Consider the following 121,896-nt stretch of genomic DNA (forward strand, 5'->3'; position numbering starts at 1 on the left):
TACGGGAGCCAAATGAAAGAGCTCCAAATGGTCAAACTGAGCAACAAAATAAAGTAGTATTAGATTATAGCCCTAAGTACAAAGTAGTTATCAATAAGTCCATACTAACCTAAATAAATAAGACTCTAATTCTGCACCTTTAAGTGTGTATTGCATATAGCAACTGTTATGGGTTCAGTTAAGTCCCCCAAAACTTCATATGGTAAAGTCCTAGCTCCCAGTACCTCAGAATTTAATTTTATTTGAGAGTAGAGTCATTGCAGATGTAATTGAGATGAAGCCCTACTGGAGTAGGTTGGTTTCTAATCCAGTATGACTAGCATTCTTACAAAATTGGGAAATTTGGACACAGATACAAGCACAGAGAGAAAGCCAAGTGACATCGAAGGCAGAGATGTGGGCAATATATACAAAGAACTCCAAAGATGCCAGCAAACCACCAGAAGCTAGGCAAAAGGCATGAAATTAATTTTCCCTCATCCTCAAAGGGAGCCACCCTGCCAACACCTTAAGTCTTGGACTTTCTCGCCCTCGAGAGCTTTAGAACAAAAATTCTGATGTTTACACCAACCAGCTATTGTTATGTGGTTACAGCAGCCCTAGCAAACTAATAGTGACTTTCTTTCAAAGAGTAAGAATATGAAAGGAGAAGAAAAGAGTAACTTTACAGAGGAGAAACCTGACAAGCTCTGTCTCAGCCAGGTGGCCAGGGTTAACATTAGCAATGCTGATAATATTTACCCCCGGTATGACGTGATGAAAGGGACACTTAACCTCTGTAGTTTTCTTCACAAAAACCTGTAAGTTCAATCTAGTTATAAGAAAAATACCCAGACAAATCCCAATCAAAGGACAGTTTATAAAATACCTAACCAGTATTCCCCCAAATTGTCAAGGTCATCAAAATTAGAGAAAGTCTAAGGGACTGTCAAAGCCAAGAGGAGCCGTTATAAGGACACATCCTGACTAAATGTAACGTGGTATTCCGGATGGAATCCAAGAACAGAAAAAGGACATCAGGTTAAAAATAACGAAGTTTGAATAACTTATGGACTTTAGTTAATAACATGTCAGTATTAATTAAAAACAAGTGTATCAGATAAGATGTTAATAATAGGGAAAAACTGGGCCTGGGTTGTATAGGCAATCTCTGGATTCTCAACTTTTATGTAAATCCAAAACTGTTCGAAAAAGAAAAGGGTATTTAAAAAATAAATGAAAAAATAAAGGATCAGCTACATATTCGGTGATGTACTTAAAATGCATCAAGCAAAGTCTGTGAAATACAGGTATATTTTACATGAAATTCAGTTTACAATAATTCCCAACATGCTCATAGAAGCTAATAGGCACGTTAAATAAAAAACAGTATGATCATAAATTACTGATATAAATTATTCAGTTCAGTGAGGCAGAATGTATATATCAAACACAGCCCCCAAGAGGTTTTTAATCCTTTCAAAACTATAACTAATAAATTGTTTTTCCCCATCAGTTTACTAGGAATCATAAAATTCTTTGACATATTTTTCTCAGTCACATAAACAACTCGTGGTTCATTTAATTTCAGTTGAACAGTTTTTTTTTTAAGCCTTGCAGTAATGACTTAAAATAAAGGAGCAGAGTGAAAGATTTATCAGCAATCTTTTATCTTTTGTATTATATTTAAAATCAAACCTGTCTGGGGATTTGGAGCAGACTCATCCTGTCATTCCCTGCCTTGTCAATTTCTGGTGATTACTTCTTGAAATGAACAGAAGTCAAGGTAGACCATTTAGAGAAACATCTGAGGCTCTGAAATACCAAGTCATGCATGGCATATTAATTTTCCCAATGGGACAACACTTTTTTTCATAATTAGTTTTTTCCGTGTCTGTGGCGACAATATTTAAGATCTACTCTCTCTTAGCAACTTTCGAGCATATAATAGAGTCGCTATGCTGTACATTAGATCCCTAAAACTTTAGATTATAAGCGAAACTTCACACTCTTTAACCAACATCTCTCCATATCTCCCTACCCCCAGGCCTTGGCAATGCAATTATTGTTCAACTCTCTGGATGAGTTCAGCTTTTTTAGATTCTAATATACAAGTATCCTCTGCTTTTTGAAAATTCATGTTATGCCACTTGACTTTTATGAAAGACTTACATTAGTACCTGTCTTTGGTAACTTGAGAAATCTGAAGATGATTTTTGCTTTTGCAAAAAAAAAAAGTTGAAAAGCAAAAATTGGGTTCAGCATTTATATTTGCAGGGAGCCCATAAAGTTAGAGGCAGTGCACAGCTGAGCAGTGAGAGGAGCCCTGCGAGGCTCCTTCCTGGGAACCACACTCAGCCTTTCCACATCGAGCCAATGGCTTTGAACTGTGTCTGTGACCATCTGTGTTGTATCTGCTTATTTTGTGTGTCCATTTGTAGGACTTGTCCGAAGATATCAGGAAAGTCTAAGAGAAGTAATTTTTTGGGTCTGGGAACCCTCAAAAATTTTTTCATATGAATATTGAAAGTCACTTCATCACTTTATGTTGTTTCAGCTTATGAATAGTTTCATAAGAATACTTTATGATTAGGATGGCCGGGAAAACCTATATAAGTGAGACCATATAATAGCTTTCTTCCTTGGTCTGACTCATTTCACTTAGCATAATGCCCTCAGGGTCCATCCATGTTGTCACAAAAGGCAGGATTTCCTTTCTTTTTCAATGCTAAATAATATTCCATTATACACACACCTACACACATACAAACATACACACTATATCTTCTTTACTCTTCATCCATTGATAGGCACAGGTTGTTTTCTTGTCTTGGCTATTCAGAAAAATGTTGCAATGAACATAGGGGTATAGATTATCTCAAGACAGGGACAACACTCTTAAAAAGAGACTATAAATATTTTTACTGACAGTTCTATATCTGGGAATAAATAATTGCCATCTTGCTTCCCATTTTTACTAATAATAGGCATTCATTTCTTCTTGGTGAGTCAACCCAAGTTCAATCAGTGGAGTAATGTCAGTTTGAGTGTTTTGTAATAGGAGAGTTATTATAGGAAGTAGACCTTAGACAATTGTTGGAAAATACAGGTCCTGAAGAGGGGTTGGATCAGAGATTGAGTCACCAACCAGTCAATCAGAGAAGCCATGTACTACCAGCTATAGATTAGAACCATGAAAGGTGGGCTTGTGGAGAAGCTTATGAGAAGCCATTGCTTCTAAGTACCTATTGAATCAATGATTCCCCAGCCAAGTGTCTGGGGAGAGCCTGAGGTGACTGTTGATCCTGGCCTGAGGAGTCCAGAGTCATAAATGGATAAAGAACAAGGACCTAGGTGAATGCCTGTCACCATATATGATTGGGAAAAGGCCTTCAGAGAATAATGGATGCTGCTTTACTTCTGGATTCCAGGTATACACAAGTCCTTTTGACCATGCTAATTTGGAAGAATACGGGGAAATATAGCTCCTAGCTAATCAACGTGACTACAGTAAATGTCATATGCATTCTCTGTCCTTATAAAAATCAGATAAAAAATCAGATAAAGCTATTAAATGTGTCTGTGCTTAAAATCTTGGTCTACTTATATGCAGGATATTAGAAAACATCTTTGGCCTTTTTTATAAGTTTTTATTTTAGTTCCACTTAGTTAACATACAGTGTTCTATTAGTTTCAGGTATACAATATAGTAAATCAACAATTGCATATATCACCATGCTCACCATGACAAGTGCCCTCCTCAATCTCTATCACCTGTTTAACCTATTCCCCTCCCCCTTCCTTCTGGTAAACCATCAGTTTGTTCTCTATAATTAAGAGTTTGTTTCTTGATTTGTCTCTCTTTCTCTCTGCCTCTTATTTTTTTCCCTTTACTTGCTTGTTTTGTTTCTTAAATTTCAGTTATGAATGGAATCACGTGGTATTTATATTTTTTGACCGAGTTATTTCACTTAGTATTATACTCTCCATCTCCATCCATATCATTGCAAATGGCAAAGTTTTATTCTTTTTTATGGTTGAGTAATATTCCATTGTGTGTGTGTGTGTGTGTGTGTGTGTGTGTGTGTGTGTGTGTGTGTATGTCCTCTGTCCTACCACCATTTATCTATCAATGGACACTTGAGCTGCTTCCTTACCTTGGCTATTATAAATAATGCTGTGATAAACATAGGGGTGTATGCATCCCTTTGAATTAGTGTTCTTGTATTCTTTCAGTAAATGCCCAGTAATGTGATCGCTGGATCATAATGTAGTTCTATTTCTCATGTTCTGAGCAACCTCCTTACTGTTTTTCAGAGTGGCTGCACTAGTTCGCATTCCCACCAACAGTGCAAGAGGGTTCCCCTTTCACCACATCCTCACTAACTCCTGTTGTTTCTTGTGTTGTTGATTTTAGTCATTCTGACAGGTCTGGTGAAGTGATATTGTGGTTTTGATTTGCATTTCCTTGATGATAAGTGATGATGAGCATCTTTTCATCTATCTGTTGGCCATCTGGATGTCTTCTTTGGATAAGGATGACACAAAGAACTGGAAAGACATTCATGCTTATGGATTAGAAGAAGAAATATTGTTAAAACGTCTATACCACCCAAAGCAGTCTACACATTCAGTGCAGTTCCTATCAAAATACCAATATCATTTTTCATAGAACTACAACAAACAACCCTAAAATTTGTATGGAACTACAAAAGACACCAAATAGCCGCAGCAATCTTGAAAACTAAAAGCAAAGCTGGAGACATCACAATTAGAAACTTAAAATTATATTACTAAGCTGTAGTAATCAAAACAGAATGGTACTGGCACAAAAATAGATCAATGGAACAGAACAGAAAATGCAGAAATAAACCCACAATTATGTGGTCAATTAATTTTTGACAAAGTAGGAAGGAGTATCCAAGGACAAAAAGTCTCTTCAACAAATGGTGTTGGGAAAACTGGACAGCAACACACAAAAGAATGAAATTGGGCTGCTTTCTTACACCATCCACAAAAATAAACTCAAAATGTATGAAAGACCTAACTATGAGACCTGCATAAAAATTCTAGCAGGGAATACAGGTTTTATCTTCCTTGACATTGGCGATAGGAACTATTTTCTAGATATGCTTCCTGAGACAAAGGAAACAAAGGCAAAGATAAACTACTACAGCAAAATCAAAAGCTTCTGCACAGCAAAGGAAACAATCAGCAAAACTAAAAGAAAATCAGTGGAATGTCACTTGCAAATGACATAAGGGTTAGAATCCAAAATATATAAAGAACTTATAAAACTCAACACTCAAAAACAAATAATCCAATTTAAAAATGGCCAGAAGACATGAAGAAACATTTTGGCTTTTTAAGTCCCCAGAATACATCTTTTATGAGGCAACTGAATGGACTTAGATAATGTTATGGTTAGTGAGGATCCTACAGGTTGAGATCTCACAATAATGCAGCTTCATGAATGCTCTCCTCAGGGAAGAAAGAAAATAAGAAAAATAAGCAGTGCTGCTATGATTGTATGTATGTCTGGGTGAAATCAATAAATGCATTATACCTGTAGATGAAAATCTATTATGTAGTAGAAATATCTATAGCTAGAGCAGAGGACACAAAGGCAGATTGGTAGCCTCAAGTTAGCAGTAGAAATTCCAGGGATTCACAGAACACAAAACAATAGGGGATCCCTGGGTGGGTCAGCAGTTTAGCACCTGCCTTAGGCCCAGGGCATGATCATGGAGTCCCAGGATCGAGTCCCACGTCAGGCTCCCTGCATGGAGCCTGCTTCTCCCTCTGCCTATGTCTCTACCTCTCTCTGTGTGTGTCTCATGAATAAAAAAATAAAATCTTTAAAAATAAAAAATAAAAAAAAATAAAAACTTAGCACACAACATCTAGCACACAGTAAGTACTCCATAAACATAATCTCCATGCAGGCAGGGATTTTTATCTGCTTTATTCATTACTAAACCCTCAGCTCCTGGCACTTAGTAAACTTTTATGTAATTAAATGATTAATGGCAGCTGCTTATAGTACTGTTTTTGTATTTGTTGTTAATGTAAGGTCATGAAGTGTAAAATATTCATAAGGAGAGAAAGCACCTTTTTAAAAATCTTCAACTCACCTAGGTGTGTACTGTCTCAAAAATTTTAGGGGAGATAGATTTGCTGTTAGGTTTCCAACATAACAGGGTCTCTATACTCTGAGCGTAGCCATGAAAGTTAGTCTTTTTTAACATCCCCATTGCTCAAGAGCAAGCATTATTCCCCCAAAACACACTTCACATGGATGCTCTCTTAAAGGTTTGTGATGGTTGCTTTAGATTTTTACTTCTGGCCTCCAGCACTGTAGTATCTCTTTGCAGAACAAAATGCTGTTACTTCCCAGCTCTCAGAAGCTATTTCGTAACACTTAAAATCATGTGTCAAGTTGCCTTCTTTTTGTCCTGTTAGCTCCTAGGAGTAGCAAATGCCATCGTTGTTTCTTGTTACCCTTGCAGTGTCTTGCATATAAAGTGGGGACAAAGTGTGCCATTTTAAAGGCTACAGCCATTTCTGAAGTCTGGGGTGAAAGTCAACATTTCCCTTTGCTCTTAAAGGGAGTGGAGAGCTAAAAGTGCACATGCTTCAGATCAAGCTGTTGTTATATATTTAATCATGTAAAAGGCTCTGCTTATTTTGAGTTAAGTTAATCTTTGCAGAGATTATTCTGTTTTTAAGGTATATTGATTTTCTCTAAGGACAGGTAATGAAGGTGAATAAAAAGCTGAGAAAAAAAATGAATTCATCCCAAAGAAAGAGAGTCAAGCCCGAAGTTATTCCAAATAATATGGAGATAAACCAGTAGCTGAGAAAGAAGTGCGAATCAAAGAGAATGGCCAATATATTATTAGAAGAACATTATCAGAAAGTCAGGTTTATTTGTTTATTTGAGAGAGAACAAAGGGAGAGCAAGAGGGAGAAGCAGACTCCCTGTTAAGCAGAGAGCCTGGTGCGGGGCTTGATCCCAAGACCCTGAGATCATGACCCAAGCCAAAGGCAAACACTTAAGCAACTGAGCCACCCAGGCACCCCAGGTAGCCAGTTTTTAACCTTTCCTTTTCTACCTTACAATTTCCTTCCGTTTTTTTTTTTTTCTTCCATTTAAGACAATGGGGCCCATGGTCAAACTGCCTGAGACTAGAACCTGAGTGAATCACTATTAGTTACTATCTTTGGGAAATTCATATACCCTCTCAGAGCTTTAGTGTTTTATCTCAAAAATGGGGATAATAATAGCTATGATATAGGATTCGTGGAATAATTGACTAGACCCATGCACATGCCCTCCCCACACACACATGCAAGTGTCTTGTTCTAGAAAGTGCCAGATATGAGATTGTTATTATTACCAGCATTGTGATTATCCCCAAGGATTAATAAAATCTTAAACATGAGAGAGCATTTCTTTAGCTGTGTTTAGACACCTTTGTCCATGGTTTGGGATGGAGTATGCTTGAGAATGAGAAAGTAGTGAGAGAGCTAGAGGTAATCTATAAAGGGGGTAAAAGAAGTGACAAGCAAGACAGGGTGTATTTCTAGGACAAATAAGGAGTGATCTCAGAAAAACTTGGTAAGAGAATTAGACTACCTGAAATTATATACAAAATGAGTTCAAATTATTATTATATGCATATTAAAAGTAATAAGCACCATAGAGGTCTAAAGAACTTTGGGACCCTAAGGTTTTAAGTATCATTTTAATAAAGATTTATTTAAAATGTAATGTATTGATCACTTGTGTGAGCCTGACACTTTACTAGGTGTGGGAGATATAGCTAGAATTTACATTTTTTGGTGAGGAGAAAGATAATGATACAAGATACTGATACAAAGATAATTATACAAGATAATTACAAATCTTGAAAAGGTCAAAAAAAGAGGGCATATTGATAGAGAGTAATTTCTGAGCATATATTAACATAAGGTTATCAGGAAAAGATTCTCTGAAAAAAGAAATATTTAGCTAAAATCTGAAATATGTGAAAGAGGAAATCAGTAAAAAGCTGAGAAAATTATTTACTAGGCAACAGGAATAGTGAGTGCTAAGTTCCTAAAGCACAGAAAAGCTCAATGTATACAGAAAAAAAAAAAAAAAAAGAGGAATCCAGTCTGGCTGGATGAGTTTTTTGCAAATAACATATCTGATAAAAGGTTAGTATCCAAAATATATTTTTAAAAAACTTACATAATGCAATACCAGAAAAACAAATAACCCCATTAAAATATGGGCAGAAAACATGAACAGGCATTTCTCTAAAGAAAACATAGAGATGGCCAACAGACACATGAAAAGATGCTCAGCATCACTCATCATCAGGGAAATGCAAATAAAAACCACAATGAGCGGGCACCTGGGTAGCTCAGTCAGTTAAGTTTTTGCCTTGGGCTCAGGTCATGATCTCAGGGTCCTGGGATCGAGCCCTGCATCTGGCTCTTGGCAAAGCGGGGAGCCTGCTTCTCCCTTTCCCCCTACCACTCCCCTGGCTTGTACTCACTCCCATTCTCTCTGTCAAATACATAAATAAAATCTTTTTTTAAAAAAAGAACCACAATGAGATATCAACTCACACCTATCAGAATGGCTAAAATCAAAAACATAAGAAACAGATGTTGGCAAGGATATGGAAAAGAAGGAACCCCCTTGTGCTTTTGGTGGGAATACAAACTGGTGCAGTCACTCTGGAAAACAGTAGGGAGTTTCTTCACAAAGTTAAAAATATAAATACCATATGATTCAATAATTCCACTACTGAGTATTTGCACAAAGAATATGAGTATTTACCCGAATATGAAGACACTGATTATCCAAAGAATATGAAAACACTGATTTGAGAATATACATGCACCCCTATGTTTATAGCAGCATTATTTACAATAGCCAAATTATGGAAGCAATTCAAGAGTCCACTGATAGATGAATAATAAGGAAGAAATGGTGTGTGTGCATGTATAATGCATTATATATATATGTATAAATATATATAATTACTCGTCATAAAAAAGAATGGAATCTTTCCATTTGCAACATCATGGATGAATCTAGAGGATATAATGCTAGACAAAATAAGTCAGTTAGAGAAGATTTATACCATGTGATTTCACTCATATGTGGAATTTAAGAAACAAAACAAATGAACAAAGAAAGAAGAGACAAACCAAAAAACAGACTCTTAACTATAGAGAACTAACTGACGGTTACCAGAAGGCAGGTGGGTGGGAGCAAAATAGGTGATAGGGATTAAGAATGCCTTTGTCGGGATGCCCGGTGGCTCAGTGGTTGAGCGTCTGCCTTCGGCTCAGGGTGTGATCCCAGGATCTGGGATCGAGTCCCACGTCGGGCTCCCTGCATGGAGCCTGCTTCTTTCTCTGCCTGTTTCTCTGCCTCTCTTTCTCTGTGTCTTTCATGAATAAATAAACAAATCTTTAAAAAAAAAATGCCTTTGTCATAATGAGCACTGAGTGATGAACAGAATTGCTGAATCACTATATTGTATACCTGGAAGTAATAGAAAAGAAAGAAAATGATTTGAAAAAGTTGTCTGTATTGTCTGATTACAGTTTATTTCCATTCTCTTTCTCTCTTTTTAAAATTGAATCATGGTTGACACACAATGTTATATTAGTTTCAGGTGTTTAATATCGTGATCTAACAATTCTATACATTACTCAGCACTCACCATGTTAAGTATAGTCACCATACATTGAGAGTATTGACTCTACATTTCTGCTGTACTTTCCATCACTGTGACTTATTTATAACTGGAAGTTTATACCTCTTAACTCCCTTTACTCATTCTCTCTTAATCTCACCCTGAATACACTCTCAACCGCACCACTCTACAGAACTTGCTTGGTATCATGGTCGTCAATGACATCACCGAAACCAGTTGGTCTGTTCTCAGTCCTCATCTCAGTGGATCTATCAGCACCCTTTGCCACTGTTTATGCCATCTCCCTCTGGAAACCTCTTCATCATTAGCTACCAGGACACCACATTCTCCTGGTACCCCTCCTCCTTTTCTGGATCTTCAGTCACTTTAGATGGTTGCTTCTCATTCTCTAAATGTTGGCATCTCCCTCTCCTCTTCTCTGTTCTATTCGTATTCTCTTATTTGATCCATTTTCATGGACTTTTAAATATCACATGTATTCTGAGGTCTCACATTTCTATCTCCATCATAGACTTCTAACCGTGAATTTCAGAGCCACATATTCAACTGTGTACTTCATATCTCTGATGTCTATTAGGCATCTCAAAGTTAACCTGTTAAACACATAACTCCTACTGTCCATTCCCCATACCTCCCACCCCCAGCTAAGAGCAACGGTTTCATTTCTATCAGTGTTAGCTTCATTATTTCAGTTGCATGGGCCAAAACCTTGAGGTAATTTTTGATGCCTTTTCTCTTTCTTCATTTTTTTTTTTTTGAGAGAGAGCATGCATGTACACAGTTGCAGGGTTGGAGGGAAGGGTGAGTGGGCAGAGGGAGAGAGAGAGAGAGAAAACCTTAAGCAAGCTCCACATCTAGCATGTAGCCTGTCACAGGGCTTGGTCTCATATCCCTGAGATCATGACCTGAGCCAAAATCAAGAGTCAGATACTTAGCCAAGTGAGCTACCCAGGTGCCTCTCTTCATCCAATTTATCAGCAAAATATATTCACAGTCTCACTAGTTATTTTACCTCCTCTGCTACTACTCTAAAAAAACCCACCATCATCTCTTGCTTGCATGCTTATAATTGGCTCCTAGTCAATATCTCTGGTTTTGTGTCATCCAAAATATATTCCAAATACAGCAGTCACAATGGTACTTTTCATGCAATTCTTATATTTCAATCCTCAACTTGGAGAAGAGAGGCTTTAGTGCCTTTATTTTTTTTTTCTTTAGTGCCTTTAGTGGCTTCCTTTAGCACTCAAAAGCTAATGCTTTTTGTTGTTTTTGTTTTGTTTTTGTTTTTCTAGAAGCTAGAATGCCATGCGTTGTCTTAGCCCTTTTAGAAATCTCTAAATACTTGTTTCTCATTCACTTTTCTCCAACCATAATGGCATAATGGATTCCTTGCTATTTTTTCAAATATTCCAGGCATGTTTCCACCTTAAGGGCTTTGTACCTGCTCTTTGCTCTGACCAGACAGTTCTCCACATAAGACATTCACATGGATAGTTCACTAGTTTGCAGCAGATAATTATCAGGCAGGAAGCATTAAGAGTATTAAATGAAATGTCTTGATGAAAAACATTAAGTCTTTCCACAGAAGAGATTTGACGTGGAATTGTGAAGCAGGTGTTGAAGGACAGGAACAGACAAAGGCAACAAACTCAAAGGTTAAGACTAGATATAAAGGCAAGAGGCATCTAATATCTCTAAACTAGGAAAAACGAGTGGAAGGGTTCAGAGGTATCAGACTAACAGCTTAGTGGAGTGGCCATGGAGTCCAAGCTCAAATATCTAAACACAGTGCACTGATCATCTGGTGTTGGGACCTTAGCTCAGATGTGGAGTCCTGCAAGATTTGGTCTTATATCTCAGAGGAAGGATCATTGCCCAACTGCACTGATGCCTCAGAGGATCAATCCAATGAGGTACCTGGAGAACTACAACCTGGATCTCTGAGATGGGAGCTTTCAGGGGCCAGAATGAGATTGATTCTGAAAGTACCAACAGAAATTGAAGACTGGAATCAATTCTTTCTTTCAGGTGGAAGGGTCATTTCTAGAGTGATGATAACAAGAACGGAAAGCAGATAGTGGAAGAAAACCCCTCCCTTCCTCTTGCCACATTCCAGTCTCCTTCTAGTAAACTCTAGTGGAAGAAATGGTAAGAAGCCAGCTGACAATGGAGAAATGTAGCTTGCTGAGTCCCAAACATCAAAAGGCAGAATATAGAATCAGAATCACTTCATATCTGCACTCTGTTTATAGAATGTCTGACTCAGTGAATCTCAAGTTAAGCATCAAAAGTCTGTATTTCTAAAATATTCAATAAATTCTGAAGTTGAGCTACATTTGAAGACCACTGATGGAGAACAGACTCTTCATCCTGTAGTGAGAAAACTGAGCAAGAGAAGTGAAAGCTCTTATGGTCTATGATCGTTCTTTTTATGTGTCAACCTGACTGGACTGTTGGGTTCCCAGATCTTTCTGGGTGTTTCTGTGAGGATATTTTGGCATGAGTTTAATATTGAAATGGCAGACTGAGTAAAGCAGATTGCCCTCAATGATATGAGTGTGCCACTCTAATCAATTGTTCTATACGGGCCTAAATACAACAGAAAGGCTTACCTCCCCTCAAATAAGAGGAAACTCTGCATTCCTGACTGCTGTTTGAGCTGGGACATTGCATTTTTGTACCTTTAACTGGAGCTGAAACATCAGCTGTTCCTGAGTCTCAAACCTGAAGCATTTGGGACTAAATCTACACCATTGACACTCCTGGATGTCAGTTTTCTATACTTGGCCTGGAACTATATACCATCAGCTTTCCTATATCTTCAACTTTGCTACATGCAGATATTGGGACATGTCAGCCTCCATAAATGCATGATCTAATTCTTATAGTAAATCTCTATATTGGTTCTGTTTCCCTGGAGAATCTTGACTAACACATGGTCTGTAAATCTGAAGTTCTGGCTAGATATAAATAAATAAATAGGTAAATAAATAAATAAATAAATAAATAAATAAATAAATAAATAACTGACTTAATAAGGATAATATCCTCAAAATTTGCCATCAACAATCACTATCTGCCTTGCATGGAGCATTTATTCTATAATTGGTTTATTGACTCACTGAGTATAAACTCTCTGTTTCACATTAGCTTGAATTAAAACATAATCACATGTATTAGATTACAGTGATGCATTGTATTTTTTCCAAATAATTAGGAGATGGCCAATAAGGTACCACAAAAGCTAGTACTTAACCCAGTGATGTCTTTTGAATTGCTAGAGTTCTGAAGGAGAAAGATAATAATGAATTGAGAAACTATGGGAACAATATAAGGCTCATAAATAATGCAGCTGATGGCAAAGTGGAAAATGGGCTAAATATATATGCGGGGTGTTTATTTATTCCAGAATCAACAAAGTAGGATTCAGTTTGAAAAATCTCCACATCTATGTAGTATGAAATGAAAAAATATATATATCCAGCAAGATATGAGCAGCCTTACACCAGGATGTGACCATCTTTTTCTATGTGACTATGGAAAAGCTACTCTTCCTATGGTTAATAAGCAGATTTGGTGGGGAATAATAGCATTCCATCAGTATAAAGCACTGTCATAAATCTATATGGTTTGGTTTTTTAAAAATAACTCAGACCATTGATCAAATGAATAAAATCAATGCCAATGAAAGGCACTCTAAATTTACCCTATCCTCCATACATAGAACCATTACTAAATTATGAGGGCTAGAATATCAATGGAGAATAATTAGAATAATTGTATTTTAAGATTAAGTTATAAATCTGGGAATATATGATTCCTTCTCTTCCTGATTGCTTCTCTTCTTGCAAATGTATCAAATATCTGGTTCCTTCTCTTTTCCTCAAATATATTAAATATAAACTATTTTTATTAAACTTGCTATTTTTTCCCATAGGTAGTTCTTGGTGTTACAAGCCTTTGAGAATTTTTCCTTCAAATTCATACACTATTGTTATTCTACTGACAACAGTAAGCAGAAAAACACATGCATAGGACTTTGCATGACATCTGCTGGTTAAGGGTGTGCATGATGCAAAAGCTCATTTTTCTTTTTTCCAAATACATCAGTGGATAACTTCCTCAAGGCTACCTATGTAAGGAAAATGCCCACAGGGCTGGTAGGCTCCCTTTCACCGAAAGTGTCCCATAGATCCATTCTTTAAATCCCAGGGTTTTATTTTACACAAACATTAATAAATTAGAAGAGAAAAGCAGTCTGATTGGGACTTCCTAATCTCACCTCTTATTATTTCATTATTTTTGTGAGTAACACAGGAGGTCAGGGAAAGTTGACAACTTGTAAGAGATCAATAGTGATCTAAAGGTTGAAGGGTAACCTTCATTGACCCAAAATATTTAACATTACCTTAAATTTTACTATTAGAAGATTGTATCTTCCCTCTATTGGAATGTAAATAATATAATTTATACATTAGCAACATAATTTTAATTACTTCTGTGCTAATAACTTTCCATTTGCCTCAGATCCAGTCTATGAAGTCTGCAACCCCAGGTAATAACTACAACAGGCTGCATCTTTCAAGTTCCCTTGCTGGCTGGCTTCTTAATTGGTTTGGCCAATGAAAGGCACCAGCATAAGAACAAGTATCAAAAAGAAGTACATACTCATGATATTTTTCCTTACTTCCTTCCTGCTCTGATGCTGTGCCTTTTGGCAGGAGCTGTGTTTCTCCATGAGCATAGCTCCTATCCCAAGTTTAGACCTTCAAGGTTTAGAAATTTGTCATTATTAGTTCTGAGTCCCCCCACCATCCTTTGGTATTCCCATACCTTTAGTCATGCCTCTTGAAATAGTGGCTTTAATAAAGGCTTTTATTTAAACTCTATCTTTAATGATATCTTTCTCTTTTTTAAAAGATTTTATTTATTTATTTGTGAGAGAAAGCATGAGTGGAGGGAGGAGCAGAGAAAGAGAGAGGGAGAGAGAGAGAGAGAGAAGCAGGCTCCCTGATCGGCAGGGCCTCCATTCTAGGACCCTGAGATCATGACCTGAGCTGAAGGCAGATGCTTAACCAACTGAGCCAGGTGCCCCAATGATCTCTTCCTAAATGAGACCCCCCTTATATAAAAGGGAAGAAGCAAAAGAAGGGGAGGAGGAGCAAAAGAAGGAAGAAGGGCAATGAAAGGTCAAGAGGCTACAAGGGTGGACACCATACTGGTTTATTTGGCCCTGGGCTTTCTCAAAATGACAACTTCTGGTTATGTGAAAGTTTCCTACCCTTGAAGTCAATATTCTATGCCTGGGGTAATTTTTGTGTATTGCTCCATTAGAACTTAAGCTTTATGAGAGCCTGGTAGTTATGGAGTTTTTTGTTGTTGTTGCTTTTTGACTGTTTCATCCACTAATAACCAAATATCTAGAACTGACCACATTGTAACTGAGTTATTATTTAAATGCATCAATTAATAGATGGATGGATGGATGGGTGGATGAATACTTATTGAGTGATTCTCTATTTTCTTCAAATGGCCTGTACATCCTTAGATCCTATCCTGCCTCTTGAGGACACAGTGGTATGCACTAAGGTTGTACTCTGAAGAAATGTGCTGTAGTAGGGAAGGATTCTACTTAAATGCATTTAACCTAAATACATTGTACAGCAATAAAGAAAGGAATTAAGCTCCCTGGTAATTGCAAAGATTAAAAACATGTTTATATATTCATTACAACAAACATTTTTATGAAGACAATTGAATCTCTATTCTTTTGAATAAGTTACTTCTCTGTTTCTATTTCTTCATGTATTTAATAGGACACAGCAGAATATGATGGTTATAAGCAGTGATGTGCTAATAAGTATTTAAAACTATCCTTCCAGAAACAAAACACAAAAGCCAAGTTAAACCATTTGCTGATTTCTGTGTTGTACTCCCACTAAACCCACAGTTTTTTTATATTGCTGCCATAGCAATTTCCTTTTCATGTTGCATCTCATTGACCTTCCTTCTGTTTTTTTTTTTTTTAAGATTTTATTTATTTATTCATGATAGACACAGAGAGAGAGAGAGGCAGAGACACAGGCAGAGGGAGAAGCAGGCTCCATGCAGGGAGCCTGATGCAGGACTCAATCCGGGGACTCCAGGATCACACCCTGGGCCAAAGGCAGGCGCTGGACTGCTGAACCACCCAGGGATCCCCCTTCCTTCTGTTTTTATGTCTCTCTCTGACTACAGTGGAAAAGATTATTTACTTTTTAGGATTCATGTGAGTAGCTTGATCCACCTGTATAAAGTATTTTTTGACATGTAATGTATTTACAAGTTTCAGGGATTAGAATATAAACAAATTTGGGAGACCATTATTCTGTCTACAACACCCACCACAGTCAGTTTCAAGGTGCCAATATGACATCAATTGGTGCACAAAATCCTGAAATTTTAACAAATCAGCTTATGAGCCAGAAGGAACTGGTTTTTGCTAGCAGAGCATGAGTCCACAGTCAAATGCAGGATTCAAATATTGACCCTGCAGTAGACCAACTATGTAACTGAGCAAGTTACTTCTACATATCTCAATCCTTATCTGTATAATCACAGTGAAAAAAAATACTATTTCATTGCATACTTGTGAGAATTTACAGCAATAGAGACAATATGTTATTAGTAAATACAAATACTTGATATATGTAAACAATTATTTTTATATTTGTATCATTTTTCATTTCATCATTGAGATTAGGAGAATAAATGTTCCTTATCACAGTAAACTAAAATATTATAGCCTTTTGTATATAGTGATCAAGTAAATAGAAGGCTCAATGCACTTCTTTTCTTCCCAAGGCACGTGTAATTTATGTTCCTAATCATTATTCTAAAATGCATCAAGAGGCTCATGGGCCTTCTGAAATTTTGAAGAAAGATGCAATCAAGTTGGCAGTGTTTGAGTTACTTCTATTTTGTAATAGCCAAGTTCTGGGATACACTGCTACTAGAATTTTCTAATAACTACCATATCAAAATGTAAAAACAAAGGACCCTAAAGTAGACAGTAAAGTTGGAATAAAATGGTAGTGCAGTATAACCTTGGAAGAGAGAAAAAACTAGCGCATTTGAAGGCTGCTCCTCTCAGTTTAGACATTGTGAAACAGCAGGAAGGGGCTGAAGGTGTCAGGAGAGAAATCTCTTCAAGATTCTACAAAGCATTATCCTGAGCAAAGGCTAAGTTACATTTTGCATATTTGACAAGAGGTCAGGGAAATCACCCTACGTTTTTCTCAAGCCTTCTGACCAAATAGAGTTCTTAACGATTTTTCTCAAATATCCAAATTATTCCATATCTTTTGGAGTCATCACGGGACGGCCAGATGGAACAAAATTCACTCATTCATTTATTTAATTGTTCAACAAATATTTATTATGAAGATGCAGAAATTATTCATAAAAGAAGCCAGAATAGGACAAAGCATGTACAAGGCCCAGATGGGATAAGCAAGTTTGCTTGCTACTCCAGCTGGCTCCTAAACCCATTTGATCCAATTGCAGAGAGTAGATCCAAATGCTGTGTGTGATGTGTTTGTAGGACAGCGAGGAGAACAATTGGATGACCTCTCCTTTTATTAAGAATTTTCCACTTCTAACCCAAGATAATAGACTCATTTCAAATGTCTCAACCACACTTTCCAGCTTTGCTGATGAAAAAAAAAAATCAGAAATTAAAAAAAAAAATCAGAAATAGTCATAAAAACAGCCACAGTTTTTTTATTTTTCTCATGTCAATTTCTCATGTCACAAAATCTATTATTATTATTATTATTTTAATTTCTATTCTCTACTAATCTATTATTATTACTATTATTATTATTTTAATTTCTATTCTCTACTAATCTATTATTATTATTATTATTTTAATTTCTTTTCTCTACTAATCTATTATTATTATTACTATTATTATTAGTTTAATTTCTATTCTCTCCTAATCTATTATTATTACTATTATTATTATTTTAATTTCTATTCTCTACTAACAGTATAAGAATAAGGAACCCTGGATTCTAACTTCTTGCCCAGATTTTTAGGAATGCCAGATGTCAGAGAACAAGACGGTCAGCTGGCAGGAGGTTTCCATATCAAAAAACCTAGCTGTGTCATTATTTTATTTCCTTTTAGCCTCTTTGTACTGTTTCGTGTCATTTCAGTGTAGAAAACAAAGTATCTTAAAAACAATATACAGATAAAGAGGATTTAAAATATATTTACCATTTTTTTCCTGTTTTATATCTATAATTATACTTCCCAGAATTCATTCTGCATTGAACCTAATATATGTTTCAGCATAACATAGAGATAACGATACACATCTCCCAGATTAATCAGTGTACCTAACAACCTTCATTTCCAAGGCAAAGTGTGATTCTTCTCCCATGTAGTAAGAGTCTTCTTTCTTCTCTCCCTGATTCTTTGTTGTTGTTATTTGAGTATGGTTGATACACAATATAGCATTAATTTTAAGTGTACAGTATTAGACAAGTCCATACATTATGTTCTGCTCCCACAAGTGGAGCTCCCCTCTGTCGCCAGACTATGCTAGCACAATACCATTGACGATATTCCTCATATGGTGCCCTTTATTCTTATGACGTTCATTCCATAATCGGAAGCTTAGACCTCTCACTCCCTTTCATCCATTTGTTTCCCATCCTCTTACTTTCCTCTGGCAACTCTCGGTTTGTTCTCTGTATTTGTAGGTCTGATTCTGCTTTTTATTTGTTTGTTTATTGATTCTTTTTAGATTTCACCAATTAGTGAAATCATATGGTATTTGTCTTTCTCAGTCTGACTTATTTCACTGACCATAATACCCTTTAGGTCCATCCATAATGTTGCAAATGGCAAGATCTCATCCTTTTTTGTGTGTGACTGCATAATATTCGTGTGTGTGTGTGTGTGTATAATAGCTTCCTTTTCCATTTTTCTATCAGTGCACACGCATTGCTTCCATATCTCAGCTATTGTAAATAATATTATAATAAACAAGAGATGCATCTATCTTTTCGAATTAGTGTTTTTGTTTTTTTTTGGATAACTACCATAATTAGTGAAATAACTGGATCACATGGTGTGTATATTATTAATTTTTTGAGGAAACTCCATACTCTTTTCCACAGTGGCTCTGCCAATTTACATTATAATAGTGTACAAGGGTTTCTTTTTCTCCATATTCTCACTAACACTTGTTATTTCTTGTCTTTTTTATTTTAGCCATTGTGACAGGTGTGAGATGGTATCTCATTGTGGTTTTGATTTGCATTTCCCTGATGATGAATGGTATGGAACATCTTTTCATGTGTCTGTTGGCAATCTGTATGTATTATTTGGAGAAATGTCTGTTCAGATTCTTTGCCCATTTTTTAATCAGATTGTTTGGGAGGTGCCTGAGTGCCTCAGTGATTGAGCATCTGCCTTTGGCTCAGATCGTGATCCCGGAGTCCTGGGATCAAGTCCCACATCAGGCTCCCTACATGGAGCCTGCTTCTCTCTCTGCCTACATCTCTGCCTCTCTCTGTCTTTCATGAATAAATAAAATACTTTTGAAAATTGTTTGAGGATTTTTAGGTGTTAAGTTGTATAAGTTCTTAGTATTTTTTGATTATTGACCCCTTATCAGATATATCATTTCCAAATATCTTCTACCATTCAGTCGATTGCCTTTTTTTTCCTGTGGTTGATGGTTTCCTTTGCTGTGCAAAAATTTATTTTGATGTAGTCCTAGTAGTTTATTTCTACTTTTGTTTCCCTTGCCTTAGGAGACACATTTGAAAAAGGTTACTCTAGCCAAATTCAGAGAAATTACTACCTGTTCTCTCTTCTAGGATTTTTATGGTTTCAGGTTTCACATTTGGGTAATCCATTTTGAGTTTATTATTGTGTACTGTAAGAAAATGGTCAAGCTTCAGTCTTTTCCATGTAGCTGTGCAGTTTTCCCAATATCATTTACTGAAAGGACTATCTTTCCCTGATTCTTTAGTTCTTCTAAAAATGAAAGCTACTTTGCTGGGAACAACTAGCCTGCTCCCCAACCCAGAAGCCATAGGCAGAGAATCTGATAGATTTTATTAGTATTCTCAGTGAAATATTAAAAGAAAACTCCAAAAAATAAAATTAAATTAAAATTAAAATTAAAATTAAAAAACAAAAAATATAGAAGAAAACTCCAAAATAATGAGGGCAAAGGTCTGGTCATGTCTGTTTTTGTTTTTTTTTTTGTTTGTTTGTTTTTTAATATTCTATTCTTGGGACCTAGCATAGTATATGCCTTATAGTAGACATTGAAATCATATGTACTAAATGAAAGAATTAATGAATGAAACTTCTTGAGAAAAGAACCTTTTTCAAATTGTTGAAGTCACAGCATCTACCACTATATCTGACTCTGAGCTCATTGTTTTTTGTTGTTTTGTTTTGTTTGTTTGTTTGTTTTAAATCCACCTTTTACTTATATGATTCTGTGAGTCTTGACAGATCCATAGAGCTTTGTAGCTAGCATCACAATCAGGATACAGAACAAATTATCATAACCTTAAAAATTTTCCTCATATTGTCCCTTTGTAGCCAAATCCTCCCCAAACCTGAATCCTTGGCAACCACTGATCTGCTCATCTCTGTAGTTTTGCCTTTCCAGGAAGTCATGGGAATGGAATGATATAATAACCTTTTTGACTCTAACTTCTTTCACTCCTCATAATGCATATAAGATTCATTCATATTGCTGAGTGTAACATTCTTTTTCAGTGCTGAGAGTATTTCTTTTTTTTTTAATATTCATTTTTATTTAAGTTATATTTGCCAACATATAGTATAACAACACCTGGTGCTCATCCCATCAAGTGCCCTCCTCTGTGCTCATGGTTATTCAATGATGAATTTAATGAAAAAACAATTATGATTGGCTGACTAAATGAATGAATAAAATTATGTCCACTGAAAAAATGCACAGCTGTTCAAAAAGGATGGATACTACCTCTATTTTTTACTGATATTTTGTCTAAGAAAAAAAGATATCCCCCAATTTTAATCTATCTGTGGACTATATATATATCCAAATGACTACGTTCTCATTTTGCCTGGTGATCAGAGTACTATGGAAGTCCCAGGCTGCAAACTGATGAATGACAGGTACTTCCCATTGACACTTGAAACCTGTGGAGGGCAAGATGGGTTTTACATCTGTCACTGTTGCTCATGGTGCCAGTGTCACCCCAGGTACACTTACTGACTTCCCAGCTGTCAGGGAAAGTATGTTTGCAGATCCCAGGGAGAGATGGATGAGTTTTCAAACATGTCTTTGGTATTCAATTGTTAGATTAATGAATAGAGCAGAAAAGTCTCCTAAGAAAGAAAAAAAATACAGAGTGGGTGTCCTTCTCCGAAGCAAGGACCACATGCATCAATCTCATGCTTCTGCCAGAGCCCAGGGCAAGGAGCACTCCTGTTCCTACCTGCTGGGCCTCAACATTGGTCCAAGTGCTTCCTATTGGATTGAAATCATCATTCAATTGTAGTGCCCTTCATAGTTAGTCATAAGTTTTCCATATTTTGGCTCGAAATTTCTAGGAAGTTCTTGTCCAGAACTGATGTCTTTTATAAAAAGCTTTGACATTTAGATTTTATACTACTTAAAAACATTTTTCCTTGACCCCTGGGCAGATACTAATTGCACTCTTCTATTTGCAGAAAACTGAAGTAGAGTGGCTGCACCAGTTGCATTCCCACCAACAGTGTATGAGGGTTCCCCTCTCTCCCATACTAGAATGTCTTCTTCTTGAGGACGAAAACTGATGTATTCATCTCTTTGTGCCTGAAAATAGTAGATGCTCAGTAAATATTTGTTAGTGTGATGGATAGAGAGACAGATGGACAGATGAGAGGGACCTGCAAATACCAGAGCTAAGTAGCCCTCCATATGAAGAGTGTAGGGATATATCTCATTTATTTGCCCTAGGTCCCAGAGTTGTTGTAAATAAAACATCTCTCCAATTCTCAAAGAGCTTACAATCTAGCTGATAGCCGATGCAATGGGGATTTTGCTCACTTATTAACTTTCCACAAATACTTCCTATAAATGGAAATTCTAAAAATCTTTTGGAGAAGTTGTACCTGGTTGATGATCACAGGACCATCTTTCTCAGCCAGGAATAAGCAAGGTGGCAGGTGAGGTGAGATAGAGAGGTTATTGATTGCCTTTGGCCTCAGTTAGGATGGACTATACTTACATTGGCATATATGGTGAGTCAGAGGTGATTCAAAGCTTTCCCAGAAATCAGGTCTGGGATCATTGCCAGGCTAACTGGAAAATGTTTTGTAAATTTGAAAGATTGACATTTGGTCTCTCTTTTTCCAATAAAAAGTATCCTATACTGTACAATGGAAATTTTTATCATTTTTATCTAATTTTTTGTCTTTTTCTATCAGCAAAGATAATGGTAATATGTTTTCACTCAAAATTTTATATCTAGAAATCGAGTTTTGTGTATGTTTCATAAAAGATCTTGGTGAACTATGGTCAACTAATATTTGGTAAAGCAGGAAAGAATATCCAATGGGAAAAGAGTCTCTTCAACAAATGGTGCTGAGAAAATTAGACAGCCACATGCAGAAGAATGAAACTAGACTACTTTCTTACACCATACACAAAAATAAACTCAAAATGAATGAAAGACCTAAATTGAGAAAGGAATCCATCAAAATCATAGAGGAGAACACATACAGCAACTTGTTTGACCTCAGCCACAGCAACTTCTTGCTAGACACATCTCCAAAGGCCAGGAAAACAAAAGCAAAAATGAACTCTTGGGACTTCATCAGGATAAAAAGCTTTTGCGCAGCAAAGAAAGCAATAAACAAAATTAAAAGGCAACCTATGGAATGGGAGAAAAATACTCAAAATAACGTATCAAATAAAGGGCTAGTATACAAAAATCTATAAAGAACTTATCAGACTCAACACCCAAAAAAACCAGTTAAGGAATAAGAAGATGCAAACAGACATTTCTCCAAAGAAGCCATCCAAAGCCTAACAGATACATGAGAAGATGCTCAGCATCACTCATCTTCAGGGAAATGCAAATCAAACCCATGATGAGTGAGATACCTCCTCACACTGGTCAGAATGGGTAAAATTAAGGACTCAGAAAATGACAGATGTGGGCCAGGATGTGGAGAGAGGGGAACCCTCATACACTGTTGGTGGGAATGCAAACTGGTGCAGCCACTCTGGAAAAGAGTACGAAGTTTCCTCAATATTTAAAAATAGAGCTACCCTATGACCCTGCCATGTGGCCCCTTCTGATGAGAGATGAAATGATTACTCAGAGTCCAATATCTTGGAAGAAAGAGAGGCCTGAAGGGGCTACACCGTCAGGTACCTCCAAGAAGTGCAGGTGCCGAGGTGAAGCCCTGCATTTGAGTTGGCTCTCGGTTTTATTATTGTAGAATGTAAAGTATGTGAAAACAAGGAAGGAAAAACAACTCAGGAAACCAATCATGTGAGGGGCAGCAGAGAACTGTGTACGTGACTATCTTCCCAGGGCTCAGAGGAGTATTAACTAGAGGGCTGAAGGGACAGAAGAATTGACCTCAGCAGACCTGGCTATCTTCTCCACCATCATTGCTGCTTTCAGAACATACTGTTTTCAGGATGGACCCGTGGTAGGGATATTTGGCTTTTGCTACAGGCATAAAGCTGTTGCCATTTATGCATGTCCCTGTTATGGTTTCTTTTACCTGCTGAGGTCTTCTCTCTCACATGACCCAGCAATTGCACACTAGACATTTATCCAAAGGATACAAAAATAGTTTTCTAAAGGGGCACCCCAATGTTTATAGCAGCAATGTCCACAATAGCCAAAATATGGAAAGAGCCCAGATATCCACAGGCAGGTGAATGAATAAGGAAGCTGTGGTATATATATGTGCAATGGAATATTACCCAGCCATCAAAAAGAATGAAATCTTGCCATTTGCAACAACGTAGATGGAACTAGGGGGTATTATGCTAAGCAAAATAAGTCAGTCAGAGACAAACACCAAATGATTTCACTCATATGCAGAATTTAAGAAACAAAACATGCACATAGGGAAAGGGAAGGAAACATAAAATAAGATAAACAGAGAGAGGTAAATCATAAGAGATTCTTAGCTGTAGGAAACAAACTGAGGGTTGCTGGAGGAGAGATGAAGGTGGCATAATTGGGTGATGGGCATTAAGGAGGACACTTAGTATAACGAGCACTGCGTGTTATATGCAACTGATAAATCACCAAATTTTATCCCTGAAATTAGTAATATGCCGTATGCTAACTAAAATGAATTTAAATTAATTTTTTTAAGATTTTGGTGGAAATATGTGAAAACCATCAAAAGGGGCAGCCCTACCACCTGCCCCCTGCCAACATGTCTGAATTTGACCATAGAAAACTACATATGTTAATATTTAAGTTTTTCTTTTTCCTTTTTTTTTTTTAATATTTAAGTTTTTCATGCTTTCAGAGGCACCTTGTGAAAGTGGTAACATTTATTAGTGTCAAATACTCTTCCAATTGAATTTGCCAGGTATGTGACACATGAGCCATCATGGCATTATCGTTCTCTGCCCTTTACCCTTAAACCTATCACAGCTCGAATGGCCTCAGATTCCTCAGGACATATTTCTAGGCAACCATCACAAAGAGATTGGAATTGGCCTGCAAAATGATACCTATTCGCTCTCTGCTCTAAGCAGATTTAGTAAGAGCTTGCAATGTTCAAGATATTTACCTGCTTTGGGGACCCCTGGGTGGCTCAGTGGTTGAGGGTCTGCCTTTGGCTCAGGGCATGTTCCCGGAATTCCGAGATCGAGTCCCACATCAGGCTTCCTGCATGGAGCCTGCTTATCCCTCTCCCTATGTCTCTGCCTCTCTCTCTCTCTCTCTCTGTATCTCTCATGAATAATTAAATAAAATCTTAAAAAAAAGATATTCACCTGCTTTGACCTCCATATAAGCCAATGCAAGTAATCATAGGAAAAAAATCCCTATGACAATTTTAGCATTTTTAATGCTCAAACTCCTAAAGTCACTCTAAAGAAAAATATAGCCCTAATATGGGCTTCTTGCCATTTGAGAGAAACTAGTGGTATAAAATTAAAGAAAAACACAAAGAAGCATTCTTCTTCATATGAATTGATTTTGTGAATAAATGCTTCATGTCCATTTTAAACATTGTCCTACAGGATCCCAAGGGAATTAAGAAAGACATATGCTCTTTCCGAATGAAGCTTCCAATGATAAAGATCTGCTGTTGAGCTGTGGAACCAGAAAACGCCATTAAGGAACTCCTAGGACAGAGAAATTCAGAATTTTTTCAAGTAAATTGGCAAATAGCAAGGCATAGTATAGACACTTAACTGTTTTAATGAAGTGTTTCCCACACTTCATTTATTCCCATACTGCCTTCACAATGCTTTTATCACTTATGCATACTACGAATATAATTAGTTGAGGTTTAAAATAAAATTGTTTGTTTTAAAATATTTTGTTTTAGAATAGTTTTAGATCTATAAGAGAATTGTAAAGGCGGTAAGAGTTCCCATATACCTCATACCCAATGTCCCCTATTATTGACATCTTTTATTAGTACGATGCATTGTCACAACTCACGAATTATTACTCATATATTACTACTAACTAAAGGCTTTAGTTTATTTGGAAATAGTTTTTATTTAATGTTCTTTTTTATGTTACAGTATCCCATCTACAATCCCACAGTATGTTTAGTCATCATATTCCCCTAAGCTGCTCCTCTTGGTTACTGCAGTTTCTCAGACTTTCTTTGTTTTCAAGAACATTGACATTTGGGGAAAGTATGCGTCAGGCATTTGGTAGAGTGTCTCTCAAATGGAATTTGTGTGGTGTTTTTCTCACGATTAGACTGCGGTTATAGGGTTTTGTGAGTAAAACCACAGAGGTAAAGTGCCCATTCTCATCACATTGTATTATTATACACTATCACTATGAATTCTATGTTGATATTATCTTCTATATTTTTCACAAAACTTTATGTAACTTTAACTAGTAGAATTCAGATCACACATTTGGTTGGATGTTTATGTTTTTCTAATTCACTTTTTACTCTATTTCGGTGTTTCAATTTGGGCAATTTCTGTTGACCTATTTTCCGGTTCACTGATTTTTTTTTTCTCATTTGTGTCAGGTCTACTGATGAGCCCATGGAAGGTATTCTTGTCTTTGCTACTGTAATTTATTTCTAGCATTTCCATTTGACTTTTTCCTCCACTTTTCATCTCTCTGCTGAAATTCTCCATTCATTCATCCTTATTGACGGGCCTTTCCACCAGAGCCTTTCACATATTAATCATGGTAATTTAAAATTGCTGTCTTTATAGGGGGCACCTGGGTGGCTCAGTCTGTTAAGCATCCAACTCTTGATGTCAGCTCAGGTCATGATCTCAGGGTCTTGAGATCAAGCCTCATGCTGGGCATGGATCCTGCTTAAGATTCTCTCTCTCTCTCTCTCTCTCTCCTGCTGCCCCCTCCCCAAAAAACAAAAAAAAATGCTGTCTGGTAGTTCCAACATCGAGTTTATATGTGAATATGATTTTATATATTGCTTTATCCATAAACAGTGTGCTGCTTGTTGTTTACTTCTTTGTGTGTCTTGTAGATTTTGTTGAAAATTTACCAGTTGTAGAACAGGAGAGGCTGAAGTAAATAGTTTTTATTTCTATAAGTGGAGCGCACCTCTTCTTCTGCCAGTCTTCTAGTGAGTAGAGGCAGGGAAAGGATTTTATTATTGCAGTGGTGCACTTGCAGGACATTGCTGGCTTCAGTTTCCTGTCCTGTCACCTTGTGTTTGTGGTGTGGGCTGGCTTGCTAAAGGGGCTTTCACAATGTTCCTGTTCTACCTGCAGCTACAGCCCTTCCCTGTAAACCTATATTTCAGAGGGGCTCTCTCTTCAAACTTTTGTCCTTCCCCCAGCAGAAGATTGCTAGTGCTGATTACTAAATGCTTGCCAGTCCAATGGGCGAGGGAAGCTGAGTTCACCCTTCCCTTGATTCAGCCTCAGTCTTAGGCAGGCTACGTATCACTGCATCTCAGTGATCTTATCCACCCCTCATGGAGAAGAGATTTCTTACGATCTAGGGCCAGGAGATTTTTTGCCCCTACCAAGATGTAGAGAGTGTTTTTCTTTTTCTGTTTTCTAAGCCATGAGGAATCTTGACCCATGTGATAGGATTCACGGCCCTTCCCTCAATAATATAGGGAATTTTGTTCACAAGAAGTAACATCTAGGTGGATTTTCTGCCTTTCCTGTAGTAGTAACTCCTCCCCTTATCCAGACTGGACCATGAGGAATGCTTGCTCTCTTTTTCCCACTTGCCCCTAATCTAATCTTTCTTCTGAGCACCCAGTGCAGAGCTATGGAGAAGAACCTCTGAGTGGGGGCAAATGCCCCCAGCATCTTTAGTTTCTGGGAGTACTATACTCCCACACTTGCCTACACTAAAGATATTTAGCAACTTTTAATTAAAATTTATTTTATTTATGGCTTAATTCTTCCTGCCAACTGGCATGGAAGCCCCATCTGCCACCTGTAATGTTTCACCTAGGTCAGTGCATAGAACCTATATCTCCTTGAAGGTACCAGTTATTCCTTTAACTTCAAAGTAGTTTGCAGACCTGCAACCTCATTTCTCTGATGGATTCAAGAAAGTTTATGATTTAATAGACTCTCATGCTTCTTCTTATTCTTGGGTTATAAGCAATTCCTTTCCCAGATTTTTATATCCTAAGCAGAAGCCAGATATCGCCAATACATTTGAAAGTGAATGCACAACAATTTTGAAATTTCCATCCATATCCACCTGCAATCATCTACTTTGCCACCAGCATTAAAAGAATCAGACTTTGGGGCAGCCCGCGTGGCTCAGCGGTTTAGCGCCACTTTCAGCCTAGGGCATGATCCTGGAGACCAGTGACCGAGTCCCATGTCGGGCTCCCTGCATGGAGCCTGCTTCTCCCTCTGCCTGTGTCTCTGCCTCTCTCTGTGTTTCTTATGAATTAAAAGAATTTTTAAAAATTAAAAAAAAAAAAGAATCAGACTTTGAAAAACGCTACTGTACTGAAAGATAAATGAACTGATATCAAGAAACCTGGGTTTTACCCCTGCCTTGTCAATAATTAGATGCACAGGCTATGGAGAGTTATTTAAATATTTTGAACTATAGTCTTCTAGTCTTCTCGTATGGAAAATAAAAGTATCATATCACATTGATCTCTAAAAGTCTTTCCAGCTCCAACTTCCATTATATTTCATATTTTTGGTAGGGAAATATATTTTTTCACTTGCTTAATTTGCATTGTTTACTGAATAGGGAGTTAAAGTCAGAAAGTCAGAACTCAGAAAAGACACATTTTCCCTATACGAATCTTCTCCTGGAAGCAAGTTAGGTACTTGATAAATTGCACTGAATGCTAAGTATTACTTTACAAAGTGAAGATATTAAGCAGACCACAAAAAGTGCCTGTGCTTTATTGGCTGAGGAGTCCATTAATTTCAGCAACTGATTATATTATTGGCAAAATGTAGACAACAGTAACTCCACAAATTATAAAAAAGTAAGTTTTCCCTGAATGCTACCCATAGAATTGTACCTCAGATTTTCAACAGGAAGGTGAGTTTATAATTCACGTGAAAGATCAAATTATCCAGAATCTGAATATTTTCATAAAATACATGTATTTATGTGCTCCCTTCATTATTCATTTTTATACCAAAAGGAATATCCGAATAAAACTACACTTATTTAGGTGGTACTAATAACCTTTCAAGATTTCAATTTGTCTTGAGCTAAAGCATAAATAAAAACTATTTGTTCATGTTTTACTAAAATAAGAAAACACATGATTTAATACAATTTATAGCAGAAAGTATGTGCTAGAGTATTTATTCCTTGGCTTGCTATCTCACTGGCTGTCTCCAGAAGGAATATCTAATTTTAAATCTATATTGAATATCTTCTTATTCTCTAATTTTATTAGATAAATGCTGATATAGAATTTATGTGAGTATCAAATATTATATATTAGAAATATTTTCATTTATGCAGGTAAAATACAAGTTTTTAACCTGCCATACCATTGACCCATCATGCTAAACATTCCTTAATTATTTTAAAGAGTAGTGCTCCTGATTGATCTACAGGGTGGTTTCTAAATGAAATGTGAGGCAGGATTCCTCAGTTTCCAAAAGCCAGACTTGGGCCTTCCAGATGTGCTGGTCTTAAACCCCCACCCCTCTCCTTTATGATGTTGTGTCAAACTCAATCAAATTTGTCCAGTGCACACTATTCACAAAATATCAAGTATGAGGATACAAGGAGATGTATACAAATAGGTGAAACAGTTTTTGCTTTTAATATGCTAACAATTTCAGGGAAAGCAAAGATAAGCTGGTACCCGGTGTTACAAGGATGACTGCCAAACAGAATACAAACAAGCTCTGTAGTTTCAAATATTTTACCATACGTTTTTGCAGTGCATTTTAGCAATGATTCTGAAACCTGACTGATTATCAGTTACATGAGGAGCTAACAAAATCATAATCACAAGCTCTGGGCCTAGGAATCTGAATTTTTAGAAAACTCAACAATGATTCTGATGATCACAGCCAAAAGTCTAACAAGGTGGAAAATGAGCCTGCATGGCTCAGCAGTTTAGCGCCTGCCTTTAGCCCAGGGTGTGATCCTGGAGTCCCGGGATCAAGTCCCACATCAGGCTCCCTGCATGCAGCCTGCTTCTTCTCCCTCTGCCTGTGTCTCTGCCTCTCTCTCGCTCTCACTCGCTCTCTCTCTCTGTGTCTCTCATGAGTAAATAAATAAAATCTTTTTTAAAAAAGTGGAAAATGTTTTGTTTAAGCTGTTCTTTACTTCTGTTAAATAACCATAACAGTGTGGAGGGAAATCATTAATGCTAAAGTGTAGAAGAAAGGTGACTGTCTCTCCCAAGGCTGGGGCTTGATGTTACCAGAACTCTAAAGGAAAAGAGATGATGTTCATCATTAGTGTGGATGCATATGTTGATTGCTTTGTTCCTTGTTCTCATGAGTGTCCCAGCACCTGGCACTCTCCTGGTCATGAAGATATGTTCAAGATCCAAACACTGCGAGATGAAGGCTCTTGATCACTGCTTTTGCATGAGATTCCTTCCTTTCAGACACATGTGAAAGAAGCTAGTATGCTACAATCATGGGTAAAGAGAGCGTGTGGACAAAGACAACTCATTAATAAAAGTAGTTTTGAAAGAATCATTGAGAATTAGTATAAGAACTCTAAAGCTCCCCTTTATAGGAGAGGCTGCTCTAAATCTCTCCCAATCTATGCACTTATCAGTGTGAGAACTACTAAATTCACTGTTATCTAATCTAGTTTGAATTAGATTATCTATTATCTAATCTAGTTTGAGTTAAATTTTGTCTTACTTGCAACTAAGCTGAATTAATAGATTTATTCATTAAATATTTATTGAACACCAATTATCAGTTATGTGCTGCTTTCAGCATTTGGGAAATATAAATAAACAAAAGAGAGAATCTCTATGTGTTTTGATAACCAATTGCCCACAGCTGGACCACAAGTTACTAATAACTGGAAATAATTATCTAGTTGCTTCTTTGAGGATGGGACTGCTATAGTGTTTGCACCTGGCCAATAAGTCTTGTCATTGGATTAATGTGATCCTCCATTCAATAATGATTTATGGGGGCCTAATGAACCAATCATATTAATCAGTCCATATTAATGTAATTTTCAAGTAATGTGCTCCTTTTTCCAGATAATAGATTATTGTAACACAATTCAAATACCTCTGCCTCTGGGGCACCTGGGTGGCTCAGTGGTTGAGCATCTGCCTTTGGCTCAAGTTGTGATCCCAGGGTCTTAGGATCGAGTCCCACATCAGGCTTCCCTCAGGGAGCCTGCTTCTCCTTCTGCCTATGTCTCTCTCTCTCTCTCTCTCTCTCTCTCTGTGCGTCAATCATGAATAAATAAGTAAAATCTTTTAAAAACAAACAAACAAATACCTCTGCTTCCAGGAGGAATTTCAAATGAGAATGAAAAGCATTTCAACTTCCTACAGAAGATGTCCTGCTATGTATATATATAACAGGGCTGATATTACTTTCACTCTTAGTCATGACTTTAGATTTGCCAGTGTTTACAGAATATATTATTTTGAAGTAGATAAAGGTTGTATTAGATTCTGCTCTTTCCCATTGGTTGGCATGTCCTTCAAGCTCCCATGTAGGTCATCTTCCACTCAATTCTATCAAAACTTCCTCTCAGGGAAGGATTGTAAAGCTGTATTACCCCGTGGGAAGACTGTACCCAGGGCCCTTTTGGTTTGAGCAGCATCTGAATAAAGTCCAATCCAGCTCAAATTCCTGTATTGTCCAACACCACAGGGGTTTGCACTTCTGTATTCCCTGCCAGGCTCCTCCAGTGTGTGGCTTTCTGCTGCCCAAGACAATGATTTAATGACAATGATTCATACGTTAGTGAGAATTTTGTTCAATGTGTTACCTGTCTGGAATATTTGTGCTTTGTCTTATTTCATCTTGCAACAATAATAGCAAGCGGTTAAAAGAGACTCACAGGACAGGAAAGCATCCTGGCATGCTAGCACATGCCACAGGTGTGGCCACCAACTCAACCTGAATGTTCCACCCAGCTTCCATTTAACCCTGTTGCCTGCTAAAGATACTGGATCTTTTTAAAAACTTCTTTTAAATCATTTATGTTCACTGTTTGGTGTTTTTCCTTTGTTTTTTTCTATTAGTTCCTGTCAATGCAGATGCTCTTAAGAAATTCCAAAGGCAATGACAACATAGTTGCTAATAGGCTTTTTGGTATTTTTTTTTACTTTTATTTTTTTGGTATTTTAATAATTATGTTCTTTGGGCTATAAATTTTCTACAGAAAAATATTTTGGTTTAAGACCAGTTTCCACTCTTAAAAATGAAAGATCTCAAGGTGTTTTTTTCAATTTTGGTTTTATCTAGCTATATTTACCATATTATAAATTAAAACAAATTTCTGATAAATATATTAATTCATTTAAAGCACAGTTATAAATCCATATTTTATAAACTCTCTGAATCCTATGTATTGATGCCATTGAGATCTATGAACTCTAAGTTAAGGAATGTTCTAAGAACAGTGTTTTTCAAGTATGATCCTAAGACCAGGAACATCACAATCACCTGGAAACATGTTAGAAATGCAAATTCTTGGGTTGTACCCAGACCTGCTGAATCAGTACTGGGGAAGGGCTCCAGTAATCTGTGTTTTGACAGATACTGCTACACACCAATGTTCTGGAAAACCATCTACCTTGGAGCAACGCTTAATGTGCATTAAGGAAAGCAGGGGCAAGTAAAGTACATAGTCAATGCCTGGAACAAAATGGATCCTTGTTTTAAGAGTGACCGATTGATTGATTTGAGAGAAACAGAGAGAGCCCTCTGGAAGGGAAGAGGAGAGAGAAGAGCAGACTCTCCATTAAATAAGGGGTCCAATGTGGGGCTCGATCTCAGGACCCTGGGATCCTGACCTGAGCAAAAGACAAACACCTCACCAACGAAGCTACCCAGGCACCCAAAAATGGAACCTTTCTTATGATCATGCAAAATTCCTTGCTCAGAAAGATCCATGCAGGACTCGTGGAATGCTAATAAAATAGAAGAGGACTTGGAGACGCTCTGTTCCAGCAGTGGTATCATTTCATGTGAAGTGGTAATTTCACTGTGTTAATAAGTATGTTGAAAACTGCTGAGTTAAGCATGAGGATTTTGTTTGAAAGTGAATAAATGAATGAATGGACAGTGACACAATCAACTACCTGTTATGGATATAGGGAAGGGAGGAAAATAGCAACCCTCAAGCAGTATATATCCCAAATACATCCAATCTTTTCAGTCATAAAGTGAAAAAAAAATTATGAGAGAAATATTAATGAACTTGCCAAAAGTCAACAGTGAATTAGTTTCCGAGTCTGAACGAGGAGCTCAGGATATCTGATCTATTGTCTAATATGATGGTCTCATATGTCTTACGGCAGTAGCTTCACAGCCTCTACTATACCATTTTTATATAGTCTAATCAAGACTTTTCTCCCAAAGGCAGAGTTGTTCCTCAGCAAATGTTAGTTTGCTACCTCTGGATCTTCCCAGGTGAAATCTGAAACCAGAATCCTCTTCCATATCAAGAGCAGGGAGACTGCAAAAAGAAGTAGGCCATACCAGATGGTGGCAGTCTTAAAAAGCATGGCAACTTACTTAGGCTTGTCTTGGGAGGCGAGGTGAGTAGACCTCTGCACATGCCCACCAAATCTGAAAAGTTGACAGGGGCTTTAATTGGGCTCAGTCATGTAGACCATCCAGATGGTCTCAACAATACATCTCTAACTTAAGGCTCATCCTTGGGCAGCTTCTAGCGAGGACAAGATAAACAGAGCCTAAGTTCTAAACACAGGGGAAGGGGCGAGGAACCTCCAGTTGCTGGGTCCACGTCACAAGTCTACTGGCAGTCACACCCACTCAGTGACCTCCTCTAGCAGCAAAATTTTATAAACTAGGTAAATAACTTCTTTGGAGCAGTATTCTACTCACTAACTTAGGACTGGTGATTTTAATTCTGTATATGTTAGTCTAAAGAGTGCAAACCCCAAACAGACAAGGCATGAGCAATTCTCTTCTAGAAAGACAAGTTGGGACATTAATTGAAACAATGTTACTGAATCCAAAGATAATTACATTCCCAAATCTATAGGAAGAAAGGAGATTGTTTTCTTGAACAGAGATATATAATGCAATGCAACAAGTTATAATGAAAGAAAAAGGAAGTGAACCTGGGTGGAGGGCCTCCTGGCAGTAAATACTAATGAATAATGGAGCACTCTTCAAGGAAGACACTAGAAGATCCATTACCTAGGAAGCTGAGAATAATTTCTCATGGCAAGATTTCATTTCACAAAGCTGTAGGTTGGATGACCTGTTTGCAGCTTTTGTGCCTTACTTGTGAACTTAGTATATTTTTAAGATCGTGTTGCTTAAACCCTTTTATATAATATATTGTTCAAACCCCTCAAATAATACCAAGTAACTTTTAGCATAGATCTTGAAATAGGGAAAGAATTCTCTTAGAGGTCATTTATTTTCCATGTACTTTATTTAAATGATATTTTCTTACAGATACATGAGTAGGGAAAATTAAAATTATTCATGAAGCCTTTGCTACAGAATACTAAGGTTAAATTAAAAAAAAGGATCTTGCACAGAAATTATGGGGATTGTCAAAAATATCTCAAATGGTCAAAGAATATTTAACCTATGCTATATAAATAAGAATAGAGGAAAAGCATAGTGAGGAGAGGTCAAGGTTAGCGTAGGAAATACGTGCATTGAAATAAAAGACTATAACAATGAAAGTGCCCTTATATTTGTTCATATTATTCTCATAAGAAAAGCTTTTGAATAGACTTTTGAATCTCACATAAAGGAAAGAATGAAGAGGTCTCATCCAGCCACTACAGAACTTGGGCAGTCATAACAAATTTTTTAAAAATGGAAAAATCTACATTACTCATGACCCTGAAAAATATCTCATGTTCAAAGTCATTATATTTTGGGTGGACCACAACTGCCACGTTCACTCAGACAACAAATAACTCAATTAGCGTATCTGGCAAAATTAATAAAACCCGTAATATAATTTTGAAAAAAAAAGGACTTGAGAGGTCACAAAGTCATAGGAAATACAGTCATAAGCTCTGGATTTAGAAAGGAGTTTAGTGATCCTGTATTACAATCATTTCTTATCTTTTTTTCTTTTTTTTTTTCTTTTTTTGTCTTACCCTCTACTGACTGAGTGTATTTCTAAACTCTACCATCATGCTTGCCTACCTTCCCAGGCAGATCATTCTGAACATAAATTCTACTTTTATTAATGACTCTAAGTTATCAATCTATAGAAGAGTGCATTGGTTTTCTTTTGTTCTGTAACAAATGATCACACACTTGATGACTTGAAAAACATCTATTTAGGGATGCCTGGGTGGCTCAGCGGTTGAACGCCTGCCTTCAGCCCAGGGCCTGATCCTGGAGTCCCGGGATCAAGTCCCACATCAGGCTCCCTGCATGGAGCTTGCTTCTCCCTCTGCCTGTGTCTCTGCCTCTCTCCCTTTCTCTCTCTCTCTCTCTCTCTCTCTCTGTGTCTCTCGTGAATAAATAAATAAAATCTTAAAAAAAAAAAAGAAAAACATCTATTTATATCCTTAGTTTCCATGGGTCAGGAGTCTATCACATTTTATCTAAGTCCTTTGTACAACCTTGGTTTCAGAACCCCAAATTCGAAGGGTTGGCTGACTATATTCTCATCTGGAGGTGTGAGTAGGGACACTCTTCCAAGCTCCAACAGGCTATAGGCAGAATTCATTTCCTTGTGGTATAGGAGTGATGTCCCTAATGTCTTGCTGGCTGTCATCACAGACTGCTTCCTTCTCCAGAGACTACACTTAGATCCTTGCCGTGTGGTCCCCTCTATTCCAGGAATTGAGAAGCTTTGTCATCTCAACTCTCTCATGCTTTGTTTCTCTCTAACTTCTCCCTGCAAGACCAGTTCATGAGATTAGGTCAGGCCCACTTGAATGATTTTATTTTAAAGTCAACTGTGCCATGAGGCATAACCTCTCCTGGGAGTTAAATCCATTGTATTCATTATTTTCATAGAGTGTTTTTGACAGGAGAGTGGGAAATCTTGGGGGTCATCTTAAAATTCTGCCTGCCACTGAGTTCTATGGAATGGTGAGAACACAGACTTTGAAATCAGACAGGAAGGGGTTTAAAAACCTAACTTCACGACCTGGTATATAATATGTGCTTCGCAAATACTTGTTGATTGAATTATGATTGAGTGAATAAATGAACAAATAAACGAGGAAACGCGTAAATGAATGAACCTAACTTTCCAGACTTGTTTTGTCACCCAGGAAAGAAAAATTATGGCATCTAATTGAAGAATACTTATAAAAATGAAGTTATACATAAAAAGTTCTTGGTGGGTGCCCAGGTGGCTCATTTAGTAAGCATCCAATTCTCAATTTTGTCTTAGGTCATGATCTCATGATCTTGGGGTAGTGGGATCAAGGCCTGCATCAGGCTCCATACTCAGTGGGGAGTCTGCTTGGGATTCTCTCTCCCCCTCTCTCCACCCTTCCTGCTTTCATACTTTCTCTCTCTCTAATAAATAAATAAAATCTTATAAAAGTTCTTAGTACTTAGTTGGCACTCAATAAATCGGTATCTATTTTTAATCTTTCTACAGTGGCATAATATCTAGGTTTATCATTTCTGTAATGACTTCTAATTTTCCCCATTTGCTAGGGCAGTCTGTTGTTAGTACCCACAGGGATTCCAATATTTGAAGTTTTGCTGATCTTCTAATCACTTTTTCTTCTTTTGCTTTGTGTATAGAGCCTATGGCTCAACTCCTTTTATTAAAGCCTCATAGCATGGATAGCCAATCATATTGTTTTCTTCCTTATGTGGTAAATTAATTACATCAAGCAGATAATAGGGAGTCACACCAACAAAAATATATGTTTCACGCTATGTGTTGCAAGTAGGCTCTGGATCTCTTCCATGTACCAAGATCCAGGCTGATGGAAGAGCTTTCACTGGTACAATGCTGATCTCAACGCAGAGAGAGAAGAAACATGATGGAACCATTTAATGGCTTTTAAAAGTTTCTGCTCAAACATGGTACTCATTTCCTTGGGCACAGCTAAAGCATATCATCAAGAGTAACATTAATGGGTTGAGAATGTATCATTCTCCCACAAAAAGCAGCAGCAAATATTTTAGTATACCCAATCCCATTTCAGTGGTCATTTTTGTATATTTGACTATTTCACTTGTGTTGCTTATTTTTGCTTTATATTCAGGGACTGTTCTATTGCCATGATAACATTTGGTTTGTGTGTTTATAACGCTTTGTAGAAGAAGTAAATTTGGTTTATTTTAGAATTTATCTAAGGAAATATTTTAATAAAATCACAACTAAAACTAATATTCTGAAAAATAACACTTATTTTTAAATCTTAATTTAGAGATTTATTTTTAATGCATGTTAACCACTTTTATTCATGACAAATCAAAGCAACACTCCATTGAAAACCTTTCAAAAATTAGAAGGCAATTCTTCAGAAATCACATCCATCAATAGTATTTACTGGAAAATGAAGTGAATCAAAAGAACATTTATTCCATGGTACTACCAATTGTTTGTACTTTCAATTTCTATTCCCAGACAATTTCAACAAAATTACACACCTCAGTTCCAATGGCCAATAATAGATTGCATTGTTATTTCTATTGTATTGATTGAAGAAACAGAATGTATAATGAAACATAAAGACCAGGACAAATGCAGAAATTACTATATACTTCATTTCTTTTTTTTTTTTTTTTTTTTTTTTTAGATTTTATTTATTCATGAGAGACACAGAGAGAGGCACAGACACAGACAGAGGGAAAAAACAGGCTCCATGAAGCAAGCCCGACATGTGACTCGATCCCGGGAATCAATCCCAGGACTCCAGGATCACACCCTAGGCCAAAGGGGGCACTAAACCGCTGAGCCACCCGGCTACCCTCTATACTTCATTTCTTCACATCAAAAGGGAATTGGGTATTTCTGAATATTAGATCAGAAATTAGCCACAAAATGATGTACTATTACGTTGATGATACATTGACTATACATCAAATTATGCCCTCTACCCCAAAACAACTTTATTTCTTTAAATCATGCAAAACACTTATTTGACAATATAAAGGAATTTTCTCTGTAGTCTTAAATGATTCCTTAATTTTATCTGAGACACAGAGGCCCTCTTGTGGCAGCCTCTAGGCATTTGCACTGACTATTTCTAAAGATCAGTTTCAACTTGTAGGACACAGGGCCATTCAGGTGGAGCTAGGCCTGGGCCACTTTGTGACACACTAGGCCCTCAGTGTCTGTGAAAATGACCCAAAAAAAGTCTTAATATAATCTAGCAGTGTATTTTAAATTCCTTAGCACACAAGAAAATGTAACAGAATATAGTTTTGCTCTTTAAAATGAGAGATTAAGAAATATCAATTCACAGTGTGAGATTTACGTGCAGTCTATTAATGGGATCAGATTTAAAAGTGTACAAGAATCAGCTTCCAGGGAAGTCAGTCCATCTTTGTGACTGTGTCATAGCTATTTTCATTAGAGAGACTTTTAGAATTCTGTATTTAAATTCCTCTGTTACTGTGAGGTCTGAGTCCAGGGCTTCTCCTTCCCAACTATCCCATCTCCCTGCCTCAACTCCCAGCCCCACCCTGCTTAGTCTTGTGAACAGATAAATTGTCTCAAAATACGACCATAAACTGAGAGAAAAGTTCTTGTATATTCAGCACAGAACAGAGCCCTCTCTGTTTCTTTCTCTTTCCCTCCTATGCTACTCTCTGTTCTGTGCTAATCATGAAAAATAAAAATAAAACTGAGAGTGCTTTGGACAGGAAGTAAATAGTAGGCAATGTCCTTAAACTTCCATGTGCATAAACATCCTTGAGGTATTCACTAAGAATACAGATTCCTCAGTTCTATAGCCAAAGACACTGATTTAGGGGGCTGACTCGTGCTTCGTGAAACTGGATTTTAATGCCCCTTCCAAATGTTTCTGGGGCCATTTGGCAAGGAAAAATGATTCTTTTTCTGGCAACAGGATCAACTGGAGAGCTTTGAAATTCTGATTCCCAGGGCCTACCCCAGACTTTAATCAGAATTTCTCAGGGGGCCCAGGCACTCCCTACTGATTCTAATGTGCAGCCAGTTAGAAAACTACTGGGCATGAGCACAGAAGCATAGATGTCAGAGCCCAATCATCCAAACGCTACCAGAGACACACCTTAAGTTCAACAGTCAGGGTTTAACTGACTCATTGCACTAAAGAAGATTGCATGCCTAAGGAACAGTGGTGTCTCACTAAACAAAAGCAAAGATAGAGTTATTTTAAGATATAGAAATAGGGTGGAGTTGAGTATTGTAATGGGCTCACAGCAAAGCAAAGCTTGTGTAAATGGACCAACATCGGGTCTGCACTGCAAGGTGGATCCGGGTCCTGCTCCCTTGAAAACACGAATGCCGAGATACATATGCAGTGTATATCCAGAAACCCTCTCTCTGAAACCCTGCACCTAGATTGTCTGTGAAAACTGCATTTTTGTGTCAAAGTTCTTAGATCCTCTAGACAAGAGAGGGATATTCCTTTCTTACTGATAATGATTCCAAACAGCAAAGTTTGTAATAGTCTGTGATTTTGAAAAACAAAGTGTTTCAGTGTATAAAAAGAAGCGGCAGTTAACTCAAAGAAAGGGACACTTTACAGCTGCAGTATGTTCTTGGGAGAAATATTGAATCCTGTTAATTTTGTAGATGGCTTCATCTCTGTTTGCTAGTCTCGCCTGATCAATGGCAGGGCAGATGTTTACAGTTCAAGCTCACTTTTATCTTTCTAAACATGACATCTGCCCCAGAGGGCTGCTTCCAGAAGGAAAATGGAACAAGAGAAGAGTCATAGCATGTCAGCATGTAGATGTCACCCATGCATTAATTCAACAAGACTTATTGAATGCCTACTGTGTGCTGGGACCTCTGCAGGGTATCAGAAATTCAGTGATGAACAAAACTCAGTCCCTGCTTTCAAGATTCTTACAAACTGGTTGGAGAAAAACACAGATAATTAGGCAATTACAACAAGTATGGAAGAGCTGTAACAAGACTTCAAAATAGCCATGACCAATTAACCCAGGCTAGGGTATTTAGGGAACTGGAAAAATGTTACTTGAAGTTATAGAAAATAGAGGACTATAGGGGTGGGGATGGAGGGTGGAACCAGGGGCAGAAAGTGGTATAGAGGAAAAAAAAGACTTTGAATACAGAATAGTCTGGGCTCTAATCCAGGCTCTACCACTGACTGGGTATCACTGTAACTCTGAGTTACGATTTCTCATCTGGAAAGTAAGGATAACAAAACAAACATTCATGGAGTGCCAGACAGTTCTAAGTAATAGGATTACATCGATGAACAACAGACAAGCTCTTTGACCCTTACAAAGCATGCACAAAGGTGGGAGTTTACCAGAAGTAAATAATAACCATAATTGAAGTGTAAATCATTTAGCATGTTAGGTCATAAAAGCAGAGTGAAGGAAATTGGACATACCAGCTGAGAAAGGCTGGGAGAAGGGGCAAGTTGACATGTCTGTCACAATGCCTCGGCGTAGCACAGAGGCATTCTCATGACGTTGAGTCACAGAAGCCATGCTTGGCTCAGCTAAAGGGGAAACCAGCACCTGCATGGCAACCACTACTTTGACCTCACTCAGCGTTTCCCTTTTCTTCTGAACTACCACTATTCTAACTTTGGGGAGCCTAAATTTGTACCTTGGGCAAACTTCTCATTCTATAGCACAACTCTGGATTAGAACTCAGGAGAGATTCCTCACTGAGAATATTTCTGGACAAGTCATCAGACAGCAGTTGACATTTCTCAAAAACACTGATACCAGCTGGAGAATTTGAAGGTGGACCCTCTTTTGCTTATAGTGCTCTAAATTTCCCTTGGCTTATTCTGCTCCTTTTCTTTTATGCCCTGCTCCAAGCCAAAAGCTGATTGAATCATGGTTCTTTACACTCTCCCTTAAGGTCTATGGCACCCTATTCGTAAGTCCAGTTATAGCATTTCTGTACTCTCCCAACACCTGCCTCCTGACTGGAACTGTATGGAAGGAATTTTGCTTCTCATATTTACCGGGCTAAGGGTTGCTTTGTGCATTTGGTGGGCAGAGATCAGGGGTGCCAAGTGGTCTTTAGTGCATGATCCGATTCAGGTTACTTAAAAAATATATTCCATTCAAAATGCCAGTAACATCTCCCTTGACAAACACTGAGTAGGAAAACAGAGCTTTCCCCACAAAATTTAGATATTTTGAAAATTGGATAATGAAGCCCTCAAAGTCTACTTAACTTAACCTATTATGATGTTTCTGTTTTACTCTAAAATACTTCAGAATACACAACATATTATTGTGTATGTGTTTATTTAAGCTACATTTTTTAGTAATAATCAGTTGCTGTAATCATGAATTTATGGTACAGATATAGTATGTATATGATTAATATAACTGGTTTAACATCATAAGTTTTGTTAATTAGAATGATGAAAGTTAGAAGTTTTTATTTGAAATATTTAGTGCTTAATAATTAGCAAAATGATGGTTGTAATGGATTTTCATTAGTGAAATAGATGTTATTCAAGATATATCATTTGGTCTGAATAGTAGAGACATTCATACTACTCTGTAGTATAATATTATTATTATATTATTAAATATTATCAAATTATTAATTAATTAATTATTAAATTATTGTTGCTAAATAAATGTCCTGTTTTGCAGCCACTACTTTGAAGGGTTCTTGATGTGCCTGAGGAGACAAATTGTAGCAAAGTAGCTCAAATCATTGGTGACTACTCATATCAGCCGCAAATCACCCAATATTTATGCATCACCAATTTGTGTTTGGCCAATTTGCAATATTATCCTAAACTGTCAGTCTCTTAAACAAGCCTAAGAGAACATTTAACTAATTGAACTGGGACAAATATCAATGATGTCAACATCACACTTCGCTCTCACCTCCTGCTCTTTTCCCTACCCTCAAAATGGTATTTGTACCACTGACATGAATTTAAAATGTTGTTTGGCAAAATAAGAAGTAGAATAATGAAGAAACAGATATGTTCATTCCCTTTCTTTCTTCTCCTTAGCGTGGTGGCAGCATGGTATGGTGGGAACCAAGCCAACATTCTACATTTGAATCCTGGTTATGTCACTCACTTATGACCTTAGGCAAGGCGCTCAATCTTTTGAAACTCCTGCTTCCTCTCATAAACTGAAGGCTATGTGCCTGCCCCACAGGGTAGTGGGAGTATTAAATCAGCCAGTGCTTGTAAAGGGCTAAGCATGAAGAGTCTGGTTCACTACAGGAGATAAATGAGGTGTTGATCTCATTCATTTACTCTTTATGCAGAAAACAACCTGAGGGAACTCTTACTCATTTTTGTGCTTGTAGCATTGGACAGATTGCCAGGCCCAGAGTTTTTGTTCAATATATATCTATTGAATAAATGAATGTAACATTTCTTTCATAGAATTTGGCTATACTTTGACACTATAGGCTCTCTGACATCCTAGAATCTGTCCACATGTCTGATGTATTATTTCTCGTTCCTATGCTTTTTAAAATAACAATTTCAATGGAATATACTGTATTAGTAGAGGAACCACTGTAAAAAATTTAAGCCAATTTTTTTTTCAGTAGAGAAACTGAAGACAATCCAGGCTTACCCAGTTCGTAGAATTTCATGTTATGTGCCTCAAGTTAATTCTTTTTATGAATTCTTAAAAATACTATTTTCCCAAGAATCTTCATGACCTGGTGATTAGAATATAAAATGTAATGTATATAATGAATATAAAATAGCAATGTTTATCAAGGGCCTTTAAAATGCTTTTAGTAAAAAAAAAAAGTAAATAAATAAATAAAATGCTTTTAGCAAGTAATCCCCTTTCTAAAAATTTATCCTGTTGAAGTAATAATCCACATACATGTGTAGAAAAATGGCCATTGCAGTATTATTTGTATGAAAAGAAGGAAGTAACCTGAATTACAACAAAAGGGGAAAGTTTAAATTAATTATGGTAAACAATCATTGTACTCTCAGGTTTATACCAGGAAGAAATAAATATATACGTTCACTAAAAGGCATGCACAGAATGTTCATAAAACACTCTCCATGATAGCTCCAAATTAGAATCTACTAAAATGTTCATCTGTTGTGGAACAGATATGTAATTTTTAGTATGTGTGTATAATGGACTAGTATACATGAAGGAAGCACTTAGAAGGAACAAAGTATTCCATATGTACAACATGGATGGATTTTAACAACATAAAACTAAATACAGGAAAGCCAGACATAAAAGGATGTATGCTGCATCACTTTTTTTAATTTTCAAAAATTGCTAATGCTAAAATGGCATGACTCTGAAATTGGTTATTACGCAGCTATTAAAACATTTAAATATATTAGAAAATGTTCATAATTTAATAAAGGACAGTATTATTTAAAGCTGTATGTATAATACATGACCCTCATTCTGAAAAAATAAACCTTATTTATGTATAAGCTGCTATGAGAAGTATCAGAGTCTTGATACAAAGCATATGATAATACTCAAAATAATTAAAAGAGGCTTTATCCTAAAAGGATGGGCAGGGTGTGGTGGAGCTACAGCGATAGGACTGTTTCTTCCCCTAGACCTGAAGGGATAAGAGGAGGATCAGATCCCCAAATCCAGGAGATGGTTGCCCAGAGAGGAAAGGAGTGGCGGCCTTTGGGTAAAGGAAACAACCTGGTCTTGGTGAATTTGATGGGAGGAAGACAGGATAGTCTAACTCACTGTCTTCTCTTCTCCCAATCTCCTGCTGGGGCTTCCATTACCCAAACCCAACAAGAAGCCAGAGACTCCGCTGATGTGGACCACACAGGTCAGCTGACAGAGAGCAGGGTGCCTAGGGGTGGGGTGCGGATGAGTCACACTGACCACACGAGGCACATGCTACATATGGGACTGATTCCTTTGACAACCTAGGTGAGAGGCAATCCCCAAGAGCTGAGCCATTTTTTTCTATATATACCTTTATATCATTTTACTATTGCAATAATATATGCCTTTTTTTAAATTCTGAAAAGATGTGTCTGTGTGTGTGTGTGTGTGTGTGTGTGTGTGTGTGTGAAGAGATGGGCGCCTGTGAGGGTATATATATGAAGTATGTGAGTGAAAGTGTGTGAGAAGAACAGGTGTTTGTGAGTGTATACATGTGTATGAGTGAAAGTATACAGGTAATAGGAGATGCGTGTGCATGTCTGTGGAGTATGTATGTTAGTGAGCATAAGTAGGAGGAGTTGTATGGGAATAAGTGTGTGAGAGGTGGGAAGGGGCTGTGTGCTGAGATGTGTGTTTGTGAACCATGTATGCAATCATGTGAGGAGGTACAGATGGATGTAAGGCTGTGAACATGGTAGGGATAAGTAGATGTGTTCAACGGCATTTGTGAGAGGTGTGTGGGAGGGTGTGTGTATGTACAGGTGGTAGTACCCGGGTGTGGGGGAGATGAGGACATGGAAGGGGATGTGAGAAGATGTGAGTAAGGAGGTGGATGAGTGTGGCAGTATGTGTGTGGGGAGATGGTATGTGTGTCCATGCGGGCACATAGGCGATTGTATTTCTATACATCTATATACACAGGAATAGAAATATTTCCTTCTAGGAAAAAAAGAAAAACTGGAAGAAAATACTCCAAAATGTTCAGGATAGTAATCTCTAGTGTTGGGACAAGAATCCTGACTATGTCACTCCCTTAAGACCTTAGGCAAGGCACTCAATATTTTGAATCTTGTTTCCTCTCTTGTGAATTGGGGCAGGGTACCTACTTCATAGAGCAGTTGGGAGGATTAAATAAGTCAGTGCTTGTAAAGGGTAAGCATAAAGAGCCCGGCTCACCACAGGCAATAAACAACTCTATTTCTGCTACTTTATAGTCAGAAAAACCATGAACCTTTCAGTCTGTTTTCTTCATTCCTAGAACACGTGGAAAATGGTGTACCTTTCTGGAAACATGTGAAATTAATCCAAATCTTGACTAACAAAATGTGTCTTAATAGGAATGTATTGGAAAATTGGAATCCTCTTTTTCAATATGTAGCCAAATAGATATCTAAGTCCTTGGTTAATTTGTAGAAGGAAATCTTGCCTTAAAAATTCAGAGCCATACGAGTGTTTAATTTTTCATGCGATTTCATTAATTTTCTGGTATTCAATAATCAAAACTAATCACCAGTGATGCCCACAAGCCAAGGCCGTGATGGTTTTGCATTGATGAAATGGTAATATAAACGTAATGCCCCGCATATCATATTGCTTTAGCTAAAACTAAAGTCTCAAAGCTCACGCACTAGATGTTAGCAGGGATTGTCAATGATGGAGAAGCTTTGGTCATTATTAGTTTAGTTTAGTTTAGTTTTCTGGTTTTTTTTATAGTCTTTTTAATGATGAGCACCTAGGGCTTATCTAATAAGGTTTCTGTGAAAAGTGATTTAAGAGTAGATTGTTTTCCTAGGTTAAAAAGGCCCTGAAGGGGATTCCCTGGGTGGCTCAGTGGTTTAGTGCCTGCCTTTGGCCCAGAGTGTGATCTTGGAGTCTCAGGATCGAGTCCCACATTGGGCTCCCTGCATGGAGCCTGCTTCTCCTTCTGCCTGTGTCTCTGCCTCTCTCTTGCTCTCTCTGTGTCTCTCATGAATAAATAAATAAAATCTTTAAAAAAAAAATTAAAAGGCCCTGAATTCTTTCACTGATACTTCACTTTCTCTGCACTGCCTCATTTCACTAATAATACAATGTGAGAGTTTTCTCTGTTCCCAGATACTTTTATAATAGAAGAAAAGTTTGCAGCAGTAAATGGCCAGTGCTTTCCTGTTTTAAATTTATTTCAAGCTTGTCTAGCTTTCTTACTGATTTACTATCATCAGCATCAGGTCTCTGCAACCCAATTTATTCTGTATTGTTAGCTGCAGGCTCCACGGTGGGTGCAGTAGGTGAATCAGTTGCTTGGAGTCCTGCACAACTAGTTTACTTTTATGTAGATAACAATAAAAAAAGGGGATTCTGTATATCTTATCTTTCCTTTCCACTTAGAAAACCACCTCAGTTATTAAAATGTAAACACAGCAAACTCTATTACAAATGCTATTAGATTTGGCTGAACCCAAGACCATAATTCTTGCAGAACGTGTATCCCTGAGCTGTGAAGAAGCCCTCAAACCCAGGAAGGCTTTTTATGATCTGATTAGAGCTTCTCCCCCTGTCTCAGCACATCTATCAAGAAGACTCGGTCCACCCCTAGTTCGTTTCCCAGAGTTAGGAGTCTTCCATGTTCTGTCTCCCTTTCTGATATTTCCTACCCTGGACTGGGTGGCAGGCACTGAAGGGGGCACTTGACGGGATGAGCACTGGGGGTTATTCTGTGTGTTGGCAAATTGAACACCAATAAAAAATAAATTTATTATTAAAAAATAAAAATAAAAATTATCCGACTAAAGTGTTTTTGGAGATTGCAGTAACTGGATTACAATTTATGAGCTACATTTCTCATAAATACGTGAGAGCACCTTGTAAGGTATGCCCGTGTCTTTTTTGTTTTTTTTCCTGTGTAGCAAGCCCAAAACGTTCAACCCAGTTCTAGATTAGGTTAGTGGGTACATGCTTATCCACCTGGTTGTATCTTAGGAGAAACCAGATTGCTGTGGAACCATCAGATAACACACACTTCTAAAAAGAAATGGAATGTATTTTTATTGGCACAGCCAAGATGAAGCATGTCTAGAAATCTGTTTTACAAATAAACTTGCACATAAATTGTCAAAAAAAAAAGGGGGGGGGGGGGGGAGGCTTGGCCCAAACAGCCTTACTTGGAAACTTCTAGTGGCATGTTGAGGGAAGCAACCTGAGCACCTGCTGTGACCCTTCTGGGGGCAACAGAAAGAGCAGCCTGGCTTTACCCTGCTGAGTGGAACCGGTGCGGTGGCTCAGTGGACACCTTCCCCTCCCACTTGAGCTTGAGCTCCTCGGAGAGATCGCTCCTGCCGATCCTGCGCAGGTGACGGGCCAGAAGGCGCACTTTATCGGTGGAACTGGGGAGTGAGTTTTTCCAGAAGCACAGAAGCTCGTGGATCTGTTCCGTGGGCTCCGCAGGGTTCTTCAGCCTGATGAGCTCGATGGTGCTGCGGCGCAGGGGGAGGGATGAGGACAGGCGCCTGGCACTTTCCTGGGAGAGCTCCTGGGCCAGCCAGCGCAGCAGCTGGTCCTGCAGGGCTTCTGTGGGGCACACGGGGACGGACAGGGTTAGGACTTTGGGGGGAGAGGGGGGCCTGTGCTGATCTGACCCTCTGCACCTGCTCGCAGGAAATCCAAGGCCTCTCTGGCTTGGCCTCTGAACCTTGGGAAGATTTGGACACCCACCCCCACCCAGGGGACAGTGGGAAACCTTGGGATCCCTGCCATGTCTGGGGGCTTCCCCCTGAGGGATCCCTTATTGCCAAGGACTAGAAATGCCCCTCGGGTTTTAACTCCCCTGAGATCCAGGAGGGCTTGTTAAAAAGGATTTTAGGCCCTGCCCCAGATAGTCTAATTAAGTAAAAAGAGGGTAGGGACCAAACTGGGCATTTTTAACAAGCTGATGCTGACACTGGAGTCCCCAGCCATACGTTGAGCAGCATTATGTTCAAGGATACTTCTAGATTCAAGACTATTTCTCGTAATCAGTACTAACCTGATACAGAGTATGCCAGCAGCTATGCAATCCTCCCCCAGCCAGCCCCAACTATACACACACAAGCTCACCAAGATCCAATCCAAAGAGCAGTTCTGTGGAAGGTCCTTTACACCATTTCCCCTGGTTTAGAACCACAGACATCTTCTTTAAATATATTCTGTATTTCGTCATACCCCTTCCCTTATCCTGTGACTCATGTCAACCACCTAAACCCATGATTCTATTTTTCTGTTGTTTGGTTGCTTTTTTTTTTTTTTTTCATTGTGTCACTCCGGGCCATGACTCCTATTAAAGCCCCTGAGCCCTCTGTGCCCCTGCTTCTGTGCCCCCAGCCTGCACCACTCTCCGGCTAACTCTTGCCTTGGTCTGATGTGAGGCAAGAATCCTGCATCTGCCACCTTGAACTCCACGATTCCTTCCACCTACCTATTCACAGAAATTGCACATAAATTTAAATTATGAATCATGCCCCTCTTCTGAGAAGGCTACTCAGAAAATGGGAGTCAGCACATCCTCGCTCTCCATTCTTACTTTCAAATCAACATTCTGCTTCCATGGTGCAATACGCTCATGTAGTACGGGTGGGCCTTCCTCTCTCCATCCCCATCATCTACCTCCAGCCATTGGCTGCCAGCATCGTCAGTAACCCTGCTGATAATCAGTCACACCTCTGACCACATGGTTCCTTAATCTTGTCAACATCAGTGACCTGTACTGTGATTCTACCTAAGAAACTGACTTTCATGGCCAGTCCTCATGTTTCATCCCCCTCCAAGGCATCAGCTCCTCAATATCACTGGTGACCACTACTTCCTAAACTTCCACAGCTCTGTTCCGTTGCTCCTGCTTAATACACTTCTTGCCTCTGTCACTGATACAATGAGTCCTTTGATGCCCGACACTGGTCTCTACCGGTCTCACATACCTCCATACTATTAGAAGCACATGCTGCTCCTCATGATCAGCTATGTACGTCAGCAATGGCCTTGCATCCACCTTAGAATCTGTGATCCTTTGTAGCCTTCATCATTCACAATTTATCAATTGCCAATCCTGCTGTACTCGCCCTACACCCAACCGCTGAGATGTCCAGGGTTATAAAACTATGCTGCATGTCATCCACTAACTCTGGGCTCTGAACACCATTCAAGCCTTTATACCAGTTAATAAACCAGTAAAAATATTTTTTCCTGAATGCAATTTAAACTATTCCCAGCAATGACCTAAAACTTTTCTAGCCTCCTTAAGCCCCAATCTCACTCACCTTCTGTTTCACTCAGCCGATGTGTTTCTCCTAATTTTCCCAAAGCCATTTGACCTGAATTCCCATAAACCTCCTTTTCAAAAAAAAAAAAAAAAAAAAAAACCTCCTTTTCATTAAAAATCACTTTCTTGGGCACCTGAGTGGCTCAGTGGTTAACCATCTGCCTTCGGCTCAGGGTGTGATCCCAGGGTCCTGGGATCGACTCCTGCATCAGGATCCCCACAGGGAGCCTGCTTCTTCCTCTGCCTCTCTCTGTGTGTTTCTCATGAATAAATAAAATCTTTAAAAAAATAAAAATCAGGGATCCCTGGGTGGCGCAGCGGCTTGGCGCCTGCCTTTGCCCAGGGCGCGATCCTGGAGACCCGGAATCAAATCCCACGTCGGGCTCCCGGTGCATGGGGCCTGCTTCTCCCTCTGCCTATGTCTCTGCCTCTCTCTCTCTCTCTGTGTGACTATCATAAATAAATAAAAATTAAAAAAAAACTATTCATAAAAATAAAAATCACCTTCTTACACAATCTCATTCTTCCATGTTTGCCAGATTCCATTCCCCACAGTGTTTCCCATCAAGTCATTTCCCTTCACACTTGTTCCTTTCATCTCCTCCTCACCACACATGCTTCCCATGCTTCACGTCTCCTCTTTAACTTGCTTCTGCTACTGTTTCAAGCAACCAGGCTTTCTCTTCTTCCTTTTAACCATAAAATACTTTTATGCCTAATGTAAACATGATGTCACAAGTTCATCACTCTGGTTCATTCCTCAAGCCCTTGTTTTAGGGCTTATATGCTGTCTGTTAACATTCTGTGCAATCCTCTTTCTGATCTTCCTAGCATCCTCTTAATTATGACTCAGAGCAAACAACTCTCAGTCTGCATCTTCTCTGATTTCCAGAGAAAAAAAGCATTTTACTCCTTCCACCCTGGTTCTTCTCTTCCCTCTCTCTCCCCTTCGTTAGCTTTCTTCCTCCTGATTCTGCTGAATTACTTCTTCCTTTTTCAGGCCCCTTCTTTTCCTGCCCTCTCCTCCAATGAACTCATCAACTTTTACTCTCCTAACCATCTCTTTTATTCAAAACATTCCAGCTCTGCTTAATCTTCATCTTTGGCTTTGTCTCCCTAATTCTCGGTACAGCGTTTGCAATATTCACCTCCTGATTATCTTTTCTAGTATACATCACAGCCAACCGGAGCTACATCATACTAAAGTCAAAATCAACTTTGGCCTTTTTCCACCTACTCCTAATCCTTCCTTCACTCTGTGGGCTTCCTAGAGAATGTGACCACTTGGTGGAGTAAGCTGAAACATGTAACATTATTCAAATTTCTCATTGCTTATTTCCTATCCTCTGCACCCATGTCTCAACTCTAAACATACCTCAGATACTTCCTCTACTTGCCAGCCTTACTGACAATCTCAGTCATGCTCCCCCTCTCTTCTCTGGAGTATTGCAGGAACCAGGAGTCTAACTCATATCCCCGCTACCAGTTTTTATCTACTTTAGTCCTCCACACAACTAATAGTTTTCGTAGTCTTATCAGTTTTACCCATTCCATGCTAATAAGTGTCATGTAGGCTCCTCCTATTGTTTGAACTTTCTACCTTGGCATTTAAAACTTCTCATAGTTTTATCCTGTTCTAACCTCATCTACCACCATCCTTCCTGCAGCAGCTTGGTTTTGAGAGACCACACGCCGTCACAACCCAGGACTTCCTAGTACACACAGGAAAGATCATTATACTCTTGTGCTCTCTGGTGGTTGTTAACAATGGCAGAGAGAATACTTTTCTTTAGACATCAAATTCTTCAAAAGTTAACACCACTATTAAACTCACCAGGCTTTCATCTACTACTACTGTTTTTTTTTTTTTTTCTTTTTTAATTTGTTTTGTTGGGTTTTCTTGGTTTCGGCTTTCGTATTTTTAATTTGGTTTTTCTACATCAACTGCTCTTTCTTTGAAAATGGTTTTTATTGCCTCTGAGATAGTGTATAACACTAAGGTGTACGCCTATCCTCACTTTTAATGTAATTCAGTAAAGCCTGCACATTTTCTGAACAATCTGTAAAGGTAATCCCTGAATGAAATGCTATGCCATCAGTGGTGGGTCTGACACATTAATCAAAATAGACTCATTGATATACTTTGAAGACCAAGATCAAATTGAAGACCCGTAAATTATTTAGTGACCTATAACATTATAAAGTGGATTGTTTCAAAGGCTAAAACAGAATAAAAATGTCAAATTCTACCCTGAAGTCTTCATCACTGTTATGTAATTGAATTATGTATAACCACAATCAACTATTAGATATTTCTTTTTTCTAGTTTCATACTAACATATCTCTATTTAAAATCCATTGGCCTCAAATGTAGAGTTAAAGTGGCCACACTTTGATTCACAATTTAATTGTCAACATTTCAGAACAAACTGTAGTTTTTTATTTACCAAACTAAGCAGTTACTAGTTATCTTAGTAAAATAATACGTAGCAGGGTTCATATTTCTTGTAGATTTTAGCAATTTTATTCCACCCATATTTAAGAATGTTTTGGTTTATACGTGCATGACTTTCAAAGGAAAGTTGATTTATTAAGCTGATAAATATAATGACTATCTAATTGCAAAGTCACTTTCTCTATCCTTTTTTATACAATGATTCACATACATATAAAATACAAGAGGAAAAATAGTGCCGCTGTAAGGCAGACAGAGCAAATATTTCTTACCTACAGGATCGGTAGAAATTCTTTTGGTACTCTGTGGACGGTTGATTAATTTTTTATGCTATTGGAGCAAAAGGACACAGAATAAGCAGAAGAAATCATTAATTTGTGAGCAATCTACAAATAAAAATCCATTTGAACCTCACCCCTATTTAAAAGAAGTACTGAATTGCACACCTTGCAAAAGTAGATTGTGTATTTGTGCATGCATGCTCAGCAATTTCTTTGATAAGGTAAAATATATTAACCCAAATCTTTCAGCAAATTTAGATTTAAGACTACACATTGAAATATTAGTATGGCAGTCATGTTAACTTTGAATATGTTCCAACAAAATTTAAAACTGTTAAAACCAACAAACATAGGTCAAGCTAACCTCTATGCAACAAATGCAACATTTTGTAAAAGCCCTGTTGGGGAAGGCACCTCTCTGCCCCAGCACTCAGCATGAGGCCTGAGTTCTCTAACAATAATTTTTGTGAATGAGTGAATGAATCAATGTGCATACATGATGCCAAAAATAATCATATTTTTGAGCAGATAAAACCAATATTTTATCATTAATCTTCAAATATATAATCATTACTTTTCTCCACTATCTGCAGAACAATTTGTCCTCAGTTAATATGGGATCATGGAAACAGCAAGGAGATAAAGTAGCAACATCTGGGTTTGGAAAACTGTTAAGTGCTCTAGACAATGTATTTACCTTGCTGGTCTCAGCTCTGAAATGTGATTTATTTAAAAAAAAAATCTCAAAATCCTGCATACAGATGTTCACAGAAGCTTTGTTTGTAACAGCCCCAAACTGGAAACAATTAAAATTTCCTGCAGTAGTAAATGGTTAAACAAATTATGGGACATCCACACTATAGGGTGCTATTCAGTTAAAAAAAGGACAGATCCTTGATACGAGCAACAATTTTGGACCTCAACCTGATGGCTGAGTGAAAAACTCCAGTCTTAAAAGGTCGCATATTCTATGATTCCATCTATATTACATTCTTGAAATTACAAAATTATAAAGATACAGAATAGATTAGAAATTGCCAGGAGTTACAGATGGTGGGAGATGACCATAAAGGAGTAACACAAGGGAGATCTTTGTGATGTTAAAATTGTTCTGTAACTTGAATGCAGTGGTTGCACAATCTACAGGTATGAATAAATGGCCTAGAACTGTATAAACACGTTGTATCAATGTCAACTTCTTGGTTTTGATATTGCCCGTGTAGTTATTATGTAAAATGTAACCACTGAGAAGAATGGGGTAAAGAATACTCCAGACCTCTCTGTAGTCTATTTTCCAACTTCCTATGAATTCATAATCATTTCAATAAAAACCCCTTTTTTTTTCAGAGAGCAAGTTTAAATACCTTTTAATTATCTGGAAAATTTTGGGAAATACAGATAATACTGAAGGAAAAAATACCTTCTACAAATAATTCCCCAAGTTTCATGTAAGGTTTTAGAAGGTTGTCTATAAAACCTGATATAGATTTATGTATATATACACATGCACTCATGACAGAAAATAATACAGTAGTAATTTATGATGGAAACACATTTTGCATACATTCACCCTAAAGAATATTTCAGTGATCCTACATAAGGTACTGATATGAATAATAAAGTTGTTGAAAATCTAGTATTTCTCATTAATACTGTCCAAATGGTCAAAATAATATACATATAAAGACATATGAACCAATATATTGACAGCCATACAAGATTTCAGAAAATGAAGACTGGTAGTCAATGGTAATTTTTTAAAGATTTTATTTATTTATTTGAGAGAGAGAGAGAGAGAGAGAGAGAAGCAGACTGCCCACAGAGCAAGGAGCCTGACATGGGGCTCAATCCAGGACCCCGAGATCATGACCTGAGCCAAAGGCAGCAGCTTAACCAACTGAGACACCCAGGTGTCCCTCAAAGTTAATTTTTAATGACCATGTATTCGTATAACATTTAGTGGTACCAATATTAATTGTGAAAATGTCACTAGCTATAAACGCCTCACCCCTGTAAGAATGCTCTCAAAGACTCTACCACCATTTAAGATAAAAGGTGAAAATTTTCTTAAATTTGAATATTGTCTGCTCTAAACTACTGAATGGCCAAGTGCCCGATGAAAGGCAATTCTTACATATGTTTCAACACTTTTCAAAATAATTTTTAAAAAATGCTTACTTTGAAGCAATAATACAAGGATAATCCAAGTGTGAACTGCTGGTTCAAAGGGTGATTTCAATATAAGTGGCTGAATCTGAAAGTCATACTTTGTAGGTATTCTTGTCACAGACATCACATAAACACGTATATAAAATTTCCATTAAGAAGTTTTAATGGAAGCGGGACACTTGGGTAGCTCAGTGGTTGAGCATCTGTCTTCGGCTCAGGGGTGATTCCTGGGTCTTGGGATCGAGTCCCACATTGGGCTTCCTGCAGGGAGCCTGCTTCTCCCTCTGCCTGTGTCTCTGCCTCTCTCAGAGGCACACTCTCTGTGTGTCTCTCATGAATAAATAAATAAAATATTTTTTAAAAAAAGTTTTGATGGAAGAAAATTAGGAAATAACATAGAACAACAAAAGTTCAAGCATATTAATACTGTGAAACTGCAAACTGCACATAATCTTTGAAACATCAACTACTTGCTTAAACCTCCCAAAAGAGAGAGAGAGAGATCAATTTAAGCAGTAAAGCAGATTCTTTTTTTTTTTTTTTTTTTTTTTTTTTTAGTAAAGCAGATTCTATATTTCCCATCAAAGGGCATATGGCCTGAATTTCATCTGAGACAAGAGACACTGTGTTTTTTCTTTGTATAAATAATTGTCCCCCTTGGTCATTCTTTCTTCAGAAAAAGTCTCATAGCATCTTGGTGTACCAAGAATGATTCTAGTGTTTAAATTATGTATTTTTTCACATCCATGAAAATTCCAGCCTATCCTTCTTCCGGCATCCAACCGTAGAAGCAGTAGGTCATAGCAGCACAAAACTCTTGGACTCTTTAGACTTGAATGCACTATGCTGGTCTCCTACTCTGCCTCTTTGTCAGGGACTTTCAGTGCCCCTTCCCTTCCTTTTTCTTCCCTTTCCCTTGTTTTTTTTTTTTTTGTTGTTGTTTTTGTTTTTGTTTTTGTTTTTGTTTCTGTCTTTCTTGTTTGTTTGTTTTTTGTTTTTTGCATGACTTTTGTCTGTGCACTATTTTTGCCTTGCACCCCACCTTTCAAATCTCACTAGTGCTCAGGCTCAGCTCCAGGCAGAACAGGGAAGCCTCTGCACGTCCTGTGTCATGTGCCCTCTCACAGATTCCCAGGATCGATATGTGGCTCCCTGGATGCCTTCCTGATTGGTACAGACTCTAATTTTTTTTTCCCTAATTTCCTTTCCTCCTTGTTGTAAGCCAAAGGTATCATTCTGTTACATCTTCTCAGCTTCTACCGTTTGCCAAAGGAGGATGGGTTATTCTTCTAATGCTACCTGCTTTTATCTTAATACTATGTATTTTATTCTGCTAAATATAACTTCTTAAATGCCCTGTTGTTCAGCATGCCGTATCCAGGGAGATTGTTGGCAAAAATCTAACCCGGGATACCAAGCTCTCCATAATACACACCTACCTTGTAAAAGAGTATAGTGGGGTGTAAATAGCAGTTTTCCCTTCACTATTAGCCTCTCAAAGGCATCCGTATAAAATTGTAAGTAATTCTGATATAGACAGATGTGTCTTATTTATACTGCTAAGTGCAGTGCAGGCTTCATTAATTTAAAAGCAGCTAAAAAAACAATGGAACCGAAGAAAGTCATTCGCACCTGAAATGGGTATTTTTGTCTTCAATTTTACAGGCCATTGTTAAGACTCCTTCAATTACTGACTACTCGTTCCATGTTGCCTAAATACAACCCTTTTACTGAATTCTTAAAAGCAAGCAAACCATTTTTTAGTCGAGTTCATATATGTGCCATTCTTGATCTTTTTTGTGGATCAAACTTGTTGAGCACATTTATTATTTTACCTAATATTATTTCCTGTGGCAACTTCACAAGTTTCCCTTCGTTGTGCTTTTCACCACTCCAAGAACCTTCTATGATCAGCCTTGGTTCTATTTGTTAGACTGGAATGTCTTTGAGAACCAATAAGGTATCTTGTCCCCATATGAATTCCTCATAGCATTGGAAATGGTATTGTATGCTTGAGTAGTATAAACCATTTATGGGATGATATCTTCTCTCGATTTGAACGATCTGCTCCTACAAAACCTACCATATTTTTAAGGCACCAAATTCCACCTCCTTCATCAACTACTCTAGTCCCTGGTTTCGTATTTGGTATTTTTTGTACTATCACTCAATTTATCATAATAAATTTATCATAATAAAATTTAACATAATATTATCTTGTGTTGTTAATGCCATTCATATATGCCTGTTTTCTCTTGCCAATTAGGCTTTCAGTACTTTATTGTATCCTTTTATTTTTTCAAGCAAATGAATAGTTTTATTAACATGGCAACTTTTTCCGCCCTCATCATACCATTTTGACTCCAAATCTTATCAGTTCTGCAACATAAATGAACTTAAGGCTGGACTGCTTATGGAACCTTGAAGAAACCTGTTCTCTGTCCAGTGTAGGATCCAATGTAAAGAGTCCTCACTTTTCTTCCTCAGACCCTTGAGAGCCTTTGTAAATATCTCTTTCATTTTTTGAAGAAATGAAATGCATCAGAGTATTCCGTCAACTTGTATAGAATACTAAGATCTTGTTTTCTGTCTAGGTTCCATGTCTATTAGAGCTGAGGTAAGCTGTGCGAACAAGCTGACCTAACAGTTATGTCAGTGTGTCACATGAAATTTAAATGTTGAACAAAACACACCTCACCTTCTTTGGTCTCACATAAAAATTAAAGTTTCAAAATACAGGCAATACCATCCTCTGCCTCTTCTTCTGATTCATCAGTCCTAGCCATAGCAACCCCATCCACATCCCCAGCTGAAGTCTGGTCTCCTGTGCAGCTTCTTTAGCACTTGCTGAATGAAGTTGTCTTCTGCAGTAATGTAGCTCCTGCAGCACCTCCAGAGCTGGAGAAATTCAATTCTAAGCCTCATGTGTCGCATGAAGACCCAAAGTTCCAGGCAGCTGTCTAGTGATATAAGAAAGAGCAAAGCACCTCAACATTTAGGAAAACCAAAGCCCAGGAACAAATACAACTCTCGTAAGAGTTTACAACATAGGCCTTAATTCTCTTATATGAGAGCATTTAAAAAAAAAAGTTACTTCCCCACACAAAACATTTAACAATCCAAATTCATATTGAAGTCATCAACCACAGACCAACCATAACAGACACATGGTATAAGTGACGACAGCATGTAAACAGAGAGGGAAAAAGAGAGAGAGAGAGAGAGGAAAAAAAAAAAAAAAAAAGAATCACGCGTTTCAACTTCTCCATGGTGTCAATCTCCATCAGTTGACCAGAAGCCACTGGCCATAAACTGCTGATCCTCCGAGATGATTTATTTGCTTTTCTGTATCTCCCAGACTAGTTCATCAATACCTCACTGCCGTCTTTGGAATCTCTTTGGCCTTCTCTTTGGCCTTCTTTGCCTTGTTTGGTCACTCCTCAACTCTATCATTTGGATTCTAAAGATGATCCAGAGTGCTCTCCTCTGAGGCCTTCACATGGGTTTTTATTTGGATGAGCAGACTGTCCACTTTCCACAGCTTGCTTCTATTCTGCATATAAATTCTCCTCTGCACTTGAGTGCAAGATGTAATGTCCTCCTGCATCTTCCTGATAACTGGAAGCAGGAATTGCTTGAAATCTTCCTTAGACGCCAGTGCTTCCACTTTCTCCAATTCTGACTGTTTGGTGATGACCAGGGGCTGCATTTTTCCTGCTACTCTAGAATTGCAGTATCAATGTGAGCAGAGAAGCAGCAACAAAATGGAGACCCAGCTGTCAACCAAAGCTCTGCATGTGGAGGCCCCTTTCATAACATGACTGTGCCTCTGTTTAAATAAATTTTTAGGTCCATGATGGAGGTCTTATCCCCAGGGTACAATATCAGAAAACCAAAACTTAGATAATTCTTGTGTTCATGTAAATGCTCTGCTTGGCCAGAAATGGTAATATATCTAGCTAGTCAATCCCCAAAGCCCAAGCTAACTCTGGGCCTCTCCCCTCAAACAGGATTTACTCTGTGGCCCCAGCCAATAAGAGATTTTCCATTTGTCTCTTCCTTGTTCTTTAGTTGTCCTACAAAAGCTTCTTGCCTTCCACCTCATTTTATTGTTCTCTGACACTGTCTACTTCATGGAGTATTAAATAAAGTTTGTATCAACTCAACTGTCTTCTTTAATCATCTTTAACACCTCTTTGTGGACACACTGCTCATAGAAACTATTATATCCTTTTCTATATCTTCTTCTATTTCAGTACTTCTATTTACTATGTGGTTGCCACACAATACCCTCAATAAATACATCATAGCCACGAGGACCCTCCATGGACAGTCATGAGGATTATTATCATCATAAATTTTAAGTCTGCTATTTTAGCAGGGACCAGGGCTGCTTAGCAATATTTTTATGTATCCCTGAAGAGTCTCCCACCATTCCCTACAGAGGATATTTCAGACTTTTACTACTCTTAGTGAGACCTCTACTCTGTCCCAAACTGCTACTCTCACAGCAGTTTTATCTTCTATTCACTGAGAAAATAAAGCAGCAGTTCTCAAACCTTAATGTTCATGAAAGTTAATCTAAAGAAAAAGGCAAAATAAGCTCACAGCTCAACTCAATTAATGTCAGATAAAGCATATTTATAGCAAGCCTACTGGATGACTCTGATACTGAAGCATGGTGGCTGCGCTTAGAAAAACACTACCAAGTAGAACCTGTATCAGTTCTCTACTTGTACCCTAAATGTATCCTACAGAATACACAGAAGAATGGAAGAAGTATCTTTTTCCAAAAAAAAATGCTGAAGATCTCTAATACAAGGACCAAAGTGAAATTCTGCTTGTTTCTTCCATACCTAATACTATGGGGATATAGTATTAATAATTTCTAATTCCTAAATTATCTGACAGGTGTCACACAGATGACTGAGGTCTGGTGCCCACCTCCTCCTCCAGAAACTCTAGCTTCTGGCACAGTCCTCTCCCAGTGTTTCAGGCGATCTCATAGGCTTTATTCTCTTGGCAGCCACACTGTTCCACTAGATAACCCTCAATGTTCAGCCAGGTAACGCAACCACCCATGCTTCTTTTGTGGGCACAACAGTTTCCCTTGCTGGCTCTACCTTGTGCACTACCGTATAGTGTGCCATGATGGTGTCTACCCAAACTACACTTTTGCTCCAGAAGTGTCACATAGGCACAATTGTTGCACACCAGTGGTTAGCATAGGTTTGTTCTCCTGCTGCCCTGCCATTGTTCTCCCAGAACCTGACTTGCTCCATATGGAGCTCATAGTTTATCGTAGGTTTTTCCTACACAAAGCAATTCTCCACTAGTGGCCACCCTAAACCCTCTTGGTGTGTATGCCATGTAGTAAAACATGATAGAATGAAGAAAGTAGCTCCCTACCCATCGTGTGACATAACAGTAGCGTAATGTTGATAGTGCCCTGTTGTGTCACAAAGTTTAATGAAAGAGGTCTTCTGTCTTTTTAATTAAAAGCTTTCTATTTAGGACACAATCATGTACCCAAGGGGCTGAGAAATAGATATCACTAATAACTATAGCACTCTATTCTGACAGCTTTAGATGCTTTAAATATATATTAAGACGTATTAATATGCTATGTATTTAGCATAGAATATTTAACATACATATGTATTTAATAAAGTATATTTATATACTTAATATACAGCTGATCCTTGAACAATACAGGTTTGAACTGTATGGATCCATTTATACATGGATTTTTTCCGATAAATACAATAGAGCATAGTAAATTTATTTTATTTTCCTACTGATTTTCTTAATAACATTTGCCTTTCTCTAGCTCCCTTTATTGTGAGAGTACAATATATGATTCACATACAAATTATGTGTTAACCAACTGTTTATGTTATGAGTAAGGCATCTGGTCAATAGTACGGTGTTAGTAGTTAAGTTTTGAGGGAGTCAAAAGTTACATGTGGATTCTCATCTGTGCAGGGGCCGGCACCCCTAATCCCCATGTCGTTCAAGAGTTGTATGTAGATATGTATGTGTGCTTTTAGGCAAATCTACCTGAACCCTGCAAATGGAACTCTATCAGGTCATATCACATTTACTCAGTTATTTCAGATCCAGGGAACACAGGTTAATTTCTTACCTAGAAAGTACCTCAACTTTCATATAAATAATCTCCTAGGCTGGTAAACTCTTAAGCCCTATTTATCAGGCAACTCTGAAACTCTCAGAACTGAGCCTACTTCAGAGTTATTTGCAAATTCTTTTTCTTCTTGGTTATCTAATCTATCTTTGCCAAAAATACTGTGAGGAAAATGAAGGCGCTCTTACTGTTTTCCTCTCAGATCAGTGAGGATAGAAAGGCTCACGAGTGGTTGAGGTGTCATGACTGGGACCTCAGAGAGAGTGAGTGAACTCTACTGTGATTAACCTTAAAGCTAATGCTTTCTTTCCCAAATACAAGGCTGCTTGAGCATTCAGGTTCTGGGGTAAGTCTGAACTTACAGCCCACTCTGTCAATTGTTGGTTCCTGGGAATCAATACATGCCTCAGTTTCCTAAACCTTTAATTCACTATCACTATCTTATCTACTTCTTAGGTTTGTAGTGAGCTTTAAGTGAAATAAAATAATGTACTTTGGTTGAAGTAAAATGGAAGAGCTCAGTTGAGTGCTTGCATATCGTGGGTACTCAACAAAAGTCACTTGTTTTTGTCACACCTGTCTTAGAGAGCTAGAGTCTCATTTTGTATGCAGAGAGGCTTTATACACTTGCCATATTCTAATACATGGGCGATTGTCCAAAGATCCATTTGTAACTAAAGCTAATCCTGTAAGTATAGCTGTATGTAGTATAGCAAGATGTAACCTGAGTGTTACCATTATATAAAAATGCTGGAGGGCAGCCCGGGTGGCTCAGTGGTTTAGCGCCACCTTTGGCCCAGGTTGTGATCTGGAGACCTGGGATCAAGTCGCACATCGGGCTCCCTGCATGGAGCCTGCTTCTCTCTCTGCCTGTGTCTCTGCTTCTCTCTCTCTCTCTCTCTCTCTGTGTCTCTCATGAATAAATAAAATATTTTAAAAAATTAAAAAAAAAAAAAACTCTGGAGACCCTCCCTTTCCCTGTGGTCTCACAGCCAACCTGGGCTCAGCCACTGCTGACCATCTAGTCTCTGATAGGGCTTAGAAAGAAACATAATGTTTCCACCTTGGCCAGGATTCACCCTCATTATATTGTGCTTTCAGGATGCTTAGGACAGTGCTGGTGTTGACCAAGTTAACCTCACCCTGGAAACACGCACATGAGAACAAGAATGAGGAATAACATGATGCAAACAACTGCCATGATGGTTGCCTTTAGGGCTGATTTGTTTGATAACATAAGTCATCACTGTTCACCCGTCTTCCAGCTTAGGACAAACTTGCATTGAATGACGGAGTTCAGCAAGAATGATGGGATGAAATTCCTACAGAGATCACCAAAATAATCCACAAAATTTAGTATAAAAGTAAGAATTTTTTTAAAGAAGGAAGGGAAAATCAGACCAACTACAAATCCTTGTCACTATTTCACATATATTTTGAAGTGATGAGTGGAAACAATAACATAATAGGATGGTATCTTTGAATCCTATAGGAATTTTCTATTTGGGGGTGCCTGGGTGGCTCAGTTGGCTGAGTGTCTGACTCTTGGTTTCAGCTCAGGTCATGATCTCAGGTTCGTGAGATAGAGCCCTGCAACAGGCTCTGTGCTCAGCACAGTCTGCTTGTGTCTCTCCCCCTGCTCCTCCCCATTTCCTCTCCCTCTCTCTCTTTCTCAAATAAATAAATAAAATCTTTTTTTTTTAAAGAAGAAATTTTTCTATTTTAAATTGTAACAGGTGCTAATTCTAAGAGCACCAACAATAATACTATTACTATGAGCAGATATAGAAATAACAAGTAGTAGATGTTTCCTCTTTAATTTCTACCTGACTGCTAGTTAAGGGGGTCTCTACTAAAGAACCAGTTTTTATGTAAAGTAACATGAAAACTTTCTGACACTTGAAGCACCATCTAACATGGATACCACCCGGCATTGCAGATCAATATCAGTAAAATATAACAAGCAAAAATGCCATGCTGATGTTACTTTCTTTATCTACCCTGTGGCACTTTTGCATGAAGAGGTTTTCACTGGTTAATTATTATAATATTTTGTGGCAACAACTCCTCCATCCAGTTTTAATTCTCACACTCTTCCTATCTCCACACACCTACTGCAAATGTCTCTGGTCAATAGACCATTTATTTTGTAGTTAGAAGATACCAAGTGAAAGTGTATGAATAATAATAGATCAAAGAAGTGTATATAATTAGAATGTTTCTGTGTATCTTTAGCATGGATTTTACCAGAAGCCTTTAAGATACCATAATTAAATACTGGTTTTCACTCCTTATTCTTATTGTTTTTAGCCTACATAGAGGTCTCTGCAACTAAGTAATTACTGCCATTTGCTTAACTTGAGTTCATTTATTGCATCATAATAGTAGATTGTATATTCTCCATCTTTCTAATATACAACTTTTATAGAATTCTTAATGGCTTTGCATTGTAAATAAGTTAGATAAAATATTGATCAAAGGAGTAATCTGGTACCAAGGATTAATGTTAGCAGAAAACTTTGTGCTGCAGTTACGAGTACAGCATGACTACAAATCAAATTTGAGCTAGTATCAACGTTGAGCAAGGAGGTACTGGTGTAAAGAATTGGACTAGACTTCTAGTATCCAATCAGGCATGTAAGAAGCTGGAAGCTGCCACTGTGTCTTAACAATTAAAAAAGCTGAACAACCTGAAAAATCAACAACTCTTTTTAGATCCATCAGACAAGTGAGGTCACAGGGCGAATCTCTGTTCCCAAATTGAAGAGACTGACAGACAAATACAGAGAATCACAATTTACCAGAGCAGAAACTCATGAGCAGAAGCTGCCTCCAGATCCAGTGCCAGGTAAATAAACTTGAACTGTAAATGATGAATTTGTGGAGGCTTAATGTGAACAAATCTAGGTTAAAAACTTCAGAGAGATCCAGCCAAGGGGGACTCACACACTTCTGTGAATTTTATCTCCATTAACCTCAACCGGGTTCTCATAGTGAAAGCTAAGAAAAATCCCCCCTACTTCCATCAGGAAAAGGGGGAAGAGAACCATTTTTAAGTATTTAAACAGAGAGTTCTGTTCCTCTTAACAAGGTCTGTCCTTAGTAGAAACTATATAACCAGAACCTAATCTGCTGGGATTTATTAAAGTCTAACTGATGAGAGTAGGGAGGGAATGCCCAGCTCCAGATCTCTCTAACTTTCTACACAGGGGAAGGGAAATACCCAACTCCAGCCCACTCTAACCATCTTGTTCCCCAGAATGGGGAGGCTAGGAGGGAGACCAAGGGACACATGTGAAGTCCCTGGTCCAGAGGGACAGGCTCACTTAACACTGAGACCTCATCATAGGACTACAGAACACCTCCCCTCACCCAAACCTCTCTACCATGTTACTTAAGGCCTATGTGCAGTAGTTCCTTTTACCCAATACATCGTGTTCAGTTATCAAGAAAAAAAATGACAAGATATAGTAAAAGGAAAAAAAAAAACACAATTTGAGGAAACAGAGCAAGCATCAGAACAAGACTCAGATATGGCAAGGATGTTAGAACTATTAGGCCAAAAATTTTTAGAAAACTGGGATTACTATGCTAAGGGCTCTAATGGAAAAAGTGGACAGCATGTAAGAGCAGATGGGCAAAGTAAGCAGAGAGGTGGAAATTTTGAGGAAGAACTAAAAAGGATTGCTAAAGATCAAAAACACTATGACCAAGAAGAATGCCTTTGATAGGCATAAGAGTAAATGGTCATGTCTGAGGAAGGAATTCCTGAGCTGAGAATCTCTTAATAGAAATCACAAAGTTAGGGCACAGTCGTTGGGTGGCTCAATGGTTGAGTGTTTGCCTTTGGCTTAGGTCCTGATCCCAGGGTCCTAGGATCAAGTTCTGCATCAAAAAGAGAATAACTCCCTCACCATGTGAATCCATTTTATTTAAAGCTAGTGTGTCCTGCTTTTCCCTCTGCCTGTGTCTCTGCCTCTGTGTGTGTGTCTTTCATGGATAAATAAATAAAATATTTTTTAAAAAATCACAAAGTTAAAAATGAAAGTGAAAAAAAGAGATAAAGAGAACATCCAAGAACTGTGGAAAAACACACAAACACAGACAAAAAAAAAAAAAAAAGTATGTGTAATAGAACTTCCAGAAGGAGAAGAAATATATAAAGGAACTGAAGAAATATTTGAAATAATAATCAGCAAGAATTTCCACAAATGAATGTCAGGCATGAAACCACAGAATTAAAAAGAAGCTTAGAGAATACCAGACAGGACAAATGCCAAGAAGTGGGCTAAACACGGAATTATTATTTCATTCCAAACCCACCACAATAGTTGAAATAACTGTCATCCCCATTTTACAGCTGTAAATTCTCCAACATAACATGGTCTTGAAACCTAAGTTTGTCTAAAGCCCTAACTTAAACAGTGAATAGTATTGCCTCCAGATAATATCAGCTACTATTTTTTGCTATTTACCATGTACAGATAATTACTCTAACTCTTCAAAGTATATCATATAATGTCAGTATAGTCTACTGTATCTACAACCTTGTGAGATAGTTGTTATTATGTCTACTTTACAAATAAGGAAACTGAGGTTTAGAGGGGTAAAATAATTTGACCCAAAATACTTAAACTAACATTTGTAAGAATACAGATCCTTTATTTTTAACCTGTAAGTTAAGACTTGTATTTAAACTGAAGGTTGTAAGGCAAGATGTTCACTCAACCGTTCTAGTATTTCTTGAGTTCTGCTTACCATTTACATAGATCAGCTTTACTGCTCGGGATTGGGAGCCAGTATTAGGAGAAGGGAAAGAGCTCAGCTCCTATATTAATCTTGTGATCTTAAAGTATTCTCTTTGTGCCTTGTTTTCCTCGTTTACAGAATGGGCATGATACTAGTAACCTGTTTCGAAGTGCCATTGAAGGGAACATTGAGTTCTTTGTTAGAAAAATGTACTTATTTAAGTCATCTCTACACCCAAGGTGGGGCTCAAAATCACAATTCCGAGATCAAGAGGCATATGCTCTACCCACTGAGGCTGCCAGGCATCCCAGAAACACTGAGTTCTATCATGTAACTTGAAGCAGGGCATTACATGTATTAAGTGCTCAAAATAATAGCTGTCATGACTCAATATTTTTCTCCTTAAAATTATTTTTTTAACCCACACAAACACATTTTAGAAAGTAATTGATATTTCAGTCATAAGTGGGAAAACAATTTCACTTATATAACCACATGGAAACCTGAAAAATAAATACAAGTAAAACAATATTACTGAATTCTGTTGCCACCCAAGATTTCTGAGCCTAAGAATTGTTCTGTGCTTGTTAACAGGGGAGCTTTTGTGTTAGAGAGGTGAAAATATGCTAACACTAACCTGAGACCTGCTCAGAGGTACTCAGAAGGTCAGGGAAAGGATTAGAAAGAGAGTAACTCTCTCACCATGTGAATCTATTTTATTTAAAGCTGGCATGTTACCATCCTTTAAAAACAAAACAAAACAAAAGTTCTTGCAATTCCAAAATTTGGAAAAAAGAGCAGTATAACTGAACATCCCCTTTTTTTGCTGGAAATCATACCTTTTACTATAAACGTATATGGAAAGTATTTTTGTTCTTTTAAAACCATAGCTAATATTTTGAGGGAATCTGAATTATAAATCATCAACAAAAAGTAAGGAATGTGAACTCATAACCTAAGCCAGACAAAGCTGGAGCCTTCATCATGTGAAAGGAATAGCAATGATCTCTGCTCTGAAAATGAGGTGTTATGAACTGATGTCACCACGTGAATTAAAGAGAGGACCTTGTCAAGCTGTTCAGAAGTGACTGTGCATTTAACACCAAGATGATAAAGTCTGCTTCTGCCTCAGAAGCAGAAAAATTCCAAATAACAGAGGAAACCACCATCAGAGGTTATTCCAAAGCTTAGTTTCAACAAAAGGTCCAACCAGTCTGGCTTTGAAAGGCCTAGAATTGCCAAACACCCTGATGGGGCAAAGTATATTAGGAGCAACATGAATATGTAATAAAAGTGGCAGATGTGAAATAAGCAATGATCTGGCTTGCTCAAGGAATAAGGGGACATGGAACAGCAAAACAGGAATGACTTTGAGGTCTGATCCTTGTGCAGCCTCTGGCCCTGGGAGGGAGTACAAGTCCGGACAAGTCAGTGTACTCTCTTACTAAACTCCCTGAGACAGAGACTACAGATCCTACCTCCAAAGTCTGCTGTGAGGGTAGATGGAAATAAAGTCTGTAAAGGACATGACCTACACTGACAATTCAAGTAGTTGTGGAAGAGACACAAATGCAATGTGTGGACATTTTTTGAATCTTGTTTTTGAACAAATTGACTACAGAAATAGAAAATTGAGTTAGTAGATAAGTATAAAACATGGACTGGGTAGTAGATGCTATTAGGTAATAATTGCTAATATCATTAGCAATGGTATTGATTTTTTAAAGTCCTTACCCTCTTTGAAAACAGAGTTATTTACAAGTAAAGTGATAGGGTCACTGTGATTTGCTTTAGAAGACTCAAACAAAAAACCCAGTGGTATTAGATGAAACAAGAATGGCAGGGGCACTTGGGTGGCTCAGTAGGCTAAGTATTTGCCTCCACCTCAGGTTATGATCCCAGGGTCCTGGGATGGAGCCCTGCTCATTGGGGAGCCTGCTTCTCCTTCTCCCTCCACCCCCACCCCTATTCATGTTCACATTCTCTCTTCCTCTCAAATAAATAAATAAAATATATTTTTTTAAATGGCAGAAGAGGATGGGTCCATGTAAATTCATTACGTATTTTCTCTATCTTTGTGTGCCTTTGAAAATCCCCATCCCCTACAGAAAATTTTAAAATAAATAAGAGACACCAACATCAGTCAATACATATCCTTTTGTTTTCACTGTGAATATTATTGTCATCGCACAGTCAGTGGAGAACTTCCTGAAGGCTTAGGCAGAAATGCTTGGCCTACACAATAAAAGGAAGTGCTTCTACACAGAGAAATCTGAAGACCATCAGAAACCCACAGAGAAGGAAGATTAACGTAAGAGAGATGGGGGAGAAACAACAATAAAAACGAGGTTTAGAGCAAGAAGAGCTGACTGAGAGTGGTCTAGCTTGGAGATAAAGGTAGAAATTAATTTTTTTGGAAATGGAATCAGACTGCTGCCAATCCCAGAAGAAATCCCAAACCATATCTTGGTTTAAACTCGGGTCTTTCTTAGTCCTAAACCTGTGCACATTTTACTGCAGCCGAGCTTATGTTTTGTTTTTTTCATTATTCTTTTCAATTGCTTCTTAGAGAATAGCTCTTTTTAGGGCTTTATCTGATTATGGCTTTGTCAAGAGGAAGGGATCAAATATTTCCTAACCTTTGAAGAAGTCAATCACTAAGAAGACAGCTTTAGGACCCTGGTAACCAGATAGATGGATTCAAGAAACCCCCAACTGATCTAAGGAGCGAGGACAGATAAGAAGGAAAGGGTTTTCAGGGATGGCTGCAGATAGAAAGCGAGCAAGGTTCTGGATTACTCAGGAAATATGTATAGGATAAACATGGAGTCACAAAGAAAAGCTGTCAAAGTCAGTCTGGAATAGATAAATATAAATTTGAAATTAATGTCTCCATTTTTTTTTAATCAAAGGGCAAAGCAGTACATATACCACAGTTGCAGTGAGGCTCAAATGATATAAAATATGCACAGCACTTCCAACAGGCCCAGCACACCAGCAAACACTGGGTAAGTTTAACTATTGCTAATATGCTTAAAGCTTTGTTCACTATTCCAAGCAATTCGGGCAAAAACAGATGCCTTTGATCCATAAATGCAGCTATGGGGGAGACACTATCGATTTTAAAAGCAGCTCAACAAATCAAAGGTACATCGTTCAAATTTATATAAAACGACCTCCTCTTTATTGTCAACTGTTAAATTATAATCTCAATGACTTTTTGTCAATCCTGAAGACCTGTCAAAGGACCCATTCAATTCTGAGCATTATTTTTTCTAGCGTATTCTAATTTCTAGGGTCTAGAATTCGATTCGAAAATGTAATTTCACTATTCTTTTGTAGAATTTTTTTCTAGTTTCCTGATTTTTTTGCTTTGTTTTGTTTAGTGCTTTTGGCTTATAGATAGGAGTAGCCTTTCCAACAGAAAGAGTGATATGAATGTTACCGGGAAAGGTCTGGATAGCCACAAACATCTTCTTTCCAGGTCTGGCCACAACCATAAAATCCCCACATTAGTCATCCCTTTGAAGGCATGACAGGCTTCTGCTAAATGTAACTATTAGCTGGGAAAGCAAACACGTAAAGGCTCCTCCTTCAATTGCTTTACCAATTTCCCCAGCATGCATTCACTGATTCATTAGAGAGTTCAACAAAAATATTACTGAATGGCTGCCGGGAGATGGGATTACAAAATTGAATGAGCTATGCATCCAGCCCTGAGGAGCTCATTTACCAAAGGACTCGCTAGGTATCAGGGTTAGGAGCGCCACCCCCGGAATCAGACAAACTGGATTCCAGCAGCAGCTATGTCATTCTCCAGCTATTTTCCCTTGAGTGAACTCCTCTGTGCCTCAGTTTCTTCAATGGCCTATGCTTTCAGTAAATGAGTTAGTATGCGTAAATGCTTTATCAAGTTACTCATAGTGAATGAGTAATGAATATTAGTTATTATCAGTACTGTTATGATTATACAAAGATGATGAGAGACCATTCCTTACTACATATGCCAAGTACTAGGGTTACGGATCCGGGCAGTGCCTAATTGTGCCGGGGAAATGTAAAGACGTCTTCCAAAGAGATGAAAATAGAGCTAAGTGTGGAGTCAGGGCTTCCTCAAGGGCAGTGGGGGGAAGAGCCTCTGAGGTAGTTTAAGACCATAATGTGTAAAAGAAATAGGATCTTCAGTGCCACTGGAGAAAAAAAAGATATTAGGTAAATATGAAAGGGCTGAAGGGAAAATTGTAGGGGTTTGTGAAGGGCTTTATGCACCAGGGTAAGTGGCTTGGACCTGGATCCACAGATACAGAGTGTCATTTGATAAGTTTTAGAAGACTGATAAAATCATATTTCATTTTTGAGAAAAATCACCCTGTCAGTTGTATGGTGTAGAGTAGTGAAAGGAGTAAGTCATGACCATCTATCATTTCGAGCCATGTGCAGGGCAGTAGAGATAAAATGCAAGTTTGAACACAATTCCAAACTCAAGTCGGTAAAACACTATGTTGTATCACAGGGCCGTCACTCATACCAGTGTCCTGGGAGCCACGGTAGGAAGTGCCCCTCCATGACTGCCTCCCTCTCGGTGTCCTGCCAACCCCCACACAAATTCACTCTGTCACTAAGTCCAATTGGTTTCCAATCCTAAGTCTCCCTCTGACTTTGCTCTCTGCTTGCCATCTGAAGCCATGGGCTTCACAACATCAGGCCATCACCCTCTCTCCCATGGACTACTGCATTAGTCCTTTCTTGTACTCTTGCTAAGCTCACCTAAATTATCCTTACAGACTGCCACAATGATATGCTAACAAAATTTGATCATGTCTCCCTCCCGGTTAGCATTTTCCAGTGGCTTGCCATTACTTATAGGATAAAGGATAAGCTTAATTATAAACCAATTAGATACCTCCTTCTCCGTCCTCATTACAGCCACACATCTCAAGAATACCAGTGGCTGAGAGATTTTGTTTGTTTGTTTTGCTCATATGCTAAGGATCTCTGGTTTACTCTCTGCTTCACATATGTTCTCTGCATCATGAAATCAATCATATCCTTTTGACAGAAGGCCCTAAGCTATAACAACTACACAGAGATATTTGGTTGATGTAACAAGGCTTTCAAAGCCCTCTATAATCTTTCCCCAATTTATTTCCACTCAATTTATTTCTTCCACTCAAATCACACAGATCTACACATTGTCCTTTTGTGAAACATATCTTACGCTTTGCCAGTTCAAAGCTTCCGCTCATGCCATCCCTCTTGTGTGGAACCCACTGCCTCTTCCTCTATTCCTTTCCAGAACATAAACATTCTCTACATGTGTCCTGCTCTGTGAAGTGTCTGGGTCACCTCAGCCACAGGAATCACTCCCTTCTCTGAAATGACCTAGCACTTACTATCTTGGTCATTCATTTGTAGCAAATCATCAGTTCCTTGTCCTGTGATATTCCTAGGTTATTGTACTCAACTATTATTTATCTCCAGCATTGTTTTGTAACTTTTAGAGTATTTATGCTTTCTTCCCTGAACTGGATTGTAATTTCCTAAAGCTAGGACTTTGAGTCCAATATCACTATCATCTTTTAGGCCCTACATAATACCTCACATATAGTTAGCATTTAGTTAGTATTTGTTCATTGACAGGTTGGCTGATATTTCTACAGGAAAACATTACAGTTGGAGTTCACCAAATAGAAATTGATTGAATTAGCAAACGTAATTTTTTATGTACTAAATGTTTGGATTTTAGGAGAACTGAACATATCAATTAGTTCTTTTATTAAAATTTTCTGAGAGAGCGAAGAATTTATCTGCTTTCTTTGTAAAAGAATTCCTGAAAGCCATAGGAGATAGTATGGGACACAATTCCTGGTTGTTATACCACCTGCTGAGCAGAGAAAACTTTCCCTTGGATGAAGAGAGAAGGAGGGGGAGTGAAGAGGAGAGGTGAGAAGGAAGAAGAGATGGGGAAGAGTCAGGGAGAAGGAAAAGGGTGAGGAGAAAAAAGGGTGGGGTAGTTAAAGAGGAAGGAGAGCAGCCAGAGAAGGGAAAGTTTCTCTTCTGATTTAATTAGTGGGCAAAGCTCCTTCCAAAAAAGGATCCCTTTTCTAACTAAATCAGTTTTGATCGCTTTCTTCCTTAAATGTCTCACGTGAAATATAAAGTAGATTTTTCAGTGGCCTGGTCAAGGCTATCTTTGAAGGTCATTCTGATGGCTTAGAAGAAGGTAAGATTGCAGGCATGGAAGGCATGTCAAGGAAGAGCCAAGGGGAGCCAGAACTGCTGCATTGGAAAGAGGGAGAAGGCTTTGTAAAAATTTCACAGGTTAAAAAAAAAAAATTGACACAATATCTCTACTTATCAAGATTTTAGTGACTTTCTTCCATAATTGATAGAGGTGGAGCATAAGGCTACATGCATGTTATTATAATTAATTCTAGTGTACGGCTAGAATTAATTCTAAGCTACGGAAAATTCCAAAATCACCATGAGGTTCATGATGCCTCCCCTTCCCCTCCCCACCCCCTGCCAAACACACACACACAAGCCAACAAAATTGATTTCTCATGTCCAGTTTTATTTAAGAAGCATACACCTGGTAAAATGCTTTCTTCATAGCTAGCAATGGTATATGAAGTTCCATGTCATTCTTGAACCTTAAAATAACTTTGCAAATTATTACAACTAAAAAACCTAAGTAGAATTAAAGAGCCCGTGAACACAAACATTTCCCATCACTTCTGATCTTCTCATGTATGTAGTTGAGATTATTATTTAGTATTTCATACACTTAGGGGAAAAATCATATTAAAAAAAGAAAACATTCCTGACAGGGCAGGGGGATGGTCGTGGAAGTCCAAAGGGTTGAGAAGGTGGGGATTGGGGAGTAAATGGCCCCGCCACCCTGGGCCCGCTTCCTCCCTTTGACAAAGCAAGTTATTTAATGTGGTAAGAGAGTAAGTGTTGAAGCAGTATCATTATTTACTAGAAATCACATGTCATGAGTTCAGTTTAAAAAAAAGAGGAAGTTCAGGCTAAAGCAAAACTTGGGTCAACAGATGGCTTACATAAATATGTAGGGTAGATATGACTGGGAAAAGAGGGCCCCTGACCGACTTCCACAGAAGCAGCCGCCAGACCCAGGGCCTTTCTCTCCTTCAAAGCAAAACCTCTACGCAGACAGGAAGAATAAAAGGCAGTCACAACTCAACCTAGCGCAAATAACCAAATGGCACAATCACCTATGTGACGCAATTTCAGAAGCACACTAAGACGCACACACCACTTCCTTCCACCTAAAAAAAAAAATCTTTGAGAGTTTTATGAAACTTGCCTTGCTGCTGCCAAAGTACAAATAGATATGGTGTGAGCTGAATTCACTTGAATATTTTGTAAAAGCAGGAAATTTGAAGCACAACTTAGGAAAGACTTAGAGATAAATCAAGGTTCTTTTCCACCATACATATTCACATGTACTGATTTTGTGACCATTTTCACAAGATCACCTGTGAAATGTGAATTATCACAAGGACCTTTTTTTTTTTCCATTCAAAACTAAACTAATCGCCTGTCTCTGCCCCTCCCCTAAGCATTTGCCAAGGAGTCCCTTTTCTAAAAATTTTTAAAAATTTATTCATGAGAAACGCAGAGGCAGAGACACAGGCAGATAGAGAATGCAGGACTTGATCCCAGGACTCCGGGATCATGCTAAACAGAAGGCAGATGTGCAACCACTGAGTTACCCAAGTGCCCCCAGGGAGTCTTTGATTAAACTTCATGCCCATGGCAGTCTGGGTACTTGCTTTTTGCCTCATCAGTGCTCTCTTGGCCACACTGGCAGGGTGAATTTCCTGTCAGTTACCCTTCAGCCCGGAAGGCACTCCACAGTGAATCCTGTGCTGGCTATCACATCCGTAAGCATACACTGCAAATTTGTCAGTCCTCTGATGCTAATTTATTTTCCTTCTTGACACTTCTCATTTTGCACTTCACACTTTGAGTATTTAAACTACAAGCTCTAAGTGTGGCTCAGTCAGTTAAGCATCTACCTTCGGTTCACTTGAAGGTAGGACATCTACCCAGTGTCCTGGGATCGAGCCCATCAGGCTCCCTGAGCAGCAGGGAGTCTGCTTCTCCCTCTCCCTCTGTCCTCTGCTTCCCCTCCTTGTACTCTCTCTCTCTGACAAATAAATAAATCTTTTTAAAAATGAAATAAGATAAAAGTTCTATTTATGAATTCATTCGTTCAACAAACACTATTTGACCACCAAACCCATGGCAGGCACTCTTCTAGGGCCTTGTAATTCAGCAATGAACAACAGATAAAGGTTCTTGCCATCAAGGAGCTTGTGTTGTAGTTGTGAAGTAGTAGTGTTCCTATGATAAACGTAATAAACAAAGAAATAAATGTTAGATGGTACCGATGCTTCAGAGGAAAGGAAAAAAGCAGAGGAAGTTAAGGAGGATTAGGAGTGTCCGGTAGTATGTGTAGGAGTAGATTGCAACACGAAATAGAATCAGAGTAGGTCTCAAAGAGAAGGTGAAATTTCATCAAAGAATTGAAGGAAATGAGGGTGTTGGTCTTGTTGGCATCTGATGGATGGAAGAACATGCCAGGCAAGAGGAACCACTAACCTAAGGACCTGAAGCAGAAGCACGTGTGGCAAGTCCCTAGAACAGCAAGAGGGTCATTATGGCTAGAGTTGAGTAAGTGAAACGTATAGGAGAGAAGGTCCTAGAGTCAATGAGAATCGAGTTCATACACAGTCTTTAACTCTGAGTGAAATGAGGAGCTGTGGCAGGTTTGGAGCAGAGTCAGGAAATGATCTGACTGATGGTTTAGAGGCTCATTCTGCCCTCTGAGTTGACAATAGTCTGTGGAGAGGTATGGGGAAAATAAACCGAACATAAAGGAACGCCACAGTATGTCTGGCCCATGGGATGCAAAAAGCGTTTGTTGAATGGATTAACACATGAATGAATGGAATATGTAGGCTGAGGAATGAGACACACAAGCATGAAGTAATGGATGATATGTTCTCACATCTCTGGAAATCAGACAGGACATTAAGGTCAAACATTATCATTACGTGTATGTGAATGCATATGTTTCTGTCTATATACATGTATATAAATATTTACTGCTTGTCTTCGGTGTGAAAAGCACTTTTAATTTTGACAAATGCCTTCACCTAATTTATGTTACATGGACAAATGTGTGCATACCATAGTGTTCATTAATGCTAAGCTCCATATTACAGGGCTACTTTCATTTCCTGAAAAATAACATACTCTAATACTATGAAGCTGAGGTCAAATTTTTTTTTTTAATTCTTAACTTTATGAAAGGAATCTGTTTTTACAGACTAAAGGTTATGGTTTCAATTCCCATTTAGATATATTAGTTTGAAAAGAGGGAAAATTTTCTATAGCCACAGATTTTTTTCTCAACCCAAAAAACTAATAAACGCTTAGGCATGATAAAGCACCAAAAGGGTGAATCTGGAAAGCCCTAAACAAATGTATCTGGAAGAAAAAAAAGAAAGGCCCAATGGCTGTGAACAATAGATTGATAAAGCCAGCAGATGTGTAAAATGTACTATGTTTAAACATGCCAATATAATTTCAAGATTATCAGTATCAAGACTAAACAATCTTAAGATTTGAAGAAATTGTCTCATTCATCTAATTATTCACAAATGATTATCGAGCATGTGCTATATGCCTGGCACTAGCAATGTAAGTTGAATAGGACAATATATGTGCCTGGATAAACAATTGCATGGATTTCCAACCAGGGTAACATCACCCTCACAGAGTGAAAATTCACTCTTGGGCAAGTTGAAAAGACTTTACACTTTTAAAATATAAAATACAAATATACCTATTGTATATCTGTGATATTAAAATTTAATGGGGAGGGTTGACTAGAGGGAAAATGTCTAAAAAGACTTGTTAGGAGGGCAAAAACAAATGAAAAGATTGAGAAATATTTGACTACTGGGAAACATGTAATTATAATAAATAATTATAATAAAATCCGGTAACAGCAGTGATAGGGAGAGTACAGGGTGTTGTGGGAACACACGCCAAACACACTGAAATTGATATGAAAGAGGAAGTCAAGGAAGGCTTCCTGGGAGAAGTCCACCTCAGCAGAGCTGTAAGGGATGACCAGTAAGATTTGTTCAGGCAAGCAGAAGAGGAATGGTTTGCTAGAATCAAGTCCGAGGAAGAGCTTATGCAAAAGCCCTGGACAATCATGCATACAGACTTTTATTGAGCAAAACCTATATAAAATCCTAAACCGTCTAGTTTGGCTAATTTGGCTCATTGATTCATGAAGTCAAATTGGCCAAAGAGAAAACACTGAAAGCTGAATGCTAAATTTGTGTCACATTTTGGACCTCAAGTCTATCCTCTCTTACATAAGGGGCTTTCTTTCCATTGTTTGCCATCATCACAGTGCAGCCCTGACTACCTCCTGCTGGAGAATTCCAACAGCCCACTTACTTCTCTCCCACCAGTGTCTCTAGAGCAACAGAACAACAGGATGAGCTTAGGAAGTAATGTGATAAATTGAGCTACCTGAAGAACGCTCCCAATGTTCCCTTCCTCTGCTCTCAAATTTTCATGTAGATCCAAATCAACTCCTCCAGCTAAGTGTTTGTAAATTGTAAATAAGGCTGCAAACCACTGGCCCAAAAGAATTTGAGTATTCCATTAGGCCTATAGTTCTTAAACTTAAGTTTTTAGATTCTTTTTTTTTTAAGATTTTATTTATTTATTCATGAGAGAGAGAGAGAGAGAGAGATGCAGAGACATAGGCAGAGGGAGAAGGAATTTCCATGTAGGGAGCTTGATGTGGGACTCAATCCTGGGATTCCAGGATCCTACCCTGAGCCAAAGGCAGACGATTAACCACTGAGCCACCCAGGTGTCCCTAAATCTTTAGATTCTAATGAATGCTACAGACCTTCCCTCAGTCATCTAGTCACAAATATTTAAAGAACCTATGATGTGCCAGGCACTGTTCTAATCACTGACAGTACAGCCCTAACAAAGTGACAAAGTCCTTGGAGCTTGTTTTGTCAAGAGGCAAAGAAAGGCAAATGGAAAATATATGAACAAATAAATAAATCTAATATTTTAAATTAACGGTGAGAGTTACAAGGTAAATTTTAAAAGGCTAATGGGTTAAAGAGATGGGGGAATAACAACAGGAGGTGATACGTGAGCTGAAACTAGAATGACAAAGACCAGCTACATGATGATCTGAGGGAAGAGAGCCTCAAGTGTAGTGAGCAACAGGTGCAAAGGCCCTAAGATGGAAACGAAAATGCACAGAGGAAAAACTGATAGTGGGTATACACTTCTACAGCTAGCTATACTGTTCTCAAATATAATTTTAAGTATAAGTGGTTTAATAGACTCTGCTACCCTACATATGCCTTCCAGGAACCCTAGAATCTCCACCAAACCAGCAAGTAAAAAATTAGTGTCTCTACAGCCCAGCACCTCAACTGTCATGGCTACTTTCAGTTTGACCAGAACCTATGTCATATCATTTGTTATATAATTTTCCCATCACCTTTACAGTCACAAATAATACTCATGAAATTATTACACAGCTTCGGGGTGAACACGGAAGTCCTAAAATCCATCTTATATCCTTGAGTTTACCTAAATCGTGGTTTTATCTGCTACAGAGACAACAGCAGACATGTGGGAAGCTGATCCTCTGTGTTTGCATCCTAGCTCAGAGACTTATTTAGCTACGGGACAGGGAGCAAGCTGAGTAAAATTTCTACACCTCAGTTTCCTATAAAATAAGAACAGTAATAATGTCTCATGTGAGGATTTAATAATATAAGGCATGTAAAACACTTGAGAGACATTAGAAATTAGAAATTACTATAATGGTCACTATAAGAATTATGAATCCTTGCTAATCTATGCTTACTACTTCCAGTCCAATTTATTCCAATTTGTCATGACATATTTTTTCTTCATTTCCATTGACCAAATTCCTACCAACTACAAAGCTCAGATAAAATGCTCTACCTACCATGAAATCTCTACCAGCACCAGCTTCCAGAAGAGCTATTTTCCTCCTCTGAACAACTGTTAGTACAGTTTATCCCATTTGTCTAATCATTTGTTGTCTTACAAGGTGATTTTTGTATACGGTCAACTCTTGAAGAACACAGGTTTGAAATGCATGGGTCAACCTGTACACTAATTTTTTTAAAAATAAATACAGTACATTAGTATACATTTATTTTCTTACGATGTTCTTAATAATGTACTTTTCTCATTTGTGATAAGAATACAATATATTAAACACGTAGCATACAATATGGGTCAATCATCTGTTTATGTCATCAGTAAAGATTCTGGTCAAGAGCTGGCTATTAAGAGTCAGTTTTGTGGGAGTCCAATGTTATACTCAGACTTTTGACTATGCAGCGGTTGGTGCCCCTAACTCTTGAGTTGTTCAAGGATTCACTGTACATGTTTTACATACTCTGCTACATTATAAATCACTTAGAGAAACATTGGCCTATAAAAATATACTTTGAGACTGATAGGTAATCTGAAATTTTCTAGTTAGACAAATAAAACAAATTTTTTAAATAGGTGAAATTAATTTTATGGGGTTAAGTAATAATGTATTCTATTATTTCTATATATTATTATTATATATTTTCTTTAACCTCATAACCAAGATAATATAATTTACCATAAAATCAATATAAACAAATGATCAACAACTTATTTTATGCTTTTCCTACTGACTCTTTCAAATCTAGTGTGTACTTTACACTTACAGCACATCTCAGTTGGGACTAGCCATGTTTCAAGTGCTCCATAGACACATAATGGGTAGTGGCTATCATTTGGGACAACACAGTTTTAGGGCATGTATTATCCTCTGTGTCTCTGTATTTTTCATAATGCTCTGAAAAGCAGGATACTCTTCTTCAGAATTTCATTAACTAATTAACTTAAAATCAGTATAAAATTGGGATCCCTGGGTGGTTCAGTGGTTTGGCACCTGCCTTCGGCTCAGGGCGTGATCCTGGAATCCCGGGATCAAGTCCCACATTGGGCTCCCTGCATGGAGCCTGCTCCTCCTTTGCCTGTGTCTCTTCCTCTCTCTGTCTCTCTCTCATAAATAAATAAAATCTTTAAAAAATCAGTACAAAATCTAACAATATGGAAAAGATATTTCTGGTATTCATAACACAAAAAGCAAAGACACAAAAAATAATTCTAGCATCTTTAAAGAATAAGTTCACTCATGGGATGCCTGGGTGGCTCAGCAGTTGAGGGTCTGCCTTTGGCTCAGGGCGTGATCCCAGGATCTGGGATAAAGTACCACATCGGGCTTCCTGTGTGGAGTTTGCTTCTCCCTCTGCCTGTGTCTCTACCTCTCTCTCTGTGTCTCTCATGAGTAAATAAATAAAATATTTTTTTAAAAGAATAAATTCACTCTTTGGAGTGATAAAATGAATTTTTCAATTATATTTCTCATTAAGACTATAGTTTAGAAAGTACTATGTCCTGGATCATTAAAGAAAAGAGTATGTACAGTAATAAGATTATTTGGCCTATTTGGAGAGACAATTCAATCCTACCTTCTTTATAATAATAATAATAATTATTAATTTTAATTGGAGTTCAATTTGCCAACATATAGCATATTACCCAGTGCTCATCCCGTCAGGTGCCCCCTCAGTGCCCGTCACCCAGTCACCCCAACCCCCGCCCACCTCCCTTTCCCCTACCCCTTGTTGGTTTCCCAGAGGTAGGAGTCTCTTATGTTCCCTCATCCTCACTGATTCAATCCTACCTTCTGATAAGAATAGGAATTTTAGGCAAGAGTAATTTACTTTTTAAAAAAAGTGTGCAGCACGGCTGGGTGGCTCAGTGGTTGAGCATTTGCCTTTAGCTCAGGGCATGATCCCGGGGTTCTGGGATTGAGTCCCACATTGGGCTCCCTGCGGGGAGCCTACTTCTCCCTCTGCCTGTGTCTCTACCTCTCTCCCTCTCTGTGTCTCTCCTGAATAAATAAACAAAATCTTAAAAAATAAATAAATAAAAACAAATGTGCAGGATTTGATAAGTCTGGATGAAAATGTTAAGTTGTTTTCCTGATCACCACGTGACTTTTACTAAACACTTCAGTGTGGTGCACTGAAGCGTATTCAGTATTTTCATAAATGATTTTCCATTCATTCCGATGCAGTTAGAGAAAATAAAAGACATCATTTCCATAATTATTAAGAACACACTATCAGGACCAGATCAACTTGAATTGTTCCTGTTAGAAAGTCTATATGAAAGTAAGTGAAAATCCTGATATGTATTTTATCACTCTGAAATTGCAGCCACCCACTCTTTCCTTCTCGATTTTAGACCTGCCTTTCTTTTTAACCTTAAGTATCCCTGTGCCTGAAGTGTAGATTGTGGTAGAGAATTATGAAGAATTAACAAAGTACGGTAATTAGGGAAGTAAAATTACCTACCTTTGGCAATTTCAGTGGTAATTTGCAAATTGGCATCTGATCATGGTTTTCATCAGGTAAAAGAGATTGATCCAAGTTGTGGACTACCTTTTCTTTAGGTATTTTATAAACTACTATGGCGCCCTTATAATGAGGGGAGCTATAGTTTCCAAATTCATCCACCTCTTTGATTTGGAGTTCCAGCCTGGGTTTTCTTTGTAAATGAAAAATAAGCTTGTAATCCTTTCCATAATCCTTCCCATTGCCTAAAAAGAAGTAAAATACATTTGTTACTATGAAAATATGCCACTTGGACTTATTTACTTCTTTAAAATCCAAATAATAATTTCACTTTTTAATACAATTTAAGCTTTTTTGGTAGCATTGCCTTTTGCCAAAAGATAAGAGAATGAGAATGCAGACAGATTACTAAAAAGATCTCTTACCTGTAATGGGCCTGTTGCTCTCTGGTTGCTCCTAGAACTAATACTTTTTGATTTTCATTTTCCCTTACAGTTTGCTATAACAAAAAACTATTGGAAATATTCAGTTCTTCCTGTATTTGGAAAATTATCTTTACCTTTCGATAATTGTCTTTTTCCTCTCCCCTAACTACTCATAGCATATGGTACACTATCATGACCTCACAACAGGCATTCTAGGTGTATGGTAGCTACCAGCAACATGTGGCTTTTAAAATTAAAGGTGAAATTAATTAAAATCAAATAAAAATAAAAATAAATTCCTCAGTCACTCAGTTACATTTCAAATATTCAATAGCAACGTTTGTCCAGTAGCTACCTTATTTGGCAGTGCAGATGCAAAACATTTCCGCTATCACAGAAATAGAAATGTTTTAGCAAAATTTCAAAATGAAACAGCAACTAGATTCCTATTAATGACATTTCTACTGAAATCTGATTAATTCCCCCAAATAAGGGTATATCTTCTCAACTGCTCATTGAAAATCTAGAGCTTTAATGAAGATAACTTTTTACTCATGGGGGTTTTACCGTGACAATTTACCCTGTCATTGCAATGGCAAACAGACACTGCCCCTTTATGTCTGCATTACCCTTAGCAAAATTTAAAGGTAAACTATTCTAGCAGTTAAGATAGTATGTTTCAAATTTAAAGAGCCAGATCCAAGGCCTGCCCAACTATTTTATCTACACTGTAATATTTATCCAGTCCTTTCACATCTCTGACCTTCTTCAAGGCCTCACTTTCTTATCTTTAAAACAAGAGAGATAAAACTTACCTCCTAGGATTGTTCTGGGAATGAAAAGAAATAATATGGATAAATTGATCAGCACAAGGGCCTAGTACATAATCAGTGCTTGATAGAGGATAGTAGTAACAGCAAATGATAAGAAAGAAGCAGAATTTTTCAACTGGTTTAAATTTGTATGATAAAAAACAACCCACTTATTTTTTTTTTAAATATCAACCAAAAGCCTTTATATCAAAACTGCAACTACCTCCTATTCCTAGACACCTGAAGATTGGCTACTCAGAGCTCTCTCTCATGGAAAACCTTCCCATGAATAAGGATTCAGTGAAAGATGTAGATGACACCAATATTTTTCCTCCTGTTGGACTGCTAGAGGTCATTTTGGTGAATCTCTAAAGAACAGTTAAATCTAGGATTTAAGTGACTCCAAGTTATGAAAGGTGTTGGAGTATGTCTCTTCACATAAGTTAATATTTTAGAGGCATCTTGGCTCCCTGAACAGAATTATTCCTAGGACATCATAGGAAAGGAATGACAAGCCAGGGCTTGTTTTCTTAAAAGAATTTCACTCTGGTAAAAAAAAACAAAAAAACAAAAACAGAGAGAGAGAGAAAGAGAGAGAGAAAGAAAAAGAAAGAGAAGAAAAGTGTTTGGAATCACTGAAATGTCATAGTAAATTAGGTAAATTAGAGTCTCTAGATCACTGGAATCGTATCTGGCAGTTCCACTCCATGCTAAAAGAGTTGCTACTTTGGTCCCAATAGAATACAACCTAATAAATTTCTCCTTCTATCCTCTGAAAATACTCCTTGCTAAATACACAATTACTCATAAGGAATAATTTAGATGCAGGATATAAAGACTGAGGGTGAGGCATAGCTACATTGGTTCAAATTAGATCTTAAATTTATCTGCCTCTTATTGCCAGTTAATTTTTTAAAATAGAGATCTATAACGTAAATCTCCAACAGTCATGTTTATATATGAATAAAGATGAAATTGTTGAGGATTCACTAGTAATAAATAGCATGATCTTAGTCTTATAAATAGCATAATTCTTTTTAAGTTGGAAGTTCATTGTTGCCAAGATATAGCACTATAATTGGAATATCCCTTGTCACAGAAAAAAATTTTTTAAAAAGAACAGAGAGCACAAAGAAATTTCACTACTCTACTTTTTCCTCTCTCACGTTGGCATTAGAGAAATAAAAGTAAAATTCATTTATTGCATACCAAATTATGAAATCTACCATCAGTTGACCTTTTGAGAACCTCTTTGTCCTCAACATATTATGTAATATAGTTCCTAGAAGACCTTGAAATAGTAGCTGTTCAATAAGAATTTCTCATATGAAGAAATACAGAGTTTACTTTCATAAGTTACTGGATGCACCTTCTGACAGTGTATTTCCTTCTCAATGAGGAGAATTGGAATATTTTTCAAAGATGACATAGAAAGTACAAATGTGGAAATATTTACTTTTGCTTAGAAAAGTCAGATGAGTAAGTGAAAGGCTAGCAAAATGGGGAACCAGAAGAATTTTATAAGAACCACTGGCTCAGGGTATTTCTGTAGTCTAACACATCTCCACCACCTCTACCTGTAAGCCAGCATCATCCCTTGCTTGGTTTATTACAATGGCTCCTTAACTCATCTCCGCAATTATTCTTTTGCCTCTGAGATTATAACTGTGCTGAGAATCTATTCTATACTCTAACCCAGATCATGTGACTCTTCTGTTAACAATCTGGCTCCCCATTTTCCTTGGAATGAAAAGCAAACTCCTTGCTATGACCATCAAGGAACGGTCAGTACTCACCTCCTCCCCCCCAACAGTCCTCTCACTCCCGTGCTTCCACCCATTTCAGCCCTCTTGCAGTTCCTCAGACAGGTCAGTCACACATCTGCCTCTGTTCGGTGGCATTTGTAATCCGTCATCCTGGGACAAACTCCCCTGAGATAGGATTTTGGCTTCCTTTCTCACCTTCTTTGAGTCTCTGTTTAAACGTCACTTTCACAAAAAGGTCCTCCTTCATGGGTCTATTTAAAATTGCAACTCTGTGGGGCACCTGGCAATCTTTAAAAAAAAATTTCAACCTTGCCACTCCCTCTAAGACTCTTGATATCCTGCCCTTTCTTTATTCATCCATGAGGCACTTTTCCCCCATCACACTGTACATCTTATGTACGTATTTGCTTCTCTGTCTCCCTCCAATAGAAAAGTACACACAAGGGCACAGAATTTCTGTTGAATGACTAAAAGGGTGGTCTTTTATATATATATAGATAGGTTTTATTTATTTATTCATAAGAGACTGAGAGAGAGAGACAGAGACACAGGCAGAAGGAGAAGCAGGTTCCCTGTAGGGAGCCCAATGTAGGACTTGATCCCAGATCCTGATATCACACCCTGGGCCAAAGGCAGACGCTCAACCGCTGAGCCATCCAGGCATCCCAAGGGTGGTCATTCTAACATCCTACACATGTTTCTGGGAAAGTCACTTCCCTGGGTCAAAGGGCACTCAAGGCAACTTTGACTAGATGTTATGTGTCTTGCTAAAGTCTCATTATATCAAATTTTTTCTGCCTATTTCCTGGCACTTTCTGGATTTTGTGAGCACTGAGGGTTTAGATGACATGCACTAGGAAATTTAAGTGCTAAATTAACTAACAGCTCTACCCTGGAGAATGAAAGCATACTCTAGCTTATGTTGAGAAGGATACCAAAGGTTAAAATAAAAAACCCAGGGGAGCAGCTATCTTATTTTCTCTTAGAAGGAGAAATAAAGTACATGGCCCATGACCTCACTCAAAAGAATCATCCCTATTCTATACAAATAGATACTAAAATGTTGACATTGCTCAAAGGACAGTCATTAAATCCATTAATGGAAGTTTTAAATACTTTTAATTGCATCATTCTATACTGTTAAGTTCTTTCCCAAGTTTTTGTCTTCCATTCTTCCAACAAATATTTTACCTTCTAAGTGTCAGGCACTGTACTAGATGCTGGGGGTTGAATGGTGCCCACCAACAGGACAGGACCTGCTCTCAAGGGATGGTAGTCAGAGAAATGGACGCTGATCAAATAATTAAGTGAATAAATAAAATTGTATCTATGGTCATGTACACAAAAGAGAACTACCTTAAGATCTGAAAAAGTAAGATAAGAACTGACATAATCAGGAAAGATGGGAACACTATTCTAAACATGATCATCAAGGTGAGATATGAAAATACAGGAGGAGGTAACTGGAGGTGGGTGGGGTAGATGGGAGGGGAGAAGAACCCTCAGGGCAGACATTATCTGGTTGTATGACTTTGAGACTCACAGAGACTATCACAGGCTCTAAAGAAAGGATGAGGTATCAGTGCTTTCCTGACAATCTTGCTCTTTAAATGGAGAAAAATCCAGGGAGGCCACAGATCTGAGCAGAAAGGCAAAGCAGAAACAAGCCTGGCACCCCTGCCTGATTCGTTTCCCTCTGGTGGAGACGAGCTCTTCTCCATTCCTTACGTGGAGGAACTGCACAGAGGCTCGCTAGCCTCAGGCACTCTTCTTTCAGCCTATGCTCCCCCTTCCCCATTACAGGCAATAATGACTTGGTACCATTGCTTCCGGGAAGCACAGTAACTCACTCCCATTTAGGGCACTTGGTAAACACAGCTGCTGTCCCAAGTATTACAGGAAAATCACTGGCATCATTAGTTCGGGTGGGACACTTCCAGTTTTGGAGTCTCTTCTTAGAGAGATTGTCCTGGGTTGGACACTGTGGTTTCCGCTTTGGAAGCCAAGTAGAAAGGGGTCTCGTCTACCTTCCTTCCCTCCCCCACCCTTCCCTTTCCCTTTTTCTGATACCCTTGTCACTGACTAAGTCCTGCCAGCTGACTCAGATGGCTGGGATGCTGAATGGGGAAGTGGAAAAGACAGTTCACGTTGGGACACTTTGGGTCTCATTTCTGAGATGCCAGAAAATGATGGCAGCCTCAGCTTCAAGCTGCATCATTTTTGTGACAACAAAGAGCCAGTGGAGCTTGGCTTAATTTCCAGAATCAGAGAGAAAATAGGCATCATTCAAAATCAATGAGATCTGTATCAATTTATAAGTGAACAGAAAATATTTCTTCTAGGCAAGTCTGTCACAAGATTCCTGGGCCAGAAATCCCCACAAAACCCATGCCTGAATTCTCCCCTCCACCTCACTTTTACATGCATACCTGTCAGAGTCTATTCCACCTCAAGGAAAGAAGTTACAGAGGCGAGTGGTTGAATTCATAAAATAGAAATTGCTGGGATGGCAACTTCTCCAAAAATCTTTTTTAATCTCTTCTCTCACACAGCTGCTTTCTCTCTGTGTTCTGCTTTTTCTTCCTTTTCTCTTTCTCTTCATCTCCTTTGACCTCTTTGACTTATCTATTCTCTCACTTTTCCTCCCTTATCCTACAACCTTTCATATGCATTCATGCTGTTTGTTTTTCTTAGTATTGCCATATACTTGCCCATTCACTGTGTACCTACTGAAAGCTCTTGATGTACCGGGCACTATTCTAGGCTCAGGGGTACACAGCAAGAGGGACATAGTCATCCTCCTTGTGAAATTTGCATTCCAGGGAAGAACATAAGTATATGATTGAAAAGTAAGCTAATGAATATATAAAATAATTCCAGTTTGTTGTAAGATTTAGAGGGGAAGCAAAAAAAAAAAAAAAAAAAAAAACACCAGATAAATATGAAGATGAGAGGCAAGCAGGATATGTCATCTAGGTCAGAAGTTCTTAATCATTTTTGTGCTATGGACTCTTTGGGAGTTTGGTGAAATCTGTCCCTTGCTTCTCAGAGTAGTCTTTTAAATACACAAAATAAAGTAAGTGGAAGTATAGGTAAAATAATCTTACTGGAATGTTCTATGCACACAACTCTTGGGAGTCCACTGATCCCAGGTTAGATTCTTCGTAGGACATCAGAAAGAGTTTGGATATGATTTTAGTAGAATAAGAGAAAATTGTAAGATTTTAATGACAGGGTAATAAAGTATGATCTATAATTTTAAAAAATCACTATTGTTGCTGTGTGGAATTAGATTTCACATGGCTAATAGTGGAAGCAGGGGACTCTTTAGGAGACAACAGCACTGGTATGTGAGAGAGATGATTCTAGCTTGGACTCAGTAATCATGGAGAAGACTATTTCTAGCAGAATGTCACTTAGAGTTTGCCTGTAAGGGACCATGCATCCCCTAATAAGAGAAGAAAGATACTGGAAAGGAAGAAGAAAATAAGTGTTTTCCTCTTCCTACGTTTTAAATGCCTCCGCTCAGTTTTCTGGAAGTTTCCTTGTAAAAAAAAGTTTAACAAATTCTTTCTGAAGTTTGTGGCTGTTAGCCCATAGAGTATACAACAAGGTGTCTTCCTACTTACTTGAAGCAAAGATATTTCCAGTAAATCTTAAAAGAAGTTGCTCTCCTTCTTTTACTTGGAAGCGGCGTGATGGCTCTGGAGAACCACTGAAGGCTTCTAAGCGCAAGTTCCGAAGCACCTGGTTTAAATCTTTAGAAGGCACCACTAGAATAACTACTCTATGTGGATTGTCTTTCTGGTGACACAGCACAACACAGGCAGTGGTGCTGAGCATGGCCTCCTCTAGAGCTTTCACAAAAGAAACTAAATGACTATTTTCCACATTGGAAGAAAGATGAAGCACAATAAACCTGCATGGGAGCAAAGAGGCGCAACGTAAGTGAAACATACCATCTCAAAAATATCACTGGTAACAAATAACACCCAAGAAAAGAGCCATTATCATCCAAGCTTTCTTCAAAATCAAGCATTCTGATAATCAGTTAGATTCATGAATGACTTTAATGAAACTTTTGGCAGTCAGGAAACCAAGTTCTAAATAGATGTTCATAGACAAAAAAATTCAGCCAGGCTCAGATCAGCTCTAAATATAGCAACATATTTTAAATTATATTTTAACTAGCATTACCAAAGAGTATTACTTCAGACTATAGGAGAGAAATATAATCAGGATAATCCATTTACTATCAAGAGGACAAAGAATATATGTCATAATTAAGTGGGGATTAAAATTATTTGTCTTTGTCACGAGGGGGTAAGGATTGTTATGAGTTGAATTTTGTCCCCTCTACCCAAATTCATATGTTGGAGGCCTAACCCCCAATACCTCAGAGTGGGACCTTACTTGGCAATAGGGTCTTGACAATGGTAATCTAGTTAATATGAAGTCATTAGATATATCCTAATCCAATATGACTGGTGTCATAAAAAGGGAAAATCTGGGCATAGAAATATGCAGACACAGGGAAATATATTAAAAGCAGAGGTTTTCCAATCTTTATTCCCTTGTTCTATTTGTTTCTTTCATTCCCTTATAGGATTCAGCTAAGAGTTCTCCCTCAATAAATCAATAAATCCTCATCTTACTCTTAGATGTAAGATCTTCCACTTAAAAATAAAAACTATCTTTAAACATATGATTGCCTTCTCTTTATGAGTGTCTGCTCCTCATGAGCCTTAAAACTGTCTAAAACTCTCTCCATAATGAACAGTCTAGGAAACATGGAAATGAGAAAGCAAATGAGGACACAGAAATAACAAATTCAGTTTACATATACATAGTTATGAGATGAGCATGGTATGGGCAGTAAATTACTGTCTTTATGGAATTTCATAACTAAAGGTGATATTTTAAAACTATTTAGAAGTTAAAAGAAATCTTAAACAATACATCTAAGTTATGAGTGGTTTCCAAAAGCACTTTTTAAACTCTCATGAGTTTAAATATCAGTTCTGGTTTACATTTTAAGCACACCCTAAAGAACTATTGATACTCTTATTTGAGGAATAAAATTTAATCCTGTAATTCCATTTCTGTAAACACCAATTATAAATCATCAGAATATAATATCATCAACTTTTATTGTTTGCTATTGCATTACCTCTCTAAATGTTCACATAATTCAAATGATATCAAGCCACTCTGCATGTTTCTCACCACAACATCATCAAGCCCAAACCAACCACTCTCTTGGCTTCTGAATCCCAGTAATTTCAAAGATTCACTGGCATTGTTCCCAGGGTTTCTTATGGTCGTGCTTTTTGTCCTATATAATGGTAGCAAAAGAGAAAATGGTAAAATTTGTGTGGCATAAATCTTATTTAATGCATTTATTCTTTCATTAAGTAAATAATCCAATAACAATACATTAAGTGTATTCTATGTGCTTACGCCATGCACCAGGAATACAAAGATAAGAAATACATAGCCCTTGCTCTGCAGAAGCTCACAGTATTACTGTGTATCCAAATACAGGACAAGGTGATTGGTGTGGCAGGTAATTCAGGAAATGTGCAGGATGGTTTAGTGGCAGAAAGAAAGTGCTCAGGGAAGCTTGCAAAGTGAAAAGTGTTAATATGTGATATGAGCTTTGGAGAATGAGAAGCATTTTATTACTGGAAAAAAGAGTTAAGGGGAAACCCCAAAACATTAATAAACTCCCTGGTGTAAATCAAGATGCTTCAGGAGAGCTACGAGTAGTGGAGGAACCTAATGGGTAAAACCACAGACTCTGGAGGAAGACTGCCAACTTTCAAGTCCTGGGTGGGTCTGCATCTTATTAACTATACAACTATGGGCAAGTTATTTGATCTCTCTGTATCACCATTTCCTTGTTTATAGTATGAGAGTCATAACAATATCTATATCATAGAGCTAAATTAGTATTTGTAAAGCACTTATAATTGTAGTAAGCATTAATGGCATTAATATTCTCATCCTACTTCCTACTGTAGACATCACCGATTAGCTTTCTTGCCCAGTTCTTCCTTTTTAACCTGCTCCACTCAAATCCCCTGACAGGGGCGGTTGTATGTACCACATGCTACCTTCCACCAGCCAGAGCTGAACTGACTCACCACAGACCAGTTTTCAACACCCAGAAAATTTTATCCATTTTGTTTAGAATTTGACTAAGAGGCTCAGAAATTATAACTTGTCACTGTTGTCCTTTAGCCCCGGATTAGGAAAACAATATGCAGAGAGATTATTAAGAAAGGGAAGATAGAAGAGATGCTAAAAGAGAAAAGGGAAAACATCAAGATGAAAGAATATCAGAAAGGGAGACAGAACATGAAAGACTCCTAACTCTGGAAAACGAACTAGGGGTGGTGGAAGGGAGGTGGGCAGGGGATGGGGGTGACTGGGTGATGGGCACTGAGGGGGGCACTTGATGGGATGAGCACTGGGTGTTATTCTATATGTCGGCAAACTGAACATCAATAATAAAAATAAATTTATATATAAAAAAGAAAGAATCCATGTAGTCCCAGAGTTGGAACAGCCTTACAATAAGCTCCTCTTTTCTTGAATTCATTTAAATGGATATCTGTTCCTCACAAAGGAAGAAAAGTCCTGATACTGAACATCTTAGAGGAAAAAAAAATGCTCTCAAGAAGCTACTACCCACAAGGGTTTCAGAACCATTTTAGCTAGCTACTCAGAGTAAAACGTACGTGTGAATCCCACATCTTTATTTGTGAATAGAATTAGTTATGGTTTCAAAACCACCTTAGTTTTTACAGATTGAGCTGTCCTATGACTCATAAATTAGGAGCTAAACTAGATTTAAAATGTCCACTGAAAACATTTAGTTTTTGGCTTTTGTTTTAAAACCACAAATACTGTAAATTTTGTAACCTTTGGAATTGAATTTATTAACACAGGAAGATATGCTCAACTAAATTCAAACTTTGATCATTTACTAGAAACTTACTTAATCACATGTATTATTGATTTTTTTTCTGATGACAATTCTTATTTTTTTTTTTCTACCGATTGCTTAAAGTTTTGTGGGGAACTATCAGTTCTCAGCTGTAGTGGAACTGACCGTACTCCCAGGTCCAAGTGGCTGTAAAACTTGAAGCAGATAGTGCATTCGGCATTCATTAATACAGACAGCCAAAAAAAAAATCCAATTTTCCTCCAGTCTGAGCACATGTTAGGATTGCACTTCCTGTCCCTAAGGTTGAGTGGGGCCATAACTAGTTCTGGTTAATGAATGATGAATGTCACTTGGAGCTCAAACATTTAATTGCGTATGTGGATCTACCCAAAGGTTTTTCTTCTGCTGCCATGATAGTAGCCAGAAAGTGATTGCCTTTCAGCCTGAGTCCTGGGATGAGGACAAGCAAGAAGCAGCCTGCCTCTGATGGCAACAAAGCATGTGTGACATGTAAAGATTGTTGTCAACAGGCTTTAGGAATTCAAGTTTGTTGCTATCCCATAACTTAGCCTAGCCTGCCCCGTATAGGGCATCTTCCTTCTGGTCCCAGTGATCTGTTCAATGATGGGTTTGATCTAGAGTGAGAATAACTTTCACTACCCTTATGCATATCCATGGGGAATCTTCTACTTTTCCACTGAACTTGGAGTTCTCAAGATGTAGTTATCTCACCAGCATGAGGGACAAGACAGTGAGAGAATGAAATTGGCACAGAGGAAGGCAGAAGAAAAAGAGAGAGACTAGGTTCTTTCTGGTTTAAGAGGAAGGTAAAGATAAATACATCCCCAGACTTTATTTACCTGACCAAAGAATTCCTTTTTCCTTAAAGTTTCGAGTTTGCTTTTCTGAAACTTGAACTCAGAAGAATCCTTATTGATATATGGACCAAAATTAGATTTCATTTTTTCCAACTTTATTGAGATGTAATTGACATATAGCATTGTATAAGTTTAAGGTGTACAACACGATGGTTTAATAGATATATATATAGTAAAACGATTATTATAGTAAAGCTAGTTAACACATTCATTAGCTCAAATTTGGACTTTGTTGTGATAATAGTTCTACTTCATCCTGAAATTAAATGATTTGGCAGTAACTTTATTTATCCTAGCTGTTCTTAACAACTTTGCAAATAAACTCTTCCTTCTCCATATGCTATTAGCAGGCTTTCACTAGTATTATAGTATTATCTAAAGTGAATAGCCCTGATCACACTCCACAGGACATCCTGATGTACTAAGAGTTCCATAACACATAATCAACATTTATTAAATCAATTTGTTTATTCAAGAATAATTGACCATGCTATTTCTTGAGTTCAAGACTTTTTCCATATCAAGATTCCAGGCATTAAGGGAATTATAATTGCCCCATTTGTGTCAAGTGTTCAGTTATAATTAACAGGGACATTGAAAAACATGAGAACTCCCATTATATCCACATAGATGGAAAGAACAATTTCCAGAATTTGTGATACAATTCCCAAAAAATAAAGTGGCTGGTGCGACAACACAACAGATGTCCACTCCAGACTGCCTTTCTCAGGTCCAGTAGTGCCCCGACACGTTATTCTGAGATAAATGCCTTAATGCCACACAACTAAAGGTACTCAGGTTTTTCTGAAGATAATAAAATATCTGTTCCAAGGTTCCACAAGTAGAAATAGACATCGCTGGGAACTTTTTGAAGATAGTTCCTTTTTAAATTTTTTTTTTCTATAGAAGTTTTTAGGCTTACAGCAAAATTGAGAGGGAGATATAGAGATTTCCTATTTATCTCCTACCCACACATATGAATAGACTCTGCATTATCAATATCCCCCATCAAAGTGGTACTTTTCTTAAAATTGGTGGACTTATATTGACACATCATAATCACCCAAAGTCCATAGTTTACATTAGGAATCACTCTTCATGTTGTACATTCTATAGGTTAGAACAAATACAGAACAACCTGTACCCATCATAATATCATGTAGAGTGTTTTCACCACCCTAAGAATCTTCTCTATTTTTTTTAAAGATTTTATATATTCATGAGAGACACAGGGAGAGAGAGGCAGACACACAGGCAGAGGGAGAAGCAGGCTCCATGAAGGGAGCCCGACGCAGGACTCAATCCCGGGTCTCCAGGATCACACCCTGAGCCAAAGGCAGACGCTAAACCGCTGTGCCACCAGGGATCCCAGAATCTTCTGTACTCTGCCCATTTGTTCCTCCTGCATTCCAACCTCTGGCAACCACTTATCTTTTTACTTTCTCCATAGTTTTGCCCTTTCCAAAATGTCATACAGTATGTACCATATGGTGTGTAGCCTTCTCAGATTGGCCTGTTCACTCAGCAATGCACATTTAAGATCCCTCCTTGTTTTTTTTGGCTTGAGACTTCATTTATTTTTGGTACTGAGTGATTTCCTATTGTATGGATGTTATTTATCCATTCACCCACTGAAGGACATCTTGTTTGCTTCCAAGTTTTGACAACTATAAATAAATCTACTATAATATCTATATGCAGGTGTTAGTGTCGACATGGTTTGAACTCCTTTGGATAAATACCAAGAAGTGCTTATGAAAAGAGTGTGTTTAGTTTTGTAAGAAACCAACAGTTTTCCCAAGTATACGTACCATTTTGCATTCCCACCAGCAATGAATAAGAATTCTCACTGCTGCACATCCTCACCAGCATTTTAGGTTGTCAGTATTCTGGATTCGGGCCATCCTAATAGATGTGTATCGACGTGTCATTTTGTTTTAATTTGCATCTCAGTGATGACATACGTGGAGCATCTTGTCAGATCCTTATTTGCCAACCATAGATCTTCTTTGGTGTCTGGTAAGGTCTTTGGACCATTTTTAAATCAGGTTTTTTGTTTCTTATTGTTAAGTGTTCTTTGTATATTTTGGAAAGCAGTCCTTTATCAGATGTGTCTTTTGAAAATATTTTTCTCCCAGTCTGTGGTTCATCCTATTTTCTCGATATTGTCTTTCTCAGAGCAGAATATTTTTTTTTATTTTATGAAGTCCAGCATATCAATTATTTCTTTCATGTGTTATGCCTTTGGTGTTGTATCTAAAAGTCATTGCCATACCCAAGGTCATCTAGATTTTCACTTATATTATCTTCTAGGAGTTTTATAATTTTGCATTTTACATTTATGTCTATAATCCATTTTGAGTTAATTTATGTGAAGATTATAAGGTCTGTGTCTAGACTTTTTCGGAGGGGGGAAGGGGGCATATGGACATCCACTTGTTCCAGTACCATTTGTTCAAAAGACTGTCTTTATTCCGTTGCACTGCCTTATCTCCTTTGTCAAAAATCAGTTGACTATGTATATGCAGATCTATTTCTGGGATCTCTATTCTGCTCTATTGATCTATTTGCCTAGTCTTTCACCAATACCACACTGCGTTGATTACTTTAGCTTTATAGTGAGTCCTGAAGTCAGGTAGTGCCCCCTTTCCAACTCTGTTCTTCTGTGTTGGCTATTCTGGGGAATAGTTTCTTTTCAATTTCTTAAGTTACATAGTAGTTTTACCAACTTGTCTGTTTTATTCTTATGTGATATGACACATCAACTTTACAAATATTCTTTTTTTAAAGATTTTATTTATTCATTCATGACACAGAAAAAGGCAGAGACATCGGCTGGGGGACAAGCAGACTCCCTACACTGAGCCCAATGTGGGACTCAATCCGAAGACCCTGGGATCATGACCTTAGCCAAAGGCAGACGTTCAACCACTGAGCCACCCAGGTGCCCCTACAAATATTCTTGTGTATGACTCACATATTATATTTGAACAAGATAATCTTAAAACCAATAGCATTATGCAGACATGGCATTTTGCAAAAGCAAAATGTTTTCCCATCTAACTCTCTAAAATATTCTTACATAATACAGAATAAGTTTTTATTTAATAAATTAATTTCACCTTTCATTAGTGTCAAGAAATCTTTCCTGGCTTATAATTAAACGACTCTCGTCTTTTTCCAGGAATCATTCAGACATAAAGGAATGTGATGGAATAAAGACCTCTAATTCTTAATATTTAGACTATGTTTTGGATCAGCTAGTTTTTGTCTTTTTTATTTTATGAGGCATAGAATGCTTCAGTATGTTCCATTTCCATAGAAAATGTTCAACTTTTTTCACCCTATGGTAAAAGTATGTTAAATAAACAGCTAATAGAGGGTCTCATTTTACTGGCTTATGTTCCACTGGATAGAGAAAATGCATCTACCATATCTAGCACTAATAACAACAGAGCGTATTATAAAATACTAACTTAATGTTGTTAAAAAGTACAGAAGGATTACTAATACTATTTACATTACCAAAAATTTATTCATTAATTTATTTAATTCATGCAACATTTTTTGAGCACCTACTATGTTGTACTTGGGCTGAGTGATGCTAAGTGGAAAAGAGAATTTAATAATACTATAGTATGATATGGGATGTACACAAAGAATAGGACTGATGCAAAGAGAGAAAAAATCAATCCCTCCTGGAGATCTTAGAATGTCTTGATAGATAAGGAACGGGTTGAGCTACCACTTACAGAATAAACCAGAGTTCTTCACCTAATCATGATAGAAAAAGGATTTTCTAACAGAGCATATATAGCAAAGAAACGGAGAAGAAAAAAGAAATTGGTACTTTGGCCAATTGAACTGATGACAAATGGCCATCTTCCCACTACATAGGAATGCTGGACAAAAGTCTCTCTCACACACATAGATACACAGGGAGTAAGGTAGAGGAACTCAAAAGCTAAAAGAAACAAACAAAACAATCTCAAAAAGTTGGAAACAAACAAAAATCTCAAAAAGCTAAGAGTGCCTGCGGTGCTCAGACGGTTAAGTGTCTGCGTTGAGTACAGGTCATGATCTCCAGGTTCTGGGATGCAGCCCCAGAGGGCGCTCTGCTCAGTGGGGTGTCAGCTTCTCCCTCTTCCTCTGCCCCTCCCCCCAATTCGTGTTCATGCTCTCTCTCAAATAAATAAATCAAATCTTAAAAAAAAATAATCTCAGAAAGCTAGAATTCTCTTCTCTCCCTAAGGAACATGAGCAACTGATTCTATGGATACTCTTATCCTCATCAGCCTCCTCCACACACATATCCTGCCCCACCAACCATGCATACACACCAGGTGTGTGGGAGCTACAGCTTAACATATTATCAGGTACATTAGATACAGCCTCTAGCTTATAGCTGGAACTTAGTCATAAAACTGGAATCCCAGAAGGGCAGCACTGGCCATGAAATGAGTAAAAACAAAACCAACCAAACTTTCTTCAAACATTGGCTCAAGAAATCGACATAAACACATAGCAGCTCTTGGCAGGAGGGAAGAGAAGAAAAGTTGATCTCACTAAAAATCATTATCAATATCTGGAAATGAATTTCTAAGGATAGAACCAGCATTATAGACAATGTACTAGATTACACCATGCTAATAGATAATAGTAAACATCATGTCAATAGGTAGGTGATAGAATAATCTTAATGAAACCATAAAATGAGTATGTTTACAATGATTAAAGGGATAAAGAAAGAAATAGCATAATGAAAAACAGATCACCTTGGGGAAAATAAGATTTCTAAAATATGCCAATAGCCTTTTATTTATTTTTTTAAAGATTTTATTTATTCTTAAGTGACACACAGAGAGAGACAAGAGACATAGGCAGAGAGAAGCAGGCTCCCTCCTGGGAGCCTGATGGGGGACTAGATCCTAACGCAGGATCATGCTCTGAGCCCAAGGCAGATGCTCAACCACTGAGCTGCCCAGGCATCCCCCAATAGTCTTTTAGAAATGAGGATTACAACGAGTGAACTGAACAGTTGAAACAACTGATAAATATATATATATATATATATATATATATATATATATATATGACAAATCTAAGAAAATCACCTCGAATATAACATAGGAGGTGTTAAAAATATTAAAGACTTATGTAAGATGAACAAAGGAGATGTTAAAATATTAAAGATTTACGCAAGATGAACAACAGTGTAGATTATGTTTAAGCCATTTAAACTTCTTTGAAGATACCTGAAGATTTTACTTCTATCACCTTTTCTTTTTAACACCACCATGCTGTTTTCTTGTTTTTTTTTCTGTTATCCTTTGACATATAAACTTTTCCTTTCTGCTCTTATGCTTTTATGAATGAGACTGAGGCAAGATTGATTTTATTCCTTTTCACTTAACCTGTTTCTGCCGAATGGATTGTTATAGAATTATGTTTTATTTAAATGAACATTTCAATTTTCTGTGTTATGCTTATGTATGTGTTGGGTTTTTTTTCATAATTGTATCTAGTAATCAATCAGCACTTTCTAAGTCAAGGCTTTAATCAACATCAGGAAATTAAATTCAACTATGCCTTTGATTATTGCTTCTTTTATGGTTGTTTTTGTTGCTCCTTTGATGGCACCCATAATTATTAGGTGACATCACTTCAAATGATTCCTTATCATACCTTGGTCCCTTTTCATCTCTGCTTGTTATCTTTGTATCTCATCCTGTTGTCCTTTTGTGTTTTTCTGATCTATCCTGATGGCTTTCTGCTTCTCAGAAATTTTGCTTACTGGATACTACTAAATTTCCAAAATAGATTTCCACAATACTCTCCAGGTAACTGTGATTCTCATTATTCAAGTTACTGTGAAACATCAGGATGATGTCCTTTATCCTTATTTCTATAGTTTGTTTTTTGATGTTTTTGTTCTGCTTTTGAAATCTTTCTTTTTGATTAGCATTAATTTTTTTTTTCCCTTGAGAAACCATGTAGGATTGGAGTTGGGTTTTTTTTCCCCTTACTCTTGAATGAAAATTTATCGATGTATTTCCAGTTTGACAGCCACCTGAATCTCTTTTAGATCTGGAGAGCAGATCCATGTGCATAATTTATAAATCAATTTTCAGTGTCTAATTATTTTTACTGAGTATAATTTATCTGGATTGTCATGTGTAATCTTCTACTACCTGGGATAGCTAGGATTGAAATGTTTTGAATCGATTAAATGTATTAAAATATGCCTCCCTCAGCATGATTTCTACTAGGGCTCTTATTGTCTTTACACTTATCCCTATACTTGTAGGAATTTCATTTTTGACAATGAAAAATCATGCCTCCAATTTCTTTCTGCATTCTACTCTGTCACTTCTGAGGGATATGGAAATATAGCAAAAGAGGGGCAAAGGAACACTGATCTAATCAGTTTCAAAAAATGATATCCGTGCATTGCAGAGATAAATTTATATTTTTCAGACTATGGGAAGAGACAATAAGGGATGGACAAATTATTTTTCTATCATCTTTCTTGCAAATGGAGCTGCTTTGTTTTATGATGTTGAGTACATATCAGTCACAAATTATTTTTATTTATCCTTTGCCATCCATCCTCTATATACAGTAGAAATACCAGTTTCTAGCAACAGGTTACTGGTAAAAATCCATTTTAAAGATTAAGTTCTTGTCTTAAAAAATATATGTATATTATATATATATGTATATATATTATATATATATAAATATATGTAGTATGTATTTCAGGGAATATTTTAAAAAGAATGTCTTACTCTATTAGACTGGGTACATTTTAAATTGGAAGCTCCAGAATATCTCTGGTTTTAAATCTTACTTTACCATGATACACAGGGATGTGGATTAACTAAATTGCCACTGATAGATGATAGATAGATAGATAGATAGATAGATAGATAGATAGATAGATATAGATAGATAGCTCAATCTCCAAGTAGTAGAAGTATATATAACTGGATCACATATATATTTGTATGTTTTTTCTCACTTTTCTAACGCAAGGGAAAACTTAATTTCTTCTCCCAGCCACAGCCTAATATTCTACTATTGCTCTAAATTGCAAACATAATGGGAAAGAACAAATAATCTACTTCTCAATTTCTAGCCTTGCAACTTCAAACTAAATAATTGATGGCTACACAGAGTCACGAGTAGATCTAGAGACATGTGGGTGCATCCAAGATTGTACCACTTGGTAGATATAAGTGTTTGTACAAATTCTTAATCTCATTGGGTTTCAGTCTTCTTACTAATAAAATGCAGATAAGGTGGTGGGGAGATTAGATAAGACAATATACACAGGAAGCTTGGCATACAGTAGCTTCTCAATTAACAGTAGTTTTTCACTTCAATGTCTGAAGTTGTTTCTCTCCCAGTTTTTCAGAGGGGAAAAAAAAATCCTTTGAAGAATAACAAAGTTCCTTTCTACCTTTTTCATTAGGAAAAGAAAACAAATATTAAATGAAACAACAGTAATTAAGATCAAGATTGTTTTGTGTATCCTTTTTGTTACTATGTCCTTTAGAATTTCATTTCTGGCTAGTAATTTAATATGTATATTTATCTTATTGGTGGGAATTTTATTTAATCATAAAAATTAGGAAAGAATCCACCTATATGGCAAATCCAGGCTAAAATTTAATTTGTTTCAGAAAAGTTAGATTAATCCTTTTCCTACATTAACAGAACACTCTTAAATATGAAATTAAAATCACCACACCACATCTTTATAATCAACCATATCATAATTTCTTTGAAACCAAGGATTACTTTTTACCTCTTCTGTATCAACCTCATCATAAAGTATATATTTGGGACCATTGCAGCTAAAATCATTACCTTTTGTGGATCTACAATATTTTATTTCTAAATTAAAACGTTTCATAGCGTTTTAATACTGATATTTAAGTATGTGACATCGAATTACATTTTTCAATTATTTACATTTCTTTCTTTATCATCAAGTCAGTCAGAAATATTAGGATTTAACTCACCGGTTGAGGTATAAAGGTATGATCCTGTTTGTTGTGGCACTGGCCGTTCTTTTAGGGTCTATCTCAGAACCAAGAGTCTTTTTATCAGGGTGTGGAGAACAAGGTAGGAATACAGTGACTGGCTTCTGGAAAGGATGTATTGATGGGTGTTTAACATGGATCACAGGGCTTGTGGATACTATCGGGTAGGAAGTATCTTGCTGTGTTTTTAAATATGTCACCAAAGATGGATCAACTGGTTGGACCTAAATAAAGAGGAAATACATATATTCATATACTTTAATAGCAAAGATGCAAAGTATCAGCATATATCTAAGCGAATTTTCTGAAAATTTGATAGAACTTAATTTTAAATATTTCTCTATGCATTGTTGACTAGAATCAATACTGCATTAATTTATTTTAAAAGCACAGCATTTGGTCCCCCTTATACAAAGTCTTCCTGAAATCTAGGTTTCCTATCCTGTGTTATAAATAACTGAGAAGCACTCTTAATTGTAGGCAACAAAATGACCTAGAAAACAAATTAGACATTTTACATAATTTCTAATTAGAACTGTTGTTAGACCAAGTGATCTTTAAAAACTAGAAAAACAAGACTGTATTTATTTGTTTCCTCTCACATAAGAATGTCTAATAAAAATAGCATGATTCTAAAATTTCAAAGTTTATGGAAAATACTTATGAATACATTGCCCATAATATGTTTCTTCCCTAATTTTTCTTCTTTGCTAACAACTTACAATAACAGAAAAACAAGAGAACATGGGGAAGAATCAAAGCTGCAAAGACAGAAAACATTGAGAATGTGTATCTTCTAAAATGTACAATTATGTTCCAGTATATTTTGTGTATACCTTGCAAATAGTGTTTGTATATATTAAGTCCTCATTCCAGAAAAGGGCTGTTTTATCATTAAATATAACCAAATATTCATAGTCATAAATATTTTAATTGTTAGCTTCCTGTTTGCCTCCTCTCAGATGTAAATCGTGACTCCTATGAATGTCCCAACGTCTGGCATCAGTTCTATCATAGATATTCAAAATATGTTTTTGTCAATAAATATCATTAAGAAACACACACACATACACAAACGTGGCTGAGAAAGCTTTCAAATAAAGCAGGGATTTATTTTGGAATGAGATTCACTATGCTCCAAATCATCACTTTATCACTGATGACACTGGATATTAGGTCACTTAAAGTATAAGAGAATTTACTTACGAGTATACTAAATAGTTGTACCTTCTTTATCCCTTTTGGACCATGTTTGATGACTCACAAAATCTATGAGAAGAAACTCACCGGTTTTTAATATTTACCTTTAATTGTACCAGCACTGGCAAGCCAAAAACTCCTGGAGGGTAATTTAAGGACACTCGGGAATCCATGCTTGGCTTAAGAGTAAGGCCCTTCTTTGTTACTGTGAAGGACTCTTTCTTTAAACAAGACACAACAGAAAAGATACCCAACGTGTACACTTTCACTTCAGCACAGGCCCCCTGTATGGATTGAGAACATGAAAGGACATTAACCCAGCACTGTTCTAGGAGTATCTGCTGTACGTACACTACCTGCTGTTCCTGTAATCTCCCACAGTTGAAAGGTTTCATTAACCCCAAAGGGATGGTCATTTCATGAAATGAAATGAAGTAGAAGTAAATATGAATTTCTCAAATTGGAACTACACAACAGAAAAGAGAGAAATAAATATATTTGTAAATTTAAATTAAATTCCCCCAAAAATGTATAGTGAATGGACACTCACATTTCATGTTTTCACAAATATTAACTGTTTTTGGAATCCTATCTTCCTTTACCAGGATAAACTTTAAATATTGGCCTTTAGCCAGAAAATTCAATACTGTTTTAGGGAATTCCAAATTTCATTATTTGGGTAGTTTATCCAAAGCTAGAACACCTGTTCTGTCAGCAATTTCTTCCTTCTGAAACAACTCACAATCTCTTAGTAAAGTCATTTTCTCTATTTGTTTCCTTCGTGCAGTGGGAGCAAATGACTCCCAAATGAAAAGAGACATTTGTGTTTCATTTTTATGTAGTGACATTTAAATTTGTAATGCATATTTGCAGGCATGTATTCAAGCTTTGTTATCACACAAAAAGGAACTAGGGTACATAAAGGAAAACAAAATTATCTACTGGTGTAATCACCAAAGCTTAAAATGAAGAGGAAGACTTAAAAGTCATTTGATCTATTCATGTTTCCCCAAACACCAGCCGGGCTCCACCCCAGCATGAGTGGATAATCATGTAGACACACACATAAACATTTCAGGGACAATCACAATGGAAAATAATCTATCATTTGAAAACTGACTAAGGAAGACATTTCACAATATCACTTCGTGAATCTGCTGTTGGGAAAATTCAGGGTGTGATGAATGTTATTCATTGGCTGAAGGGAAAATGTTGAGAGGTAAGAAAGAAATGTCCTCCCGGAACTGAGAGTGGATTGTGCATTTAGAGCACATTTGGCAGATGCTGGGAACCGGAAGTGTTTTTAAGCAGGGGAGTGTCATGAACAGAACTCTGATGATGGTTTGTTTATCTGACTCCAGAATTAGAATGCTTAAATGTCGTATGAACTGCATAAAATTTTGGAAGGAATCCAGAGTTTAAAATTTTTTGAGCTAAAAATAGAGATAACTACCATTAGAAAACTATAAAAAGTATATGCTCTTATATTTTCCAGTAGACAATGGTCCTCTTATTTTGTTTTCCATTTTGCTCTGATGATCCATTTACAAAATATCTTGCCTGCTCACTTTGTGAAAGTCACATGCACTATCAACAGTGACAATCACACAGACTGATCAAGATTTAAAAAACCACAGTCAAGGGCAATGCTGACCAGACATACAGGCTTTCTAGACTAAATATAAAATATGTTAGTGACATGAATTGGAATAAGTAATTAGAATAGGCTTAGCTTTCATAGTCTACCGTATAACCTTGTCTCCTTGTCTGTAACTCAAAAAAAGAAAAAGAAGAGATATAGAGAATTTCTTCTTTAGTGGAATTTTAAAATATTTATTCCTTGCCTTTGACTTCAAATAATGACGACTTACATAAAACTAAAAAGACAAATATTTTGTTTATAAATAAATTCAGTGTCCCACGGAAGAACCTTAGTTCCCATCAACTGTATGCTAAGTTTAATAACTGTTATAACTGTCATCAAAACATGAATTTGTGACCATAGAGAAACCCTGAGTTATTATGATAGTTTACCATGAAAAATGGTAATGTATTAACTGCTAACACATGTTTATAGGTTTCATTTTATTTTTGTAAGTGAATTTACTCATTTAATCCCTATGACCCTATCAGGTAGACACTAATATTGTGTTCATTTTTCAAGATAACGACATTGAGTCATGGAAAGGTTACATAATTTACCCACACTAACAGCAGGGAAGTGCAGGAACCAGATTTCAAGCCCAGCTAATCTTCCTCCACAACCCACATCCTAACTACCACATATACTGTCTTCTGTGTATGAATCAGGCACAATCTATAGACTTAAAAACTATAAGGAGGCAAGGCACACACATACAATTGTTCATATTTTTTTGCATATTTTTCCAACTGATGAATGATAAAAATATAGCTAGTATCACCCGAGGATTCTAATGTTCTTAAACTTAGGCAGAGTCTATCACATTACAAATGTTAGTCTAATGCTAGTTTAAGGCATGACATTCATTAAGCCATGATTTAAATTTTGTTTCCCGGGAGAAAATACAACATTTACTGGGTCCTGGACCCACATTCTTCATTCCTAAGTTTGGCCAATAATTTCTATTCTTTGATCATAAAGATCAAAAGATAGCAAAAACTCTGTGAGTTCACTAGCATTAATCTAATCAACCCTTCCATTTGCTACTGATGAGCAATTACATCTATCCACAATCTGGTAGTCTAAGTAATATTTAGTAGAGGAGTCAAATAGCAAATGTAGATGTAGCCAAGGATTTACCAACCTTATAACTTCCTCTCATTCCTTCCAGTGAATTTGGGGTTAGGTAACTTGATTGAAGGTTTATGTCAGACATTTTTACCATGATGTCTCTGTAATTTCCCCTGTAACGTGCAGTAAATGGAATTGCAATGCATATTGGAAATGGAATTTTCTTTTCCGTATCTGAGCACTCAACAGTGATGACATTACTGACCAACTCTTCATTATCACTCACTATTAAAGAACTCATGCTGTTAATTATCCGGCATTCTAGATATTGTAGAATATATGATGGTGCTGTAATATAACAAGACACTTGGGGGCTGCTATCACTCAGCATATCAAAATACCTGCAGGGAAAAAAAGACATAATTTTTCCAATTATTTGGTTTATGTACTAAATGGCTAAATGCAAAAGAAAGGGAAGCAAACCATAAAATACTCTTAACTATAGAGAACAAACAGGGTTGATGGAGGGAGGCGAGCAGGGGATGGGCTAAATGGGTGATGGGTGCTAAAGAGGGCACTTGTTATGAGCTCTGGGTGCTGTACCTAAGTGATGAATTATTAAATTCTACTCCTGAAACCAGTATTACGCTATATGTTAACTAACTAGAATTCAAATAAAAATTTGAAAAAATATAAAATAATTGAAAAAAATATAATATAAAACAAATATAAATAAATAAATAAGCACAAACTCTAGAGCCACATTGTCTTGGTGTGAATCGCAATTCTTCCACTTATTAACCCTGTATCCTTTGGCAGGATACTCAGCCTCTCTGTGCCTCAGTTTGTTCACTGTGAAATTATAATAAAATGATATCTGTCTCATAAGAAGGTTGTGAGAATTAAATGAACTAGTATATGCTAACTCTGGGAAACGAACTAGGGGTGGTAGAAGGGGAGGAGGGTGGGGGGTGGGAGTGAATGGGTGACGGGCACTGGGGGTTATTCTGTATGTTAGTAAATAGAACACCAATAAAAAATAAATTAAAAAATAATTAATTAATTAATTAATTAATTAAAAAGCTGTGCTTGAAAAAAAAACAAAACAAAAAGCTGTGCTTGGCATATAGTAGGTATTCTATACATGAGTTATTATTACTATTGTTACTATTGAAGTTGCTATTATTATTTATGTGGTTGATGTCTGTTTTGTTCACTTTACAATATGAATCTAAATATTACTAATGCTTCTTGATAAACCACATACTAATTCCTGAATCATTTACTAAATTTTGAGGAAAGGGGATAAATATATATCTGGTATTGGAATTATCCAAACACATTATATCAAATGATGATACTTACCATGTTTTTTAGAAAACCTGAGAAAGGTACAAAAGTACTATGAACCTATGCTTAATAAGGATAATTAGAAGCAAAATATTCACAATCTTTGAAGAATCAATACAAAAGCCTCTTTTGACCATTTGTCATACTCTTGCTTTTTATAACTATCACCTTTGCCAAAGCTTTTAGAATCTTAAACATTTGAATTCAAATTTGAGATCAATCATTATTTGTTTGACCTTAAACATCAATAATAATTATTAAAATAGCCAATATTTTAGCTCTCTCTATGGGCTAGATTTTAGGTTATACATTGTTTCATTTAAAAAAAAATACTATTTTCAGTTATCTCTCTATCTGACATGGGGGGCTGGAATTTGCAACCCCTAGATCAAGGGTCACATGTTTTACTGACTGAGCCAGCCAGGTGCTCAGGTTTTAGGTTACAAGTTGTTTCATTTAATCCTCTTTAGGGAGTTAGGCAGGTATTATTGTCATCACCTTTTAAAATAGAGAAACTGAGGCTTAGAAAATTTTACTTGTTGAAACTCATACCAATGGTAAGTCACAGAATCAATAATCAAATCCATCTGTATTTAGTACAAAAGCCCAAACTCTGACATAATATACTCAAATCATTCCAGGGGATCCCTGGGTGGCGCAGTGGTTTGGCGCCTGCCTTTGGCCCAGGGCGTGATCCTGGAGACCCGGGATCGAATCCCACATCGGGCTCCCGGTGCATGGAGCCTGCTTCTCCCTCTGCCTGTGTCTCTGCCTCTCTCTCTCTCTCTCTGTGACTATCATAAATAAATAAAAATTTTAAAAAATATTAAAAAAAATCATTCCAAAGCACTGGCTTCTTCATCTATTACAAACTAAAACTAATACCTAATCCATAATACTATGAAGATGGAATGAGATGAAATATTTAAACTTCTTATAATAGGGGGTTAGCATAAAATGCATGCTCCATAAGGTAGGTCTTTACATTAAAATTATCAGCTTGAGTTTCTCCTCTTCTCAATATTTCTCATTTCTTATTAGTGAAATGATTGAAGTATTGGGAATGTCAAAGATAAATGAGAGCATCAATAAAAATTTAGCATGAATACCCCGTTCGAGAATAATCAGGTTTTAACTATTTTTCAACTCTTAGTAAATTGAATTTTACAATGCCCGTTAACATAGATATCTTTTAAAAATGTTGAAATTATAGAGGAGTTTATTTATTTATATTTATAATTTTGAACCTGTCAAGTTAGAAGGAAAACTACCCAGTACATTGATCTGTTTGTATATTCTCTGATGATGGTGATAATGGTACTACAGAAAGTGTGAAACAATTTCTGAATTGTTTAATAGAGAATACAGTGGCCCAGCCTTGTATTAACTTCAAAAATTATTTTCTTCTGTGCCCTGGAAACTATCTGCATACACTCTTCTAAAAGACAGATAGATGGACTGAGTAAAGAGACCTGTAAATGCTTCCACTTCTCTAGCCTTAGTCAAATAGATCTAGTCCAGCAGCTAAAGTAATCAGATTGGTTTATGTTACTCTTGTTTCCCTTTGAGTCTATACACACTGGGACAAGGACACTAGGAGAGATAGGTTTCTCACAGAAAGCTCTCCAGGGAAGAATCACAACAGATTGCTAGTGAGGTCTTGTTGATGACACACATATTTTAAGTAGCCTGATGGCTTTCTGGCTCAAAGGACTGAAAGGAGTAGTCATCTGTATACTTATGCAAGCCAAGCACAATTGGTTTGGATGCTAAGAAGAGGAAATCACAAACTGGGGAACACCTAAGGGAGGTAGTAGAGGGAGTGGTTCAGCAGTGACTCATTAGCTGATGCTTTGAGTCATTTCTGAATGTGCGAATATGAAATGTTAATGTTTTTCTCAAATAAAATGGACAACTTCACATTAACTAACTTAATGCTTATTTCGCAGAGGCAGTAATTCTTTGGAACTATGGGGTCTTTCATGCACTGAATGTACGTCGATGACATCCATAAAAGTCATTAGATTCTCAGCCCTGTAGGGACCTCACAGCTAACCCCACTCAACCTCTTCATTTTATTGATGAGATAACTAAGGTCAAAATAGCAAAACGAGCTGCTTGAGATTGAAGACTCAGTTGTGGTGTGCAAATGGTATTTTACACCTGAAAAGAACATCACGGCAGAAAGGGGTTACATGAAGGCTGGAAGCATGTGGGAGGTAGAGAAAGTGAGGGTTGTTGAGAGTGAAATCAAATACAAACATTCAGCGCAGCTCGAACATCTGAACATCTGCAGAGTGGTGTGGTACAAGGCCCTTTACGTGATTTTCTCATTTGATCTTACCAAATAATCCCAGGAAGTATATATTATTTCTACAAAGAAGAAAATAGGCTAAGAAATGAAGCAAGCTGCCCAAGGGTTACAACACTAGTATGTAAAAAAAAAACAGGAGATAAAATTTAAGGTAGTCTGATTCCCAAAGCAATGATTTTTATCATTATTCCTCATTGCCTTCTAAGGGCGTGATCTTTGTAGGAAAACTATGGCTGTGAATATTTTATTTTATTTTATGTTTTATTTGGACAAATAGAGATTATTATCCCCTTGTATAAGGGAGATAATTCATGAAGTGTATCTGTCAATTTCAACATTTTCTTTTTTTGAAGTCATGGGCTCTTTGAGAATCTGGTAAAAGCGCTGGACCATCCCCAAGGAAATAAAATAGGTGTGAAAATATACACTCAGTTTTAAAAACTGCTTAAAGCTTACCCTGCCCCCCAGAGTCTACAGACACAGGTTAAGAATTTATGATCATTTATAAATAAATAAATGTGAGAATTCATTTGAGGATATAGCTAAAATAAATCTAAGGCTAGAAAATGCTTTTCTAGTATTCGAACTCTCCATAGCCTCCCATTTTTTTCTTATTATAATTGAAAACGTTGTGATTTAGAGGAGTGTTCACGTTCTGGACAATTGTTCACTTAAACCACTTTCTCCTATAGTCAATTCCTCTTTCTTTAAAGAAACAAAGTTTGTTTCCTAAAATTATAAAAAAAAATATTAGTAATAGCAGTCATTTAAATTTTACTGGGACTAATTTAAGCTAAATTATTGATTCACAATTTCTTTTGGAGATCTGAAGTGAAATATAAAATTCTAGTCATATATAAATACTATGTATAATAACTACAGAAATACACCTATCAGTAGACATATACAAGCACCTGTCACATTGCATTTACTTACTCTTTTTCCATTATGTTATTCTTTTGCTTTAGACTCTCTGAATCATTGGAAAGAAGACTATTCAGATATTTGCCGGAGATATCACATGTTATTGAGGATGTGGTAATCTCTTCTCTTGGGCCTTCTGAGGTCTCTTGAATTTCTCTTTCTGTTGTCTGGATTATGTCATGCATCTCTTCCCTGTTGCCATTTATGTTCTCAACAGTCATGTGTTCTGTTTGTTTATCATCTTCATTTTCTGCATTATCTGGGAACATTTTGTTCTGTGACTCCCCTTGCTCTGTTACATCTCTATTCAATGATGTATTGTTTTTTTCCCCCACTGATTCTGAACTCATATGTGCTTTATTTTTTTTTAATTGGACCTGGTTTGTATAAGGACTTTGCTCTCCATTTGTGGGAGAAACAGTAGCTGTTTCTATGACATTTTGTTCTCCTCTTGCAGCAATGTCTGCTGCTTTGATATTGTGAATGGTGGACATTGTCTGCAGTGGAGTACATTCATCATGCATGCCGCATAAATTACACATCTCTTTTTCTTCTTTCTTTAGAAGTGTAGCAGTGCTCCCCAAATATCCATTTATTTTCATGAGGCAGTCTATGAAAGTAGAGATTTCTGCACATAGATACATAAAAAAATAAAATACGAAACTGAATCAAATTATATTTCTCCACTGACATCAAAGGAGGTACAGCAAGATAGAAACCTACCAAGACCCTTACCAGGCATTTAAGCCTATCTTCCTCCTGAAGGAGAAGTCCTTGGTACAACTGTTACTCTTTAAATACATTCAGGAATTGGGGACAAATTGCTCTTTACTGCAGTGTCAGGATAAGTCTAGTTTCTCCTGCTCATGAAAATGCTTTGATTATTTGAAGGCAGATACCATGGTCCCCTCACATTCATAAAATTCTTCAATTGAAGTCAACATCTCCTTCAATCATTCCTTGATGATTTTGAGAATTGTTCCTTCTCTTTTGTACTATATTGTTTATCATTGATCCACTTATACTTATTTGTCTGAAATTCAGCAAAAACCCTTCAGATGAGACTTGGGGAGCTGGCATACCATAGCTACATTATTTCTACTGTTGCAGATGCTATATTTTATTAGGTACTTGGTTGGCTGCTATGAGAATTAAGTTAAGTTTACACTATTCCTCCTGCTGAGCTTATTCATTTACAATTTTCAAATTAGTCTTCCAAAAAATAACTCTAATTGTAACACGTCTTGATTCTCTGATTAGAATGTGCACTGACTACTCAAAGGCTGCTATACCAAGTCAAACCTCTTCACTCTGGTGTAAACCTTTCCATGATCTGATCTGATATAATCTCTTACTCCATCCTCATGTTCTATCATTCTCTTCTTTGCCCATCCTTCCTCTGAGTTACAGCTCACAGCTGAGGTCATCTGATCACTTCTTGAAGGTTTAGCAACTCTCCAATGTTTAGAATTTAATTCTGAACTAAGGAATATGTAATTTATAGCCCTATAGGTCAGGATTTTCAGAATCATCATTAAACCACCCGTTTATGAGCTGAGTTTATCTTTGGGCTACGATTCTGACTTGCGTTTTTGTCTTGTACCTAAGAGCATCTTTATTTTGATCTCCTGCTCTGGTAGTTGTGTCCTTATCACTTTCCATGAATAAATATTTATCTCAATATGTTGCCTAGGACTATATTCAATTCTTTCCAGAGACTAGAGATCTGCCTATAAGCTCCAGCTGATATGGTCTGGGTCATGCTGTCTTTGGGCAGATTTCCCTGATGTCTACCAACTGTCCTCTAGATAATTTCTTAACATTATCCCCTGGATCCCTGATCAATGAGACCTGCCCACTTGCCTTGGCATTCTATTTTTTAGAGTTGGATTTCATGACACCCCCATTTTTTCATCTAGAGTAACTCTTGTCTGAGATCATATTCATCAGATACAATGTTCTTCCTGCCATACTTCTCAGCATCCATAAGTGGGATTGTTCCCAAGAATCTGCTCCCCTCTTAGTGTGTGTGGGAGGGGGGTCCAATTCAATAGCCCAGCCCACCCCAGTTTTTCTAATGTTTTTGCAATAATGAGTTTAAGCTCAAATAATTCTACAAATAGAATACCTTATTGCAATATAGAAAAACTGCTTGTTCTAGCTCAAACTAGGGATAATTTCCTACCTTTAATCTTGGGTCCTGCTGATAATACCCTTGCCTGGAATGCTCCTTCAAGATTCCTAATTTCCAGGGACGCCTGGGTGGCTCAGGGGTTGACTGTCTGCCTTTGGCTCAGGGCAGTAACCCCGGGGTCCTGAGATCAAGTTCCACATCAGGCTCCCTGCAGGGAGCTTGATTCTTCCTCTGCCTTTGTCTCTGCCTCTGTCTTTGTGTCTCTCATGAATAAATAAATTTTAAAAATATAAAAAATAAAATACTAATTTCCAGCTGTATAAATCCAATTCTTTCCTCAACCTTCAGTTTAAATACAGCATTTGATCTAGCATAATTCCCTATTTCCCACTCTAAAAATGGAATCTTGCCTGCTTGTGAAGTCTTAATGAACTTTCTAAGTTTTTAGTGGAATTGGCCTTAATGTCCCTGGCATTATTTTGCATTTGTCTTACCTTATTTCCTGTACTCTGATGTTAGTCCTTTGTGGTTAAGACTCTATCTTAGCCTTCCTTGTACACTCCTTCATACATCTCAAAATGACTACTCAATCAACATTTCTCAGAGAGAGAATAAATAAAAGAAATACTTGCCTTGTCTCCAGATACACTGATTCTCCTTGTCAAGCAGTACATACAGCTGCTGGCAGGTAGAGTGCAGAGTCCCTGCAGTGTGCTCCAAGAGTTGGTGAAGGGCCCCACTGAGCTCTTGACCCAGAAAGACCACTGTGGCTATCCAAGTGGCCCCACCAGACCCTTCCCAAGGGTTATCACCCAGGAGGGCCTGCTTTAGCATCAGATTTTGTCTCCAAATCTGCTTCAGTATTTGGCCTAGTCTACCTGAGCCCATGTCCTCTGAATCCATTTGTGCTCCAAGAGTGGAATGCTTCTTTTCTGCCAGCAAAGCCTAAAGGTTCAGTAAATTCAAACTTGGCGATGATACTTCTCTTAAAATCTAGGAGATGATCCAAGTGAGCCAGCCAAGCACTTTCTCACATTATAATGGTTTATTCAGCTTCTTGTTGACCAGTGAAAAGTTACTAGGTGACCAAAGGAGGGGCGTTCCAGCACCCTGGCTGCCATTGTGTACAGAATAGATTAATCACAGAGATAGAACTAGCTCACACAATCCCACTCGCCATGTAAGTTTTACATATTCAATATGCATATGGGAAGCCCTGTATGCTTTTCAAGTTTTGAGGCAACAAAATATAGATTCAATAGTTGGATGAGAACTTTATTAATCAGAGGTAAACTATTTAACAATATTGCCAATGAGATTCCCATGTGATACTTAAAAATACTTATGAATGAAATAATATAATGTTTGAATTGCTGCAGAAAAATCTTGGAGTGTGGGAGTGGTGTACAGATGAATGAAGATGGGCTGTTACTTAATTGTTGAAGCTGGGTATGGTTACATGCTGGTCTTTACAATTTTCTCTATTTAGCATATATTTATACATACGTCAAGTCTGTAGTGAGATTGAGATATGTGCTTGGCTTCTTTATTCTGTGATAATTTTTCTCTAATTAGATAAATTAGATTTTCTCCCTTCACTAAATAAAGCAAACCTGAAGAGCGACTTTCTCTTCACCATGTATAATTAAAGTTCAAATGCAACAAGTTCTCGTCAATACTGGCCCTTCAGTTGGCATATTGTGTACGAGGCCACTGCAACACAGAGCTTGATCCACGAGAACATGGGGATGTGTGGAAAAACCCAAGACAACTTGCTTCCTCCCCTCCAAACCCTCTCCTGATACCCTGATATGTCACCAAGGGAGAGGGCAATGTCTTCTAGACCAACTCATGTTCTCTCAGAGGTACCAGATGAGGTGAAAGCTTCACATTATCTCATCTAACACTGGGATTCTTAGAGTCACATTCAAGATGCCTGGAAGACAAGATAAGGAAATAAAATCCAGTGAATAAAGAATAATGGATGAATACCACAAGCCTAAATACCACTCTAGCTGCATATGGTTTGAAGAGTCTACAGGAAAAAGAAAGAAACTGTGGAAGGAAGCAAGGTGCCCGGTAGTTGGCAGAAGTAGGGGCTCAGTAAACCTCTGTTCACCAAAAAGGCAATTTTTTTTTAGATATGAGTTTATACCACATCATGGACCATATGTTTAAATATTTTTCACCTTCTCAATACTAAACATTTTTTGACTCAATTTTCTTTTCTTTTTTTTTTCTTTAACTCCTGAAATATGTATTTAATTTTTGTTAATAGTGTATATAATGGCTTTAATTCAGTATCATTTCTAAAGACTCTCTATAGTATTTACTGTGGGTTCGGCAGTAAGTGCTGGGACTAGAACCTTTTAGGACTTGGAAGAGAGGCAGGCACATAACAGAATATGAAAATGCAGCTCAGCCGGTGATGAGAGATAAAGCAAAAGTAGAAAAAAAAGATCATGCAAGGTTTGAAGAGTAGAAAAATCATTCCAATTAGAGGCCAAGGAAGTGTTTGGATTAGGGGCTAAAGGAGGTTCTGGATTTGAGCAGGCTAGACAATAGAGAAAAGGCACATTCCAGCATAGGAAGTAATTCCAGCATAGGAAGTAATCACATGATCCAGCATAGGAAATAATCACAAAAGCATGAAGCTATGAAACAGCCCCAGTGTGATAAAAAATAGGAAAGCATGGCTTTTTAGAGGAGGATTCAGTAAGGAGTCAGAGGAGCACCAAAGCTTTGATGCAGTAAGCACAGACTGAATTTGCCCCCACTTGAAAAGAGGAAGTGACAAGAGAAGAGTCTAATAATTGAGGAGAGTCAGGAAGAGAAGTTGGAATTCTGTTTGGCATGCAAAAGAGAGAAATTAAATATTTTTAAACCAAGTTAAAAGATGACCAAAGCTGTGCTGCAGATGATTTAGATGGTAGAAATCTGAGAGGGAGGAGGCTTGAGGGCCCATATTAGAGTGTTAACACTACAGGAAATGGAAGGGGATGCCTTGAGAGGCAGTTTGCTGTCAAGTGACTGGAATTTATTAAATCATTAATTAGAGGGAAGAGAATCAAAAAAATTGAAAATCCACTCATTCATTTGTTTGAGAAATATTTATTGGCCATTAATGAAAGAACTGTGGTTGGTAGCAGAATGTGACAAAGATTTTTAGTTTGGATGACTGAATAGATAGTAAAAAAAAAGTCTTTGGATTAAGGAATTTAGGGAAAAAATTAGACTTGATGGATGGATATTTGGATTAATTTAGGAGTTTCAGAGTTTAAGATAGCTGAGGACAATTCTTTGAATTGAACTAGAAATTAAGAAGAAAAGTCAGAATAATATTGGCATATTTTAATGTCATCAGCAAACAGCTGATGGATGAAGTAGAAGAGATCGATGGAGATTTACACCATGCACATTTTAAGTGTTGAATATCACTGATAGTGAAATGCTGAACATTGGACCAATATACATTTTTTCCCTTCTAGATACATGGGAAAATTCTTTCTCAGGGTAGGGGGGAAAAACCCAAAACATACTCCAGCCTCGTTGACATTTGCTACCCTCAAGTTCAAACTTGTTCTCTGTCTGGCTTCCCAAGAACATGTAATATTTGCAAAGTCAGACCTACCACAGGCCATGCTACACTTACTTGTTAAAACAAGCATCTGCATGTTCCTGCCTCTTGCTTTAAATGAATTGATATCTCTAACCATGGAAAGAACTGACATTTGCGATCAAGATTTGTAACACCCACAGACGTTAACTGCAAAAATTCATCTTAATGGGTTTGACATCTGATTATCATCTTCATTGTGGCTACTAGTTATTATCACTACAAAGACTTTCTTTTACTTTCTTTACTGAGAACTCTGGGCTTCCACTGACATGAAAGAAACTAGCATGCAGTCGAGAATTCATACGAAACATTATGTGGTTGAAAATCAACAGTTCTTCACATTAAAAGCAGCACAGTGAGTAGAGATGCAATTTAAGTTAAGTAGGATCGTCACTTGTTTACTACCTGAGAAAGAAAACTCTCAAGAGATTGAATAACCTGTTGATGCTAGTCAGGAGATGAGGACAACACAGTTTGAAGCATGGCAAGGTATGCCACTTTCCATGGAATTTATAGTGAGTAATGGTTGATAAATCAGATATAAGCAAAAGAGTTACATATGCTTGAGATACTATGAGTCAATGTGATGAGTCCTGTTATCTGATTTTGTTATTTTCTTTGAGTGCCTGCAGTTGCCTACATCAGAGCTTTTGGTACAGTAAGCACAGACTGAATTTGCCCCACTTGAAAACTCTTGTTGAATTTCTGTTGATCTTTTAACTGTTTTGGACAAATTCATACAACTCTATGACGTGTGGAAGAAGTAGGAAAAGTAGTTGTTTTGTTTTTGCCCCCCCCCCCCAATAATTTGTTACAGGATTCTCAGTGTGCTCATCAATTTTTAAAAGTTTTTTAAGAAGAAGTGGTAAAAATTGAAGCTAAGACTTCTGGTTAAACAATACAGGTTAGATCTATATTCTATCTATGCTTCTTCCCAAAATGCCACTGAAGAGGATAAATAATATATAAATCCCAAAGACAAAGAAGACAGGTGATACTACAATACACAAAAGATGTCTACAACAAATCTGTATTTGTTGATCTTTTGGAAGATCAAAAGCAGATGGACAAGTTATATGACTTAACCAAACTAAGAGAGCACCCATAGAGTAGAAAACAGGCCAGTTCTTGCCATGGAATCTCAGAAGGTAGCAGGAATTAGAGACGACCAGCACCACTGACAGTGAGAATAAAGTGAGGAATAGAAGCAAGTTATTGAAACTGAGTTTTGGGTGTAGGCAGATTCCTAAATCTGTTCCTCTGCCCCAAATAGCCAGACAACTCTCTCTGCCATGCAGGGGAAGCTAGAGCTTTTCTCTATGAAGAAGCTGCAGCAGGAAGGTAGGAGGCCTAGGCTGAGCCAAGAAATGGAAGGAAGTGCTATAATGATGAGAAAGGTTAAGTAAAATGTGACAATGTTAATTACTGAGGTCCCACTCTACAGTTCTGCTCAGTTCTAAGAACAGGTGCCAGTAAGCATAACCTCTCAGGCAGAAGATGAGATGTTTCCTCTCTAGAGTAACTGAACACCTCAAGAGAAAAATCTATCAATAGTGGAACTTTTAGCACATCCCCCCACCTCCTCAACCCCCCCAACCCCCCCTTACTCCCTGTTCCCAGAAGTTTGCCCTGCCCCCACCAGGTCATCAACAATGAAGTATCTGGTTCGTCAGTCATAAGCCCCATCTATGCATATAAAGTTTTCTAACAATGCTCCTAATGCCTCACCTTTAAGAAAAGAATAACAGACAAGGAAGTCAAGCATTGGAAAAAGCCTCTAATATAATGTTAGACACTTAAGCAAACATGAAACTTGAAAAAAATAGAACAAACACAGGCAAGAGGAGAAAATATCAAACAAAGCTATAATTAACATCTTTAGAGCCTGAGATACGAGAAAATAATGCATCCACAAAACAAAGCAAAAAAAAAAAAAAAAAAGATTTTCCAAAAAAGGGAACATTTGGACAATGAGAAAGAACACACAGAAATGAAAATAGTATAACAGAAAATTTTCAAGCTGGTATATGGGTAGGCGTAAATAGTTGAGGAAATCTCCCAGAAGGTCAAACAAAAAGACAAAGAAACAATAGGGAAAAAAGGAAGTTAAGAGAAATTAACTGTTCAATGCTGGTAGCCCAACCAATATGAGCCCCAGAGAGAAAAAATTAAAGGAAATAACTTATCAAAGGAGTAATATAAGAACATTTCCCAGAACTGATAGATAGAAAGGTCTGAGAACAATACATGCAAAAAGAAAAAAATCATAACTGGTTATGTCATAGCGAATAGTCAAAACACCAAGGACAAAGATCTTAATAGCCTCTGAAGAGGGAAAGCACTGAACTTCTCGGCGGCAACACCGAGACATAGAAAATAACAGAGTTGTGACTTTAATATTCAGAGGGAAACCTCTTTCTAACTTAGAATTCTGTTTCCCCCAAACTGCCTTGCAAGTGTGCAGGGACACAAAAGAGAAAAAGTGATGTGATGCAGTAAAAGGATCGGCTAACACTACGGTGATAATCTCCTTGCAATATTGTGACAATGTGATTTACTTTTTTTAAATTTTTTTGACAATGTGATTTATAATAAAAAATAAGATATTTGGTTTTATTTTTATTTATTTATTTTTTAAAGATATTTGGTTTTAGAGCCCATTTCTGGAACAGGCCTTCTAAAACTCTTAGAACTTCATTAGCAGTGAGAGCCATAAAGGTGTTCTTTGTTATATTAATTAAGTGGCTTTTGGAAAGCCCCCTGGATGCCCGCTGCTTGTCAAACTCTTCTCTAGGGAGGTGGGGAGACCAGAGGGGCTGGAGGCTGAATCAATTGCTAATGGCCAATGATTTCACCAATTATGCCTACACAATGAAGCCTTTTGTCGATTCTATTTCAATAGAAGTGGAAAAAACTAAGAAAATATTTTGTAAAGTGTGCGGAGTAGGGAGAGAGGGCATTTTCAGGTATGCACATATCAAAAAATTTGCCTCCTATGTAAACTTTCTTGGAAGCTACTAGGGGGTGTACCCATCAAAAGCAACAGAGTTAACAGAAGAAAAAAAAAAAGCTTGGCAATCAGGAAGAAATAGAAAAGCCAGCAAAGAGAGGGACGGATGAGTTAAATGCTTAAAATGAAGTCCAGGGTGGCCAGGGCCTCAAGAGCTCCTAGTCCTGGGTACAGCAGTCATCTGAGGGTCCAGGAGGGCTGTCTACAAGGGGGAAATGGAACTATGGAACTATCTGATGTTTTAGCCATTCAAAAAGAAGTTTTGCAATTCTACTCGAGAATTTTGGGGAAGAATTATTGGTAACTGGGCAAATGAAATAAAATGAGACAATTAATAAAATAAAATTCTAAAAGAAAGGATATATAATAACAGTATATTATATAGCCCTGCTATGCATAGTATTTACATAGCCATAATAACAAAAATAACTGTAATTACTTTTAAGTGATACCGGTGATAATTAGTACATTACCAGAATGAGTTTAGTAGGCGTGCATGTGGAGAATGAGTATAATGTGATGGCTATGAGAGCAAAGCCTTATTTCGATAGCAGGAAGTCAAATATTTAAAAACAAATCAAATATTTAAGAATAAGCAGAAACTAATATTTAGGAATCTGGAGGTAAGTGCCAGAAGAAACTGCTAAAAAAAAATTGAATGCCATTGCCCCTGGTGAAAGATGTGGGAAGGAGGAAAGCAACTCCTGACCTCTGAGGGCAAGTCCACTGCTACCTGCTAGGCCCTGGTGGTGTTAGGGACTGACCTGACATTCACAGCTAGTCTCTAATATTCTGTTGAATGCAAAAAATATCACAGAACATCAATATCGTATAAGGACACTCTGTGACTATAATGGATCAAGGCGAAATGAAGACCCCTCTATAATCATGTCTAAACACAAACAATATACGAGCATTATTCTAGCCACAAAAGACCAATTATCTCCCTATTTCAGCTTTTATGACAGAGGGCTACTTCTTACCAACTTTAGTATCAGTACATGTACTCTTAGTATACATAGTTCTAGTATTTCTTTAGTCTTCCCTCCCTATAGATAAGATTTACAGAAATATCCAATCATAGAATAGTTCCCATTTCTAAACAGCTTCTTATCCAGAGCAAGAAACTTCCCCCAAATCACACAACCAAAGTCCAATTCTTTATTAAATCTCTTTAACTGAGACACCCCATGGCTCCCCTCAACGGTAGGAGTTCTCCTGTACTGAAATGAGTCATAAGCTCCATCTATTCAGTGACAGATGTGTTCCTGGTGGCCTTTGAAAGATAATTGGGCATTTCAGTTAGGATGAGGGAAAGGGGCAAGTACTGCAGCTTTTCTTTACAGTTGCCATGCTAGGGATTCTTTAAGAACTATGTACACATATTACTTTTTGTTTTTTTTACTTTTTTTTCACGTATTACTTTGGTATATATGAAATTTATATATTAAAAAAGAATTAAGCCAAATGTTGCATTCACTACAGGTCCTTTGGTGATGATATTAAAGTTGCATAACATATTCACATCAAGTGGGTTACTTCAGAACAATGAACCCATATTCTTATTGACTTTATAAAGAGTATTTTGTCATTCAAAAATGCTTGGAATTCAGTGGCAGGTGTTCAAGAACGAACTTAAATTAAAAGTAGTCAGTTGCACTTGGCATGATCCTCAAACAGAGGTGGAATAATTACCACCTGGTAATGGCCCATTATCAAATACTTCATCAGGGGCACAGCACTCTTGATGCAAGCAGAAGGTAAACAAATGTTTGATGATTAAGACAATGATGAAATGTAATAAACAATCTACACATCCTTTAAAAAATCATCATACCATTCTCCTTAAAAAGTAATTTTAAAAATCCCTTAATATTATCAAATACTTCCTCAGGGTTCAAGCTTCCAATTGTCTCATAAAAGTCAAAACCAATTTATTTTTCACACAAGTTTTAAGACTGGACTCCACATGAGGTCCAAATAGACAATTAACTCCTTGTTAATGATTTTCATATGAATTTTTAAAACTGGGAAACTCATTAAAAATATGCCAATAAAATAGTGATCGAGCAATTTAATTATAAGTTTGAAGCTTATCTTTCATTTTTGACATTTTTATGTGTGATGTGAAGTAGGAGTTGATTTAAATGAAATCACCATATTTGCTAAACTACAGCAGACATATTTGCAGAGATAGTTGCATTCCTTTATATGTAAATACTCAATCTTTACCTTTCAATTACAGTAATTATTGAATTTGAGATGTCTTGTCATACCTGGAAGTTTAATACTGACAAGTTGGCAAGTTCTATAATCATTATGTAAAGAAAATGGTCTGTTCAGGCTGTAAGGGACTATATTTGAATTGAAAAGTAATTAAGGGTATTCCATTATTTGGTTAGCAAAATCTCCTTTTTTTTAACAGCATTAATGGCCTCCAAAATTAATACCAAGGTTTGGATTACAGTTTTGCAACACTTCTCTGTTGAGTCATTGATGTGTTTGTAAGGATTCTGACTGTACGTATTCACGGGCCGATGACATGAGACCAATGAAATAAATTTTTATGTGAAATAAAAACTGTATAGTTTCTTCTCTGCCGGAGTTTCCCGAGACAGATTTTCAAATAAGAGTCTGCCAGATGCGTTGCCACTGTGTAGTTTGTGGCATCCCAGTATTTAGAATGTATTTCTGTATCTTCCTCATGGCTTGACTCCTTCCAAGGTGTGATTAGAGTTTTGAAGGTAGTTTTAGCAAAGAGAAAGAAAAAAATAAATAATTGAAAGAAGGAGAAGTCTAGAAAGGAGAAAAAATAAGGGCGTAATATAAACTATGTATTCCTCCAAGTTCACCTCCAGGTCCCCTCCTTTCCTCTGGACAGTCATAATATAATCTACCAATGGAATATGACTGTAGTATTCTAGATCTCAACTCCACAAAGTGACCCTTCACCTATACTCTATGGCATCTCTTACAGACCTTATTCCTAAGTGGGATTGCCATCTTACTCCTCACACCGTAAAAATACATTTGCAAAAAACAAATTCTTCAGCATGAACTATGCTCTGAACATGATGGAAACTCGTTTTTGAAGCAAGGATAGGATGCTGAGGGATGTGTAATTTGCTGTTTTCAGAAATAATAGGACTCTTCCAGTGAAATATGGTTAGGCTAACACTGCCTCAGTATCCCACGGTATCATCATTACCAGGAGAACCATATGATACACATTGAATCCTCAAGTATCTTTGTTGCTCAGAAACAAAATTCATTATACAGAGAAAGTATTAAATTCCTCAGAACTACAACTTTCTCCCTTCTTAGACCACTGTTATCTTGACATGTTGATCCAATGCATCCAATTGCTGTCTTAAATTATGTACATTCATTACAGATATTAACCACATCCAATATCAGAAAAAAACACAGTATCGTTTTTTTTTTCCTATCACTTCCGTTCTCATTGCTCTGATCTTCAGGTTCTGGGCCATGCTAGGATCCCAGTGAGTGGCAACACAGGTGAAGAAGACAGCCATGACTGGCCCTAGGCAAGCATTTATATTATGAAATTATCACCGGCATCTCCTTCGTGGAACTATTCCCTCTTGCCCCGCCCTTTCAGCATATCTTCCTTCTTTCTATCTTGCTGCCTTGAATCAAATGCCAAGAACCAGTTGGTTAAACCAATTCGGACTAGAGTCTTGGCAGGTCTGTGAGTTTCCTTACCTGCTTGCTTGCTTGCTTGCTTGCTTGCTTTATTTATTTATTTATTTATTTATTTATTTATTTATTTATTTATTTATTGAGTGAATCTGCAGTAGTACCTCTCAGCCCATGTGTTCTGCATCATGAAGTGATATCATCAGGAACATTTTTTTTCTGTCATTTTGAGCACTGTTAGCAATGTATGATTTTTTTTTTTATTGTTTCAGGTCTTAATTCAGAATTAAGCTATATAATAAGGGACCTTTATTTGTTTTTAAAAACTAAGAACAAGAGTAAATTAGTTCCTGTTCTCATGAAGGATTCATCTTTGTTAGGACACAGACGATCCAAGATTGTGCTATGGTTCCTGATAGACCCAGATAACGGCTCCACTGTAATCCCAGGTTCCCATAGTGAATTAAATCTGCTTTGGGTTATTTAGGTCACATACTGTATAAGTGCCCTCTCTGTGTCATTTCTCTGTAAATAGTGAGTATGCTTCAGTTTTCTCTATAATATACATTTATTTTTGGACCTCATTAAACAGGTTAGGGAAATTTAAATAGGTCTAGCCAGTAGACAGCAGCTAAAGCTGAAGTTAGAAGTACTCTCTGTGGTATTATCTAACACAAGATGAGGGGCGTTTTTAACTCTTGGCTGTTACCTACAAAGGAACAGAAACCGCTTTTTGAAAATCAGGTCTGAAAATCAGGTCTATGCTTTTCTAAATATGCTTATTGCTTAAGAATATTAATTTTGTTTTAAAAGCAATAGATGGTGATTGCTATAAGCCATCCTTGTTCAGGTGGGGGTGGGAGTAAGAAAATTCTAGTTTAAATAGTATAGTCCAATTTGTCTTCTCCACCATCCCTTTGCTGCAAATGCATGGTTTTAATCCCTCCTTAACCTTAAACTGGTTTGTATTTTTCCAAAGTCTAAGATCATTCTTGGAAAAGAATAAACTAGGTGCTTAGGGATTAATTAGTTAACTGCATTTAAGTAAAGGTACCATATGAATTCATTTGATTACACAGGACAGTATAGTAAGTGAACGCCTCTATAAGGGAAGCTTCCTTATGTTCTGAAAGAGTTAGCCCCTCTGTGCCTCACTTATATCCTAGATGGGACTGATGATAAGAGGAGAAATATGCCAGTATGTTCAACACTATCAGACTTTTCATATTTCTAATGTACAAGAGAAATAATGTGTTTGTCTGTGGGAAGAGCAGACTCCTCTGTTTGGGTACTTGTGAAAACCACAGGTTCGTTAATTAATCTTCACAATTCTAATGATAGCTTAGAAGAGTAAAAGGGAACAATTTCTAAAGAATTGATCATTATTAATTCAATAATTGGAAGTAAAAGGAGTTTTCAGCTTTACCTTGTAGGATAAGCAATATGATTTTTTAAAAGATTTATTTATTTATTCATTCTTTCATTCATTCATTCATTCATTCATTCATTCATGAGAGACAGACAGAGAGAGGAAGAGACATAGGCAGAGGAAGAAGCAGGTTCCCCGCAAAGAGCCCGATGCAGGACTCAATCCCAGGACCCCGGGATCAGGACCTGAGCCAAAGGCAGACGTTCAACCACTGAGCCACACAGGCACCCCTATAAGATTTTAAATATGCATCTTAACACATTCAAAATATTCTCATTAAGAAAGTCTACATTTTTTAAAGTACCAGACTCCCAAATATTTTATTGTACTTCATACGTTCTCACTTCAGTAACAAGCTCTAAGCTTAATAACTGCGAAACAATCTCAACATTCTTAAGAACCCAAAAATGAGAGCACTTCAAGGGCAGATAGCAGGGAACATGTTAGGAATTAAACACACGAACACACACACACGCGCGTGCAAAAATACTTTCAGTATGCTTTTTAAGAAGAGGTGATCCTTGGGAGGGCTATTCATGTGAGTGTATACGTGTGTTTTGAGGATTTTTGTAGCAGTTGACATCCTTATCCTTGTTCAAAGGAAGAAACAGCAGTGTGTTTGCATGACCTTGTAGACTGATATTTTGAGCCATTACTTAATCCAGCAGCTGTGGCTAATGCCCTTTTGTGTGTTACAAAATAAACAAAGAAGCAGAATATAATAAGGCAAATGAATCCTTGAGCAAGTCAGCTTTGTGCATACAGCTTCGGCTTCCATAGAATGTTAACTGTTCCAATGTGATAGTGGTGACATCCTCTCCACAGTTAAGCTGTGAGATTTGGGCCAATAATAGACATTGCAACCTATTTGGGGACAATTTTAATCATTACCCATGAGCCATGACTAGCACAAACAGCAAGACGAGATCATGAGCAATAATCCACTTGAGAGAAGCTAGGTGTTTATCACCAAATCTCTGCTGGATAAAAGTGAGGACAAGTGACCTGTACATTATTACAGACATATTATAGACAACAGGAGTCCTGAAGTGAGATATTTGCCTGCCAGTCGATACTTATTGTGTGCAGAGCATTCTCCTGATTCTATACATGGCTGAAAAGAAATAGTTCTTGTCCTTGTGGATCTTAAAAATCTAGTAGAAATGGCTAAACATTGTGTTTAATAAGAATCAAAGGAAACCAAAAATTTATATCAAAAGGGCAAATCAGCTGTGTGTTACACGGGGTTTTAGAAGAATGAATGCTACAGACTAGACAAGGAAAGTAAAGGGGAAGAAACAGCAAAGAGCACAGGCAGGCAAGTGAGGTGGGAGTTGCTGAATATAAATCAATTTAGACAACCTCAGATGCAGCTACAAACCTGTGGTGATGTCCGTGACTTTGAGAATGAGCAGTGGAACCACTAGTGAAGCAAGAGTGCAGCAAGCAGGAGAACCTCATGGTGAAACCATCCCCAGGGATGTAGCCGAGCAACCACGATGTTGTTCCACTCATCATCTAGGTAGACCAAGTACATCCTGTTTCTGTGGGAACAAGAACTGCGCCACAGCTGACATCTTGAACTTAAAAAAAAAAAAAAAATCCTCTAGGCTATATACTACTTTTTTTTTTTTTTTTTTTTTACGAAGAGTTTCTTCGGCTCAGTCCTCAAATCTTTTCTTTGGTTGGGCCAAAGAAAACTCCGTGGGTTTGAGTTTGAATAAAAATGTAAGCATGGTAGGTTTTTGGTTTTGGGGGGCAGGGTTGGTT

At 37.4% G+C, this 121,896-nt stretch overlaps 1 protein-coding gene across 1 annotated transcript; it reads right to left on the reverse strand.

Annotated features, from left to right (window-relative positions):
- Positions 1 to 46,294: 46,294 nt before the first annotated feature.
- On the reverse strand, positions 46,295 to 121,695 carry DTHD1 (death domain containing 1). Its single transcript, XM_025437288.3, has 11 exons — positions 121,508 to 121,695; positions 109,041 to 110,344; positions 106,287 to 106,902; positions 101,760 to 102,087; positions 99,078 to 99,257; positions 97,753 to 97,997; positions 87,066 to 87,230; positions 85,525 to 85,814; positions 78,893 to 79,137; positions 51,293 to 51,350; positions 46,295 to 46,842 (listed from the first exon to the last, which is right to left on the reverse strand). Exons 2-11 carry the CDS (start codon positions 109,309 to 109,311, stop codon positions 46,523 to 46,525), a joined length of 2,718 nt encoding a protein of 905 aa, XP_025293073.2. The 5' UTR covers positions 109,312 to 110,344; positions 121,508 to 121,695; the 3' UTR covers positions 46,295 to 46,522.
- Between the last annotated feature and the right edge of the window lie 201 nt (positions 121,696 to 121,896).

This window comes from Canis lupus, chromosome 3, assembly GCF_003254725.2.
Source record: "Canis lupus dingo isolate Sandy chromosome 3, ASM325472v2, whole genome shotgun sequence".
In the NCBI taxonomy this organism is placed as follows: domain Eukaryota; kingdom Metazoa; phylum Chordata; class Mammalia; order Carnivora; family Canidae; genus Canis; species Canis lupus.

Bases quoted from the DNA above. Each gene is read 5' to 3' on its own strand.
- DTHD1 (XM_025437288.3), bottom strand. From the start codon at position 109,311: ATGGATTCAGAGGACATGGGCTCAGGTAGACTAGGCCAAATACTGAAG. The intron at 99,258-101,759 runs GTTGGTAAATCC...CAATCCATACAG, and splicing joins GAATGAGAGGAAGTTATAAG to GGGGCCTGTGCTGAAGTGAA. The intron at 51,351-78,892 runs GTAGGTAATTTT...TTGCTCCAATAG, and splicing joins TACCACTGAAATTGCCAAAG to CATAAAAAATTAATCAACCG.